The sequence below is a fragment of the Astatotilapia calliptera genome, chromosome 8, assembly GCF_964374335.1.
Source record: "Astatotilapia calliptera chromosome 8, fAstCal68.1, whole genome shotgun sequence".
In the NCBI taxonomy this organism is placed as follows: domain Eukaryota; kingdom Metazoa; phylum Chordata; class Actinopteri; order Cichliformes; family Cichlidae; genus Astatotilapia; species Astatotilapia calliptera.
Genome location: NC_137429.1, coordinates 31,110,114 through 31,238,066, shown reverse-complemented (window position 1 = coordinate 31,238,066; position 127,953 = coordinate 31,110,114). Strand labels below are relative to the sequence as shown.

Below are 127,953 nucleotides of genomic sequence, written 5' to 3'. Positions count from 1 at the left end.
TGATTGCACACACATGTGATTATGCGCAGAGGTCCACCCTACCAGCCAACCTCAGATCTCCACGCAGGCACACATGAATGCACATACATTTGCACACATCCAGAGATAAACTCACCCCAAACAATCCACATTCCAAGAAATCCAGACGTGGCTCTGATTGCACACACATGTGATTATGCGCAGAGGTCCACCCTACCAGCCAACCTCAGATCTCCACGCAGGCACACATGAATGCACATACATTTGCACACATCCAGAGATAAACTCACCCCAAACAATCCACATTCCAAGAAATTCAGACGTGGCTCTGATTGCACACACATGTGATTATGCGCAGAGGTCCACCCTACCAGCCAACCTCAGATCTCCACGCAGGCACACATGAATGCACATACATTTGCACACATCCAGAGATAAACTCACCCCAAACAATCAACATTCCAAGAAATCCAGACGTGCCTCTGATTGCACACACATGTGATTATGCGCAGATATCCACCCTACCAGCCAACCTCAGATCTCCACGCAGGCACACATGAATGCACATACATTTGCACACATCCAGAGATAAACTCACCCCAAACAATCCACATTCCAAGAAATCCAGATGTGGCTCTGACTGCACACACATGTGATTATGCGCAGAGGTCCACCCTACCAGCCAACCTCAGATCTCCACGCAGGCACACATGAATGCACATACATTTGCACACATCCAGAGATAAACTCACCCCAAACAATCCACATTCCAAGAAATCCAGACGTGGCTCTGATTGCACACACATGTGATTATGCGCAGAGGTCCACCCTACCAGCCAACCTCAGATCTCCACGCAGGCACACATGAATGCACATACATTTGCACACATCCAGAGATAAACTCACCCCAAACAATCCACAAACAATCCACATTCCAAGAAATCCAGACGTGGCTCTGATTGCACACACATGTGATTATGCGCAGAGGTCCACCCTACCAGCCAACCTCAGATCTCCACGCAGGCACACATGAATGCACATACATTTGCACACATCCAGAGATAAACTCACCCCAAACAATCCACAAACAATCCACATTCCAAGAAATCCAGACGTGGCTCTCATTGCACACACATGTGATTATGCGCAGAGGTCCACCCTACCAGCCAACCTCAGATCTCCACGCAGGCACACATGAATGCACATACATTTGCACACATCCAGAGATAAACTCACCCCAAACAATCCACATTCCAAGAAATCCAGACGTGGCTCTGATTGCACACACATGTGATTATGCGCAGAGGTCCACCCTACCAGCCAACCTCAGATCTCCACGCAGGCACACATGAATGCACATACATTTGCACACATCCAGAGATAAACTCACCCCAAACAATCCACATTCCAAGAAATCCAGACGTGGCTCTGATTGCACACACATGTGATTATGCGCAGAGGTCCACCCTACCAGCCAACCTCAGATCTCCACGCAGGCACACATGAATGCACATACATTTGCACACATCCAGAGATAAACTCACCCCAAACAATCCACATTCCAAGAAATCCAGACGTGGCTCTGATTGCACACACATGTGATTATGCGCAGAGGTCCACCCTACCAGCCAACCTCAGATCTCCACGCAGGCACACATGAATGCACATACATTTGCACACATCCAGAGATAAAACTCACCCCAAACAATCCACATTCCAAGAAATCCAGACGTGCCTCTCATTGCACACACATGTGATTATGCGCAGAGGTCCACCCTACCAGCCAACCTCAGATCTCCACGCAGGCACACATGAATGCACATACATTTGCACACATCCAGAGATAAACTCACCCCAAACAATCCACATTCCAAGAAATCCAGACGTGCCTCTGATTGCACACACATGTGATTATGCGCAGAGGTCCACCCTACCAGCCAACCTCAGATCTCCACGCAGGCACACATGAATGCACATACATTTGCACACATCCAGAGATAAACTCACCCCAAACAATCCACATTCCAAGAAATCCAGACGTGGCTCTGATTGCACACACATGTGATTATGCGCAGAGGTCCACCCTACCAGCCAACCTCAGATCTCCACGCAGGCACACATGAATGCACATACATTTGCACACATCCAGAGATAAACTCACCCCAAACAATCCACATTCCAAGAAATCCAGACGTGCCTCTGATTGCACACACATGTGATTATGCGCAGAGGTCCACCCTACCAGCCAACCTCAGATCTCCACGCAGGCACACATGAATGCACATACATTTGCACACATCCAGAGATAAACTCACCCCAAACAATCCACATTCCAAGAAATCCAGACGTGGCTCTGATTGCACACACATGTGATTATGCGCAGAGGTCCACCCTACCAGCCAACCTCAGATCTCCACGCAGGCACACATGAATGCACATACATTTGCACACATCCAGAGATAAACTCACCCCAAACAATCCACATTCCAAGAAATCCAGACGTGGCTCTGATTGCACACACATGTGATTATGCGCAGAGGTCCACCCTACCAGCCAACCTCAGATCTCCACGCAGGCACACATGAATGCACATACATTTGCACACATCCAGAGATAAACTCACCCCAAACAATCCACATTCCAAGAAATTCAGACGTGGCTCTGATTGCACACACATGTGATTATGCGCAGAGGTCCACCCTACCAGCCAACCTCAGATCTCCACGCAGGCACACATGAATGCACATACATTTGCACACATCCAGAGATAAACTCACCCCAAACAATCAACATTCCAAGAAATCCAGACGTGCCTCTGATTGCACACACATGTGATTATGCGCAGAGGTCCACCCTACCAGCCAACCTCAGATCTCCACGCAGGCACACATGAATGCACATACATTTGCACACATCCAGAGATAAACTCACCCCAAACAATCCACATTCCAAGAAATCCAGATGTGGCTCTGACTGCACACACATGTGATTATGCGCAGAGGTCCACCCTACCAGCCAACCTCAGATCTCCACGCAGGCACACATGAATGCACATACATTTGCACACATCCAGAGATAAACTCACCCCAAACAATCCACATTCCAAGAAATCCAGACGTGGCTCTGATTGCACACACATGTGATTATGCGCAGAGGTCCACCCTACCAGCCAACCTCAGATCTCCACGCAGGCACACATGAATGCACATACATTTGCACACATCCAGAGATAAACTCACCCCAAACAATCCACAAACAATCCACATTCCAAGAAATCCAGACGTGGCTCTGATTGCACACACATGTGATTATGCGCAGAGGTCCACCCTACCAGCCAACCTCAGATCTCCACGCAGGCACACATGAATGCACATACATTTGCACACATCCAGAGATAAACTCACCCCAAACAATCCACAAACAATCCACATTCCAAGAAATCCAGACGTGGCTCTGATTGCACACACATGTGATTATGCGCAGAGGTCCACCCTACCAGCCAACCTCAGATCTCCACGCAGGCACACATGAATGCACATACATTTGCACACATCCAGAGATAAACTCACCCCAAACAATCCACATTCCAAGAAATCCAGACGTGGCTCTGATTGCACACACATGTGATTATGCGCAGAGGTCCACCCTACCAGCCAACCTCAGATCTCCACGCAGGCACACATGAATGCACATACATTTGCACACATCCAGAGATAAACTCACCCCAAACAATCCACATTCCAAGAAATCCAGACGTGGCTCTGATTGCACACACATGTGATTATGCGCAGAGGTCCACCCTACCAGCCAACCTCAGATCTCCACGCAGGCACACATGAATGCACATACATTTGCACACATCCAGAGATAAATGCTACCCAAACAATCCACATTCCAAGAAATCCAGACGTGGCTCTGATTGCACACACATGTGATTATGCGCAGAGGTCCACCCTACCAGCCAACCTCAGATCTCCACGCAGGCACACATGAATGCACATACATTTGCACACATCCAGAGATAAACTCACCCCAAACAATCCACATTCCAAGAAATCCAGACGTGCCTCTGATTGCACACACATGTGATTATGCGCAGAGGTCCACCCTACCAGCCAACCTCAGATCTCCACGCAGGCACACATGAATGCACATACATTTGCACACATCCAGAGATAAACTCACCCCAAACAATCCACATTCCAAGAAATCCAGACGTGCCTCTGATTGCACACACATGTGATTATGCGCAGGTCCACCCTACCAGCCAACCTCAGATCTCCACGCAGGCACACATGAATGCACATACATTTGCACACATCCAGAGATAAACTCACCCCAAACAATCCACATTCCAAGAAATCCAGACGTGGCTCTGACTGCACACACATGTGATTATGCGCAGAGGTCCACCCTACCAGCCAACCTCAGATCTCCACGCAGGCACACATGAATGCACATACATTTGCACACATCCAGAGATAAACTCACCCCAAACAATCCACATTCCAAGAAATCCAGACGTGCCTCTGATTGCACACACATGTGATTATGCGCAGAGGTCCACCCTACCAGCCAACCTCAGATCTCCACGCAGGCACACATGAATGCACATACATTTGCACACATCCAGAGATAAACTCACCCCAAACAATCCACATTCCAAGAAATCCAGACGTGGCTCTGATTGCACACACATGTGATTATGCGCAGAGGTCCACCCTACCAGCCAACCTCAGATCTCCACGCAGGCACACATGAATGCACATACATTTGCACACATCCAGAGATAAACTCACCCCAAACAATCCACATTCCAAGAAATCCAGACGTGGCTCTGATTGCACACACATGTGATTATGCGCAGAGGTCCACCCTACCAGCCAACCTCAGATCTCCACGCAGGCACACATGAATGCACATACATTTGCACACATCCAGAGATAAACTCACCCCAAACAATCCACATTCCAAGAAATCCAGACGTGGCTCTGATTGCACACACATGTGATTATGCGCAGAGGTCCACCCACCAGCGAACCCTGAGATCTCCACGCAGGCACACATGAATGCACATACATTTGCACACATCCAGAGATAAACTCACCCCAAACAATCAACATTCCAAGAAATCCAGACGTGCCTCTGATTGCACACACATGTGATTATGCGCAGAGGTCCACCCTACCAGCCAACCTCAGATCTCCACGCAGGCACACATGAATGCACATACATTTGCACACATCCAGAGATAAACTCACCCCAAACAATCCACATTCCAAGAAATCCAGATGTGGCTCTGACTGCACACACATGTGATTATGCGCAGAGGTCCACCCTACCAGCCAACCTCAGATCTCCACGCAGGCACACATGAATGCACATACATTTGCACACATCCAGAGATAAACTCACCCCAAACAATCCACATTCCAAGAAATCCAGACGTGGCTCTGATTGCACACACATGTGATTATGCGCAGAGGTCCACCCTACCAGCCAACCTCAGATCTCCACGCAGGCACACATGAATGCACATACATTTGCACACATCCAGAGATAAACTCACCCCAAACAATCCACAAACAATCCACATTCCAAGAAATCCAGACGTGGCTCTGATTGCACACACATGTGATTATGCGCAGAGGTCCACCCTACCAGCCAACCTCAGATCTCCACGCAGGCACACATGAATGCACATACATTTGCACACATCCAGAGATAAACTCACCCCAAACAATCCACAAACAATCCACATTCCAAGAAATCCAGACGTGGCTCTGATTGCACACACATGTGATTATGCGCAGAGGTCCACCCTACCAGCCAACCTCAGATCTCCACGCAGGCACACATGAATGCACATACATTTGCACACATCCAGAGATAAACTCACCCCAAACAATCCACATTCCAAGAAATCCAGACGTGGCTCTGATTGCACACACATGTGATTATGCGCAGAGGTCCACCCTACCAGCCAACCTCAGATCTCCACGCAGGCACACATGAATGCACATACATTTGCACACATCCAGAGATAAACTCACCCCAAACAATCCACATTCCAAGAAATCCAGACGTGGCTCTGATTGCACACACATGTGATTATGCGCAGAGGTCCACCCTACCAGCCAACCTCAGATCTCCACGCAGGCACACATGAATGCACATACATTTGCACACATCCAGAGATAAACTCACCCCAAACAATCCACATTCCAAGAAATCCAGACGTGGCTCTGATTGCACACACATGTGATTATGCGCAGAGGTCCACCCTACCAGCCAACCTCAGATCTCCACGCAGGCACACATGAATGCACATACATTTGCACACATCCAGAGATAAACTCACCCCAAACAATCCACATTCCAAGAAATCCAGACGTGCCTCTGATTGCACACACATGTGATTATGCGCAGAGGTCCACCCTACCAGCCAACCTCAGATCTCCACGCAGGCACACATGAATGCACATACATTTGCACACATCCAGAGATAAACTCACCCAAACAATCAACATTCCAAGAAATCCAGACGTGCCTCTGATTGCACACACATGTGATTATGCGCAGAGGTCCACCTACCAGCCAACCTCAGATCTCCACGCAGGCACACATGAATGCACATACATTTGCACACATCCAGAAAGTCACCCCAAACAATCCACATTCCAAGAAATCCAGACGTGGCTCTGACTGCACACACATGTGATTATGCGCAGAGGTCCACCCTACCAGCCAACCTCAGATCTCCACGCAGGCACACATGAATGCACATACATTTGCACACATCCAGAGATAAACTCACCCCAAACAATCCACATTCCAAGAAATCCAGACGTGGCTCTGATTGCACACACATGTGATTATGCGCAGAGGTCCACCCTACCAGCCAACCTCAGATCTCCACGCAGGCACACATGAATGCACATACATTTGCACACATCCAGAGATAAACTCACCCCAAACAATCCACATTCCAAGAAATGACGTGCCTCTGATTGCACACACATGTGATTATGCGCAGAGGTCCACCCTACCAGCCAACCTCAGATCTCCACGCAGGCACACATGAATGCACATACATTTGCACACATCCAGAGATAAACTCACCCCAAACAATCCACATTCCAAGAAATCCAGACGTGGCTCTGATTGCACACACATGTGATTATGCGCAGAGGTCCACCCTACCAGCCAACCTCAGATCTCCACGCAGGCACACATGAATGCACATACATTTGCACACATCCAGAGATAAACTCACCCCAAACAATCCACAAACAATCCACATTCCAAGAAATCCAGACGTGCCTCTGATTGCACACACATGTGATTATGCGCAGAGGTCCACCCTACCAGCCAACCTCAGATCTCCACGCAGGCACACATGAATGCACATACATTTGCACACATCCAGAGATAAACTCACCCCAAACAATCAACATTCCAAGAAATCCAGACGTGCCTCTGATTGCACACACATGTGATTATGCGCAGAGGTCCACCCTACCAGCCAACCTCAGATCTCCACGCAGGCACACATGAATGCACATACATTTGCACACATCCAGAGATAAACTCACCCCAAACAATCAACATTCCAAGAAATCCAGACGTGCCTCTGATTGCACACACATGTGATTATGCGCAGAGGTCCACCCTACCAGCCAACCTCAGATCTCCACGCAGGCACACATGAATGCACATACATTTGCACACATCCAGAGATAAACTCACCCCAAACAATCCACATTCCAAGAAATCCAGACGTGGCTCTGACTGCACACACATGTGATTATGCGCAGAGGTCCACCCTACCAGCCAACCTCAGATCTCCACGCAGGCACACATGAATGCACATACATTTGCACACATCCAGAGATAAACTCACCCCAAACAATCCACATTCCAAGAAATCCAGACGTGGCTCTGATTGCACACACATGTGATTATGCGCAGAGGTCCACCCTACCAGCCAACCTCAGATCTCCACGCAGGCACACATGAATGCACATACATTTGCACACATCCAGAGATAAACTCACCCCAAACAATCCACATTCCAAGAAATCCAGACGTGCCTCTGATTGCACACACATGTGATTATGCGCAGAGGTCCACCCTACCAGCCAACCTCAGATCTCCACGCAGGCACACATGAATGCACATACATTTGCACACATCCAGAGATAAACTCACCCCAAACAATCCACATTCCAAGAAATCCAGACGTGGCTCTGATTGCACACACATGTGATTATGCGCAGAGGTCCACCCTACCAGCCAACCTCAGATCTCCACGCAGGCACACATGAATGCACATACATTTGCACACATCCAGAGATAAACTCACCCCAAACAATCCACAAACAATCCACATTCCAAGAAATCCAGACGTGGCTCTGATTGCACACACATGTGATTATGCGCAGAGGTCCACCCTACCAGCCAACCTCAGATCTCCACGCAGGCACACATGAATGCACATACATTTGCACACATCCAGAGATAAACTCACCCCAAACAATCCACATTCCAAGAAATCCAGATGTGGCTCTGACTGCACACACATGTGATTATGCGCAGAGGTCCACCCTACCAGCCAACCTCAGATCTCCACGCAGGCACACATGAATGCACATACATTTGCACACATCCAGAGATAAACTCACCCCAAACAATCCACATTCCAAGAAATCCAGACGTGGCTCTGATTGCACACACATGTGATTATGCGCAGAGGTCCACCCTACCAGCCAACCTCAGATCTCCACGCAGGCACACATGAATGCACATACATTTGCACACATCCAGAGATAAACTCACCCCAAACAATCCACATTCCAAGAAATCCAGACGTGGCTCTGATTGCACACACATGTGATTATGCGCAGAGGTCCACCCTACCAGCCAACCTCAGATCTCCACGCAGGCACACATGAATGCACATACATTTGCACACATCCAGAGATAAACTCACCCCAAACAATCCACATTCCAAGAAATCCAGACGTGGCTCTGATTGCACACACATGTGATTATGCGCAGAGGTCCACCCTACCACCCAACCCCGGATCTCCACGCAGGCACACATGAATGCACATACATTTGCACACATCCAGAGATAAACTCACCCCAAACAATCCACATTCCAAGAAATCCACACGTGGCTCTGATTGCACACACATGTGATTATGCGCAGAGGTCCACCCTACCAGCCAACCTCAGATCTCCACGCAGGCACACATGAATGCACATACATTTGCACACATCCAGAGATAAACTCACCCCAAACAATCCACATTCCAAGAAATCCAGACGTGCCTCTGATTGCACACACATGTGATTATGCGCAGAGGTCCACCCTACCAGCCAACCTCAGATCTCCACGCAGGCACACATGAATGCACATACATTTGCACACATCCAGAGATAAACTCACCCCAAACAATCCACATTCCAAGAAATCCAGACGTGCCTCTGATTGCACACACATGTGATTATGCGCAGAGGTCCACCCTACCAGCCAACCTCAGATCTCCACGCAGGCACACATGAATGCACATACATTTGCACACATCCAGAGATAAACTCACCCCAAACAATCAACATTCCAAGAAATCCAGACGTGCCTCTGATTGCACACACATGTGATTATGCGCAGAGGTCCACCCTACCAGCCAACCTCAGATCTCCACGCAGGCACACATGAATGCACATACATTTGCACACATCCAGAGATAAACTCACCCCAAACAATCAACATTCCAAGAAATCCAGACGTGCCTCTGATTGCACACACATGTGATTATGCGCAGAGGTCCACCCTACCAGCCAACCTCAGATCTCCATGCAGGCACACATGAATGCACATACATTTGCACACATCCAGAGATAAACTCACCCCAAACAATCAACATTCCAAGAAATCCAGACGTGCCTCTGATTGCACACACATGTGATTATGCGCAGAGGTCCACCCTACCAGCCAACCTCAGATCTCCACGCAGGCACACATGAATGCACATACATTTGCACACATCCAGAGATAAACTCACCCCAAACAATCCACATTCCAAGAAATCCAGACGTGGCTCTGATTGCACACACATGTGATTATGCGCAGAGGTCCACCCTACCAGCCAACCTCAGATCTCCACGCAGGCACACATGAATGCACATACATTTGCACACATCCAGAGATAAACTCACCCCAAACAATCCACATTCCAAGAAATCCAGACGTGGCTCTGATTGCACACACATGTGATTATGCGCAGAGGTCCACCCTACCAGCCAACCTCAGATCTCCACGCAGGCACACATGAATGCACATACATTTGCACACATCCAGAGATAAACTCACCCCAAACAATCCACATTCCAAGAAATCCAGACGTGGCTCTGATTGCACACACATGTGATTATGCGCAGAGGTCCACCCTACCACCCAACCCCGGATCTCCACGCAGGCACACATGAATGCACATACATTTGCACACATCCAGAGATAAACTCACCCCAAACAATCCACATTCCAAGAAATCCAGACGTGGCTCTGATTGCACACACATGTGATTATGCGCAGAGGTCCACCCTACCAGCCAACCTCAGATCTCCACGCAGGCACACATGAATGCACATACATTTGCACACATCCAGAGATAAACTCACCCCAAACAATCCACATTCCAAGAAATCCAGACGTGCCTCTGATTGCACACACATGTGATTATGCGCAGAGGTCCACCCTACCAGCCAACCTCAGATCTCCACGCAGGCACACATGAATGCACATACATTTGCACACATCCAGAGATAAACTCACCCCAAACAATCCACATTCCAAGAAATCCAGACGTGCCTCTGATTGCACACACATGTGATTATGCGCAGAGGTCCACCCTACCAGCCAACCTCAGATCTCCACGCAGGCACACATGAATGCACATACATTTGCACACATCCAGAGATAAACTCACCCCAAACAATCAACATTCCAAGAAATCCAGACGTGCCTCTGATTGCACACACATGTGATTATGCGCAGAGGTCCACCCTACCAGCCAACCTCAGATCTCCACGCAGGCACACATGAATGCACATACATTTGCACACATCCAGAGATAAACTCACCCCAAACAATCAACATTCCAAGAAATCCAGACGTGCCTCTGATTGCACACACATGTGATTATGCGCAGAGGTCCACCCTACCAGCCAACCTCAGATCTCCACGCAGGCACACATGAATGCACATACATTTGCACACATCCAGAGATAAACTCACCCCAAACAATCCACAAACAATCCACATTCCAAGAAATCCAGACGTGGCTCTGATTGCACACACATGTGATTATGCGCAGAGGTCCACCCTACCAGCCAACCTCAGATCTCCACGCAGGCACACATGAATGCACATACATTTGCACACATCCAGAGATAAACTCACCCCAAACAATCCACATTCCAAGAAATCCAGACGTGGCTCTGATTGCACACACATGTGATTATGCGCAGAGGTCCACCCTACCAGCCAACCTCAGATATCCACGCAGGCACACATGAATGCACATACATTTGCACACATCCAGAGATAAACTCACCCCAAACAATCCACATTCCAAGAAATCCAGACGTGGCTCTGATTGCACACACATGTGATTATGCGCAGAGGTCCACCCTACCAGCCAACCTCAGATCTCCACGCAGGCACACATGAATGCACATACATTTGCACACATCCAGAGATAAACTCACCCCAAACAATCAACATTCCAAGAAATCCAGACGTGGCTCTGATTGCACACACATGTGATTATGCGCAGAGGTCCACCCTACCAGCCAACCTCAGATCTCCACGCAGGCACACATGAATGCACATACATTTGCACACATCCAGAGATAAACTCACCCCAAACAATCAACATTCCAAGAAATCCAGACGTGTCTCTGATTGCACACACATGTGATTATGCGCAGAGGTCCACCCTACCAGCCAACCTCAGATCTCCACGCAGGCACACATGAATGCACATACATTTGCACACATCCAGAGATAAACTCACCCCAAACAATCCACATTCCAAGAAATCCAGACGTGGCTCTGATTGCACACACATGTGATTATGCGCAGAGGTCCACCCTACCACCCAACCCCGGATCTCCACGCAGGCACACATGAATGCACATACATTTGCACACATCCAGAGATAAACTCACCCCAAACAATCCACATTCCAAGAAATCCAGACGTGGCTCTGATTGCACACACATGTGATTATGCGCAGAGGTCCACCCTACCAGCCAACCTCAGATCTCCACGCAGGCACACATGAATGCACATACATTTGCACACATCCAGAGATAAACTCACCCCAAACAATCCACATTCCAAGAAATCCAGACGTGGCTCTGATTGCACACACATGTGATTATGCGCAGAGGTCCACCCTACCAGCCAACCTCAGATCTCCACGCAGGCACACATGAATGCACATACATTTGCACACATCCAGAGATAAACTCACCCCAAACAATCCACATTCCAAGAAATCCAGACGTGCCTCTGATTGCACACACATGTGATTATGCGCAGAGGTCCACCCTACCAGCCAACCTCAGATCTCCACGCAGGCACACATGAATGCACATACATTTGCACACATCCAGAGATAAACTCACCCCAAACAATCAACATTCCAAGAAATCCAGACGTGCCTCTGATTGCACACACATGTGATTATGCGCAGAGGTCCACCCTACCAGCCAACCTCAGATCTCCACGCAGGCACACATGAATGCACATACATTTGCACACATCCAGAGATAAACTCACCCCAAACAATCCACATTCCAAGAAATCCAGACGTGGCTCTGATTGCACACACATGTGATTATGCGCAGAGGTCCACCCTACCAGCCAACCTCAGATCTCCACGCAGGCACACATGAATGCACATACATTTGCACACATCCAGAGATAAACTCACCCCAAACAATCCACATTCCAACAAATCCAGATGTGGCTCTGACTGCACACACATGTGATTATGCGCAGAGGTCCACCCTACCAGCCAACCTCAGATCTCCACGCAGGCACACATGAATGCACATACATTTGCACACATCCAGAGATAAACTCACCCCAAACAATCCACATTCCAAGAAATCCAGACGTGGCTCTGATTGCACACACATGTGATTATGCGCAGAGGTCCACCCTACCAGCCAACCTCAGATCTCCACGCAGGCACACATGAATGCACATACATTTGCACACATCCAGAGATAAACTCACCCCAAACAATCCACAAACAATCCACATTCCAAGAAATCCAGACGTGGCTCTGATTGCACACACATGTGATTATGCGCAGAGGTCCACCCTACCAGCCAACCTCAGATCTCCACGCAGGCACACATGAATGCACATACATTTGCACACATCCAGAGATAAACTCACCCCAAACAATCCACAAACAATCCACATTCCAAGAAATCCAGACGTGGCTCTGATTGCACACACATGTGATTATGCGCAGAGGTCCACCCTACCAGCCAACCTCAGATCTCCACGCAGGCACACATGAATGCACATACATTTGCACACATCCAGAGATAAACTCACCCCAAACAATCCACATTCCAAGAAATCCAGATGTGGCTCTGACTGCACACACATGTGATTATGCGCAGAGGTCCACCCTACCAGCCAACCTCAGATCTCCACGCAGGCACACATGAATGCACATACATTTGCACACATCCAGAGATAAACTCACCCCAAACAATCCACATTCCAAGAAATCCAGACGTGGCTCTGATTGCACACACATGTGATTATGCGCAGAGGTCCACCCTACCAGCCAACCTCAGATCTCCACGCAGGCACACATGAATGCACATACATTTGCACACATCCAGAGATAAACTCACCCCAAACAATCCACATTCCAAGAAATCCAGACGTGGCTCTGATTGCACACACATGTGATTATGCGCAGAGGTCCACCCTACCAGCCAACCTCAGATCTCCACGCAGGCACACATGAATGCACATACATTTGCACACATCCAGAGATAAACTCACCCCAAACAATCCACATTCCAAGAAATCCAGACGTGGCTCTGATTGCACACACATGTGATTATGCGCAGAGGTCCACCCTACCAGCCAACCTCAGATCTCCACGCAGGCACACATGAATGCACATACATTTGCACACATCCAGAGATAAACTCACCCCAAACAATCCACATTCCAAGAAATCCAGACGTGCCTCTGATTGCACACACATGTGATTATGCGCAGAGGTCCACCCTACCAGCCAACCTCAGATCTCCACGCAGGCACACATGAATGCACATACATTTGCACACATCCAGAGATAAACTCACCCCAAACAATCCACATTCCAAGAAATCCAGACGTGGCTCTGATTGCACACACATGTGATTATGCGCAGAGGTCCACCCTACCAGCCAACCTCAGATCTCCACGCAGGCACACATGAATGCACATACATTTGCACACATCCAGAGATAAACTCACCCCAAACAATCCACAAACAATCCACATTCCAAGAAATCCAGACGTGCCTCTGATTGCACACACATGTGATTATGCGCAGAGGTCCACCCTACCAGCCAACCTCAGATCTCCACGCAGGCACACATGAATGCACATACATTTGCACACATCCAGAGATAAACTCACCCCAAACAATCAACATTCCAAGAAATCCAGACGTGCCTCTGATTGCACACACATGTGATTATGCGCAGAGGTCCACCCTACCAGCCAACCTCAGATCTCCACGCAGGCACACATGAATGCACATACATTTGCACACATCCAGAGATAAACTCACCCCAAACAATCAACATTCCAAGAAATCCAGACGTGCCTCTGATTGCACACACATGTGATTATGCGCAGAGGTCCACCCTACCAGCCAACCTCAGATCTCCACGCAGGCACACATGAATGCACATACATTTGCACACATCCAGAGATAAACTCACCCCAAACAATCCACATTCCAAGAAATCCAGACGTGGCTCTGACTGCACACACATGTGATTATGCGCAGAGGTCCACCCTACCAGCCAACCTCAGATCTCCACGCAGGCACACATGAATGCACATACATTTGCACACATCCAGAGATAAACTCACCCCAAACAATCCACATTCCAAGAAATCCAGACGTGGCTCTGATTGCACACACATGTGATTATGCGCAGAGGTCCACCCTACCAGCCAACCTCAGATCTCCACGCAGGCACACATGAATGCACATACATTTGCACACATCCAGAGATAAACTCACCCCAAACAATCCACATTCCAAGAAATCCAGACGTGGCTCTGATTGCACACACATGTGATTATGCGCAGAGGTCCACCCTACCAGCCAACCTCAGATCTCCACGCAGGCACACATGAATGCACATACATTTGCACACATCCAGAGATAAACTCACCCCAAACAATCCACATTCCAAGAAATCCAGACGTGGCTCTGACTGCACACACATGTGATTATGCGCAGAGGTCCACCCTACCAGCCAACCTCAGATCTCCACGCAGGCACACATGAATGCACATACATTTGCACACATCCAGAGATAAACTCACCCCAAACAATCCACATTCCAAGAAATCCAGACGTGCCTCTGATTGCACACACATGTGATTATGCGCAGAGGTCCACCCTACCAGCCAACCTCAGATCTCCACGCAGGCACACATGAATGCACATACATTTGCACACATCCAGAGATAAACTCACCCCAAACAATCCACATTCCAAGAAATCCAGACGTGCCTCTGATTGCACACACATGTGATTATGCGCAGAGGTCCACCCTACCAGCCAACCTCAGATCTCCACGCAGGCACACATGAATGCACATACATTTGCACACATCCAGAGATAAACTCACCCCAAACAATCCACATTCCAAGAAATCCAGACGTGGCTCTGATTGCACACACATGTGATTATGCGCAGAGGTCCACCCTACCAGCCAACCTCAGATCTCCACGCAGGCACACATGAATGCACATACATTTGCACACATCCAGAGATAAACTCACCCCAAACAATCCACAAACAATCCACATTCCAAGAAATCCAGACGTGGCTCTGATTGCACACACATGTGATTATGCGCAGAGGTCCACCCTACCAGCCAACCTCAGATCTCCACGCAGGCACACATGAATGCACATACATTTGCACACATCCAGAGATAAACTCACCCCAAACAATCCACATTCCAAGAAATCCAGATGTGGCTCTGACTGCACACACATGTGATTATGCGCAGAGGTCCACCCTACCAGCCAACCTCAGATCTCCACGCAGGCACACATGAATGCACATACATTTGCACACATCCAGAGATAAACTCACCCCAAACAATCCACATTCCAAGAAATCCAGACGTGGCTCTGATTGCACACACATGTGATTATGCGCAGAGGTCCACCCTACCAGCCAACCTCAGATCTCCACGCAGGCACACATGAATGCACATACATTTGCACACATCCAGAGATAAACTCACCCCAAACAATCCACATTCCAAGAAATCCAGACGTGGCTCTGATTGCACACACATGTGATTATGCGCAGAGGTCCACCCTACCAGCCAACCTCAGATCTCCACGCAGGCACACATGAATGCACATACATTTGCACACATCCAGAGATAAACTCACCCCAAACAATCCACATTCCAAGAAATCCAGACGTGGCTCTGATTGCACACACATGTGATTATGCGCAGAGGTCCACCCTACCACCCAACCCCGGATCTCCACGCAGGCACACATGAATGCACATACATTTGCACACATCCAGAGATAAACTCACCCCAAACAATCCACATTCCAAGAAATCCAGACGTGGCTCTGATTGCACACACATGTGATTATGCGCAGAGGTCCACCCTACCAGCCAACCTCAGATCTCCACGCAGGCACACATGAATGCACATACATTTGCACACATCCAGAGATAAACTCACCCCAAACAATCCACATTCCAAGAAATCCAGACGTGCCTCTGATTGCACACACATGTGATTATGCGCAGAGGTCCACCCTACCAGCCAACCTCAGATCTCCACGCAGGCACACATGAATGCACATACATTTGCACACATCCAGAGATAAACTCACCCCAAACAATCCACATTCCAAGAAATCCAGACGTGCCTCTGATTGCACACACATGTGATTATGCGCAGAGGTCCACCCTACCAGCCAACCTCAGATCTCCACGCAGGCACACATGAATGCACATACATTTGCACACATCCAGAGATAAACTCACCCCAAACAATCAACATTCCAAGAAATCCAGACGTGCCTCTGATTGCACACACATGTGATTATGCGCAGAGGTCCACCCTACCAGCCAACCTCAGATCTCCACGCAGGCACACATGAATGCACATACATTTGCACACATCCAGAGATAAACTCACCCCAAACAATCAACATTCCAAGAAATCCAGACGTGCCTCTGATTGCACACACATGTGATTATGCGCAGAGGTCCACCCTACCAGCCAACCTCAGATCTCCATGCAGGCACACATGAATGCACATACATTTGCACACATCCAGAGATAAACTCACCCCAAACAATCAACATTCCAAGAAATCCAGACGTGCCTCTGATTGCACACACATGTGATTATGCGCAGAGGTCCACCCTACCAGCCAACCTCAGATCTCCACGCAGGCACACATGAATGCACATACATTTGCACACATCCAGAGATAAACTCACCCCAAACAATCCACATTCCAAGAAATCCAGACGTGGCTCTGATTGCACACACATGTGATTATGCGCAGAGGTCCACCCTACCAGCCAACCTCAGATCTCCACGCAGGCACACATGAATGCACATACATTTGCACACATCCAGAGATAAACTCACCCCAAACAATCCACATTCCAAGAAATCCAGACGTGGCTCTGATTGCACACACATGTGATTATGCGCAGAGGTCCACCCTACCAGCCAACCTCAGATCTCCACGCAGGCACACATGAATGCACATACATTTGCACACATCCAGAGATAAACTCACCCCAAACAATCCACATTCCAAGAAATCCAGACGTGGCTCTGATTGCACACACATGTGATTATGCGCAGAGGTCCACCCTACCACCCAACCCCGGATCTCCACGCAGGCACACATGAATGCACATACATTTGCACACATCCAGAGATAAACTCACCCCAAACAATCCACATTCCAAGAAATCCAGACGTGGCTCTGATTGCACACACATGTGATTATGCGCAGAGGTCCACCCTACCAGCCAACCTCAGATCTCCACGCAGGCACACATGAATGCACATACATTTGCACACATCCAGAGATAAACTCACCCCAAACAATCCACATTCCAAGAAATCCAGACGTGCCTCTGATTGCACACACATGTGATTATGCGCAGAGGTCCACCCTACCAGCCAACCTCAGATCTCCACGCAGGCACACATGAATGCACATACATTTGCACACATCCAGAGATAAACTCACCCCAAACAATCCACATTCCAAGAAATCCAGACGTGCCTCTGATTGCACACACATGTGATTATGCGCAGAGGTCCACCCTACCAGCCAACCTCAGATCTCCACGCAGGCACACATGAATGCACATACATTTGCACACATCCAGAGATAAACTCACCCCAAACAATCAACATTCCAAGAAATCCAGACGTGCCTCTGATTGCACACACATGTGATTATGCGCAGAGGTCCACCCTACCAGCCAACCTCAGATCTCCACGCAGGCACACATGAATGCACATACATTTGCACACATCCAGAGATAAACTCACCCCAAACAATCAACATTCCAAGAAATCCAGACGTGCCTCTGATTGCACACACATGTGATTATGCGCAGAGGTCCACCCTACCAGCCAACCTCAGATCTCCACGCAGGCACACATGAATGCACATACATTTGCACACATCCAGAGATAAACTCACCCCAAACAATCCACATTCCAAGAAATCCAGACGTGGCTCTGATTGCACACACATGTGATTATGCGCAGAGGTCCACCCTACCAGCCAACCTCAGATCTCCACGCAGGCACACATGAATGCACATACATTTGCACACATCCAGAGATAAACTCACCCCAAACAATCCACATTCCAAGAAATCCAGATGTGGCTCTGACTGCACACACATGTGATTATGCGCAGAGGACCACCCTACCAGCCAACCTCAGATCTCCACGCAGGCACACATGAATGCACATACATTTGCACACATCCAGAGATAAACTCACCCCAAACAATCCACATTCCAAGAAATCCAGACGTGGCTCTGATTGCACACACATGTGATTATGCGCAGAGGTCCACCCTACCAGCCAACCTCAGATCTCCACGCAGGCACACATGAATGCACATACATTTGCACACATCCAGAGATAAACTCACCCCAAACAATCCACAAACAATCCACATTCCAAGAAATCCAGACGTGGCTCTGATTGCACACACATGTGATTATGCGCAGAGGTCCACCCTACCAGCCAACCTCAGATCTCCACGCAGGCACACATGAATGCACATACATTTGCACACATCCAGAGATAAACTCACCCCAAACAATCCACATTCCAAGAAATCCAGACGTGGCTCTGATTGCACACACATGTGATTATGCGCAGAGGTCCACCCTACCAGCCAACCTCAGATATCCACGCAGGCACACATGAATGCACATACATTTGCACACATCCAGAGATAAACTCACCCCAAACAATCCACATTCCAAGAAATCCAGACGTGGCTCTGATTGCACACACATGTGATTATGCGCAGAGGTCCACCCTACCAGCCAACCTCAGATCTCCACGCAGGCACACATGAATGCACATACATTTGCACACATCCAGAGATAAACTCACCCCAAACAATCAACATTCCAAGAAATCCAGACGTGGCTCTGATTGCACACACATGTGATTATGCGCAGAGGTCCACCCTACCAGCCAACCTCAGATCTCCACGCAGGCACACATGAATGCACATACATTTGCACACATCCAGAGATAAACTCACCCCAAACAATCAACATTCCAAGAAATCCAGACGTGTCTCTGATTGCACACACATGTGATTATGCGCAGAGGTCCACCCTACCAGCCAACCTCAGATCTCCACGCAGGCACACATGAATGCACATACATTTGCACACATCCAGAGATAAACTCACCCCAAACAATCCACATTCCAAGAAATCCAGACGTGCCTCTGATTGCACACACATGTGATTATGCGCAGAGGTCCACCCTACCACCCAACCCCGGATCTCCACGCAGGCACACATGAATGCACATACATTTGCACACATCCAGAGATAAACTCACCCCAAACAATCCACATTCCAAGAAATCCAGACGTGGCTCTGATTGCACACACATGTGATTATGCGCAGAGGTCCACCCTACCAGCCAACCTCAGATCTCCACGCAGGCACACATGAATGCACATACATTTGCACACATCCAGAGATAAACTCACCCCAAACAATCCACATTCCAAGAAATCCAGACGTGCCTCTGATTGCACACACATGTGATTATGCGCAGAGGTCCACCCTACCAGCCAACCTCAGATCTCCACGCAGGCACACATGAATGCACATACATTTGCACACATCCAGAGATAAACTCACCCCAAACAATCAACATTCCAAGAAATCCAGACGTGCCTCTGATTGCACACACATGTGATTATGCGCAGAGGTCCACCCTACCAGCCAACCTCAGATCTCCACGCAGGCACACATGAATGCACATACATTTGCACACATCCAGAGATAAACTCACCCCAAACAATCAACATTCCAAGAAATCCAGACGTGCCTCTGATTGCACACACATGTGATTATGCGCAGAGGTCCACCCTACCAGCCAACCTCAGATCTCCACGCAGGCACACATGAATGCACATACATTTGCACACATCCAGAGATAAACTCACCCCAAACAATCCACATTCCAAGAAATCCAGACGTGGCTCTGATTGCACACACATGTGATTATGCGCAGAGGTCCACCCTACCAGCCAACCTCAGATCTCCACGCAGGCACACATGAATGCACATACATTTGCACACATCCAGAGATAAACTCACCCCAAACAATCCACATTCCAACAAATCCAGATGTGGCTCTGACTGCACACACATGTGATTATGCGCAGAGGTCCACCCTACCAGCCAACCTCAGATCTCCACGCAGGCACACATGAATGCACATACATTTGCACACATCCAGAGATAAACTCACCCCAAACAATCCACATTCCAAGAAATCCAGACGTGGCTCTGATTGCACACACATGTGATTATGCGCAGAGGTCCACCCTACCAGCCAACCTCAGATCTCCACGCAGGCACACATGAATGCACATACATTTGCACACATCCAGAGATAAACTCACCCCAAACAATCCACAAACAATCCACATTCCAAGAAATCCAGACGTGGCTCTGATTGCACACACATGTGATTATGCGCAGAGGTCCACCCTACCAGCCAACCTCAGATCTCCACGCAGGCACACATGAATGCACATACATTTGCACACATCCAGAGATAAACTCACCCCAAACAATCCACAAACAATCCACATTCCAAGAAATCCAGACGTGGCTCTGATTGCACACACATGTGATTATGCGCAGAGGTCCACCCTACCAGCCAACCTCAGATCTCCACGCAGGCACACATGAATGCACATACATTTGCACACATCCAGAGATAAACTCACCCCAAACAATCCACATTCCAAGAAATCCAGATGTGGCTCTGACTGCACACACATGTGATTATGCGCAGAGGTCCACCCTACCAGCCAACCTCAGATCTCCACGCAGGCACACATGAATGCACATACATTTGCACACATCCAGAGATAAACTCACCCCAAACAATCCACATTCCAAGAAATCCAGACGTGGCTCTGATTGCACACACATGTGATTATGCGCAGAGGTCCACCCTACCAGCCAACCTCAGATCTCCACGCAGGCACACATGAATGCACATACATTTGCACACATCCAGAGATAAACTCACCCCAAACAATCCACATTCCAAGAAATCCAGACGTGGCTCTGATTGCACACACATGTGATTATGCGCAGAGGTCCACCCTACCAGCCAACCTCAGATCTCCACGCAGGCACACATGAATGCACATACATTTGCACACATCCAGAGATAAACTCACCCCAAACAATCCACATTCCAAGAAATCCAGACGTGGCTCTGATTGCACACACATGTGATTATGCGCAGAGGTCCACCCTACCACCCAACCCCGGATCTCCACGCAGGCACACATGAATGCACATACATTTGCACACATCCAGAGATAAACTCACCCCAAACGATCCACATTCCAAGAAATCCAGACGTGGCTCTGATTGCACACACATGTGATTATGCGCAGAGGTCCACCCTACCAGCCAACCTCAGATCTCCACGCAGGCACACATGAATGCACATACATTTGCACACATCCAGAGATAAACTCACCCCAAACAATCCACATTCCAAGAAATCCAGACGTGCCTCTGATTGCACACACATGTGATTATGCGCAGAGGTCCACCCTACCAGCCAACCTCAGATCTCCACGCAGGCACACATGAATGCACATACATTTGCACACATCCAGAGATAAACTCACCCCAAACAATCCACATTCCAAGAAATCCAGACGTGCCTCTGATTGCACACACATGTGATTATGCGCAGAGGTCCACCCTACCAGCCAACCTCAGATCTCCACGCAGGCACACATGAATGCACATACATTTGCACACATCCAGAGATAAACTCACCCCAAACAATCAACATTCCAAGAAATCCAGACGTGCCTCTGATTGCACACACATGTGATTATGCGCAGAGGTCCACCCTACCAGCCAACCTCAGATCTCCATGCAGGCACACATGAATGCACATACATTTGCACACATCCAGAGATAAACTCACCCCAAACAATCAACATTCCAAGAAATCCAGACGTGCCTCTGATTGCACACACATGTGATTATGCGCAGAGGTCCACCCTACCAGCCAACCTCAGATCTCCACGCAGGCACACATGAATGCACATACATTTGCACACATCCAGAGATAAACTCACCCCAAACAATCCACATTCCAAGAAATCCAGACGTGGCTCTGATTGCACACACATGTGATTATGCGCAGAGGTCCACCCTACCAGCCAACCTCAGATCTCCACGCAGGCACACATGAATGCACATACATTTGCACACATCCAGAGATAAACTCACCCCAAACAATCCACATTCCAAGAAATCCAGACGTGGCTCTGATTGCACACACATGTGATTATGCGCAGAGGTCCACCCTACCAGCCAACCTCAGATCTCCACGCAGGCACACATGAATGCACATACATTTGCACACATCCAGAGATAAACTCACCCCAAACAATCCACATTCCAAGAAATCCAGACGTGGCTCTGATTGCACACACATGTGATTATGCGCAGAGGTCCACCCTACCACCCAACCCCGGATCTCCACGCAGGCACACATGAATGCACATACATTTGCACACATCCAGAGATAAACTCACCCCAAACAATCCACATTCCAAGAAATCCAGACGTGGCTCTGATTGCACACACATGTGATTATGCGCAGAGGTCCACCCTACCAGCCAACCTCAGATCTCCACGCAGGCACACATGAATGCACATACATTTGCACACATCCAGAGATAAACTCACCCCAAACAATCAACATTCCAAGAAATCCAGACGTGGCTCTGATTGCACACACATGTGATTATGCGCAGAGGTCCACCCTACCAGCCAACCTCAGATCTCCACGCAGGCACACATGAATGCACATACATTTGCACACATCCAGAGATAAACTCACCCCAAACAATCAACATTCCAAGAAATCCAGACGTGTCTCTGATTGCACACACATGTGATTATGCGCAGAGGTCCACCCTACCAGCCAACCTCAGATCTCCACGCAGGCACACATGAATGCACATACATTTGCACACATCCAGAGATAAACTCACCCCAAACAATCCACATTCCAAGAAATCCAGACGTGGCTCTGATTGCACACACATGTGATTATGCGCAGAGGTCCACCCTACCACCCAACCCCGGATCTCCACGCAGGCACACATGAATGCACATACATTTGCACACATCCAGAGATAAACTCACCCCAAACAATCCACATTCCAAGAAATCCAGACGTGGCTCTGATTGCACACACATGTGATTATGTGCAGAGGTCCACCCTACCAGCCAACCTCAGATCTCCACGCAGGCACACATGAATGCACATACATTTGCACACATCCAGAGATAAACTCACCCCAAACAATCCACATTCCAAGAAATCCAGACGTGCCTCTGATTGCACACACATGTGATTATGCGCAGAGGTCCACCCTACCAGCCAACCTCAGATCTCCACGCAGGCACACATGAATGCACATACATTTGCACACATCCAGAGATAAACTCACCCCAAACAATCCACATTCCAAGAAATCCAGACGTGCCTCTGATTGCACACACATGTGATTATGCGCAGAGGTCCACCCTACCAGCCAACCTCAGATCTCCACGCAGGCACACATGAATGCACATACATTTGCACACATCCAGAGATAAACTCACCCCAAACAATCAACATTCCAAGAAATCCAGACGTGGCTCTGATTGCACACACATGTGATTATGCGCAGAGGTCCACCCTACCAGCCAACCTCAGATCTCCACGCAGGCACACATGAATGCACATACATTTGCACACATCCAGAGATAAACTCACCCCAAACAATCAACATTCCAAGAAATCCAGACGTGCCTCTGATTGCACACACATGTGATTATGCGCAGAGGTCCACCCTACCAGCCAACCTCAGATCTCCACGCAGGCACACATGAATGCACATACATTTGCACACATCCAGAGATAAACTCACCCCAAACAATCCACATTCCAAGAAATCCAGACGTGGCTCTGATTGCACACACATGTGATTATGCGCAGAGGTCCACCCTACCAGCCAACCTCAGATCTCCACGCAGGCACACATGAATGCACATACATTTGCACACATCCAGAGATAAACTCACCCCAAACAATCCACATTCCAACAAATCCAGATGTGGCTCTGACTGCACACACATGTGATTATGCGCAGAGGTCCACCCTACCAGCCAACCTCAGATCTCCACGCAGGCACACATGAATGCACATACATTTGCACACATCCAGAGATAAACTCACCCCAAACAATCCACATTCCAAGAAATCCAGACGTGGCTCTGATTGCACACACATGTGATTATGCGCAGAGGTCCACCCTACCAGCCAACCTCAGATCTCCACGCAGGCACACATGAATGCACATACATTTGCACACATCCAGAGATAAACTCACCCCAAACAATCCACAAACAATCCACATTCCAAGAAATCCAGACGTGGCTCTGATTGCACACACATGTGATTATGCGCAGAGGTCCACCCTACCAGCCAACCTCAGATCTCCACGCAGGCACACATGAATGCACATACATTTGCACACATCCAGAGATAAACTCACCCCAAACAATCCACAAACAATCCACATTCCAAGAAATCCAGACGTGGCTCTGATTGCACACACATGTGATTATGCGCAGAGGTCCACCCTACCAGCCAACCTCAGATCTCCACGCAGGCACACATGAATGCACATACATTTGCACACATCCAGAGATAAACTCACCCCAAACAATCCACATTCCAAGAAATCCAGATGTGGCTCTGACTGCACACACATGTGATTATGCGCAGAGGTCCACCCTACCAGCCAACCTCAGATCTCCACGCAGGCACACATGAATGCACATACATTTGCACACATCCAGAGATAAACTCACCCCAAACAATCCACATTCCAAGAAATCCAGACGTGGCTCTGATTGCACACACATGTGATTATGCGCAGAGGTCCACCCTACCAGCCAACCTCAGATCTCCACGCAGGCACACATGAATGCACATACATTTGCACACATCCAGAGATAAACTCACCCCAAACAATCCACATTCCAAGAAATCCAGACGTGCCTCTGATTGCACACACATGTGATTATGCGCAGAGGTCCACCCTACCAGCCAACCTCAGATCTCCACGCAGGCACACATGAATGCACATACATTTGCACACATCCAGAGATAAACTCACCCCAAACAATCCACATTCCAAGAAATCCAGACGTGGCTCTGATTGCACACACATGTGATTATGCGCAGAGGTCCACCCTACCACCCAACCCCGGATCTCCACGCAGGCACACATGAATGCACATACATTTGCACACATCCAGAGATAAACTCACCCCAAACAATCCACATTCCAAGAAATCCAGACGTGGCTCTGATTGCACACACATGTGATTATGCGCAGAGGTCCACCCTACCAGCCAACCTCAGATCTCCACGCAGGCACACATGAATGCACATACATTTGCACACATCCAGAGATAAACTCACCCCAAACAATCCACATTCCAAGAAATCCAGACGTGCCTCTGATTGCACACACATGTGATTATGCGCAGAGGTCCACCCTACCAGCCAACCTCAGATCTCCACGCAGGCACACATGAATGCACATACATTTGCACACATCCAGAGATAAACTCACCCCAAACAATCCACATTCCAAGAAATCCAGACGTGGCTCTGATTGCACACACATGTGATTATGCGCAGAGGTCCACCCTACCACCCAACCCCGGATCTCCACGCAGGCACACATGAATGCACATACATTTGCACACATCCAGAGATAAACTCACCCCAAACAATCCACATTCCAAGAAATCCAGACGTGGCTCTGATTGCACACACATGTGATTATGCGCAGAGGTCCACCCTACCAGCCAACCTCAGATCTCCACGCAGGCACACATGAATGCACATACATTTGCACACATCCAGAGATAAACTCACCCCAAACAATCAACATTCCAAGAAATCCAGACGTGGCTCTGATTGCACACACATGTGATTATGCGCAGAGGTCCACCCTACCAGCCAACCTCAGATCTCCACGCAGGCACACATGAATGCACATACATTTGCACACATCCAGAGATAAACTCACCCCAAACAATCAACATTCCAAGAAATCCAGACGTGTCTCTGATTGCACACACATGTGATTATGCGCAGAGGTCCACCCTACCAGCCAACCTCAGATCTCCACGCAGGCACACATGAATGCACATACATTTGCACACATCCAGAGATAAACTCACCCCAAACAATCCACATTCCAAGAAATCCAGACGTGGCTCTGATTGCACACACATGTGATTATGCGCAGAGGTCCACCCTACCACCCAACCCCGGATCTCCACGCAGGCACACATGAATGCACATACATTTGCACACATCCAGAGATAAACTCACCCCAAACAATCCACATTCCAAGAAATCCAGACGTGGCTCTGATTGCACACACATGTGATTATGTGCAGAGGTCCACCCTACCAGCCAACCTCAGATCTCCACGCAGGCACACATGAATGCACATACATTTGCACACATCCAGAGATAAACTCACCCCAAACAATCCACATTCCAAGAAATCCAGACGTGCCTCTGATTGCACACACATGTGATTATGCGCAGAGGTCCACCCTACCAGCCAACCTCAGATCTCCACGCAGGCACACATGAATGCACATACATTTGCACACATCCAGAGATAAACTCACCCCAAACAATCCACATTCCAAGAAATCCAGACGTGCCTCTGATTGCACACACATGTGATTATGCGCAGAGGTCCACCCTACCAGCCAACCTCAGATCTCCACGCAGGCACACATGAATGCACATACATTTGCACACATCCAGAGATAAACTCACCCCAAACAATCAACATTCCAAGAAATCCAGACGTGCCTCTGATTGCACACACATGTGATTATGCGCAGAGGTCCACCCTACCAGCCAACCTCAGATCTCCACGCAGGCACACATGAATGCACATACATTTGCACACATCCAGAGATAAACTCACCCCAAACAATCAACATTCCAAGAAATCCAGACGTGCCTCTGATTGCACACACATGTGATTATGCGCAGAGGTCCACCCTACCAGCCAACCTCAGATCTCCACGCAGGCACACATGAATGCACATACATTTGCACACATCCAGAGATAAACTCACCCCAAACAATCCACATTCCAAGAAATCCAGACGTGGCTCTGATTGCACACACATGTGATTATGCGCAGAGGTCCACCCTACCAGCCAACCTCAGATCTCCACGCAGGCACACATGAATGCACATACATTTGCACACATCCAGAGATAAACTCACCCCAAACAATCCACATTCCAACAAATCCAGATGTGGCTCTGACTGCACACACATGTGATTATGCGCAGAGGTCCACCCTACCAGCCAACCTCAGATCTCCACGCAGGCACACATGAATGCACATACATTTGCACACATCCAGAGATAAACTCACCCCAAACAATCCACATTCCAAGAAATCCAGACGTGGCTCTGATTGCACACACATGTGATTATGCGCAGAGGTCCACCCTACCAGCCAACCTCAGATCTCCACGCAGGCACACATGAATGCACATACATTTGCACACATCCAGAGATAAACTCACCCCAAACAATCCACAAACAATCCACATTCCAAGAAATCCAGACGTGGCTCTGATTGCACACACATGTGATTATGCGCAGAGGTCCACCCTACCAGCCAACCTCAGATCTCCACGCAGGCACACATGAATGCACATACATTTGCACACATCCAGAGATAAACTCACCCCAAACAATCCACAAACAATCCACATTCCAAGAAATCCAGACGTGGCTCTGATTGCACACACATGTGATTATGCGCAGAGGTCCACCCTACCAGCCAACCTCAGATCTCCACGCAGGCACACATGAATGCACATACATTTGCACACATCCAGAGATAAACTCACCCCAAACAATCCACATTCCAAGAAATCCAGATGTGGCTCTGACTGCACACACATGTGATTATGCGCAGAGGTCCACCCTACCAGCCAACCTCAGATCTCCACGCAGGCACACATGAATGCACATACATTTGCACACATCCAGAGATAAACTCACCCCAAACAATCCACATTCCAAGAAATCCAGACGTGGCTCTGATTGCACACACATGTGATTATGCGCAGAGGTCCACCCTACCAGCCAACCTCAGATCTCCACGCAGGCACACATGAATGCACATACATTTGCACACATCCAGAGATAAACTCACCCCAAACAATCCACATTCCAAGAAATCCAGACGTGGCTCTGATTGCACACACATGTGATTATGCGCAGAGGTCCACCCTACCAGCCAACCTCAGATCTCCACGCAGGCACACATGAATGCACATACATTTGCACACATCCAGAGATAAACTCACCCCAAACAATCCACATTCCAAGAAATCCAGACGTGGCTCTGATTGCACACACATGTGATTATGCGCAGAGGTCCACCCTACCACCCAACCCCGGATCTCCACGCAGGCACACATGAATGCACATACATTTGCACACATCCAGAGATAAACTCACCCCAAACGATCCACATTCCAAGAAATCCAGACGTGGCTCTGATTGCACACACATGTGATTATGCGCAGAGGTCCACCCTACCAGCCAACCTCAGATCTCCACGCAGGCACACATGAATGCACATACATTTGCACACATCCAGAGATAAACTCACCCCAAACAATCCACATTCCAAGAAATCCAGACGTGCCTCTGATTGCACACACATGTGATTATGCGCAGAGGTCCACCCTACCAGCCAACCTCAGATCTCCACGCAGGCACACATGAATGCACATACATTTGCACACATCCAGAGATAAACTCACCCCAAACAATCCACATTCCAAGAAATCCAGACGTGCCTCTGATTGCACACACATGTGATTATGCGCAGAGGTCCACCCTACCAGCCAACCTCAGATCTCCACGCAGGCACACATGAATGCACATACATTTGCACACATCCAGAGATAAACTCACCCCAAACAATCAACATTCCAAGAAATCCAGACGTGCCTCTGATTGCACACACATGTGATTATGCGCAGAGGTCCACCCTACCAGCCAACCTCAGATCTCCACGCAGGCACACATGAATGCACATACATTTGCACACATCCAGAGATAAACTCACCCCAAACAATCCACATTCCAAGAAATCCAGACGTGCCTCTGACTGCACACACATGTGATTATGCGCAGAGGTCCACCCTACCAGCCAACCTCAGATCTCCACGCAGGCACACATGAATGCACATACATTTGCACACATCCAGAGATAAACTCACCCCAAACAATCCACATTCCAAGAAATCCAGACGTGGCTCTGATTGCACACACATGTGATTATGCGCAGAGGTCCACCCTACCAGCCAACCTCAGATCTCCACGCAGGCACACATGAATGCACATACATTTGCACACATCCAGAGATAAACTCACCCCAAACAATCCACATTCCAAGAAATCCAGACGTGGCTCTGATTGCACACACATGTGATTATGCGCAGAGGTCCACCCTACCAGCCAACCTCAGATCTCCACGCAGGCACACATGAATGCACATACATTTGCACACATCCAGAGATAAACTCACCCCAAACAATCCACATTCCAAGAAATCCAGACGTGGCTCTGATTGCACACACATGTGATTATGCGCAGAGGTCCACCCTACCACCCAACCCCGGATCTCCACGCAGGCACACATGAATGCACATACATTTGCACACATCCAGAGATAAACTCACCCCAAACAATCCACATTCCAAGAAATCCAGACGTGGCTCTGATTGCACACACATGTGATTATGCGCAGAGGTCCACCCTACCAGCCAACCTCAGATCTCCACGCAGGCACACATGAATGCACATACATTTGCACACATCCAGAGATAAACTCACCCCAAACAATCCACATTCCAAGAAATCCAGACGTGCCTCTGATTGCACACACATGTGATTATGCGCAGAGGTCCACCCTACCAGCCAACCTCAGATCTCCACGCAGGCACACATGAATGCACATACATTTGCACACATCCAGAGATAAACTCACCCCAAACAATCCACATTCCAAGAAATCCAGACGTGCCTCTGATTGCACACACATGTGATTATGCGCAGAGGTCCACCCTACCAGCCAACCTCAGATCTCCACGCAGGCACACATGAATGCACATACATTTGCACACATCCAGAGATAAACTCACCCCAAACAATCAACATTCCAAGAAATCCAGACGTGCCTCTGATTGCACACACATGTGATTATGCGCAGAGGTCCACCCTACCAGCCAACCTCAGATCTCCACGCAGGCACACATGAATGCACATACATTTGCACACATCCAGAGATAAACTCACCCCAAACAATCAACATTCCAAGAAATCCAGACGTGCCTCTGATTGCACACACATGTGATTATGCGCAGAGGTCCACCCTACCAGCCAACCTCAGATCTCCACGCAGGCACACATGAATGCACATACATTTGCACACATCCAGAGATAAACTCACCCCAAACAATCCACATTCCAAGAAATCCAGACGTGGCTCTGATTGCACACACATGTGATTATGCGCAGAGGTCCACCCTACCAGCCAACCTCAGATCTCCACGCAGGCACACATGAATGCACATACATTTGCACACATCCAGAGATAAACTCACCCCAAACAATCCACATTCCAACAAATCCAGATGTGGCTCTGACTGCACACACATGTGATTATGCGCAGAGGTCCACCCTACCAGCCAACCTCAGATCTCCACGCAGGCACACATGAATGCACATACATTTGCACACATCCAGAGATAAACTCACCCCAAACAATCCACATTCCAAGAAATCCAGACGTGCCTCTGATTGCACACACATGTGATTATGCGCAGAGGTCCACCCTACCAGCCAACCTCAGATCTCCACGCAGGCACACATGAATGCACATACATTTGCACACATCCAGAGATAAACTCACCCCAAACAATCAACATTCCAAGAAATCCAGACGTGCCTCTGATTGCACACACATGTGATTATGCGCAGAGGTCCACCCTACCAGCCAACCTCAGATCTCCACGCAGGCACACATGAATGCACATACATTTGCACACATCCAGAGATAAACTCACCCCAAACAATCAACATTCCAAGAAATCCAGACGTGCCTCTGATTGCACACACATGTGATTATGCGCAGAGGTCCACCCTACCAGCCAACCTCAGATCTCCACGCAGGCACACATGAATGCACATACATTTGCACACATCCAGAGATAAACTCACCCCAAACAATCCACATTCCAAGAAATCCAGACGTGGCTCTGATTGCACACACATGTGATTATGCGCAGAGGTCCACCCTACCAGCCAACCTCAGATCTCCACGCAGGCACACATGAATGCACATACATTTGCACACATCCAGAGATAAACTCACCCCAAACAATCCACATTCCAACAAATCCAGATGTGGCTCTGACTGCACACACATGTGATTATGCGCAGAGGTCCACCCTACCAGCCAACCTCAGATCTCCACGCAGGCACACATGAATGCACATACATTTGCACACATCCAGAGATAAACTCACCCCAAACAATCCACATTCCAAGAAATCCAGACGTGGCTCTGATTGCACACACATGTGATTATGCGCAGAGGTCCACCCTACCAGCCAACCTCAGATCTCCACGCAGGCACACATGAATGCACATACATTTGCACACATCCAGAGATAAACTCACCCCAAACAATCCACAAACAATCCACATTCCAAGAAATCCAGACGTGGCTCTGATTGCACACACATGTGATTATGCGCAGAGGTCCACCCTACCAGCCAACCTCAGATCTCCACGCAGGCACACATGAATGCACATACATTTGCACACATCCAGAGATAAACTCACCCCAAACAATCCACAAACAATCCACATTCCAAGAAATCCAGACGTGGCTCTGATTGCACACACATGTGATTATGCGCAGAGGTCCACCCTACCAGCCAACCTCAGATCTCCACGCAGGCACACATGAATGCACATACATTTGCACACATCCAGAGATAAACTCACCCCAAACAATCCACATTCCAAGAAATCCAGATGTGGCTCTGACTGCACACACATGTGATTATGCGCAGAGGTCCACCCTACCAGCCAACCTCAGATCTCCACGCAGGCACACATGAATGCACATACATTTGCACACATCCAGAGATAAACTCACCCCAAACAATCCACATTCCAAGAAATCCAGACGTGGCTCTGATTGCACACACATGTGATTATGCGCAGAGGTCCACCCTACCAGCCAACCTCAGATCTCCACGCAGGCACACATGAATGCACATACATTTGCACACATCCAGAGATAAACTCACCCCAAACAATCCACATTCCAAGAAATCCAGACGTGGCTCTGATTGCACACACATGTGATTATGCGCAGAGGTCCACCCTACCAGCCAACCTCAGATCTCCACGCAGGCACACATGAATGCACATACATTTGCACACATCCAGAGATAAACTCACCCCAAACAATCCACATTCCAAGAAATCCAGACGTGGCTCTGATTGCACACACATGTGATTATGCGCAGAGGTCCACCCTACCACCCAACCCCGGATCTCCACGCAGGCACACATGAATGCACATACATTTGCACACATCCAGAGATAAACTCACCCCAAACGATCCACATTCCAAGAAATCCAGACGTGGCTCTGATTGCACACACATGTGATTATGCGCAGAGGTCCACCCTACCAGCCAACCTCAGATCTCCACGCAGGCACACATGAATGCACATACATTTGCACACATCCAGAGATAAACTCACCCCAAACAATCCACATTCCAAGAAATCCAGACGTGCCTCTGATTGCACACACATGTGATTATGCGCAGAGGTCCACCCTACCAGCCAACCTCAGATCTCCACGCAGGCACACATGAATGCACATACATTTGCACACATCCAGAGATAAACTCACCCCAAACAATCCACATTCCAAGAAATCCAGACGTGCCTCTGATTGCACACACATGTGATTATGCGCAGAGGTCCACCCTACCAGCCAACCTCAGATCTCCACGCAGGCACACATGAATGCACATACATTTGCACACATCCAGAGATAAACTCACCCCAAACAATCAACATTCCAAGAAATCCAGACGTGCCTCTGATTGCACACACATGTGATTATGCGCAGAGGTCCACCCTACCAGCCAACCTCAGATCTCCACGCAGGCACACATGAATGCACATACATTTGCACACATCCAGAGATAAACTCACCCCAAACAATCCACATTCCAAGAAATCCAGACGTGCCTCTGACTGCACACACATGTGATTATGCGCAGAGGTCCACCCTACCAGCCAACCTCAGATCTCCACGCAGGCACACATGAATGCACATACATTTGCACACATCCAGAGATAAACTCACCCCAAACAATCCACATTCCAAGAAATCCAGACGTGGCTCTGATTGCACACACATGTGATTATGCGCAGAGGTCCACCCTACCAGCCAACCTCAGATCTCCACGCAGGCACACATGAATGCACATACATTTGCACACATCCAGAGATAAACTCACCCCAAACAATCCACATTCCAAGAAATCCAGACGTGGCTCTGATTGCACACACATGTGATTATGCGCAGAGGTCCACCCTACCAGCCAACCTCAGATCTCCACGCAGGCACACATGAATGCACATACATTTGCACACATCCAGAGATAAACTCACCCCAAACAATCCACATTCCAAGAAATCCAGACGTGGCTCTGATTGCACACACATGTGATTATGCGCAGAGGTCCACCCTACCACCCAACCCCGGATCTCCACGCAGGCACACATGAATGCACATACATTTGCACACATCCAGAGATAAACTCACCCCAAACAATCCACATTCCAAGAAATCCAGACGTGGCTCTGATTGCACACACATGTGATTATGCGCAGAGGTCCACCCTACCAGCCAACCTCAGATCTCCACGCAGGCACACATGAATGCACATACATTTGCACACATCCAGAGATAAACTCACCCCAAACAATCCACATTCCAAGAAATCCAGACGTGCCTCTGATTGCACACACATGTGATTATGCGCAGAGGTCCACCCTACCAGCCAACCTCAGATCTCCACGCAGGCACACATGAATGCACATACATTTGCACACATCCAGAGATAAACTCACCCCAAACAATCCACATTCCAAGAAATCCAGACGTGCCTCTGATTGCACACACATGTGATTATGCGCAGAGGTCCACCCTACCAGCCAACCTCAGATCTCCACGCAGGCACACATGAATGCACATACATTTGCACACATCCAGAGATAAACTCACCCCAAACAATCAACATTCCAAGAAATCCAGACGTGCCTCTGATTGCACACACATGTGATTATGCGCAGAGGTCCACCCTACCAGCCAACCTCAGATCTCCACGCAGGCACACATGAATGCACATACATTTGCACACATCCAGAGATAAACTCACCCCAAACAATCAACATTCCAAGAAATCCAGACGTGCCTCTGATTGCACACACATGTGATTATGCGCAGAGGTCCACCCTACCAGCCAACCTCAGATCTCCACGCAGGCACACATGAATGCACATACATTTGCACACATCCAGAGATAAACTCACCCCAAACAATCCACATTCCAAGAAATCCAGACGTGGCTCTGATTGCACACACATGTGATTATGCGCAGAGGTCCACCCTACCAGCCAACCTCAGATCTCCACGCAGGCACACATGAATGCACATACATTTGCACACATCCAGAGATAAACTCACCCCAAACAATCCACATTCCAAGAAATCCAGACGTGGCTCTGACTGCACACACATGTGATTATGCGCAGAGGTCCACCCTACCAGCCAACCTCAGATCTCCACGCAGGCACACATGAATGCACATACATTTGCACACATCCAGAGATAAACTCACCCCAAACAATCCACATTCCAAGAAATCCAGACGTGGCTCTGATTGCACACACATGTGATTATGCGCAGAGGTCCACCCTACCAGCCAACCTCAGATCTCCACGCAGGCACACATGAATGCACATACATTTGCACACATCCAGAGATAAACTCACCCCAAACAATCCACATTCCAAGAAATCCAGACGTGGCTCTGATTGCACACACATGTGATTATGCGCAGAGGTCCACCCTACCAGCCAACCTCAGATCTCCACGCAGGCACACATGAATGCACATACATTTGCACACATCCAGAGATAAACTCACCCCAAACAATCCACATTCCAAGAAATCCAGACGTGGCTCTGATTGCACACACATGTGATTATGCGCAGAGGTCCACCCTACCAGCCAACCTCAGATCTCCACGCAGGCACACATGAATGCACATACATTTGCACACATCCAGAGATAAACTCACCCCAAACAATCCACATTCCAAGAAATCCAGACGTGGCTCTGATTGCACACACATGTGATTATGCGCAGAGGTCCACCCTACCAGCCAACCTCAGATCTCCACGCAGGCACACATGAATGCACATACATTTGCACACATCCAGAGATAAACTCACCCCAAACAATCCACAAACAATCCACATTCCAAGAAATCCAGACGTGGCTCTGATTGCACACACATGTGATTATGCGCAGAGGTCCACCCTACCAGACAACCTCAGATCTCCACGCAGGCACACATGAATGCACATACATTTGCACACATCCAGAGATAAACTCACCCCAAACAATCCACATTCCAAGAAATCCAGACGTGGCTCTGATTGCACACACATGTGATTATGCGCAGAGGTCCACCCTACCAGCCAACCTCAGATCTCCACGCAGGCACACATGAATGCACATACATTTGCACACATCCAGAGATAAACTCACCCCAAACAATCCACATTCCAAGAAATCCAGACGTGGCTCTGATTGCACACACATGTGATTATGCGCAGAGGTCCACCCTACCAGCCAACCTCAGATCTCCACGCAGGCACACATGAATGCACATACATTTGCACACATCCAGAGATAAACTCACCCCAAACAATCCACATTCCAAGAAATCCAGACGTGCCTCTGATTGCACACACATGTGATTATGCGCAGAGGTCCACCCTACCAGCCAACCTCAGATCTCCACGCAGGCACACATGAATGCACATACATTTGCACACATCCAGAGATAAACTCACCCCAAACAATCCACATTCCAAGAAATCCAGACGTGGCTCTGATTGCACACACATGTGATTATGCGCAGAGGTCCACCCTACCAGCCAACCTCAGATCTCCACGCAGGCACACATGAATGCACATACATTTGCACACATCCAGAGATAAACTCACCCCAAACAATCAACATTCCAAGAAATCCAGACGTGGCTCTGATTGCACACACATGTGATTATGCGCAGAGGTCCACCCTACCAGCCAACCTCAGATCTCCACGCAGGCACACATGAATGCACATACATTTGCACACATCCAGAGATAAACTCACCCCAAACAATCAACATTCCAAGAAATCCAGACGTGGCTCTGATTGCACACACATGTGATTATGCGCAGAGGTCCACCCTACCAGCCAACCTCAGATCTCCACGCAGGCACACATGAATGCACATACATTTGCACACATCCAGAGATAAACTCACCCCAAACAATCAACATTCCAAGAAATCCAGACGTGCCTCTGATTGCACACACATGTGATTATGCGCAGAGGTCCACCCTACCAGCCAACCTCAGATCTCCACGCAGGCACACATGAATGCACATACATTTGCACACATCCAGAGATAAACTCACCCCAAACAATCCACATTCCAAGAAATCCAGACGTGCCTCTGATTGCACACACATGTGATTATGCGCAGAGGTCCACCCTACCAGCCAACCTCAGATCTCCACGCAGGCACACATGAATGCACATACATTTGCACACATCCAGAGATAAACTCACCCCAAACAATCAACATTCCAAGAAATCCAGACGTGCCTCTGATTGCACACACATGTGATTATGCGCAGAGGTCCACCCTACCAGCCAACCTCAATCTGCCGGCCTTTTCTGCTTGCATCTTTGTTTTTTTTTCATCTAACACTGACGTTATTCCATGTTAATTATTTTTTCTCCGTGAAAAACACAGCAAATCATCTTATCCCGGTACCAACTCATCTTATCCCGGTATCCACGGTACCCATCCCTAGTTGTCACATGACATTTGTGGACCCCGGTATTTTTTTAGTTGGACAATTTATCAGTAAAGTTTCAATCTCTGTTATTACCCCTAGACTAGACCGGCTGCACCACACAGACACTGCAAACCTCATCTCTGAAGAAAAACCACAAGAACAACATCCAAAAGAAAGAAAACATACCTTAGAAACATGCCGGGTTAGAGGAGACGGCAGCACTGCAGAGGTGAGGACAGGCATCTGTTTGAAATAGACAAAACAGTAAACATAGTCATACAGACTCAGAGACGCTTTCCATCCAATCTGTCTAAGTTTGAGCTGTTTTACAGTGAAGAATGGGCAAATAATTCAGTCTCTAGATGTGCAAAGCTGGTAGAGACGTACTCCAAAAGACCTGCAGGTGTAACTGGAGCAAAATGTGGCTCTATGAAGAGCAGGGGGTGAATAGAAAAGAATGACACACTTTTCCAAATTTCATTTGCTTAGAATTTTGACAACCATGTATTATTTTCATGCCACTTCACAATTATGTGCTACTTTGTGTTAATCTACCATTGAAACTGTCAATAAAAACATCTTTTGTTTGTGGTTGTAAGGTGACAAAATGTGCACAAGTTCAAGGACTATGAATGCTATTTCAAGGGACTGTAATGTTAAATCACCCCCCATGCACACATCAGTGCACATGCATGTACACATATGCAGAGTTACATTATCAAAGAAGCTAAAAAAACAAGCTCTGCTTTAACTTTTAACTAAAAAAAAAAAGACTGCAAACTTTAGGAACAATATGGAATGAGTGATAATGTCATCATTCCATGAATTGAAAAAATTTGTTTCACCTTAAATCTATTTTTCTTTTCTTAATTGCAAAAACTGTAAATTTGGCTCAAGGGGACCTGAAAGCCAGGAGACAATTTATTGACTTTGCCCACAATCTTATGAAGAAAAAGATTTCCATTAAATATTAATAGAGCAAAATCTCTCTCTCTTAAGTATTTGCACCTAACCACGTCCTAACCTAGCAGTCATATACAGCTATTAATTAATCCTGCATTTTTTTTGTCAAAGACATTTCTCACCATGAAATTACCCGATTCAAAACATGAACACTGTTAGCCTTTGCAGTAATTTCCATAGCTTAGTACTGCAAAATCAACAGTAAAAAACTCTAAAGGATGTTAGCAGTTTAGTACTGTAATTTGCATGTAATTGTGGGAAAATTCCATGAGATTACACTATTTTTACGGTAACTCACCGTACTCATGGAAACAGCTGTAAAATACAGCAAATGTAACAATTGGTGATGTTACTGAGATTATACTATTACACCATCTGGATTTCTGTTGTTTTCTACTGTAGATCTAAGAGTAATTACTTAAATCCTCATTCAGTTGTTTTTATTTGTTTGCTTCTTTTTTCTTGCTTTGTTTGTTGGGTTTTTTCCTTCCTGGTCTGAGGGATAGGGGTTCTAAGTGTTGTGGGTAGGGGATAAACTGCTGGAAGCAACTATAAGACATGTGAGTGTGTCATTAATCTGTATTCTGATATTTCAGTTTTAACAGTCACTGTGAAACTTGCTTGTTTGGTGTTTGACAATTCTGCATGTATTTGCTTTTCTTTGTTGCTTCAACTCAATAAAAATATCTTTGAGAAAAAAAAATCCTCATTCAGAGTGTATTACTATAAAATGTGATTCACTGTGAAAGCAGTATAACATATAAACTACAATATACAGCATAATTTTTAACTTAAGGAGTAAGTTGCAGCCACACTAAAATTTAATTCCTTGAACTGAATGGAACCTCATATATTAATAAATGCATTTGTTTAGTCAAACAATGTGAAACATTAGTAATACTATTAATTAATAGTATACTTGTAAGGTTAGTATTGTGATAGAGTCGAGTATATTTAATTATACTCTTGTAGACATTATGACATTATGCTAGTACAATTATGGTGAACAAAAAGTACATCTAAAAGTTAATTTCAAGAATACTGTTATGTACTAAAACGGGGGCCAATATAGTCCCAAGAAGCATTATTAGTATACGTACTAGGTAAGATATACTTGGGAAATATAATTGAAGTATACTCATTTTTGTATGGCCAGCAACAAAAACTAATGGCTACATTTAGAGTAATGTTTAAAAATGACTTCATTTAGCAGGATGTTGCTTTTTTTCTCTTCTTATTCTTTCTTATACTGGACCTTCATTTGTTTTGTATAAGGTGGTACTTTTTAAGACACCTCTGCCTAACTACAGTGAACTGACCTAATAATATGCTCTGGTCGTCATTTTACACAAGGTGTCACATCCATGAAACCTACACCACTAACCAGCATCAGTCCTACAACTTCACTCTCAAAATTAATAAATTCTGGGACAAGCAGAAACTGTATTTTTAGCGGTGCATTTTGTTGCAGGCCAGACTGCTATTAAATGCTCTCCTAAAGAAATAATTCCTTTGTAGCACCACTTCGTCTTGGTTCAGAAGAGATGTCCTGATATACGTGATTGTTAGGTATTTTAGTACCATGGGAGCATTTACTGGATATTGTTTTATAGTGACATTATGCAGGAAAACTCTGTCATTCAATAAGGCCCCTTTGTTTTAGTTATTTTTCTCTTTGACCCAAGAATTGATGTGTGAGAATCACAGGCTGGTACAAGGTTGAAATACCACAGAGATCACTCCCTCAGCTACATTAGTTTCTTAATCTTTTAGGAGACGCCTGTTGAAGGCCAGATGGTTTGTTTCAGAATTCACTAATGAAAGAACTCTTTATTTCGTGCCTTGAAAATATGTCGCTGAGATAATCACAATTGTAGCTGAACTGATACACTATACAAAGGATGCTTCTTCACCCAAGGGCAGAAAGACGCTCCCTTATCTTGGTCTGTACTGGTTTAAACTGAGAATCTGCTGACTCATGAATTTGTCCCTCTATATAAACTGTTGTACTTGTGAATAAAGTTGAGTCAATTTGGGAAGACAACCTGAAGCAGTCTCTGTTTTCTTGTTCTCCCAAGCTGCTCCCGAGCTCGTACTAACACGCTGAATGGCATGCTTGAATATTACTTGAGAATATATTTGACTGTGTTACAGACTAAGGTACATTCTCTGCTGATAGACGTCCACGCCTCGGAGGAAGCCGATCCACGGATTAGGCCCTGGAAGCCGTTTCCTTCAATTTTGGTGTCAGAAGTGGGATCCTGACGAAGGTAGGCACTCGTCTTTTATTTTATAAGACTGTGTTATGCCTTTCTCAGTGATCCACATAGAAACGGGATACGCTGACGAGGCCTTCTTTAGTGGCCCACATAGTAACAAGTGGGATACGCTGAGGAGCCTTCTTTAGTGGCCCACATAGAAACACAGGAAGTTGCCTGTTGTTTTGTAAATTAAAGCAGAAAGGACACAGGAAGTTGCCTGTTGTCATAAACTAAGAAGTTGCTCACCAGCAGAAAGGACACAGGAAGTTGCCTGGGGTCATAAAACGAGAAGTTGCTCGTTAAAAAGTGAGAAGTTGCTCACTAAAAAGATAAAATTGCTAGCAAAAAATCAAGTAACCTCAGGTGTGCCACAGCAAAATAAAAACTAACTTAAATCCTTCAAGCGTCTAAACCCCTCTGGAAATCACTGACCATGGGTCAGAATAATTCAAAGACCTTAGACGGGTCCGATAAAAAATCAAAATTAACTGTAAAACCAGATACCACCACTTGGGTGGGCCTGATTATAGATATATATTATGTCAACGAATTCCAGGTGTGACTGAATCTCAGCTTATTGAAGAAGTAGAGGAACTAGACCCTAAAGATGACCAAGCAGCCAACACCACCTCGTTTTTGTGGATAAACGATGACAAAATCACAGCCTTTTTTCAAAATCTAAAGAAATTTCTGCTCACAATGTCTAGAGATAAAATCAAACGTTTCACACACTGCTGGACTAATGAGGCATGCACGCCTGAAGGAGGAAATGATCAGATTTTCATAACAACATTCTTAAACAATATTCATCCAGAATGTTCACAACTATTGAAGCTGACTGCCACTGATAATCTCTATGACATGAAGATAAAGAACTTTATCACACTTGTCAAAACAAAAGCTGGTGCAGATCTTTTCCCCAACAGCACGAAGGCTAAAAGTGTTAAGATGATGTTGAATTTTGATGTTGAAGGCTCAGAGGAAAGTGAAAAAATGATGTATGCAGGGGCCCCGCCCCCTCAACAAGCGCAGCAGGGAGATTTCAGAAGGAGAGATGGGGGTGGAGACGCATGTTTTTATTGTGGAAAAATAGGACACTGGAGGAGGGAATGCAAATCAGCAGCACGTAGGTCTCAACCACAAAACACAGGACCAGCTCCTGCCACTAGGCGTCAGCAGAGCTCTTCCAGACAAGGTAACTGGCAACGCAGACAGGAATCACATCAAAATAATGGCCCTTTTGCACTTAGGCAGCAACCTTATAATCCACATTTTAATCCCCACCCATATGATAACGAAAGACTGGACCGACAATAGGGAGGCCCAGGTGAAGACGAGGGACAGTGTGAAGCACTACACACGATGCTGCATTTGCAATTGTCCCGTAACACAGAAAGCTTGCCCACGTTAGATATAGAAATAGGTGAAAAGATTTATTCCTTTTTAGTTGACAGTGGAGCCACTAAAAGTTCACTGTCTGGAAAATTCTATAGTGGGCCTGTTTCCTCTGTGTGCATCAACACCATGGGAATAAACGGAACTCTAGTGCAATGCCCCAAAACTCATTCTCTAAAAACACGCTGGGGCCCAAAACCAGACGAAATTACATATCATCCATTCATAATTATTCCAAACTCGCCTGTGAATCTATTAGGCAGAGATTTAATGGCAAAAATGAACTTGTGTATTTCATTTAACACAAAGGGTGAAATGTTTGCAGACACTGATAACAGCTATGTTTTCTCTGCCCTATGCACCGACACCATGGAGAAGGAACAGCCTCTGTGTCAGCTGGACGCCTCAGCAGAGAATGAACTCAATATCCATCTGACTGGTACCCCACGTCACACACTGTGCCAAACACGTGTACAGACACCACTACCAGGTAACCCCATGCCTGGAAGCCACATATTTGTTTCTCTCACACTGTTCAACAACATGATAACTGCTCACACCAGTGAAGGCCAAACAGTGGTTTTGTCACATAACTCAGACATAGGCTATGACATTACTGCACCATGTCGACACATAGATCTAACCTACCCCATACACTGTACTATCTTTGCTGTCACATTGCCAGCTGAATATCAAAACATGACATTATGGTCAAGAGGTGAGAATGATGTAGGATTTATCGACTGTACACCTTATCATGCTCAGCTGAAAAACAACAAGCCGGTATATGTCAAGCAATATCCCATTTCCGCTGAAAAAGCCGCAGCCTTAGACATCATCATAGGAGATTTATTGACAGCTGGAGTAATAAAGCCCACAGTATCTCCATATAACACTCCTGTCAATCCTGTGCCAAAGCCTAACAAACCTGGCGTATGGCGTTTCACACAAGACTTAAGGCAAATTAATGCAGTCATTATGCCTCTGCCACCTCTTGTCCCAGATGTTCCCAGCATACTGACATCTATTCCAGCAACAGCCACACATTTTACTGTGGTGGATTTGTGCTCCGCCTTTTTCTCAGTACCTGTGCATGAGGACACACAGCCGATATTTGCTTTTACACATAGAGATAAGCAGTACACATGGACTCGCTTACCCCAAGGCATGGTAGACAGCCCTGCGGCTTTCTCAATGGTGGTACGTGCTACCCTGGACGGCTTCATTCCTCCAGAGGGCTGTACCTTGATCCAGTACGTGGATGATCTCCTCCTCTGTGCTGAAAGTGAAAAACTATGTCAAACTGCCACACATATGCTACTCCAGCACCTCCAACAGACTGGCCACAAAGCATCAGCAAAGAAAATGCAGTACTGTCAGACTTCTGTTCAATATTTGGGATTTACACTGTCTCACGGACAACGTTCCATGACTACAGACAGGGTCAAAGCTGTGACCTCTGTCCCTAAGCCCACTACACAGAAGGAAATGCTGTCTTTCCTAGGCATGGTGAACTATTGCAGACAGTGGATACCAGACTGTTCTTTTCATGACCACATTCTGCGTGAATGCTGCAAAAAAGACAAGCCTCCTCGAATACTGTGGTCAACAGAAATGACTGCCTCTTTCAATGCATTACAGGGAGCGCTGACCTCCGCCCCTTGTTTGGGTCTGCCTGACTACCACTTACCGTTCCACCTGTACGTCACAGAGAACGGCACAACCTGTGCAGGTGTATTGGCCCAAGAGCATGGCTGTGGCTACCGTCCAGTAGCCTTCTACTCAAAGGTGCTGCCAGCAGTAGTTCAGGGGATGCCGGCCTGCCTGAGAGCAGTAGCAGCTTGCTCTATCATGATAAGGGACTGCAAGAAGCTCACACTCTCACATGACACTATTCTACACACCAATCACCAGGTCACGACCATTCTAGCAAACATAACTACACAACATATGACCGCACAACGTCGCTCAGGTTATGAAGCTACACTGACTTCAACAGCAAATCTCACTATAAAAGCAAACAGCACACCCAATTCGCCAGCACACTTACTCATTCGTATGCTGTGTTCCTCTGACCGACAGGATGGTTCAGACGACCCTGACGATCATGATTGTATGACACGTATACAGGAATCCACAGCACCACGCCCAGACTTAGAGCAGACACCAATACCAGACTCAGTCATTGTTTATGTGGACGGGTCCTGTTCAAAACCAAATGACAACTCATTTCTTTGTGGCTATTCGGTGGTGACATTGCCTGACATCATACTAGAGGCTCACTCATTACCATTTCACTCAGCACAAAAAGCAGAGCTCATGGCTTTAATACGCACCTGTGAGTTACATGTGGATAAGCGGGTAACAATTTACACTGATAGCCGTTATGCATTCGGTGTGGTGCATGACTTTGGCACATTGTGGAGACAGAGAGGCTTCACATCTGCTGATGGAAAATCGATCGCTAATTCTGATCTTGTTCAAAGACTTTTGCAGGCTATACAGCTGCCATCGGCAATTGCAGTTGTTAAAACGAAGGGGCACAGCACGGCTGACACAGACGAAGCAGTGGGAAATGCTCTTGCAGACGTAACCGCGAAAGCAGCTGCTGCCTCACAGCAACCACCCAGAAAGGAAGTATTATCTTTGCCTTTACAGCTGCCACTTGTCGCACTCCCAGACTATTTAGAAACAAATGTTGACCTAAAATTCATACAAGAGCAAGCCTCTGCCTTAGATTACACTTACTGGGAAAGTAATGATTGTACCTTAGATAACAGAGACGGCTTATACAAAAACCTTGAGGGTTTGATTGCCCTCCCATCTTCACTACTGCCAATCCTTGTCCGCCATTTTCACGGTGTGAGTCATGTCGGACAAAGAGGGGTAATAGGAGCAATAAAATCAAGATTTGTAATCGAGAAAACATCACACGCAGTAAAACGCATATTAGCAACCTGTCTAACATGTGCACGAACTAATGTAGGTAGCTCAAAAGCAAAACATCAGCATTTACCACAACCAGATTTCCCATTTCATACATTACAAATTGATTTTACACACATGCCAGCACAAGGAAGCATCAAGTACTTACTGGTAAATAGTGGACCAATTTAGTAAATGGGTAGAAGCTTATCCAACATCAAAAGAAACTGCAGAAGTAGTCTGTCAAAAGTTGTGCAATGAAATAATACCCAGATTTGGAATACCTCACCAAATTAACAGTGATAGAGGACCTTCATTCACATCAGAAGTAATTCAAAAGTGTGCTAAAACTCTAGCAATAGACTGGAAATATCATGTGCCATACCATCCTCAGAGTTCAGGAGTTGTAGAAAGAATGAATAGGACCATAAAAAATCGCCTGACTAAAGCAATGATAGAAACAGGAATGACCTGGATCAAACTACTTCCTCAAATCCTCTGCGAGATTAGAATGACTCCATCCGCAGCAACCAAATTATCTCCATTTGAAATAATCATGGGAAGACCGTTTCCAACACCATGGTCAGCCTCCAGAGGGGCACCGCTATTGGAAGGGGACATAGACACTGCATTGTCTGACTATGTTCATAACCTGGTAGAAACACTGAATAATAACTATCAGAAAGTTTGTCTCTCTCAGCCTCTCCCTTCCACAGATCCAACCCATCCGTGGAAACCAGGAGATGCGGTGTTGGTGAAGTCGCTAAAACCAAGGGCACTCAGGGAGGCCGCGTGTTCCAGCCCCCAGACTGTACTTGCAGTGACGAGAACCAGCATCCTAACAGACGGACAACCTCAGTGGATTCATGCCAGCAGGGTTAAGACCAGCCCCACCAAACCACCTAAGGCGTCGGATCAAGTAGATGACGACTCAGGCGAGCCAGCGCCCGGATTCAATACACCTACACACGCACAATCACTGATTAACACACAACGCCTGAAAGAGCCAAGACTCAGAAAGCCCTTTGATCTCCCACCTGAACAACAACAAGGTACTCGAACATCCAGCAGGAACAGAAAGCCTAGAGTACCACACAATGTCTAACCTGATAAAGATAGACTCGTTTCATCCTGATAATGGAAAAAATGAAATGCCCATTGTCATCACACGACGCTTAGGTCTCTCGAACCTGGGACCAGGCCAGGAGACGACTTAAGAACTGTGTTTTTTTATATATTTAGATTATTAATCATATCTACTGCATTAACCTTAGGATTTTTATTTACTATTTTGTATTGTAAACTGCAACCCTGTTCACATTTCTACAAGCCACATTTTTGCTGACAATACCTCATGCTCCACTTGGCAAGACACCCACCTAGTACAGCTACTTCAATGTATTTGCAATTAGCACAAATTGATCCTGAGGATGTGCCAGATGTTACCAATGATGATCCTGGTGTGTATATTGAACATTAGGCTGTGAACTATTACATTTTATGATTTGCTTTTTATATTATGTTATTACATTTGTGCTTTTTCCTTTCTATTTGAGTTATTATTTTAAAATAATAATAAAAGAGGGGAACTGTTAGGTATTTTAGTACCATGGGAGCATTTACTGGATATTGTTTTATAGTGACATTATGCAGGAAAACTCTGTCATTCAATAAGGCCCCTTTGTTTTAGTTATTTTTCTCTTTGACCCAAGAATTGATGTGTGAGAATCACAGGCTGGTACAAGGTTGAAATACCACAGAGATCACTCCCTCAGCTACATTAGTTTCTTAATCTTTTAGGAGACGCCTGTTGAAGGCCAGATGGTTTGTTTCAGAATTCACTAATGAAAGAACTCTTTATTTCGTGCCTTGAAAATATGTCGCTGAGATAATCACAATTGTAGCTGAACTGATACACTATACAAAGGATGCTTCTTCACCCAAGGGCAGAAAGACGCTCCCTTATCTTGGTCTGTACTGGTTTAAACTGAGAATCTGCTGACTCATGAATTTGTCCCTCTATATAAACTGTTGTACTTGTGAATAAAGTTGAGTCAATTTGGGAAGACAACCTGAAGCAGTCTCTGTTTTCTTGTTCTCCCAAGCTGCTCCCGAGCTCGTACTAACACGCTGAATGGCATGCTTGAATATTACTTGAGAATATATTTGACTGTGTTACAGACTAAGGTACATTCTCTGCTGATAGACGTCCACGCCTCGGAGGAAGCCGATCCACGGATTAGGCCCTGGAAGCCGTTTCCTTCAGTGATAATGTAACACATTATCACAGTTTAGCGCGTTGGGTTGTGTTGGATTGTTACGTTTTTAAAGCTTTGTAATGCGACAGGTGCGATAGCCGACACCACACCTTCACCTGACGTACAACGTGACGTATGACGCACACGTTGGGTATTCACTTTCAAAACAACACTGGGGATAGAAAATAGTGCTCGAGGTGGTTAATGCTCCTTTCGCTGGTTGCCAACCACCATTAAATAACAACAAGAAGAAAATATTGGTCTGCTTCTCTTAGTTTTGCACGTTTAAGCCGCAATTCAGACTCAAAAAAAGCTGCAAAGCAGGAGAACGACATGGCCATCAAATATTCTGTGCCACAGATACAGTTCGCTGCAGCACAGAGTGATGATGAGACCGTTAACATGTGCAACTTAGAAGTAGTCAGAGGTAACTGGATGTTCAATCGGGTTAAATGCAAGGTTGATTGGATTATATCTGAAGATCGTATGCTATTCGTGGTAACTCTGCTAGACTCCAAATTGCTGCTCGTCCATGCGGGAGTATCTCAAAATTAAATGAAACCACTTAACACTTTTTCCCTAAAACGGACTGACATGGGACACATTAAAGTTGGATCGGAACCTGCTAATCAGTCTGAAGGTAAGTGTTTTTTTCACTTATTCGAGAGAAGTCCGAAATGCGTTCTTAGTACTGTTTGTTTTGACTTTTAAGCTACCCTACCAGGATATTTTCATTTAAAGACAAATTGTCAATATCTCTGAATGTGGAGACTCAAAAGACTAGTTAGGTAATTTGCCGATGGATTTATGAGACTTGATAGAAACTTGGACGTTTGCAACAGGTGAATCGGTGAACTACCGAGGTTGCGCCCAAATGCTTAAAGCTGTTAGCTGGTCAGTGTTTTCAGGTGTGCTTGTACTACCTGTACGGTGCGGAGTGCTGACTAAGTCATGTTAAACCCATTAAAGCGTCGAGCTCAAATATCTTTTCATTTTTGTGCACTGTTCTCTTGTTGGCACACATTTTCTGTTTATTGAAGCCTTTTGTGAATAATTTTGATCATGTAAAAACTGGGAATTGGTCCCTATTGACAATACTCTTATTTTTTGCATTGAATATGTCATTCAGGAAAGGTAATTGGTCACTGAAGTTTTTGCAACTGTGTATTTCTAAATTTTGTGGCTTCAGTGCACACAAATTTATATTGTTCAGTTTGCATGTTAAAAGCCTGCCAAGCACCCCAAGGCTGATTATGCTTGGTAAGAAGTCATTTATGACATAGAGCTGATTAGACCATATTAAAATTTCTGTTTGGCACAGGAGCTTTTCGTGGACACAGGTATCCAGTCTCTGTTTTGTTAGCTCAAATTTCTGTAATTTCCTTTATAAACCAAGGTTGTTGGACATGTGTCTCAGTGAATCCAGCAAAGTAACAATATCAAATTTCACATTACATATTACTGATCAACAGTAGTCTAGCTACACCAACAGCAGAAATACTGAAGTCAATACTGTAAAGTTTAACAGCAGCACAAACTATAAACTCCAAAATAACCATACAGTTGATTCACCTCCGGTACTTTAACTGGGCTGACTCTTTGTTAGGTGTGTTTAATGTGCAGAATAATTCCCAATTATATACAATTATAATATGTTAAAATGGACCTATGTACACAAGGCCATTAATAATTAACTGTACGTAGGTATTTGCTTTATGACTATCTAGACAGTGTGAAAAAGTGAAGTATTGAAATTATTTTATGTTGCATAATGACAACATGTTGCCCCTATACATTTAAGGACAAAGTTCAATGACCGCCACCTGCTGGATGGTGAGTGAAGAGGGGCGTGTAATTGTTGAGCTGGACAAAGAGAACACCTGTGCTGATGCAATGTCAGTCTTCTTTGGTTCATTCTATGTATTGAACCTGGAATACCAGGAGTCAGCGGGTGCAAGGTTTTTTGTAAGGATAAACCCTGAAGAGGGAACAAAATGTACCTCCAAGGTTGGGACAAGCAGGAAGACTGGGACCACTGTGAAGCGAAAGGTTGTTCACATTAACCCTCATGTCACAACTTTCCTCCAGTGGCTTACTGAATTTGAGTGGAGAACTTCAAATTAGGGAAATTAGTAAATTTCTTGTATAATTTAAGTGACCAATGTGTTGTTACCCATGTCTCCACAGATGATCCATGGCCCATGCTTTCTGGACATTTACACAAGACGAGCAACAATGAAGACAAGCTCTCTCGCCATCTTGCAAGACGCTGTCTCTGTCCAATAGGTTTTTTTGAGTGCAACAGTTTTGATTTTTTTCCCTTCTTTTACCCATCCATCCATCCATTCACTTCCGCTTATCCTTTTTCAGGGTCGCGGGGGGCGCTGGAGCCTATCCCAGCTGTCATAGGGCGAGAGGCGGGGTACACCCTGGACAGGTCGCCAGTCTGTCGCAGGGCCAACACACAGGGACAGACAACCATTCACACTCACATTCACTCGCACATTCACACCTAGTGGCAATTTGTATTATCCAATTAACCTATCCCCACAAGCTGCATGTCTTTGGACGGTGGGAGGAAGCCGGAGTACCCGGAGAGAACCCACGCAAACACGGGGAGAACATGCAAACTCCACACAGAAAGACCTGATGGTGGAATTGAACTCAGGACCTTCTTGCTGTGTGGCAACAGTGCTAACCTTCTTTTACCCGTTTGTTAAAAATTATTTCAGCTACTTACACTTTAATTGTCACATGTATTGGCTCACCCTACAAATCAATGAACTCAGTCCACAAAGCAAGATCAGGGTTCAGTGCAGGTCAGTCAAGTTCCTTCACACCACACACGCTCATCCATGTCCTTGTGGACCCTGTTTTGTGCAATGATTTGGTCGTGTGAGCCAGTATTTTGGACAAAGTGTATATAAAGGCAGACGTGTGGGGCTTGATATTATATCCATTACAATTCAGTTTGTTTGTATGGTGCCAACAAAATGAATGCCAAGGCACTTCACATTGTAGGTTTGAGACCCTACAAAATATAAGTAAGGAAACCCAACACTTGAGCATGTGTTGTCTGCCATGATATGGATATGACATAATATTGTTATTGTTTGTACAACCATCTGAGAAAATAATGGATTACATGGTTTAGTAAAAACAAGTGCTTCCTCAATGAAAATATGTTTTCAGTTCTTTTCAGTTTTTGATTTTGGAAATGTGTATTTCAGCAGGGAAGAATCAGAATTGAAATAAAGTGGTGTAAAGCACATGAATTATATTTTGTGTGTGTGTGTGTGTGTATCCATCCATCCAACTTTTTTGGAACCCTCCAGTCTCTTACAGTATGTTACTGTTAACTGAAATTACGGTAAATTACGACCTTTTAAAAGAGTAAATGACCGCCTGTTAGGACACGGTGTCCTCTAGCAGAGATGAATATTTTTGGTACTGATGATGCGTACCAACGGTAAGTTACTGGTTAATATATTGCAGTTCATTACCTTGCAGCGGGCTTACAGTGACATACCGTGAATAAACGGTAGTATACCAATTTCTTAATCACAGTATGATGTTACTTTGTTGACGTAATTTACGACATAACGACATAACGGTATCTCACTGACATAACTGTCGCCAGTGAGATACCGTAAAAAAGGCTACGGTGCGTTACCATAATTTGTCCAAGAGTATTATACCACACCAGCAAAAAACGGTATCATCCTGCAGAAAGGTAAGCTACCGTAACACGGCGTCACGATATGACGCTGGCAGCAGTGACACCAGTATGTTACCGTAAAGTGGCGATGAAAAGTCTAACGGTGCAGATACACGGAGTAATCAGAAAAGTTTAGCATGAATCTGGACATTAGATTTAAGATTTAAGTTTTAAGCTTATCAGATATCACTTGTTAGAAGCTCCTTACCGTTTGAATAAATCTCTTCTCAATCTGCTGTCCTCTTCTGCTTGCATCTTTTTTTTTTCATCTAACACTGACGTTATTTTTTCTCCGTGAAAAACACAGCAACTCATCTTATCCCGGGGTGCCAGGAAGTCGAGCTGCGGATCTCAGCAGAAAACTTTTCAAACTGATTGCAGGTTGATCCAGGTATACATTTGAAACAGGTTCTCCTCGGTGACGTGACAGTCGGAATGCATCTGCGTAACCATGGTTACAGGGGGACGCTTTGGAGCTCTGCTGCTCAGCAGCAAAATATTTCAGATCAATATGTAAATACTCCAACTCTAAAACCAAGTAAAATAAATATGCTGCATATGTGTATAGTGCGTTCATGTGTGTGTGCGCTGCGTGGTGACGTAGGCGCGTGCATGTGTGCCCCGGTCACAGCTCCTTTCAGCATGGCCGGAGGTAAGTCACTGCCACGTTGCTCTCAGCTAATTAAAGTTTGTTCAGATCCCAAGCTGCAATGTGAATACAGCCAAACCGCCGCGTTTTTGTTTGTCATTAAGAGACTCATTCGGGATAAGTTTTGTGGAGGGCGGAGTTCACTAATATACGCTTATGAGTTTTAGCCGAGAACGCAGCTAAAATGCTAGCATGCTAAGTTAGCCTGATTGCTAGCGGCTACTCGCGGCAGTCTTTTTTTAACAGCATGCACTCTTTTTTCCTTCGTCAGGAGAGGTGTACTGGCAGTCGCGTGACACACACAGATCAGACACATATTTCTGTGTTGCAGGTATGGAGATGTTCTTATGTTTTGGAGATGCAGTCTTTCATTCATTGTTTTTATAAGTACAGTGTTGTACTGCCTGTTAGATGGCGGTTATTAATATAATTGTACTGAAGTATAATGTTTGAACTATAAGTACCAGAATATTGGGTCCTGGTTATTGAATTGTATTTATCTGACTGTTTATTTGTTTTTGAATTATTTTGTTTATTGTTCTTATAAGTTGTTTTTGATGTTTTTTTCAGTGACATATTATTTATTTTGTGCTTTTTGTTTTTGAGAGCTTAAGTTAATGTTTTAAAACAATTTGTTGTATTTGATTCATTATATTATTGTAGTGTTAATGAAGCTGCAAACACAGCTGCTTTCAGCATGGCCGGAGGAGAGGTGTACTGGCAGTCGCGTGACACACACAGATCAGACACATATTTCTGTGTTGCAGATGTGCAGTAAAGAGCCAAAGACCCAGTACTGTCTCCTGCCTCTTACTTTCACGCCAGAACACAACGCAAGAACAACAGGCGTAACACATGAACGGGTTACACATACTGAGGTGAGTTGTTGAGGATATGTCGAGCTGTCGATAAGCACGGCTGTTTCTGTGCTCTTATATACTGTTAGCCTGTTTTGCTGGCGTTAGTGAAGCTGTTTTCAACTGGATGTAACATTGTTGAACTCTGATGATTAATGAATAAACTCTCGATGTGACGACGTGAGCATGTAATTGTAACCCTGTGTTCATTTAGTCGTTTGATACCGTTTAATATCCAGTACATCTATTGGGTGTTTTATAACATGCCCTGGAATCATTTTAAGTTTTACAATGCCGGTGATTTACGACTCTTTCGCGACAGTCAACTGTGGCGTAAACTCTGGCGGGTCTCAGAGCTAGCTTATGTGAGCAAGCAGTGACATCTATACATGCAGTAGCCTTAAAATACTGATTATTTATTCTCCTGCTAGGTAAGAATTTGTGTTTTATACGTTTATTGTCACATTGTGCGCCATGTTATTGTTTCGGTGAAATGAATTTCTACAATGGCGGACTTAGACAAAATAGTGTTACTGTTAATTTGACTCTCTGCAGTGTTTAAATGCTTACATATACACACACAGTTACTGTCCCGCCACACGTATCAGTTCTGCTTCTATGCCCCATCTTTGTTTACTCTTTCCCACCCAACAAGTGCATAAATAAGATGTTAAAAACGTCATCATCATATCAAACATGATCGATTTGGGGGGAGTTTGTTTGGCACATGCTGACTGCATCCTAATTATAACCAGAAGAGGAGGCGAGAGCAGAGAACGAGAGTGCAGCAGTTTGGTCAAAGGAACAGGTGAAGAAGAGGTGAGCATCCAAGAGACGAGCAAGAGGACAGTTTCAAAGCAGACATTATGGCACAATAAAAGCTGTAAGAGCAGAGATTCATTCATATCTTTACTATTTTTCTTTAGCTTCTACTCCCGCTGCTTACAATAAATCTGAGATAAAGAACAAACAAGAACAACTCACATGGCATTGATTGTTTAGTTCAGTGTCACTCTGTGATTGTTTGACATTTCATATAAATGTGACTCTAAAATATAGTCAATAATATTAAAAAGCTGCTGTTACTGAGTGAAACTTGAAGGATTATGATAAACTTCAGTTCTTACTGAATCTGTAACATTGCTTTTTTTTAAAATTGTTAAATGACTTTTGTGTCACTGTGCACAGTGAAAAGCTCACTTGATGTAGTGGTGAGGCCATGTTCACCACTAGATGGAGACAACCTGGCACAGGTATTTTCTATACACTAAATTTCACACTGAAAAGCCTTGGTGGGAATTGTTGTTTCATAGAAAGTAAAGGAAAACGCTCATACTCTCTCCCGCACTCGATATATGATCCATTGTTGATCTGCACGCAGCTGTTGTCACAAATGTGGCACTCGCTTACGTCACTGTCATGAGACATTCTCGCAAAAAAAAATCACGGTTTTAGTAACGCAGTAACGCAGCGTTCCTACGGGAAAGTAACAGTAATCTAATTACCGTTTTTGCAATAGTAATCCCTTACTTTACTCGTTATTTGAAAAAAAGTAATCGGATTACAGTAACGCGTTACTGCCCATCTCTGGACGTCATCATCCCATAAGCCAATTAGGTTGTCACTAGGGATGGGTATCGTTTAGGTTAGGTTAGCAGTGCTTAAACAATGGAAAAAACACAAACTTTGTCCAAAAACCTCTCATGTTTAGCTGTTTCCCACTTTTTCTTTTGTCATTTTAGCTTTTTTGGCCAGGATGAAGGGAGCATCTGCCATCAAACAAGAAGACAGCTGCATGTAACTACGACGGTGTTTGCTACTTCACCTTACATGCATTAATGTAATAACGTGGTTAGCCTACTCAACGTAAATTACACACGAACAACATTAAGCTCCTCGCCCAGAGAAGAACGGCTGCTGCTGCATCATCATCCGTCATCATTTCCGCTACACTGGCAGGGCTAGGGGCCAGGACTCTCGTCTTCGGGTTCTTGGGGGATGTTGCTAACTCCGGGTCTGATAACAGGCACCACAGCCGCAGTAGATGTGCTTGGTGTGAGGTCTTGCAGCAAGCTATCAAATATGGTGCATTTCTCGGCTTTTAAAAAAAACGCTATGCGTCGCCAGGTTCGTCGTCAGATTCGAGATGTTACCTCCTTTGCACAGTATCACCTTAAAGCACTTGTTGCAGGCTGCTGAGTTTGCATCTTTTGCTGTGAAATACAGCCAGACTTTGACCGCTTCGCCTTGGGCATTTTTAATCTGTAGCTCTGCTCTAAAAGAACGTACGTACCTGGGCCCGCCTACTATCCTCGGAAAGGTAAAATGATTGGCTAGAATCCAAAGTGTATGATATCTCAGGGGAAAAAAAGCACCGATATAAAGCACCGAAATGTGCGCTGCTTTTCGGTCTGTTTACTACCGTTTATGTCAGAACCGGTACCATAACGGCACCGGATACCGGTACCCATCCCTAGTTGTCACATGACATTTGTGGACCCCGGTATTTTTTTAGTTGGACAATTTATCAGTAAAGTTTCAATCTCTGTTATTACCCCTAGACTAGACCGGCTGCACCACACAGACACTGCAAACCTCATCTCTGAAGAAAAACCACAAGAACAACATCCAAAAGAAAGAAAACATACCTTAGAAACATGCCGGGTTAGAGGAGACGGCAGCACTGCAGAGGTGAGGACAGGCATCTGTTTGAAATAGACAAAACAGTAAACATAGTCATACAGACTCAGAGACGCTTTCCATCCAATCTGTCTAAGTTTGAGCTGTTTTACAGTGAAGAATGGGCAAATAATTCAGTCTCTAGATGTGCAAAGCTGGTAGAGACGTACTCCAAAAGACCTGCAGGTGTAACTGGAGCAAAATGTGGCTCTATGAAGAGCAGGGGGTGAATAGAAAAGAATGACACACTTTTCCAAATTTCATTTGCTTAGAATTTTGACAACCATGTATTATTTTCATGCCACTTCACAATTATGTGCTACTTTGTGTTAATCTACCATTGAAACTGTCAATAAAAACATCTTTTGTTTGTGGTTGTAAGGTGACAAAATGTGCACAAGTTCAAGGACTATGAATGCTATTTCAAGGGACTGTAATGTTAAATCACCCCCCATGCACACATCAGTGCACATGCATGTACACATATGCAGAGTTACATTATCAAAGAAGCTAAAAAAACAAGCTCTGCTTTAACTTTTAACTAAAAAAAAAAAGACTGCAAACTTTAGGAACAATATGGAATGAGTGATAATGTCATCATTCCATGAATTGAAAAAATTTGTTTCACCTTAAATCTATTTTTCTTTTCTTAATTGCAAAAACTGTAAATTTGGCTCAAGGGGACCTGAAAGCCAGGAGACAATTTATTGACTTTGCCCACAATCTTATGAAGAAAAAGATTTCCATTAAATATTAATAGAGCAAAATCTCTCTCTCTTAAGTATTTGCACCTAACCACGTCCTAACCTAGCAGTCATATACAGCTATTAATTAATCCTGCATTTTTTTTGTCAAAGACATTTCTCACCATGAAATTACCCGATTCAAAACATGAACACTGTTAGCCTTTGCAGTAATTTCCATAGCTTAGTACTGCAAAATCAACAGTAAAAAACTCTAAAGGATGTTAGCAGTTTAGTACTGTAATTTGCATGTAATTGTGGGAAAATTCCATGAGATTACACTATTTTTACGGTAACTCACCGTACTCATGGAAACAGCTGTAAAATACAGCAAATGTAACAATTGGTGATGTTACTGAGATTATACTATTACACCATCTGGATTTCTGTTGTTTTCTACTGTAGATCTAAGAGTAATTACTTAAATCCTCATTCAGTTGTTTTTATTTGTTTGCTTCTTTTTTCTTGCTTTGTTTGTTGGGTTTTTTCCTTCCTGGTCTGAGGGATAGGGGTTCTAAGTGTTGTGGGTAGGGGATAAACTGCTGGAAGCAACTATAAGACATGTGAGTGTGTCATTAATCTGTATTCTGATATTTCAGTTTTAACAGTCACTGTGAAACTTGCTTGTTTGGTGTTTGACAATTCTGCATGTATTTGCTTTTCTTTGTTGCTTCAACTCAATAAAAATATCTTTGAGAAAAAAAAATCCTCATTCAGAGTGTATTACTATAAAATGTGATTCACTGTGAAAGCAGTATAACATATAAACTACAATATACAGCATAATTTTTAACTTAAGGAGTAAGTTGCAGCCACACTAAAATTTAATTCCTTGAACTGAATGGAACCTCATATATTAATAAATGCATTTGTTTAGTCAAACAATGTGAAACATTAGTAATACTATTAATTAATAGTATACTTGTAAGGTTAGTATTGTGATAGAGTCGAGTATATTTAATTATACTCTTGTAGACATTATGACATTATGCTAGTACAATTATGGTGAACAAAAAGTACATCTAAAAGTTAATTTCAAGAATACTGTTATGTACTAAAACGGGGGCCAATATAGTCCCAAGAAGCATTATTAGTATACGTACTAGGTAAGATATACTTGGGAAATATAATTGAAGTATACTCATTTTTGTATGGCCAGCAACAAAAACTAATGGCTACATTTAGAGTAATGTTTAAAAATGACTTCATTTAGCAGGATGTTGCTTTTTTTCTCTTCTTATTCTTTCTTATACTGGACCTTCATTTGTTTTGTATAAGGTGGTACTTTTTAAGACACCTCTGCCTAACTACAGTGAACTGACCTAATAATATGCTCTGGTCGTCATTTTACACAAGGTGTCACATCCATGAAACCTACACCACTAACCAGCATCAGTCCTACAACTTCACTCTCAAAATTAATAAATTCTGGGACAAGCAGAAACTGTATTTTTAGCGGTGCATTTTGTTGCAGGCCAGACTGCTATTAAATGCTCTCCTAAAGAAATAATTCCTTTGTAGCACCACTTCGTCTTGGTTCAGAAGAGATGTCCTGATATACGTGATTGTTAGGTATTTTAGTACCATGGGAGCATTTACTGGATATTGTTTTATAGTGACATTATGCAGGAAAACTCTGTCATTCAATAAGGCCCCTTTGTTTTAGTTATTTTTCTCTTTGACCCAAGAATTGATGTGTGAGAATCACAGGCTGGTACAAGGTTGAAATACCACAGAGATCACTCCCTCAGCTACATTAGTTTCTTAATCTTTTAGGAGACGCCTGTTGAAGGCCAGATGGTTTGTTTCAGAATTCACTAATGAAAGAACTCTTTATTTCGTGCCTTGAAAATATGTCGCTGAGATAATCACAATTGTAGCTGAACTGATACACTATACAAAGGATGCTTCTTCACCCAAGGGCAGAAAGACGCTCCCTTATCTTGGTCTGTACTGGTTTAAACTGAGAATCTGCTGACTCATGAATTTGTCCCTCTATATAAACTGTTGTACTTGTGAATAAAGTTGAGTCAATTTGGGAAGACAACCTGAAGCAGTCTCTGTTTTCTTGTTCTCCCAAGCTGCTCCCGAGCTCGTACTAACACGCTGAATGGCATGCTTGAATATTACTTGAGAATATATTTGACTGTGTTACAGACTAAGGTACATTCTCTGCTGATAGACGTCCACGCCTCGGAGGAAGCCGATCCACGGATTAGGCCCTGGAAGCCGTTTCCTTCAGTGATAATGTAACACATTATCACAGTTTAGCGCGTTGGGTTGTGTTGGATTGTTACGTTTTTAAAGCTTTGTAATGCGACAGGTGCGATAGCCGACACCACACCTTCACCTGACGTACAACGTGACGTATGACGCACACGTTGGGTATTCACTTTCAAAACAACACTGGGGATAGAAAATAGTGCTCGAGGTGGTTAATGCTCCTTTCGCTGGTTGCCAACCACCATTAAATAACAACAAGAAGAAAATATTGGTCTGCTTCTCTTAGTTTTGCACGTTTAAGCCGCAATTCAGACTCAAAAAAAGCTGCAAAGCAGGAGAACGACATGGCCATCAAATATTCTGTGCCACAGATACAGTTCGCTGCAGCACAGAGTGATGATGAGACCGTTAACATATGCAACTTAGAAGTAGTCAGAGGTAACTGGATGTTCAATCGGGTTAAATGCAAGGTTGATTGGATTATATCTGAAGATCGTATGCTATTCGTGGTAACTCTGCTAGACTCCAAATTGCTGCTCGTCCATGCGGGAGTATCTCAAAATTAAATGAAACCACTTAACACTTTTTCCCTAAAACGGACTGACATGGGACACATTAAAGTTGGATCGGAACCTGCTAATCAGTCTGAAGGTAAGTGTTTTTTTCACTTATTCGAGAGAAGTCCGAAATGCGTTCTTAGTACTGTTTGTTTTGACTTTTAAGCTACCCTACCAGGATATTTTCATTTAAAGACAAATTGTCAATATCTCTGAATGTGGAGACTCAAAAGACTAGTTAGGTAATTTGCCGATGGATTTATGGGACTTGATAGAAACTTGGACGTTTGCAACAGGTGAATCGGTGAACTACCGAGGTTGCGCCCAAATGCTTAAAGCTGTTAGCTGGTCAGTGTTTTCAGGTGTGCTTGTACTACCTGTACGGTGCGGAGTGCTGACTAAGTCATGTTAAACCCATTAAAGCGTCGAGCTCAAATATCTTTTCATTTTTGTGCACTGTTCTCTTGTTGGCACACATTTTCTGTTTATTGAAGCCTTTTGTGAATAATTTTGATCATGTAAAAACTGGGAATTGGTCCCTATTGACAATACTCTTATTTTTTGCATTGAATATGTCATTCAGGAAAGGTAATTGGTCACTGAAGTTTTTGCAACTGTGTATTTCTAAATTTTGTGGCTTCAGTGCACACAAATTTATATTGTTCAGTTTGCATGTTAAAAGCCTGCCAAGCACCCCAAGGCTGATTATGCTTGGTAAGAAGTCATTTATGACATAGAGCTGATTAGACCATATTAAAATTTCTGTTTGGCACAGGAGCTTTTCGTGGACACAGGTATCCAGTCTCTGTTTTGTTAGCTCAAATTTCTGTAATTTCCTTTATAAACCAAGGTTGTTGGACATGTGTCTCAGTGAATCCAGCAAAGTAACAATATCAAATTTCACATTACATATTACTGATCAACAGTAGTCTAGCTACACCAACAGCAGAAATACTGAAGTCAATACTGTAAAGTTTAACAGCAGCACAAACTATAAACTCCAAAATAACCATACAGTTGATTCACCTCCGGTACTTTAACTGGGCTGACTCTTTGTTAGGTGTGTTTAATGTGCAGAATAATTCCCAATTATATACAATTATAATATGTTAAAATGGACCTATGTACACAAGGCCATTAATAATTAACTGTACGTAGGTATTTGCTTTATGACTATCTAGACAGTGTGAAGAAGTGAAGTATTGAAATTATTTTATGTTGCATAATGACAACATGTTGCCCCTATACATTTAAGGACAAAGTTCAATGACCGCCACCTGCTGGATGGTGAGTGAAGAGGGGCGTGTAATTGTTGAGCTGGACAAAGAGAACACCTGTGCTGATGCAATGTCAGTCTTCTTTGGTTCATTCTATGTATTGAACCTGGAATACCAGGAGTCAGCGGGTGCAAGGTTTTTTGTAAGGATAAACCCTGAAGAGGGAACAAAATGTACCTCCAAGGTTGGGACAAGAAGGACTGGGACCACTGTGAAGCGAAAGGTTGTTCACATTAACCCTCATGTCACAACTTTCCTCCAGTGGCTTACTGAATTTGAGTGGAGAACTTCAAATTAGGGAAATTAGTAAATTTCTTGTATAATTTAAGTGACCAATGTGTTGTTACCCATGTCTCCACAGATGATCCATGGCCCATGCTTTCTGGACATTTACACAAGACGAGCAACAATGAAGACAAGCTCTCTCGCCATCTTGCAAGACGCTGTCTCTGTCCAATAGGTTTTTTTGAGTGCAACAGTTTTGATTTTTTTCCCTTCTTTTACCCATCCATCCATCCATTCACTTCCGCTTATCCTTTTTCAGGGTCGCGGGGGGCGCTGGAGCCTATCCCAGCTGTCATAGGGCGAGAGGCGGGGTACACCCTGGACAGGTCGCCAGTCTGTCGCAGGGCCAACACACAGGGACAGACAACCATTCACACTCACATTCACTCGCACATTCACACCTAGTGGCAATTTGTATTATCCAATTAACCTATCCCCACAAGCTGCATGTCTTTGGACGGTGGGAGGAAGCCGGAGTACCCGGAGAGAACCCACGCAAACACGGGGAGAACATGCAAACTCCACACAGAAAGACCTGATGGTGGAATTGAACTCAGGACCTTCTTGCTGTGTGGCAACAGTGCTAACCTTCTTTTACCCGTTTGTTAAAAATTATTTCAGCTACTTACACTTTAATTGTCACATGTATTGGCTCACCCTACAAATCAATGAACTCAGTCCACAAAGCAAGATCAGGGTTCAGTGCAGGTCAGTCAAGTTCCTTCACACCACACACGCTCATCCATGTCCTTGTGGACCCTGTTTTGTGCAATGATTTGGTCGTGTGAGCCAGTATTTTGGACAAAGTGTATATAAAGGCAGACGTGTGGGGCTTGATATTATATCCATTACAATTCAGTTTGTTTGTATGGTGCCAACAAAATGAATGCCAAGGCACTTCACATTGTAGGTTTGAGACCCTACAAAATATAAGTAAGGAAACCCAACACTTGAGCATGTGTTGTCTGCCATGATATGGATATGACATAATATTGTTATTGTTTGTACAACCATCTGAGAAAATAATGGATTACATGGTTTAGTAAAAACAAGTGCTTCCTCAATGAAAATATGTTTTCAGTTCTTTTCAGTTTTTGATTTTGGAAATGTGTATTTCAGCAGGGAAGAATCAGAATTGAAATAAAGTGGTGTAAAGCACATGAATTATATTTTGTGTGTGTGTGTGTGTGTATCCATCCATCCAACTTTTTTGGAACCCTCCAGTCTCTTACAGTATGTTACTGTTAACTGAAATTACGGTAAATTACGACCTTTTAAAAGAGTAAATGACCGCCTGTTAGGACACGGTGTCCTCTAGCAGAGATGAATATTTTTGGTACTGATGATGCGTACCAACGGTAAGTTACTGGTTAATATATTGCAGTTCATTACCTTGCAGCGGGCTTACAGTGACATACCGTGAATAAACGGTAGTATACCAATTTCTTAATCACAGTATGATGTTACTTTGTTGACGTAATTTACGACATAACGACATAACGGTATCTCACTGACATAACTGTCGCCAGTGAGATACCGTAAAAAAGGCTACGGTGCGTTACCATAATTTGTCCAAGAGTATTATACCACACCAGCAAAAAACGGTATCATCCTGCAGAAAGGTAAGCTACCGTAACACGGCGTCACGATATGACGCTGGCAGCAGTGACACCAGTATGTTACCGTAAAGTGGCGATGAAAAGTCTAACGGTGCAGATACACGGAGTAATCAGAAAAGTTTAGCATGAATCTGGACATTAGATTTAAGATTTAAGTTTTAAGCTTATCAGATATCACTTGTTAGAAGCTCCTTACCGTTTGAATAAATCTCTTCTCAATCTGCTGTCCTCTTCTGCTTGCATCTTTTTTTTTTCATCTAACACTGACGTTATTTTTTCTCCGTGAAAAACACAGCAACTCATCTTATCCCGGGGTGCCAGGAAGTCGAGCTGCGGATCTCAGCAGAAAACTTTTCAAACTGATTGCAGGTTGATCCAGGTATACATTTGAAACAGGTTCTCCTCTGTGACGTGACAGTCGGAATGCATCTGCGTAACCATGGTTACAGGGGGACGCTTTGGAGCTCTGCTGCTCAGCAGCAAAATATTTCAGATCAATATGTAAATACTCCAACTCTAAAACCAAGTAAAATAAATATGCTGCATATGTGTATAGTGCGTTCATGTGTGTGTGCGCTGCGTGGTGACGTAGGCGCGTGCATGTGTGCCCCGGTCACAGCTCCTTTCAGCATGGCCGGAGGTAAGTCACTGCCACGTTGCTCTCAGCTAATTAAAGTTTGTTCAGATCCCAAGCTGCAATGTGAATACAGCCAAACCGCCGCGTTTTTGTTTGTCATTAAGAGACTCATTCGGGATAAGTTTTGTGGAGGGCGGAGTTCACTAATATACGCTTATGAGTTTTAGCCGAGAACGCAGCTAAAATGCTAGCATGCTAAGTTAGCCTGATTGCTAGCGGCTACTCGCGGCAGTCTTTTTTTAACAGCATGCACTCTTTTTTCCTTCGTCAGGAGAGGTGTACTGGCAGTCGCGTGACACACACAGATCAGACACATATTTCTGTGTTGCAGGTATGGAGATGTTCTTATGTTTTGGAGATGCAGTCTTTCATTCATTGTTTTTATAAGTACAGTGTTGTACTGCCTGTTAGATGGCGGTTATTAATATAATTGTACTGAAGTATAATGTTTGAACTATAAGTACCAGAATATTGGGTCCTGGTTATTGAATTGTATTTATCTGACTGTTTATTTGTTTTTGAATTATTTTGTTTATTGTTCTTATAAGTTGTTTTTGATGTTTTTTTCAGTGACATATTATTTATTTTGTGCTTTTTGTTTTTGAGAGCTTAAGTTAATGTTTTAAAACAATTTGTTGTATTTGATTCATTATATTATTGTAGTGTTAATGAAGCTGCAAACACAGCTGCTTTCAGCATGGCCGGAGGAGAGGTGTACTGGCAGTCGCGTGACACACACAGATCAGACACATATTTCTGTGTTGCAGATGTGCAGTAAAGAGCCAAAGACCCAGTACTGTCTCCTGCCTCTTACTTTCACGCCAGAACACAACGCAAGAACAACAGGCGTAACACATGAACGGGTTACACATACTGAGGTGAGTTGTTGAGGATATGTCGAGCTGTCGATAAGCACGGCTGTTTCTGTGCTCTTATATACTGTTAGCCTGTTTTGCTGGCGTTAGTGAAGCTGTTTTCAACTGGATGTAACATTGTTGAACTCTGATGATTAATGAATAAACTCTCGATGTGACGACGTGAGCATGTAATTGTAACCCTGTGTTCATTTAGTCGTTTGATACCGTTTAATATCCAGTACATCTATTGGGTGTTTTATAACATGCCCTGGAATCATTTTAAGTTTTACAATGCCGGTGATTTACGACTCTTTCGCGACAGTCAACTGTGGCGTAAACTCTGGCGGGTCTCAGAGCTAGCTTATGTGAGCAAGCAGTGACATCTATACATGCAGTAGCCTTAAAATACTGATTATTTATTCTCCTGCTAGGTAAGAATTTGTGTTTTATACGTTTATTGTCACATTGTGCGCCATGTTATTGTTTCGGTGAAATGAATTTCTACAATGGCGGACTTAGACAAAATAGTGTTACTGTTAATTTGACTCTCTGCAGTGTTTAAATGCTTACATATACACACACAGTTACTGTCCCGCCACACGTATCAGTTCTGCTTCTATGCCCCATCTTTGTTTACTCTTTCCCACCCAACAAGTGCATAAATAAGATGTTAAAAACGTCATCATCATATCAAACATGATCGATTTGGGGGGAGTTTGTTTGGCACATGCTGACTGCATCCTAATTATAACCAGAAGAGGAGGCGAGAGCAGAGAACGAGAGTGCAGCAGTTTGGTCAAAGGAACAGGTGAAGAAGAGGTGAGCATCCAAGAGACGAGCAAGAGGACAGTTTCAAAGCAGACATTATGGCACAATAAAAGCTGTAAGAGCAGAGATTCATTCATATCTTTACTATTTTTCTTTAGCTTCTACTCCCGCTGCTTACAATAAATCTGAGATAAAGAACAAACAAGAACAACTCACATGGCATTGATTGTTTAGTTCAGTGTCACTCTGTGATTGTTTGACATTTCATATAAATGTGACTCTAAAATATAGTCAATAATATTAAAAAGCTGCTGTTACTGAGTGAAACTTGAAGGATTATGATAAACTTCAGTTCTTACTGAATCTGTAACATTGCTTTTTTTTAAAATTGTTAAATGACTTTTGTGTCACTGTGCACAGTGAAAAGCTCACTTGATGTAGTGGTGAGGCCATGTTCACCACTAGATGGAGACAACCTGGCACAGGTATTTTCTATACACTAAATTTCACACTGAAAAGCCTTGGTGGGAATTGTTGTTTCATAGAAAGTAAAGGAAAACGCTCATACTCTCTCCCGCACTCGATATATGATCCATTGTTGATCTGCACGCAGCTGTTGTCACAAATGTGGCACTCGCTTACGTCACTGTCATGAGACATTCTCGCAAAAAAAAATCACGGTTTTAGTAACGCAGTAACGCAGCGTTCCTACGGGAAAGTAACAGTAATCTAATTACCGTTTTTGCAATAGTAATCCCTTACTTTACTCGTTATTTGAAAAAAAGTAATCGGATTACAGTAACGCGTTACTGCCCATCTCTGGACGTCATCATCCCATAAGCCAATTAGGTTGTCACTAGGGATGGGTATCGTTTAGGTTAGGTTAGCAGTGCTTAAACAATGGAAAAAACACAAACTTTGTCCAAAAACCTCTCATGTTTAGCTGTTTCCCACTTTTTCTTTTGTCATTTTAGCTTTTTTGGCCAGGATGAAGGGAGCATCTGCCATCAAACAAGAAGACAGCTGCATGTAACTACGACGGTGTTTGCTACTTCACCTTACATGCATTAATGTAATAACGTGGTTAGCCTACTCAACGTAAATTACACACGAACAACATTAAGCTCCTCGCCCAGAGAAGAACGGCTGCTGCTGCATCATCATCCGTCATCATTTCCGCTACACTGGCAGGGCTAGGGGCCAGGACTCTCGTCTTCGGGTTCTTGGGGGATGTTGCTAACTCCGGGTCTGATAACAGGCACCACAGCCGCAGTAGATGTGCTTGGTGTGAGGTCTTGCAGCAAGCTATCAAATATGGTGCATTTCTCGGCTTTTAAAAAAAACGCTATGCGTCGCCAGGTTCGTCGTCAGATTCGAGATGTTACCTCCTTTGCACAGTATCACCTTAAAGCACTTGTTGCAGGCTGCTGAGTTTGCATCTTTTGCTGTGAAATACAGCCAGACTTTGACCGCTTCGCCTTGGGCATTTTTAATCTGTAGCTCTGCTCTAAAAGAACGTACGTACCTGGGCCCGCCTACTATCCTCGGAAAGGTAAAATGATTGGCTAGAATCCAAAGTGTATGATATCTCAGGGGAAAAAAAGCACCGATATAAAGCACCGAAATGTGCGCTGCTTTTCGGTCTGTTTACTACCGTTTATGTCAGAACCGGTACCATAACGGCACCGGATACCGGTACCCATCCCTAGTTGTCACATGACATTTGTGGACCCCGGTATTTTTTTAGTTGGACAATTTATCAGTAAAGTTTCAATCTCTGTTATTACCCCTAGACTAGACCGGCTGCACCACACAGACACTGCAAACCTCATCTCTGAAGAAAAACCACAAGAACAACATCCAAAAGAAAGAAAACATACCTTAGAAACATGCCGGGTTAGAGGAGACGGCAGCACTGCAGAGGTGAGGACAGGCATCTGTTTGAAATAGACAAAACAGTAAACATAGTCATACAGACTCAGAGACGCTTTCCATCCAATCTGTCTAAGTTTGAGCTGTTTTACAGTGAAGAATGGGCAAATAATTCAGTCTCTAGATGTGCAAAGCTGGTAGAGACGTACTCCAAAAGACCTGCAGGTGTAACTGGAGCAAAATGTGGCTCTATGAAGAGCAGGGGGTGAATAGAAAAGAATGACACACTTTTCCAAATTTCATTTGCTTAGAATTTTGACAACCATGTATTATTTTCATGCCACTTCTCAATTATGTGCTACTTTGTGTTAATCTACCATTGAAACTGTCAATAAAAACATCTTTTGTTTGTGGTTGTAAGGTGACAAAATGTGCACAAGTTCAAGGACTATGAATGCTATTTCAAGGGACTGTAATGTTAAATCACCCCCCATGCACACATCAGTGCACATGCATGTACACATATGCAGAGTTACATTATCAAAGAAGCTAAAAAAACAAGCTCTGCTTTAACTTTTAACTAAAAAAAAAAAGACTGCAAACTTTAGGAACAATATGGAATGAGTGATAATGTCATCATTCCATGAATTGAAAAAATTTGTTTCACCTTAAATCTATTTTTCTTTTCTTAATTGCAAAAACTGTAAATTTGGCTCAAGGGGACCTGAAAGCCAGGAGACAATTTATTGACTTTGCCCACAATCTTATGAAGAAAAAGATTTCCATTAAATATTAATAGAGCAAAATCTCTCTCTCTTAAGTATTTGCACCTAACCACGTCCTAACCTAGCAGTCATATACAGCTATTAATTAATCCTGCATTTTTTTTGTCAAAGACATTTCTCACCATGAAATTACCCGATTCAAAACATGAACACTGTTAGCCTTTGCAGTAATTTCCATAGCTTAGTACTGCAAAATCAACAGTAAAAAACTCTAAAGGATGTTAGCAGTTTAGTACTGTAATTTGCATGTAATTGTGGGAAAATTCCATGAGATTACACTATTTTTACGGTAACTCACCGTACTCATGGAAACAGCTGTAAAATACAGCAAATGTAACAATTGGTGATGTTACTGAGATTATACTATTACACCATCTGGATTTCTGTTGTTTTCTACTGTAGATCTAAGAGTAATTACTTAAATCCTCATTCAGTTGTTTTTATTTGTTTGCTTCTTTTTTCTTGCTTTGTTTGTTGGGTTTTTTCCTTCCTGGTCTGAGGGATAGGGGTTCTAAGTGTTGTGGGTAGGGGATAAACTGCTGGAAGCAACTATAAGACATGTGAGTGTGTCATTAATCTGTATTCTGATATTTCAGTTTTAACAGTCACTGTGAAACTTGCTTGTTTGGTGTTTGACAATTCTGCATGTATTTGCTTTTCTTTGTTGCTTCAACTCAATAAAAATATCTTTGAGAAAAAAAATCCTCATTCAGAGTGTATTACTATAAAATGTGATTCACTGTGAAAGCAGTATAACATATAAACTACAATATACAGCATAATTTTTAACTTAAGGAGTAAGTTGCAGCCACACTAAAATTTAATTCCTTGAACTGAATGGAACCTCATATATTAATAAATGCATTTGTTTAGTCAAACAATGTGAAACATTAGTAATACTATTAATTAATAGTATACTTGTAAGGTTAGTATTGTGATAGAGTCGAGTATATTTAATTATACTCTTGTAGACATTATGACATTATGCTAGTACAATTATGGTGAACAAAAAGTACATCTAAAAGTTAATTTCAAGAATACTGTTATGTACTAAAACGGGGGCCAATATAGTCCCAAGAAGCATTATTAGTATACGTACTAGGTAAGATATACTTGGGAAATATAATTGAAGTATACTCATTTTTGTATGGCCAGCAACAAAAACTAATGGCTACATTTAGAGTAATGTTTAAAAATGACTTCATTTAGCAGGATGTTGCTTTTTTTCTCTTCTTATTCTTTCTTATACTGGACCTTCATTTGTTTTGTATAAGGTGGTACTTTTTAAGACACCTCTGCCTAACTACAGTGAACTGACCTAATAATATGCTCTGGTCGTCATTTTACACAAGGTGTCACATCCATGAAACCTACACCACTAACCAGCATCAGTCCTACAACTTCACTCTCAAAATTAATAAATTCTGGGACAAGCAGAAACTGTATTTTTAGCGGTGCATTTTGTTGCAGGCCAGACTGCTATTAAATGCTCTCCTAAAGAAATAATTCCTTTGTAGCACCACTTCGTCTTGGTTCAGAAGAGATGTCCTGATATACGTGATTGTTAGGTATTTTAGTACCATGGGAGCATTTACTGGATATTGTTTTATAGTGACATTATGCAGGAAAACTCTGTCATTCAATAAGGCCCCTTTGTTTTAGTTATTTTTCTCTTTGACCCAAGAATTGATGTGTGAGAATCACAGGCTGGTACAAGGTTGAAATACCACAGAGATCACTCCCTCAGCTACATTAGTTTCTTAATCTTTTAGGAGACGCCTGTTGAAGGCCAGATGGTTTGTTTCAGAATTCACTAATGAAAGAACTCTTTATTTCGTGCCTTGAAAATATGTCGCTGAGATAATCACAATTGTAGCTGAACTGATACACTATACAAAGGATGCTTCTTCACCCAAGGGCAGAAAGACGCTCCCTTATCTTGGTCTGTACTGGTTTAAACTGAGAATCTGCTGACTCATGAATTTGTCCCTCTATATAAACTGTTGTACTTGTGAATAAAGTTGAGTCAATTTGGGAAGACAACCTGAAGCAGTCTCTGTTTTCTTGTTCTCCCAAGCTGCTCCCGAGCTCGTACTAACACGCTGAATGGCATGCTTGAATATTACTTGAGAATATATTTGACTGTGTTACAGACTAAGGTACATTCTCTGCTGATAGACGTCCACGCCTCGGAGGAAGCCGATCCACGGATTAGGCCCTGGAAGCCGTTTCCTTCAGTGATAATGTAACACATTATCACAGTTTAGCGCGTTGGGTTGTGTTGGATTGTTACGTTTTTAAAGCTTTGTAATGCGACAGGTGCGATAGCCGACACCACACCTTCACCTGACGTACAACGTGACGTATGACGCACACGTTGGGTATTCACTTTCAAAACAACACTGGGGATAGAAAATAGTGCTCGAGGTGGTTAATGCTCCTTTCGCTGGTTGCCAACCACCATTAAATAACAACAAGAAGAAAATATTGGTCTGCTTCTCTTAGTTTTGCACGTTTAAGCCGCAATTCAGACTCAAAAAAAGCTGCAAAGCAGGAGAACGACATGGCCATCAAATATTCTGTGCCACAGATACAGTTCGCTGCAGCACAGAGTGATGATGAGACCGTTAACATGTGCAACTTAGAAGTAGTCAGAGGTAACTGGATGTTCAATCGGGTTAAATGCAAGGTTGATTGGATTATATCTGAAGATCGTATGCTATTCGTGGTAACTCTGCTAGACTCCAAATTGCTGCTCGTCCATGCGGGAGTATCTCAAAATTAAATGAAACCACTTAACACTTTTTCCCTAAAACGGACTGACATGGGACACATTAAAGTTGGATCGGAACCTGCTAATCAGTCTGAAGGTAAGTGTTTTTTTCACTTATTCGAGAGAAGTCCGAAATGCGTTCTTAGTACTGTTTGTTTTGACTTTTAAGCTACCCTACCAGGATATTTTCATTTAAAGACAAATTGTCAATATCTCTGAATGTGGAGACTCAAAAGACTAGTTAGGTAATTTGCCGATGGATTTATGGGACTTGATAGAAACTTGGACGTTTGCAACAGGTGAATCGGTGAACTACCGAGGTTGCGCCCAAATGCTTAAAGCTGTTAGCTGGTCAGTGTTTTCAGGTGTGCTTGTACTACCTGTACGGTGCGGAGTGCTGACTAAGTCATGTTAAACCCATTAAAGCGTCGAGCTCAAATATCTTTTCATTTTTGTGCACTGTTCTCTTGTTGGCACACATTTTCTGTTTATTGAAGCCTTTTGTGAATAATTTTGATCATGTAAAAACTGGGAATTGGTCCCTATTGACAATACTCTTATTTTTTGCATTGAATATGTCATTCAGGAAAGGTAATTGGTCACTGAAGTTTTTGCAACTGTGTATTTCTAAATTTTGTGGCTTCAGTGCACACAAATTTATATTGTTCAGTTTGCATGTTAAAAGCCTGCCAAGCACCCCAAGGCTGATTATGCTTGGTAAGAAGTCATTTATGACATAGAGCTGATTAGACCATATTAAAATTTCTGTTTGGCACAGGAGCTTTTCGTGGACACAGGTATCCAGTCTCTGTTTTGTTAGCTCAAATTTCTGTAATTTCCTTTATAAACCAAGGTTGTTGGACATGTGTCTCAGTGAATCCAGCAAAGTAACAATATCAAATTTCACATTACATATTACTGATCAACAGTAGTCTAGCTACACCAACAGCAGAAATACTGAAGTCAATACTGTAAAGTTTAACAGCAGCACAAACTATAAACTCCAAAATAACCATACAGTTGATTCACCTCCGGTACTTTAACTGGGCTGACTCTTTGTTAGGTGTGTTTAATGTGCAGAATAATTCCCAATTATATACAATTATAATATGTTAAAATGGACCTATGTACACAAGGCCATTAATAATTAACTGTACGTAGGTATTTGCTTTATGACTATCTAGACAGTGTGAAGAAGTGAAGTATTGAAATTATTTTATGTTGCATAATGACAACATGTTGCCCCTATACATTTAAGGACAAAGTTCAATGACCGCCACCTGCTGGATGGTGAGTGAAGAGGGGCGTGTAATTGTTGAGCTGGACAAAGAGAACACCTGTGCTGATGCAATGTCAGTCTTCTTTGGTTCATTCTATGTATTGAACCTGGAATACCAGGAGTCAGCGGGTGCAAGGTTTTTTGTAAGGATAAACCCTGAAGAGGGAACAAAATGTACCTCCAAGGTTGGGACAAGAAGGACTGGGACCACTGTGAAGCGAAAGGTTGTTCACATTAACCCTCATGTCACAACTTTCCTCCAGTGGCTTACTGAATTTGAGTGGAGAACTTCAAATTAGGGAAATTAGTAAATTTCTTGTATAATTTAAGTGACCAATGTGTTGTTACCCATGTCTCCACAGATGATCCATGGCCCATGCTTTCTGGACATTTACACAAGACGAGCAACAATGAAGACAAGCTCTCTCGCCATCTTGCAAGACGCTGTCTCTGTCCAATAGGTTTTTTTGAGTGCAACAGTTTTGATTTTTTTCCCTTCTTTTACCCATCCATCCATCCATTCACTTCCGCTTATCCTTTTTCAGGGTCGCGGGGGGCGCTGGAGCCTATCCCAGCTGTCATAGGGCGAGAGGCGGGGTACACCCTGGACAGGTCGCCAGTCTGTCGCAGGGCCAACACACAGGGACAGACAACCATTCACACTCACATTCACTCGCACATTCACACCTAGTGGCAATTTGTATTATCCAATTAACCTATCCCCACAAGCTGCATGTCTTTGGACGGTGGGAGGAAGCCGGAGTACCCGGAGAGAACCCACGCAAACACGGGGAGAACATGCAAACTCCACACAGAAAGACCTGATGGTGGAATTGAACTCAGGACCTTCTTGCTGTGTGGCAACAGTGCTAACCTTCTTTTACCCGTTTGTTAAAAATTATTTCAGCTACTTACACTTTAATTGTCACATGTATTGGCTCACCCTACAAATCAATGAACTCAGTCCACAAAGCAAGATCAGGGTTCAGTGCAGGTCAGTCAAGTTCCTTCACACCACACACGCTCATCCATGTCCTTGTGGACCCTGTTTTGTGCAATGATTTGGTCGTGTGAGCCAGTATTTTGGACAAAGTGTATATAAAGGCAGACGTGTGGGGCTTGATATTATATCCATTACAATTCAGTTTGTTTGTATGGTGCCAACAAAATGAATGCCAAGGCACTTCACATTGTAGGTTTGAGACCCTACAAAATATAAGTAAGGAAACCCAACACTTGAGCATGTGTTGTCTGCCATGATATGGATATGACATAATATTGTTATTGTTTGTACAACCATCTGAGAAAATAATGGATTACATGGTTTAGTAAAAACAAGTGCTTCCTCAATGAAAATATGTTTTCAGTTCTTTTCAGTTTTTGATTTTGGAAATGTGTATTTCAGCAGGGAAGAATCAGAATTGAAATAAAGTGGTGTAAAGCACATGAATTATATTTTGTGTGTGTGTGTGTGTGTATCCATCCATCCAACTTTTTTGGAACCCTCCAGTCTCTTACAGTATGTTACTGTTAACTGAAATTACGGTAAATTACGACCTTTTAAAAGAGTAAATGACCGCCTGTTAGGACACGGTGTCCTCTAGCAGAGATGAATATTTTTGGTACTGATGATGCGTACCAACGGTAAGTTACTGGTTAATATATTGCAGTTCATTACCTTGCAGCGGGCTTACAGTGACATACCGTGAATAAACGGTAGTATACCAATTTCTTAATCACAGTATGATGTTACTTTGTTGACGTAATTTACGACATAACGACATAACGGTATCTCACTGACATAACTGTCGCCAGTGAGATACCGTAAAAAAGGCTACGGTGCGTTACCATAATTTGTCCAAGAGTATTATACCACACCAGCAAAAAACGGTATCATCCTGCAGAAAGGTAAGCTAGCGTAACACGGCGTCACGATATGACGCTGGCAGCAGTGACACCAGTATGTTACCGTAAAGTGGCGATGAAAAGTCTAACGGTGCAGATACACGGAGTAATCAGAAAAGTTTAGCATGAATCTGGACATTAGATTTAAGATTTAAGTTTTAAGCTTATCAGATATCACTTGTTAGAAGCTCCTTACCGTTTGAATAAATCTCTTCTCAATCTGCTGTCCTCTTCTGCTTGCATCTTTTTTTTTTCATCTAACACTGACGTTATTTTTTCTCCGTGAAAAACACAGCAACTCATCTTATCCCGGGGTGCCAGGAAGTCGAGCTGCGGATCTCAGCAGAAAACTTTTCAAACTGATTGCAGGTTGATCCAGGTATACATTTGAAACAGGTTCTCCTCGGTGACGTGACAGTCGGAATGCATCTGCGTAACCATGGTTACAGGGGGACGCTTTGGAGCTCTGCTGCTCAGCAGCAAAATATTTCAGATCAATATGTAAATACTCCAACTCTAAAACCAAGTAAAATAAATATGCTGCATATGTGTATAGTGCGTTCATGTGTGTGTGTGCGCTGCGTGGTAACGTAGGCGCGTGCATGTGTGCCCCGGTCACAGCTCCTTTCAGCATGGCCGGAGGTAAGTCACTGCCACGTTGCTCTCAGCTAATTAAAGTTTGTTCAGATCCCAAGCTGCAATGTGAATACAGCCAAACCGCCGCGTTTTTGTTTGTCATTAAGAGACTCATTCGGGATAAGTTTTGTGGAGGGCGGAGTTCACTAATATACGCTTATGAGTTTTAGCCGAGAACGCAGCTAAAATGCTAGCATGCTAAGTTAGCCTGATTGCTAGCGGCTACTCGCGGCAGTCTTTTTTTAACAGCATGCACTCTTTTTTCCTTCGTCAGGAGAGGTGTACTGGCAGTCGCGTGACACACACAGATCAGACACATATTTCTGTGTTGCAGGTATGGAGATGTTCTTATGTTTTGGAGATGCAGTCTTTCATTCATTGTTTTTATAAGTACAGTGTTGTACTGCCTGTTAGATGGCGGTTATTAATATAATTGTACTGAAGTATAATGTTTGAACTATAAGTACCAGAATATTGGGTCCTGGTTATTGAATTGTATTTATCTGACTGTTTATTTGTTTTTGAATTATTTTGTTTATTGTTCTTATAAGTTGTTTTTGATGTTTTTTTCAGTGACATATTATTTATTTTGTGCTTTTTGTTTTTGAGAGCTTAAGTTAATGTTTTAAAACAATTTGTTGTATTTGATTCATTATATTATTGTAGTGTTAATGAAGCTGCAAACACAGCTGCTTTCAGCATGGCCGGAGGAGAGGTGTACTGGCAGTCGCGTGACACACACAGATCAGACACATGTTTCTGTGTTGCAGATGTGCAGTAAAGAGCCAAAGACCCAGTACTGTCTCCTGCCTCTTACTTTCACGCCAGAACACAACGCAAGAACAACAGGCGTAACACATGAACGGGTTACACATACTGAGGTGAGTTGTTGAGGATATGTCGAGCTGTCGATAAGCACGGCTGTTTCTGTGCTCTTATATACTGTTAGCCTGTTTTGCTGGCGTTAGTGAAGCTGTTTTCAACTGGATGTAACATTGTTGAACTCTGATGATTAATGAATAAACTCTCGATGTGACGACGTGAGCATGTAATTGTAACCCTGTGTTCATTTAGTCGTTTGATACCGTTTAATATCCAGTACATCTATTGGGTGTTTTATAACATGCCCTGGAATCATTTTAAGTTTTACAATGCCGGTGATTTACGACTCTTTCGCGACAGTCAACTGTGGCGTAAACTCTGGCGGGTCTCAGAGCTAGCTTATGTGAGCAAGCAGTGACATCTATACATGCAGTAGCCTTAAAATACTGATTATTTATTCTCCTGCTAGGTAAGAATTTGTGTTTTATACGTTTATTGTCACATTGTGCGCCATGTTATTGTTTCGGTGAAATGAATTTCTACAATGGCGGACTTAGACAAAATAGTGTTACTGTTAATTTGACTCTCTGCAGTGTTTAAATGCTTACATATACACACACAGTTACTGTCCCGCCACACGTATCAGTTCTGCTTCTATGCCCCATCTTTGTTTACTCTTTCCCACCCAACAAGTGCATAAATAAGATGTTAAAAACGTCATCATCATATCAAACATGATCGATTTGGGGGGAGTTTGTTTGGCACATGCTGACTGCATCCTAATTATAACCAGAAGAGGAGGCGAGAGCAGAGAACGAGAGTGCAGCAGTTTGGTCAAAGGAACAGGTGAAGAAGAGGTGAGCATCCAAGAGACGAGCAAGAGGACAGTTTCAAAGCAGACATTATGGCACAATAAAAGCTGTAAGAGCAGAGATTTATTCATGTCTTTACTATTTTTCTTTAGCTTCTACTCCCGCTGCTTACAATAAATCCGAGATAAAGAACAAACAAGAACAACTCACATGGCATTGATTGTTTAGTTCAGTGTCACTCTGTGATTGTTTGACATTTCATATAAATGTGACTCTAAAATATAGCCAATAATATTAAAAAGCTGCTGTTACTGAGTGAAACTTGAAGGATTATGATAAACTTCAGTTCTTACTGAATCTGTAACATTGCTTTTTTTTAAAATTGTTAAATGACTTTTGTGTCACTGTGCACAGTGAAAAGCTCACCTGATGTAGTGGTGAGGCCATGTTCACCACTAGATGGAGACAACCTGGCACAGGTATTTTCTATACACTAAATTTCACACTGAAAAGCCTTGGTGGGAATTTTTGTTTCATAGAAAGTAAAGGAAAACATGTCTTGAGGTCTTTTTCCTGTGTTTTCAAAATTGTGTTTTTCACATACACATCAAAACTTCACACAGACAAACACACACAGAAAACAATAAAATATGTCAAATTGCATGCACGTCTCATTCATTTTCTGAGAATTTCAACACTTTTAGTTTTTATGGAAAATAACTTTGTCAGGTCAGTGAATAGCTGCCACATAAGTACAAATCTAAATCATACATGTGTATTATAGAAAAAAGCACAAACCGTTGTGCTGTTAGTTCATAATAAATGGGTAGGGGTGCATAGTCAGTAAAAGTCACCAAGGCTCTGCAGAGCTCCAAACCTGCTCTTCCACAGACAGAAGCATCAAAAATGTGCGCTGGGAGCTTCATGGCATGGATTTCTACAGCCAACCAAATCTATATGTGTGTGGCCAAGAACCTTAGTCCATGTAGGGCATCTTAGCACAGTTTACTTGTGTCAGCTAGTGGGAGGGCAGAGAGCGCAGCCTTTACATTGTTTTATTGTAGAGTGACAGGAACTGCCTATGAGCTTCTAATCAAGCAGAAGTGTTGACGGAAAATCTATCAAAGGAAATACATTGATGAAAATCAAAGAAGAGAAATATTTATGTGATGTTCCATTTTCCTGAGAGCTGATTGGCTGTGATGACTCCTTCAAGTACTACATGCTACTTTGTCCTGCTAGTTAAGCCTGCTGTCTGTTCTCAGGCCTCCTCCTGTTTCACTGCCATATATCCATCACCAGACGGCTCCACTGACCTGCCTGCTGACATCAGACCACACCCCTGTGTCATGTGACCTGGCAGGAGTAGCAAAGCTGGACTCAGACCTGGCCCAGGCAAGTTCAAAGGCAGCTGTGGTAGAGAGAGTATATGGGCTCAAATTGTGGTCATAAATATTTTGTACTTGTAAATCAGGATTTGTGTGTGTATGGGATCAGAACAATGCCACCTTGACATGAAACCGAAAAAAATATTGAAACTGAAAAAAATGTACAACGCGGCTGCGGTCATTGGTCATTATTTTCCTGTATGAATCGCTGTTACAGTAAAAAATGTCACTTGCATATATCATATAGGAGACACACACATTGATATACACTAAATAGTCATTTCATTTCTCTTTTTTTGTGTTGCCAATTTTTCGCGGGACACGCAATCGTGTTCTCTGATTGGATAGTTAAATTTGTGATTGACATGACATTGGCCAATCAGATGAGAGGAAGAAAAATAGGGTCAAAATTCGTACTTGTAACTTGAAAGTTTAGTGCAGACTTTCACACATATTTTTTGGATAAGTCCACACACAAATCTTTTTTACACACACAAATCCTGATTTACAAGTACAAAACTGATTTACAAGTACAAAATATTTATGACCACAATTGAGCCCATAGTAGTAAAGCACTGGAAGGATGAGGTGGAAACAGGAAGTGTGTAGATACAGTGGACTTGGCATCCTCCATCTGCCTCCATGCTCTCTTTACTGGTCTTCTAAAAACTTCTCCTGTAGCTGTTTAAATGTTTAGGATAGCATTTAGAATTCAACGTTTGTCATTACACATGTCTAAATACAGGGTAACAAAATACAGTTTGCATCTAATCAGTAAGTGCAATAAGAGCAGATTATGTATAAGTTCAGTAGAGAGCAGATATACAGATGTACTGTTGTATACATATGTACAGATATACAGATGGTGTAGCATACAGATGTTCTGTATTGCTGTACAGATGGGCAGATATACAGGTGTACTGTGAACAAATATACAGATGTGCTACATATATGCAGATGTATCGGTGTGAGGTAAACAGATCTACAGAGTGCTATGAATATATCTACAGCAGTGGAAGCGTAGCTCTCTGAACAGACTGTAACAGTGAACAGTGTAGGCACTATAACAGAGACTGTCAGTGTCGTAAAACTATAGCAGTAACCAATGTGAGCATGTGGTGAATGTTGTTACGATCCAATGTTGTCAGTGTTTTGTGTTAGGCGTGACTGTTATGTGTTTCCTGTTTTACTTTGAAGGTCTGTCTTATCTCAGTGTGTTCAGGTTACGCTTCCTTGTCTCGTCAGTTCTGATTTGCCCCAGCTGTGTTTCCCTCCTGTTGTCGGTTCCCTGATTGCTCCCTCTATGTATTTAAGCCCTGTGTTTCAGTTTGTCATGCGTCGTGATCATTGTGGTGTTGGTATCGTAGTTTTGTATATAGCTGTAAATAGATTTGTAAAGTAGCAATTGAGTATTTTTTCCACCTTTTTTCCACCACTCTCCCAAACACGTCACTATAAGACTGGACTCTCACACACGTCACCACACGCACCACCACACATTTCCTATAATTCTATAATTCCTATAATTTATAATCCTTATCTTTATAATCTCTTCTGCTATTTGCACATTCTTTACTGTAAATTCCTAAGTTAATTTGTAAATTTTTGTAGTAAATTGTAAATATTGTAAAACTTTTCTTCTGTCATTTAATGGTCGGGCATTGTACAGCTACAAGCATTTCACCCCCATGTCATACTGTGTATGGTTGTGTGTGTGTGACAAATAAAATTTGAATTTGATTTGAATTTGATTTATATATTGTTCACTGCAGCAGCCTAGTAGGCGTGAGAAGCCATTTTTGTTGATTAAGTTTTCTCCTGTTTTTCATGTAGCGAGTTAGGTAAGTGAATTGTCTTTTGTTTGGTTTTTCATTTTGGGTAGGAAAGCGTAGGGACCATTAGGGAGTTTTGTTTATTTTCGGCACTGCTCACTGCTGAAGCAAATAAATGGCTGCTTAGCATTTTAAAAGATACTATTGTTTGGGTTCTTGTTTTGGGTGGAGTGTGGTGGGCCAATGTTGTGTTGCGTTCAAGACACGCCTAGACTTAGAACGTAACAATGTTGAGAATGAAATCATGGTCACTGGGAGGAGGAGTGTAGAAGGGTTCAGTGAGTGTGGATCGAAAGGTTCAGCGGGGGCTGAGTTCAGTAGGGTGACAGCTGTGGGGGAGGAGCTGTTCCTAAACCTGCTGGTTTTAGTCTGAAGGCTCCTGTAGCACCTTCTGGGGGGGAGGAGCTGGAGGAGTTTATTGGCAGGATGAGAGGAGTCCCTGAGAATGATGCGTGCTCGGCATAGACATCTCTTCTTGTGGACATCCTCAATGGCAGGAAGTGGAGGCCCTGTGGTGAAAACTGCCCAACCCGCTGCAGTGCCTTGTGGCCAGCAACAGTTCCCATACCAGAGTGTGACACAGTTGGTCAGGATGCTCTCTATCACATAGTGGTAGAAGTTAACCAGTATGTCAGTAGACAGGTGGTTCTTCTTCAGTGTCCTCAAGGAAAAAAAGGCGCTGATGGGCCTTCTTGACCAGGCTGGAGGTGTCAGTTGACCAGGACAGATTCTCAGAGATGTGGGTCCCCAAGAACTTGAAGCTGGAGACCCATTCAACAGCTGTGCCATTTATGTAGATGGGGACATGGGGGTCTCTGTTCTCCCTCCTGAAGTCCACAATGAGCTCTTTGGTTTTGCTGGTATTCAGGAGCAGGTTATTGTCAGCACCACACAGCTAGGTGCTTTACTCTTCCCTGTAGCAGACTCATCATTGTCTCTGATGAGACAGTCACCGCGGTGTCATCTGCAGACTGGATGATGGAGTTGGATCCGGACCGAGGTCTGCAGTCATAGAGGAACGGGCTCAGCACACAGCCCTGTGGAGTGCCAGTGTTGAGTGTGATGGTGGTAGAGCAGTTATAGCCTGACCTTACATGCCAGGGTCTGTTGGTCAGAAAGTCCATGATCCAGGTACAGATAATAATAATAATAATAATAATAATAATAATAATAATGGATTACATTTATATAGCGTCTTGTCTAAGGACACAACGACCAGGGGGATCAAACCGGCAACCTTCCAGTTATAGATGAGCTTCCCAATCCCCTGAACCATGGTCGCCTGGAGTTGCTGAGTCCAAAATCCACAAGTTTGGTGATCAGCTTGGAGGGAATGCCTGTACTGAATGCTGAGCTGAAGTCAACAAACAGCATTCTTACATAAGTATTGCATAAATATCTGAGTACACGTTGCAAGAAACTGCATTCCCAGATCACATCCACTGTGTGCTGGAAAATTTGCAACGATTCTACAAAAAAGTTCCACGTGGTGGGTTTTTTTTTCTTCCTACTGGTGATGATCCAGTGGAGCTCCAGTCACTCCAGGCTCCCTTGTGGTTCCACAAAACAAACAAACTCGTGCGTCCATGACTGATACTCCTGCTTCACTTCTGTATGAATTGATCTTTTCATCACGGTTCACTTTGGACAAGCAGGGCCCTATTTCAGGAAGCCGGTTTAGAAAACTCAGAGTGAAAAACGATACTCAGGGTTGAGTAACCCCGAACTGTCCAACTCGGAATATTCGGTTTCAGAAAGGCTGATAACAATTAGTTCAGTCAACGCGGAGTTGCTTTAACCCCAAGTTAAGCGCGCGCATGAGGATACATAAAGCCCTGATTAGTGGAGCACAGATTAAGCGAGTCACCATGGAGACGGAGGGAAAGAAGGCGCGGTCAATGTATTTTACAGCGCTTGAGGCCGAAATTCTGATGGCAGTATATGCTGATAACATGCAAATTTTGCGGGAAAAAAGTAACACAGCTTCAGCTGCAAAAGAAAGGGAGCATGCATGGCAAAACAAAGCCGACAGAGTCAATGCGTGAGTGTTAATTTAAACATTGATCTAGGGATTTCCACCCATTTAACACGTTATCTTATTATATTTCATTATATTTTATTTTATTTTTTATTTCATACATTTTATTTTGTGATGTGATGTGAGCGCAGGTGCAACCCAACAGGCCCCAAACGTTCCTGGTAGCAAGTAAAAATGAAATATAAAAATATAGTCCAAACAGGTAAGGTGTAATTGTATTATGAGCCATAGTGCTTGGTCTGTTTGTCCGATGTAAATCAATTGCAGTTAGAGGCTACATTAATTTTCTGTCTGTAAGCACTTATTGAAATTATCTGAGCACATTACAAGTACATATTTGCTTACTCTGTATGCTCAAATGTGACCCGTTATAGCCAACAGAAAGAAAAAAAAAGCGGAGGCCTGAAAAACAGGTGGGGGTCCACCACCACCACCACTCACAGAGCCTGGCCACTTGGCTTCCACATTTGTGATAATGTTGGCAGCATCACATATGATCTTCACAGTGCAGAGAACACAAATTAGCATCCATTACTATGATGAAATAATTTGTTAGTTTGAAATGCTACAGGGAACTATGTACCTGTACATTAATGCTGTGGAAAGACTTCCTGTTCACATAGTCTCCTTCATTTACTGAAGGAGCAATGATTGGAATGTGAGTGCCATCTATACAGCCAATCACGCCTGGGAACCGTGAGAATAAATGTAAAATTTAAGTAGTAGTTCAAGTATCACCACATCATGTATTAAGTTTCGTTCATCCTGATACCTGCAATTTTGTGGCATCCCTCTTTGATAAATCTTGTGGGTCTGTGACCGGGGAACACCACAAACGAGTACAGGAGACGTTTCAGTGCAACTGTAACATTCCTGACTGCCCGACAGACGGTAGCCTTGGAAACCAATATTATACAGAAAGCTCCTGTTTGCAAAAAACCGAAGTGCAATACAAATAATATGTACAGAACTGAGAGGATGTCCGCGATGTGTCACATGAGCAATATTGGGCCTGAGGATGTTATTCAAATAAATTATAGATTGTGCTGAAAAACGGTAACGTTCACACAGGAAATCATCAGGAAATGATAAAATGTCCGAACGCGCTCTAATCACTCTCTCCCGGCGGAGAGCTCTGCGGAGAATTTGGGCTTCAACATCTACTGGCTCTTCAAGGAAGGGACACGCCATGTCTGACACTTCCTACAGTCAGGTTTCTGACAAAGAGGCGGAGAAGGTCAGGGTTAGTTGTAGTAAACCTGCTAGGGGGCAGGTTAGCTTCACGGAGTGTGTCGTCATAGTAACTCACTCAGAATTAATCTAAACTCGCTTTGTGAAACCGAAAACCCAGAGTTTTCGTTAACTCAGGGTATACTTACTCAGAGTTTGCACTAAACCGGCTTCCTGAAATAGGGCCCTGGAAACAGAGGTGACGCTGACTTGTGGCTTTGCAGGAGGATTCCCTTTAACAACAGGAGCATGCACACAGTTTGTTTTAGGCCACCATGAATAGCTCACATTGTAAATCACAAAGAGCCAGTATATGATACTGTAGCTTCCACTCACTGTGACGGGATGGCTCGTAGGTGATTACACTCTGCTTCATTTGGTTCCAGTTCAGATTAAGGGACAACACATGAAAAGACAGAAACTGGAAACAAATGTTAGAAAAATATTTACTGTTAGAAAACATTCAGTGAAAACAAAATTGATTTTTCTGTTTGGCTTCAAATCTGAGTCTCCAAAAGCCAGTCAGACAGTAGAGTTGGTATAAACAGAGAGAGGAGATGAATCTTTTTTTTTAGACAGAGGAAGGAAAATATTTAGATTCACTTAAAAGGATAATTCTCTATTTTTAGCACTTTCCACTTTCACTTTCTTGCCATTGAACCATAATTAGCTTTAATTTCACTTCAAATACACGAACACAGAAAAGTAAAAGTGTGATTCTACCAAAGGTAAAACCTAAAATATAGCATTTTGAAAGAGTTCAAGGAGTTAAAATATTTGCTGGTCACTGCATTTTTGTGCGTGCAGAATTGCTAGTTTGTTGCAGAGCATGGTTCGAGGTTTTGGAGAAGCGAGGGGAGACAGCCACCGGAAGACACCTGGCGCGGAGGCGAATAAGATGCTCTTTTGAACTTTTTTTAAAATCGTTAATGAAACTTTTTTGGTTGTGAAACCTACGTATCTATTGTATCTGTTTGACGTTGAAGGGGCGTCATTAAATTTAAGCCCTAATGGTATAAAACATCTGCTTGTGCATTGTTAGTTAGAGATCGATGCTGTCTGCGTACAGCGGTCGTCTCTCCACGCGTGTCATTAAAATCATCATTTGACTTCACCCGGCCGGATCAGTGTTGTTATTTTTTTGGATTACCTCCTGTATCCCTCCTTGATATTTGAACCCTAACACTGCTGTATATGTGCTGGATTATTTGGACTACATTGCATTGTACAGTTAAACTATGATTGTATCTGTGGGGCTTAAAAACAATGACATGTGTGCACACACAGTGGATTCATTTTCACTTCTTTAGGGCTGGTCTGGAAACATTAACTGGCTCTAGATGACAGAAAGCGCTGCAAGGGCAGAAAAAACAGTATTAATCCCTTTTTGGTGCACATTATGACAGCTGGGATTCATGTATTGTGCATGTGTTGAGGTTTTCTCTTTGTGACTGAGGTCCTTACTGGCGGTGGGATTTGTATTGAGCGTGCAGTGCAGAGTGATCAGACACATATGTGCTGTTCCACAAACGGGATGTTTTTATTGTAGTCACTGTAGCAAGTGAGATCATTGAGAAATAAACCAGGAAAGATCAAACCACAGATCTTAAGTCCATGATACAATCTGAAGGAAGAGACAAGGCTCACTGTGTGGAAGGCTGAGATACTCGTCACTTCTGCAGACGAGCAGCAGAGATAGTTCAACAGGCCACAGAGTATTTTCCCAAAAGTCTCGGGGATCATTGAGATGTTTTCTGGCAAAACTGAGAGCAGCCTTTGTTCATTTTGCTCAGCAGGGGTTTCCATCTTAGAGTGGGGGAACCCTAAAATCAGCTGTAGTGGCTCTTTACACAAATCAACAAGATGCAAGCAGGTATTTCATGAACTGTCCTGGCTGATTTCCACCCTCTACACTGACAGGACGCTGTTTACACAGTCTTTTTTTTCTATATTTAAGCATCACCAGCTGAAATTCATATCCATCTCTGTTACACTTGATGTAACAGACCACGAGCACCACAGCCATTGTGCATCAGTCACACGCAGTTCTTTACTGTAAACTAACCTGATTATCCTGCACTAACCTGCAGAGGATTTTCATGTGCTCTTTAAATAACACAGTTGGTTTGCTTTGCAGCGTGTTTCACAATATGAGAACATGAGGAAATCCATGCAAGCTTTAAATTTGCATCAAGCAGTCCTGAGCAGTCCATACCTTTAAATATAAGCTCTCCTCTTCCTGTCCTGTATTCTTTCTCCATCTCTGAGTGAAGTTATCTCAAACTCGTTTCTGTCTCTGTGAAATACAGCAGCTTTTAGCTGCAACACACTGTGAAACAAACTGCACAAAAACAGTTTGTGTGTTTGCTGATGTTTGTTGAGCTGTGTTAAGGGTTCAATATTTAGGAGGAGAGTAAAAACAACCATGGTCCAGAAGAGCTTGGTCAAACAATTGATTTTAATGACCACACGCAGCGTGGTGAGATGTACACTGCAAAACATCAGCTGTAGATCTCCGCCCAAAAAGACACTTCAGATTGCTTTTGATTCATCAGGGTTAACGCCCCCTCATGCGTCATCAGATACAATACATGCATACGTCAAATCAAAACCACAATGACTTTTAACACAGTTTGAAAAGAACATCGCCTCGTCTCCATGCCAGGTCCATCTTCTGACTCTCGCTTCTCCAACTTTAACACAGTGTACTCAGAGTTAGGCCTTTCTTTTATAATGCAACAGAATCAGCACATACACATTTAAGATTATAACAAGCATTCAAAAGCATTTAAGATTATAGATTTAACTCAACAGTTTAACGTGGTTATAACTGCACCTGTAATAAAGGCTAATTGGCTACCAATATGTTTAAACATCTGAATACAATATCAATGCTGTAGATTATGTTATTAATGTCATTACTGCAATGGTAATGATGATGACCATGAACCATAGCAGTGAAATAATTTCCCTGATCTCCACAGCTGATAGAAACGTTGCATTTGAAATTACCTGCCACGACATGTTACTCCCTTTATGCTTGATCGTCTTCTGTAGGGCTCATTAGATGCTGAAGTACCGCGGCCACAACTTATGGACACCTGCAGTCGTTCCAGAGCTGTGCCAAAAAATCAAAACCACACAGCGGCCCACTTGGACCCTTTACTATGGCACACGTCATCTCTTTTTATGTGACGTCCCCTGGTGATTATTTTAAATGAAGGCTCAGAGTGACAGAAACAATAACTCCCTGTAAATTTGTTGAACCAAAAGTAACGAGAAAATGTAAGAAGTTTCAAAATAGGGCGGCTGTGGCTCACTGTACAGGGAGTGCAGAATTATTAGGCAAGTTGTATTTTTGAGGAATAATTTTATTATTGAACAACAACCATGTTCTCAATGAACCCAAAAAACTCATTAATATCAAAGCTGAATGTTTTTGGAAGTAGTTTTTAGTTTGTTTTTAGTTTGAGCTATTTTAGGGGGATATCTGTGTGTGCAGGTGACTATTACTGTGCATAATTATTAGGCAACTTAACAAAAAACAAATATATACCCATTTCAATGATTTATTTTTACCAGTGAAACCAATATAACATCTCCACATTCACAAATATACATTTCTGACATTCAAAAACAAAACAAAAACAAATCAGCGACCAATATAGCCACCTTTCTTTGCAAGGACACTCAAAAGCCTGCCATCCATGGATTCTGTCAGTGTTTTGATCTGTTCACCATCAACATTGCGTGCAGCAGCAACCACAGCCTCCCAGACACTGTTCAGAGAGGTGTACTGTTTTCCCTCCTTGTAAATCTCACATTTGATGATGGACCACAGGTTCTCAATGGGGTTCAGATCAGGTGAACAAGGAGGCCATGTCATTAGTTTTTCTTCTTTTATACCCTTTCTTGCCAGCCACGCTGTGGAGTACTTGGACGCGTGTGATGGAGCATTGTCCTGCATGAAAATCATGTTTTTCTTGAAGGATGCAGACTTCTTAGATGAATCTAAGATGGCGCTGGAGTGACGGCAGCCTTTCCAAGTAGCTCTGCAACACCGCACCTTTTTTATTAACTTTAACTTTTTTAGACTAGGCTTTTCAAACTTTTTTTCACCTTCCTCTACTTATACCTCTTAGATATAGCGATACAAGATGGATAATGCACTTTTAAAAACTTCTGGAACCAGTTCCTTCATCTATTCGAGAGCGGAGCTGCTGGCACTAAAAACAAAGGGACAGACCGGCATGCGACACAACATCCCGGCCGAGCTAAAGAGGAGCTACAGAGGCTGCAAAGCTGGAGTGAGGAGAGCGGATCACCGGAGGTGATTCAAACCATCAATCCCGACAGTGATCATGGGCAACGTGAACTCGTTACAGAATAAGATTGATGAACTGTGCGCTCTGAACAACCACAGACTATACCGTGAGTGCAGCTTGTTTATCTTCACGGAGACGTGGCTAACCGAGCTAACGCCGCAGGCTAACGTAGACCTATGTGGTTTCACATCCGTGAGAGCCGATAGGGACACGCAGGCCAGCGGAAAAAGCAGAGGTGGGGGACTCATTGTCTACGTTAACAACAGATACTGTAACCCTGGACACGTCTCCGTTAAAGTTTCGGTATGCCGTCCGGACCTGGAGCTGCTAGCTGTTAGCTTGCGGCCATATTATCTACCTCGGGAGTTCAGTCATGTGATCTGTGTGTGTGTTTACATCCCTCCGAGGGCCGACGCAACAGCTGCCTGTGAGAAAATACACACAGTCACAGCAAGACTTCAGACACAAAACCCCGAGGCTTTCATTATTATATCTGGAGACTTTAACCATGCCACACTGGACTCTACTCTGGCTGCTTTTCACCAGTTTGTGAATTGTCCCACAAGGAGCAACAGGACAATTGACCTACTGTATGCTAATGTGAGAGATGCATACAGAGCCACCCCCCTCCCCCCACTAGGGAAGTCAGACCACAACCTGGTTTACCTACAGCCACAATACACACCCCTCGTCCAAAGGCAGCCTGTCACAACGCGCTCCATCCGGAGATGGACCCCAGAAAAGGAGGATGCTCTGAGGGACTGCTATGACACCACAGACTGGGATGTGCTCCTGAGCCCACATGGTGAGGACATAGAGGGGGCGACACACTGTCTTACAGACTACCTCAACTTTTGTGTGGACACGGTCGCCCCTGCTAAGACGGTACGGTGTTATCCTAATAACAAACCGTGGGTAACACAGGAAGTCAAAGCTGTCCTCAACATGAAGAAGAAGGCTTTCAGGAGCAAAGTGAAGGAGGAGATGAAAGCAGCACAGCGGGAGGTGAAACGCTGCCTGAGGGAAGCAAAGGACACCTACAGGAGGAAGGTGGAGCAGAAGTTGGAGAGGAACAATATGAGGGAGGTCTGGAATGGTGTGAAAACCATCACAGGCCACAACACCAAGAAAAGCACAGTGAGGGGGACTGTGGAGAAGGCAAACGAACTCAACAACTTCTTCAACAGGTTTGACCAGCCCACAACCCCCCCACCCTCACCTTTACTACGGAGTCCAATCCCCACTCTCCTGCCTCCCTCGCTTCCCCCCCTTCCTGACACCATGACACCCCCCTCCTCCAATCCCTCTCTCAGCAGCAAGACATCTCCCCCCCTCCCCTCCTCCCAAACATCTCCCAGTGTCACAGTGGATCAGGTCAGGAGACAACTGAGGAAGCTTCGCCCCAGAAAGGCAGCAGGCCCAGACAAGGTGTGTCCTAGGATGCTAAAGGCGTGTGCTGCTGAACTTGGGGAGCCGCTACAACGAGTCTTCAACCTCAGTCTGCGACTGGGGAGAGTGCCCGCCCTATGGAAGACATCCTGCATCGTCCCGGTCCCCAAAAAGAACCGGCCCAATGAGCTGAATGACTTCCGACCGGTGGCACTGACGTCACATCTTATGAAGACTCTAGAGCGGCTCTTCCTCAACCTCCTCCGACCACAGGTACAACATGCCCAGGACCCACTACAGTTTGCATACAAGGCGGGTGTCGGAGTGGAGGATGCCATCCTGTACCTCCTACACAGAGCCCACTCACACCTGGATGGGGGAAAAGGCACGGTCAGGATCCTGTTTCTTGACTTTTCCAGTGCCTTTAATACCATCCGGCCCTGTATGCTTCAGGAAAAACTGAACAGGATGGAGGTGGACCCCTGCCTGGTGGCTTGGATCTCCGACTACCTCACCGACAGACCACAGTACGTCAGGCTGAAGGACATCACGTCTGACACAGTGGTCAGCAGCACAGGAGCACCACAGGGAACTGTGCTGTCCCCTCTTCTCTTCACCCTGTACACCTCTGACTTCTGCTACAACTCTGAATTATGCCATATTCAGAAGTTTGCAGACGACACGGCCATCATGGGGTGTATCTGGGATGATCAGGAAGAGGAGTACAGAAGTCTGGTGAGGAACTTTGTCGCATGGAGTCACACAAACCACCTGCAACTCAACACCTCAAAGACTAAGGAACTGGTTGTGGACTTCGGGAGGTCCAGAGAAGGTCCACTACCGGTTCAGATAGAGGGGGTGGAGGTGGTCAACAAGTACAAGTACCTCGGGCTGTGGGTGGACAATAAACTGGACTGGTCATGCAACACAGAGCACCTGTATAAAAAAGCCCAAAGCCGACTGTACTTCCTCAGGAGGCTGAGGTCTTTTAACATCTGCAGGAAGCTCCTGAGGATGTTTTACCAGTCTGTGGTTGCTGGAGTACTTTTCTATGCTGTGGTGTGCTGGGGGAGCAGCACAGCAAAGAAGGACTCATCCAGGCTGGAGAAACTGATCAGGAGGGCTAGCTCTGTGGTCGGCATGAAGCTGGACACTCTGGTGACAGTGGCAGAGAAAAGGACATTAAAGAAACTGATGGACATTATGGACAATGCTGGGCATCCTCTGCACACGGCCATTAACAACCAGAAGAGTCTGTTCAGTGACAGGTTGCTTCTCCCCAAGACAAGAACTAACAGACTTAAAAACTCCTTTGTCCCACACGCCATCAGACTGTTTAACTCCTCTCTGGAGGGGAGAGGGAGGGGAAACAGGAGGACAAAGGAGGGGGGAACAACTAAGCTGTAGTGCCTCTTCACCTCACTGTACAATACCTTGTGCAATACTTTTTGTAAATAGTCAACAGTGCAATAGACTCAATACTTGAAATGTGCAATTCACTTGTATTTTTATTTTTATTCCTATTTATTCTATATATGTGTATATATATATATATATATATATATATATATATATATAATATTCTGTAACTCTGTAACTTCTGTCGGTGCTGTGCTTTTTTGGAAATCGAATTTCCCAGAGGAACCCACCCGAGGGATTAATAAAGTTCTATCTAATCTAATCTAATCTAATCTAAATCTTCTTCCTGTACCACTGCTTGAAGAAGGTGTCTTCCAGAAACTGGCAGTAGGACTGGGAGTTGAGCTTGACTCCATCCTCAACCCGAAAAGGCCCCACAAGCTCATCTTTGATGATACCAGCCCAAACCAGTACTCCACCTCCACCTTGCTGGCGTCTGAGTGGGACTGGAGCTCTCTGCCCTTTACCAATCCAGCCACGGGCCCATCCATCTGGCCCATCAAGACTCACTCTCATTTCATCAGTTCATAAAACCTTAGAAAAACCAGTCTTGAGATATTTCTTGGCCCAGTCTTGACGTTTCAGCTTGTGTGTCTTGTTCAGTGGTGGTCGTCTTTCAGCCTTTCTTACCTTGGCCATGTCTCTGAGTATTGCACACCTTGTGCTTTTGGGCACTCCAGTGATGTTGCAGCTCTGAAATATGGCCAAACTGGTGGTAAGTGGCATCTTGGCAGCTGCACGCTTGACTTTTCTCAGTTCATGGGCAGTTATTTTGTGCCTTGGTTTTTCCACATGCTTCTTGCGACCCTGTTGACTATTTTGAATGAAACGCTTGATTGTTCGATGATCACGCTTCAGAAGCTTTGCAATTTTGAGACTGCTGCATCCCTCTGCAAGATATCTCACTATTTTTGACTTTTCTGAGCCTGTCAAGTCCTTCTTTTGACCCATTTTGCCAAAGGAAAGGATGTTGCCTAATAATTATGCACACCTGATATAGGGTGTTGATGTCATTAGACCACACCCCTTCTCATTACAGAGATGCACATCACCTAATATGCTTAATTGGTAGTAGGCTTTCGAGCCTATACAGCTTGGAGTAAGACAACATGCATGAAGAGGATGATGTGGACAAAATACTCATTTGCCTAATAATTCTGCACTCCCTGTATGCTGGACCAGTGAAATTCTCCTTTCTGTCAGTGTAAAGATGACATATTTAACTGTTTTTCTACATGATAAAGAAAAAGCTGATGTGACAAAGACAGAAATCTGTCGGCACGGCTCTTTGTACTTAAATCGTAAGAAATAAACGTGTAAGATTACAGAAAAAAGCCCTGACAGCTCATTGCCCAAACTGCACAGTTTTTCCTTTCGTTTTTTAAACTGTAGTTGTCAATAGAAAATTGATTAACCGCATAAATTAACCGTATAAAGGTTATACTGACAACAGGAGGGAATGTCAATAGAAAATTGTATTTGTTTAGTCAGTATAAGCTTTTAATGATATAAGTTTATTCGTGATAGAATGCTGCATGATGATCTCTTCATTGCTCAGAACTGATTGTTCTTTATGAAACGTGTTCTGATATTCGTATCTGAATCTTTCCACAGCGATAGTAAGAAGTTGAACAAGCAGTTCTGACATCGCACACACACACACACACACACGCACACATGCACATGCTCATGTCACTGAACGAATGTATTAATTCCTGTTGTATAAAGAAAGAAAGCAGACGGTGACAGAGCGCGAGTCCATGAATGTCTCCTGTGCGAGCGCTCTGTGACCGTCCTCACGAGTAAACACAACTGCAGTGTTTGTGTTTTCTAACTCAGGTGTCTCAGCTGAAGAACTGCGGGGTGATTTTTAAAAATCCCCTGTCAGTAGTCATATAAAACAGAGATTTCTGTAGTAAAAAGTGAAAAACAAACTTTTCTGTCATTTAATTGTTATTTGCTTGATGTCTTTGTGTAGCATGAATGGCAATAAAGGAGGTTTTTATCACTAGGAAAAGCTGTAAAACGTATAAAAACACGGTTAAAAGTCCAAATTTCATGCTTGTGCTTCTTTGTGGTGAGCAGCAGATCCAACAAGTTAAGAATTATTAACGACTTCAAGCGAGCGTTCAGGCCTGTGAAACTCATTTAGACACTCAGACAGTGAGCCATGGCTCTGTGGTATGTGCACACATCTCTGCCATTCAAAGACACTTTGTATAACTTGATTTTATGTTATTTTTCAAATGTACATATTCTTTTTCAACAAAGCAACATTTTATTCAGTGTTTTCATGAAAATAGTATTTTTATGCATTAAGTACTACTTGGGAGAACACACCTGAGGTCTAAGGCCTGGACAAGTTTGAAACAATGGAAAATAGCAGAAAATAAAAACAAGTCTGCACTCAGCTTTGCAGTCTTCCATTGAAATGCAGTCAGATGCTGCCCACTTTACGTTTTCACAGTTGTTTGGTGGTGGCTATGGCGGAGCTTCCACAGAGGCCAGCAGGTGGATGAGGGAAAGGTGAGGCAGGAGGAGCAGAGGCCCGAGGCGGCCGCCGGTCCGAGTGTCAGGTGAACTGAACTTCAGGTAAGAAGTTATGACCTGCAGTCTATCTGGGTCAGATATAAACCAAGTTTAGGTGGAGTTTATTTTCGTTGTGCTGACTTTTTACAGTCAGTTACAATAACTCGTACTGCGTACTAGCCAGCATGATGGAGTTTCTACAGCTGGGTGGTGCTATGATGTTACTGATAGTGAACTTCATTTTATTCATAAGGTTAGTTAGTAGAGTTGCCAACCATCCCCTAAAAAATGGAATTGTCCCGCATTCAGAGAAAATATTACTCGTTTCGTATTGAGGTGAAAAGGAGCACAGTTTGTCCCGGACTTCAGCTACAATGGAAAAAGACACAAAGCTGGAGTTATTCTGTGTCTTTACACTGTCAGCTGTCTCTTCTTCTCTCATTCTCTCACCCTCCCTCTCCTGTTGCTACTTCAATCATGAAACTGATCAATGATCAGCTGATCGTCTCTCTCGTTAGTTTATCGCCCACTTTGCGCCAGAAAGAGAAAGCCAGCGGTTGTCGCGCTAAAAAACAGCAGCACGTTTAAGCTTGATCAGCTGTTGTTAGAATTTATTTAATATTACTTTCTAGTATCAGCTGATGTTTGCTGGAGCCACAGCTGTAAAGCTGCTGGTCATGATGTCGGTTTGGATATGTGGTGAGAAACATCTCTCTCTCTATGACAGCTGGGATAGGCTCCAGCGCTCCCCGCGACCCTGAGAAGGATAAGTGGAAGCGAATGAATGGATGGATGGATTATTAGAGTTACAGTCATACATATTTTCAGAAGCTTGTATTTAATCTCCATAAGAAACAATCATATTTAGCAGCATGAAAATTACATATTTATTTAGAAAATTACGTATTTTTATTGGAAGATCATGAGGGAGGAAAATATATGGTTCTTCAAAACAGAAAAATAAACAAAAAATCCATATTATGGAGTTGACAAGTGGTGACACACGAGTAGAAAGCAAGATATTATTTCTTTCAAAATGACCATTAAACCTTAACAACCTTTGTAATATCACAAGACACATCATAACAATTCTGTTTTTGCACATGTCAAGTTCTACATCTTAATAGTTCACCAGCAAGTAGCTGCCTACTACTCCTTGATTCCTAAAGTACTCTGTGGTTGTGTGTTTAGACCCTGCTGGACTTTCTCTACTTTTGACTCTCTGTGCTAGTTTCCAAAACCTTCTCTTCTGCCTTTTTTCTCTTCCTTTCAGATCACTGATGTTCTTTATTTTTCCCTCTTTCACTCTATTTGTCCATCTTTCCCTTTATGAGAAACTCAGGCTGGCTGTTAATTTTTTCTCTACTTATTTTTTGATCCTCCCTGTTCCTTCTCTTTTGTTCCTCTACTGACAGCTTCCCCTTTGCTATTCTAGCCTGAAATGTACCATTTTGTAATTGCTATAATTTTTCTGAAGCATATGCATTTACACATATTAAGGATGAATATTCACAACACAAATATGTATTAAGCAACAGAAATGCTATCCGGTCTTTAAGTCTGATGTCATTAGCCGTTTCCAGGTCCAAACTCCGCTGCAGATCCCAAAGTCAAAGGAACTCTGCGGCATCACTGAGAGTTACAAACTGTCTAAATTCTTTCATCTTTAATAAAATGATCAGTGTGGCTGTTTTACCAGGTGTAACATCCAGGCATCCATGAAAACAGAATATATGAAATTTAACAGAGTTAGAAGTTAGCTCGCCGGTTTCCACCTTAACACCAGCTCTGCTATCACTTCCAACATAAATGAAGACAAAACTAAACAGCAGTGGCGTTTGTAGGGTTACTGATGTTGGACTAGCTGGTATATAATGATGTGCTACGTGATTGCTAGCGACACAGCTATGTTAGCGTAACATAAACACAGTGAAACTTTTTTCCACTTGATAAAAGTTAACGTGAGGGTTCCCGATGGTTAGGCTGACAGTGATCACTGACTGTTTTTAGGGGCTTGTTCAGATTAAATAGAACAAGATAAAAAAAGAATAAAAACATGTTAAAACACAACAGCCTTAATAAACACAGAGTAGTTTGGACCCGAAAGCAGGGTTCATACATCATCACTTAAAAGACCAGCTCTCGGGGCAGAGATAGCTCAGTAGATAGAGTGTTTGCCCCATGATCGTTGGGGGTTCAAATCCACTGAACAGCGGCTATCCTGAGATACCCTTGAGCAAGCTACCGTCTCTACACACTGCTCCCCGGGTCATGGATTGGTAGCTGCCCACTGCTTCACTGAGTAAATGGGTTAAATGCAGAGGACTAAGCATTTTCCTACAGGATTAATAAAGTATACATTAACTATGAGATTCAAGATCAGGCAAATTCCATAATATTCAACACATCTGTAAAGCAGAAATATCAGTAAAATACACAGGAAGTAATATGACTGAAATAGTAATAAAAATAACTTAATATAATTAGTGAATAGGACACTTTTGTGACATTTGCCAAAATCATTAGAAAAAGGGTCAACACCGTCAGGCAGAAATCCTGATGGTGCTGACAAAATACCCTACTTTCTCTCATAGCACGTTTTTCTGACAGACGCCATCTTGTTGTTCATCAGTTGCTTATGGCCTCTACTGTGGTGTTGATGCACTATGGGTGTGACACAGAGTTTTTTTTTTATCAGAAAGGTATGCAATAAATGAAATAAAAATTAAAAAAACTCACCAGAGCAGTGACCTCATGGCATGTGTATCAAACAGGAAGTGGTAAAGGGGTCCTCACAGTGTAAGTTACCCACAATAATTCCTGATTTTTTTGTACTTTTTAAAAAATCTGATGGTGTTGACAGAAACTTTGGACATGTTTTGTCCCTTATCTCAAGAATCACTGATATATTCTCAAAATCTTTCATAAACTGCCTGCTTTTTCAGGAATGAGGTGGTAATTCGATTTTGGAGCAGTTCTTGAGCCATAACCTTTCCTCACTGTCACTGGTACGGTGCTGCACTGATGCCTTCCTGAGAGCAAATGCAAGCACAAAGAGTTAAGTCAGCAGTTTTTTGATGAGCTTTCAATATTTCCTTTAACTAACGGGGAGTGAGGTCCTTTTATCTCAGGCATGTCAGGAATACTGAAACCTGGGCTGACTGACCTGACCACAGCCTCTATGACTTCAGCATCACTGTGTCCTTTACACAAGAGGCCGACTGGCCCACAGATCTTGACACCTCTCCTTACTGTCACTTCTTGAAGCCTGTTTGCTGCTGTAGGAAACACGTTTTATGGAGCTGTCAGCTGACTCGGCGATGTTCTGTTCACTCTTTGACACACCCTGCTAATTGCTTATATTAACATCTCTTGGCTGGTCTGAGAATGGGTTGGCGTTCCCCGGACAAGCTGGAGGAGGCTTCTCTGCTTGGGCTGCTGCTGTGTTACTGCTGCATTTCTGCTCATCAGACTCACCTAATGAGATGGCTGGAACTGTTTCTTTTTGGCGAGGTGTCTGATGTCAGCTGGCAGTGATGATGATGATGCCACTCGAAGCTGCTTTTTCAAGTTTGATTCAGTTAGTCTTGAGTGGAAGCGCCTCTTTGCAAGAGTCAGTTTTGAAAAGACCTGTTCAAAGTGGTACGTTGTCCCAAACAGAGATGCAAATTTCAGGGCATGTCTCGCCAGGATGGGAAAAGCCTCAGCATGAAAGTACAGTTGGTGAAAGTCCAGCAGAGAGAGGCTGTTATACTTAGCTTTGAGCTCGTAGTTGTTTTGCAGCCCAATTATTTCCACTTGGAAAGTGTCTGGCACAGATGGTTGCACATTAAACGGCGTAGCAAACATCTCCAGTTCCTTTTGGATATTCTTCACATCTTGAAACCTGTCATTAAATGCCTGAATGAGTTTTGCACAACGACTGTTGTTGTGATTTGGCGCTACACAAATAAAATTTAACTGAATTTAGAATTTGTTTGTTTTCTTTTATTGTGAAAGAACTATAGAGGAAGCGACCACCTTTTCGCACATGCGTAGAAAAACATCCTAGTTTCCGGAACCGATCAGGCAGCCAAAGGCAACAACATGGCTGCTGATAGCGATGTGAGTTTGTTTTGTAACATGTCAGTGTGGTTGTTAAGCGCGCTGTAACAATACGACAGCTGATTTTACGTTTACGTTTGTGCTTTGCAGCCCGAGTCGGAGGTTTTCGAGATCACCGACTTCACCACTGCGTCCGAGTGGGAGCGGTAAGCCAGCTGGTCATTACTCTGAAAACTAGGATTAGTCCACAGCTTTACGTGTTCCGCACAGCTCGCCCTCGGGAGACACGAACCTGCATTTATTTCTTCAGGCCTAAACATAACAACATGATTGTATATTACAGCGAACCTAACCTCAAATAGTCAAGCTAAAGAGTGAGGCTGTGTATCTGTGCATATACATTTACCACCACTCTGATATCGCACACCAGCATCACTAAAACTATAACACTGCACAGATATAGATGTGCTTCCGGTGTAGATGAATAGGAAGACTGGTGCCATATGTGTGAGCCATTTTTAAATAATCTTCTGGATATTGATTACCAAACAAACTATAGCCAACTAAAATGTATTATTACAAAATGTGCGTTAAATAAAATGCATTTTCCAAGAACTGACCTGTAATTAGACACATTTGTCAATAAGGAACTCACCTGCTTGTTAGGGCTTGAGCCAGAAGTTTGAACTAGGAGTGGGTTTCCATAATCGATATTCCAATTAAAATCGATTTTAGCTTGAATAAAGTGATATTGATTCATTAAATCCTGAATCGATTTTAAATATAAATGTATTTTGCCAGAAACTCCAGAATCTCAGGTTAAACCTCACAAAACGATTTCAACAATCACCAAACAGCTGAAACAGTAAATGAGAGCAGCTGCACGGGTTCCACACAAAGACGTAAACACAGAGCATGGACCGTTCACCCGACGGCACGTACACAGACGTATGAGCTGCAGGTTTTGTCACTCTGACCAAAATTGACTGAACCAGCAGCAAAAGAAGATCCAGACTAGGCTTCACGTTTGATACTCATCGTCATTAAATCTCTTATACTTTGGCTGGTTTGCTTCCACCACAATAAAATCACACTTCCTGTACAGCTCTCTCTCTGTGTGTGCTTCAAGAAAAGTTTCCCATCTCAAGTCTGTTTTCTGCATTATTCGCTGCTTATTATGCACCCGTCTACCGTTGTTTACAGTGCTGTTGGAGGCTGGGGTTTTTTTGTTGTTTGTTTGTTTTTGTTTTTTAAACAAAACAGCAGTAAACCAGTAGGCTGTGGCTCCTTGTGTTTGTCAGGTGACAATAAACTAAATATAGCTAGATGGTACAGATTAGAGTCACTCTGTCAAAAGTCGGAATTTTCAACCTCAAAATCAGTAATAAAATTAATGGACTGGTTCTTATACAGCGCTTGCCTGCTCTCCTGGAGTACTCAAAGTGGTCTATACAACATGCCACACTCACTATTATCTATACGGTGAGCGCTTTCTAACTATCATACATATGCATTTATACTCTGATGGATGCATCGGAGAGCAAGTCGGGGTTAGTATCTTGCTCAAGGATATTTGGCATGCAAACTGGGGGAGCCGGGGATCGAACCACCAACCCTCTGATCAGCAGCTGACCTGCTCTACCTCCTGAGCTACAGCCAGCCCTTAAATAAATATATTAAATGACGAGAAACACGAGCGCACACTGAAAAAAAAACAAGGGACTCTGAGACACTGAGGCAGCTGATCTGGTTGGCCAATGTTAGCATCAGATTGATTCTTGTTTTAGTGGTTCCTTCCAAAATCACAATGCCACTAACCAAAGGTCACGAGGAGGGGGGAGGGGGGGGGGCTAAATGGTTGTTTGTACCAAAGCACTGTCTCGGCAAATTACTGCGTTGTCATGTCCTAATATGTTGATCCATTGGTTGGTGCAGCTCGTGTGTGCAGAGGCAGTTCAAATGGCTGCAGCCTCTTTAACGAATCACAGTTAACATTTGCATTCAGTCATATTCATTGCTTACTGTAGATGTAATATTTAAAGCACAGTGTGCTTGGAGGGAAATTCATTTCTGAAGATTAGTTTCAGTGGTTATTTAGCATGAACCAGACACTGTGCATGTATGCTGGGCTAATCTGTTCATCTGCCTGAAGTTTTGTGTCCAGAGTGGAGGAAGTGCTTAATGATTGGAAGCTGACAGGGAACACTGCACGGAAGGTTTCTTCAGAGAAGGTATTTTTTACTCATCAAATCTTTACATGCGTGTGAAGTATGCAGAAAGGAAGTATCTCACCTTCATCGTATGATGCTGCATTATCTGAACACAGGGGGAATACACCAGTGGAACCTGGGCGGAGAAGTCGCAGGAAATTAATTTTGCTGACTTCAAGTTCTACATAAGCCACTACTTTCTGAAACAAGAGTGTGAAGAGGATGATGGGAAGGACAACCTCGAGGAAGGTAGAGTCACTTTGTCTGCACTATTATCAACATCAGCTTTTCATTGACTGTTTGTTGTGAATGATGTCGACAGTGTTGGACAGTCCTGCTCAGTGCACATGCAGGCTGTGGTGGAAGGACCGTCACGTTTTCAGAATTTTGTTATCAGAACGATGACAAGCTGACATCCAGACTCCACACCCTTTATTATGTAGCTTTAGTTTTTATTATCCTGCAGGTTTGCAGAAATATTTATTATTATTATTAACATCATCCCAGGGCACAGCTGTGGGCCTCCATCCTCTGGTTTTCATGCTTTGACTCTGGCTTGTACCACAGCCTGCTCCCACACCACTGTTGAAACACTGATGAAGTAAACCTTGGAAAAAGCACGAGGTTTGGATGTATCCGCTTAAAAAAAGGAATAAACACCTTTTTTCTTTGTACAAATAAAAGCAGGCAAAGCAGAAATGTTACCTGGATACTTGCTTATTTGGTTGTGAATGGCAGTGGGCGTCCACTGAGGAGGGTAGCAAGGCTCCATCTTTGAAATTGAACGCTGCACTGAGGTCTAGCAGGACAAGCACAGAGATGAGTCCACTGTCAGAGGCCATAAGAAGATCATTTGTAACCTTCACTAAAGCTGTTTCTGTGCTGTGATGAGCTCTGAAACCTGACTGAAACTCTTCAAATAAGCCTCTGCAGATGATCTGTTAGCTGTTTGACAACTACTCTTTCAAGGATGTTTGATATGAAAGGAAGGTTGGAGATTGGCCTGTAAGTCAGCTGGGTCTGTCCTGTACATCACTAGAGACACCAGTGATGTACAGGACAGTAAATTACTGCCACCTTGTGGCCGCAACAGAAATGAGCATCTGTGAAAGTCAACCCAGTACAGTTATTTTGGTAGATGTCCCACTTTAATAATCATATGCACCTCAGATGGTGTTTAAAATGAACAATGTTTTTGACACAGTTCTTCTATTGGCAGATGCTATACCGTTGGCAATGCAGGATCTTCTCTGTATGAACAATGATTTCCCTCCACGAGCCCACTGCCTGGTCAGATGGTAAGTTTAGTCTTTACTTTTTATGCTAAAAAACTGCTTCACTCAAAGTGGAGTGGAGTCATTTATCTGCACGCCTCACAGCGAGAAGGTCCCGGATCAAATCTGTGTGGAGATGCATCCTGTAACTGTGCCTGCGCAGGTTTCCTCCACAGTGCAAAGATGTGCATGTTAGGTTTGTTACGGATTCAAATATTGGGGATGGATACAAGAGGAAAAACCAAAATAACAACACTGGTCCAGCCGGGTTGAGTCAAACGATGATTTTAATGATCACACGCGTGGGAGATGGACACCGTACGCAGACAGCATCAGATCTCAAAATGGTGGAGCATTGATCAAACTCTTATAGCCTCTAGTGGCCCCCACCTAATCATAAAGCCTAAACATTCACATTCTTTCCCTCACACGGCGCCTAAGCTACGACCTTGGCTCCCTGTTTATCTGCTCCTGCTGAGATGGGGCAGAAAACCTCTCCAGTATGTTCTGTTCTCTTCTAATCAGACAAATAAGGCGATGACTTTCTGCGAACACTATTTCTTATAACTCAGCAGTATAATGCATCATAAAACAATATCATTCATTCACAATAAATCAGCAGTCTAATGTAATGCAAATCAGTTTAACAAATGCAATAGTTATCAGCTTCGTCTAATTCAGGAGAATAATGCAAACTAAAACTACATAATAATTCACAATCTTTAATTAGGGGTCTAACATGGCATAAAATAATATTATAATCCCACAGGTTAAATGGATATGTGAGCTAGATACAGTGTATAGCATAAAGTGCAACATGAACATATAGTTTAAGTGTGTCTTTCATTTAAGAGAGCAAGTCCAGAAAGTGCAAGTGTTTCTGGCTTTGAGTTGCCAGAAAGACTTCGTAAATATAAGCAGAGAATCATAGATGCGTCTACAAAGAGGTAATTCAGACAATTTCTGAATATTTTATTTTTCTTCAGAGTGAAATAGTAAAATAATATCCCATTGATTAGTGATGGTCTTTATTGTTACCAAGGGATCTAACAGCATACAGAATGAAGCAAATGTTTCTTCCATCCTATGTGGATAAATGTCTGCTGTGATGCTGTATGTCTTGGTAGGTTTGGCATACGAGAGTTTGTGGTCATCAGCCCTGGAACGAACTGTGAGGCCGTCATCAGTGAGTCGAAATGCAACCTGCTTCTAAGCTCCATCTCCATCTCTCTGGCCAACAGTGGCTGGTAAGTTACGGTCATCGCACTGCGTGGAAGGTTTTGTGAGCACATTAGTGCCTCCTGACGGTGTGATGTGTGTTCATGTTTGAGTTTTAAGTGTGCAACTGAAGGAGTGATGGTTCACCCTTTGAAGGCGAACCATTTCTCTCTCACTATCGATAACGCCACAGTTTTCCCTTCTCCTCAGGTTAAGAGCTTTGGTGTCATCCTAGACAGTTCACTTTCCTATAAATCTCACATCAATAATTTCACCTGTTCTGCCTGTTTCCATCTATGCAGCATTTTTTTTTTTGCCTGTCCCATTTGGTTCTTTAGCCGTCAGAATTGTTGTCTGAAGACCAACAAGGAGACCCAATGGATTTACTTTGCCAAATGGATCATCGTGGCATTGCCGTACTGGTCCATTTGATCGACCTTTGTTGTTGTTATTATTTATTTTATTTTATTTTCAGTTGTTACAGACGGGACAGACATGACTGAGGGATAGGAAAGGGAGAAAGAAAGAGGAAGGAAAAGAAAAACAGAAGGGGAGAGGGACAGTGAGAGAGGGCACTTAAAAAGAGAAAGAAGAGAAAAAAATCTTCTGGATCACCTGTTGAGAGAAAAAGAATAGAAAACAAGCAAAAAAAACAAAGCAACATACTAAACACAACACCATCGCATTAATCTAGCTAAGTGTAAACAGCAGTAAATACTAAATATTGAATGTTGTTGTGCAGCACGCAGGACAGACAGCGCACAATGTGCTTGGAAATAGCACCAATAAAGGTGTAGTTTATGTCTATGAACAGTGAACACCCGTGTGCACACCTGTGTGGATCAGCGCGCTTGTATTCAAAAGGTTTCCCCATGTAACGGTCTGCAAGAGGATGTAGAGAGCCATAGCCCATTCTCCAGGGCATGAAGCAGGCATGGAGGAGATCCAGGCCCCAGACATCCAGAGGCCCCAGAGTGTGAGAGCCCAAGGAGGACCACCGGAGGGGCATCCGTGCCACCCTCCTGGGAAGAGCTGAGGAGAGCCCCAGACGAGGGGTCACCCCAGTAGCCACGGAGCAGAAGCCAGAGGGGGCTGCAGTGGCGTGCCCACCGGCTCTGCCGGCAGCCAGCTGTGCCAGAGTGAACCGAGCCGCAGGCCCGAGGGCCCCCTTTGCCCAGGAAGAGGCCCCGATGGCCAGCAGAGAACGGGGGTGTGTGAAGACCCCAAACCTCCCTCCTCTCGCTCATGTGTAGTGTTGCTGCGTGTTGTTCTAAGGTGCATTTAAAACATGGGAGAGCATGGTGCTGTTGCCAGAGAGCAGCAGGTGTTAGCACGGCCCCTCCCGAGAACCCTCAATGTCTACATGGATTTAAAGTTGAGAGGTGGGGTATGCAGCGTTAACAGATTACGTCCTTCTCTCTCCACCCAGTCTTCGTCCATTCTTGTCCACAGTCTCGTTACCTCCTGTATTGACTACTGCAATTCTCTTTTGCATGGTCTCCCCCATAAATCCCTCCATAAGCTTCAACTGGTTCAGAACTCTGCTGCTCGCATTATCACCAGAACCCCCTCCTACCAGCACATCACCTGTTCTTCAGGAACTTCACTGGCTCCCAGTGAAGTTCCAGATAATATACAAACTTCTGCTCACCTTCAAGGCCATTCATAACCTCGCTCCTCCTTACCTTTCTGACCTGTTCAGCACTACCTGTTCTGCCCGCTCACTTCGATCTTCTTCTTCTATCCAGCTTTCTGTGCTTCCCTTCCGCCTCACCACCATGGGAAGCAGAGCTTATAGCTGCTCTGCTCCCAGGCTGTGGAGCTCTCTGCTCCCACATATAAGAAACACTGGTTCTCCCCCAGTTCAAATCTCAACTCAAAACCCATCTGTTCAAATCTGCATGTTCACTGTGAATCCACTGTTTGTTCATTTTATCTCTTACTATTTTTTTATTGCTCTTCATTGTGTCAGTGTTCTGTTATGTGTTTTTATCTATTGTACAGTGTCCTTTGGTGTCTTGAAGGGCGCTTTATAAATACAATTTATTATTATTATTGTTATTCTACTGGAAGAAGAGTTTTACATTTAGATTGGCTTTTATTTTTTATGTTATTTCACTATCAATCTGAAAAATGTTAAAAAGCCTTTAAATTAACATGGTCTCATCCACCCCATGCCCCCCCTTTAGACTCACCCCTGTTTGCTGCAGGTAAAATGCGACGGTTGCAGGCTGTGACATGTAAACATGGTATCAGACTAAATGAATAGTTCATCAACATATTTGAATGTAGCCTGACTTCTGTAGCTTTCCTGCTGTGATGGAGGACGAGCTCTTTCAGAATAAAGGTTTTAATGATTTAACCCTTTCATGCACAGTGGTCTGCAGCTATTCAAAGGCTGTTTTCTTGTATTTGTGTTGGTGTTGATGGTAAACTTGCACAGAAACACTACACACTGATGTCTCCATACCCTTCATAAGTCAAAACTTGAGGTTACTCTATTCCGTAACCCCTGTTCTCTGATAACATGAGTGAGGTGTCTCACTATGGGGAACGCTCTCTCAGCGTTGTCCTCAGAAGCCTCTATATCATTACTCCAGCCAGTATTGGCTGGCAGTCGTGACGCTTGCGTCAGGGAGGGGCCACCCTCCTCCCTATAAAAGGGTGTGACGCAGCGTCACCCGTCATTCAAGATAAGCTCACCTCTTCCTCGCTTCGTGCAAGGAGGGTGATCTGGTGAGACACCTCACTCATGTTATCAGAGAACAGGGGTTACGGAATAGAGTAACCTCAAGTTCTCTTTCAAACATTCGTTTCGGTGTCTCACTATGGGGATATGCAGACTCCCGTATTGCCAGATAAGCCCATCTGAACGACTGACTGCCAATTTAGGAGGTCTCGTGGGGACCCACACTTAACACAGCGTGGGCTAGAGACGGTGCAGTGACATCCAACCTGTAAAACCTTGCAAAGGTCAAAGGTGAAGCCCAGCTCGCAGCTGCACATATCTCTTCTATAGAGACACCCCTAAAAAGGGCCCAAGAGGTTGCCATCCCTCTGGCAGAATGGGCACGAAGTCCCTCCGGGGGGGGCAGACCCGTGCTGGAATAAGCCAATTGGATCGCCTCGACAATCCAGTGGGAAATGCGTTGTTTGCTAACGGGCTTGCCAAGATGTTGTTTAGCCCAGGAAACAAGCAGCTGATCCGACCTCCTGAAAGCCTTCGTCCTCTCTATATAGGTACATAAAGCCCTAACTGGACAGAGAGCATGTAGGCGCTCCTGTTCAGGGGAGGAGAAAGGAGGAGGGCAAAAAGCTTCCAGCTCCAATGGGGTGCATTGAAGATAAGGATTTTTGGGCACAAAGGCCGGATTTGGCCTGAGTGTGACTCTAGAGTTATCCCGCGTGAATCGGGTGCACTCTTTGTGTATTGACAGCGCATGAATATCACTGACACGCTTCGCAGATGCGAGAGCCAGGAGCAATGCAGTCTTCAAAGACAGGATTTTTATTTCCACCTGGTTTAGTGGTTCAAATGGTGGCTGTGAAACTGCCCCCAGCACCAGGGATAAATCCCACGTGGGAACGAGAGGTTTAGACACTGGGTGGAGCCGCCGTGCCCCTTTCATGAAACGGCAGACTAGCGGGTGATGGCTCACCGGGCCATCCACGAAGCCCACATGGCAGGCTGAAATGGCTGCTAGATATACTTTAATTGTGGAAAAGGCCTTTCCTTTATCTAACAGTTCTTGGAGAAAGGAGAGAATTGTTGTCACAGAGCACTGAAAGGAGAGAGTGTGAGACTTTCCACACCATTCCTCAAATACCCTCCACTTGTTCTCATACAATGATACAATGATTGTGGAGGGGGCTCTAGCACTCTGAATAGTGGCTATAACACCCTGGGGGAGTCCTGCTGTACTCAGATTCAACCTCTCACGGGCCAAGCCCACAGGGCGAGGCGCTCGGGGTGAGGGTGAAAAATCTCCCCCCTGGCTTGGGAGACTAGGTCTCGTCGGAGAGGGAGAGGCCAAGGTTCGCTCCACAAGAGGGGCATGATCTCCGCTAACCAATGGGACCTCATCCACCTTGGGGCGATCAATATCATTGTTAGCCCTCTCTGTCTCACTCTGGTTAGAGTGGGAGAAATTAAGGCCAGTGGAGGGAACGCATAAAGCAGAGCATGTGGCCAGTTGTGAGCTAATGCGTCTACCCCTAGCGGAGCCTCCTGGTCCCTCAGGGAGAAATACAGTGGACACTGAGCGTTCTCCCTCGAGGCAAACAGATCGACCTGTGGCTGGCCAAAGCGGGTCCAGATTTGGGTCACCACATGTGGGTGTAGGGTCCAGTCCCCGTACTGCGGGTTTCCCCTGGACATTAAGTCTGCTCCCAAGTTCAGGGCTCCTGGAATGTGAGTGGCTCTCAGTGACAACAGATTGATGCTGCTCCACATGATCAGTCTGCGAGCCAGCATGTGCAAAGGACGGGAACGTAACCCGCCCTGTCTGTTGATGTATGCCACAACAGTGGTGTTGTCTGTTCTGATCAGAACATGGTGGTTTCTCAACAGGGGAAGGAAGTGTCTCAGTGCTAGAAAAGCTGCTAGCAATTCTAGCCAATTTATATGAGCACCCCTCTGTTGTGAGTCCCAGCTGCCGCTCACTGCTCTGCCCTCGTGAGTGGCACCCCAACCCGTGAGACTCGCGTCCGTGGTCACCACCTTTCTGGCTGTGACAGCTCCCAGTGACACCCCCTGAGTGAGAAATGTGGGATTTCTCCAACAGTGGAGTGCTGCAGCGCAGTCTGCTGTCACTCTGATATAGCGGTGGGTATGGCGCTTTCGACTCAGTCTCAGTGATGCAACCCATCGCTGAAATTCCCTCATATGCAGTCTGCCTAGTGGAATGACTGCCAGTGAAGACGCCATTAATCCCAGCATCTGCAGGCATTTTCTGAATGGGAGATATCTTCCCAACTGAAAAATGCCGGCATGTGATAGCATTTTTTTTACTCTGTCCACAGAGAGACACGCTCTGTACGAGGCGGAGTTTAGAGCTATTCCTATGAAAGAGATGGCCTGAGCTGGCTGCAGGACACTCTTTTGGTAGTTTATGGTGAAACCCAGAGCCATCAGATGATCCACTGTCAACCTGGTGTGCTCTCTTCCCATTATTTCTGACTCTGATAGCAGCAGCCAATCGTCTATGTATGTTGCTATGCGGATGCCCCGCCTCTTCAGTGGGGCTATGGCCGCCTCTGTGCATTTCACAAATACCCGAGGGCTCAGTGAGAGACCAAACGGCAGGACCTGGTACTCGTACATTCTGCCCTGAAACGCAAAGCGCAGGAATTTTCTGTGAGGCGGGTAAATAGGGATGTGAAAATATGCGTCCTTCAGGTCTATTGATGTAAACCAATCGCCTGGGCGCACTACATGCAGCAGAGTGGTGGTCGTCAACATCCTGAATTTGTATGACCTCAGATGCTGATTCAGAGCCCGTAGGTCCAGTATCGGACGTAGTCCCCCTCCCTTCTTGGGCACGAGAAAATACCTTGAGTAAAAGCCGCATTGGCTCTGCTCCTGGGGTATTTCTCGTATTGCTCCCTTTGACAGCAAGGTAGTTATTTCTTCTTGCAGGATCCTGGCTGATTCGCCTTTTGCAAGAGAGAAAATCACTTTGTGAAATCTGGGAGGGGTGGTTGCGAATTGCAAACGATAGCCTCGCTCTAATGTCCTCACAACCCATTCTGGCGCAGCGAGAGCTCGCCATCTCTCTATTCTTGCTGACAGCGGCCCCAGAGACAGGCACTCCACAGTAGACGGAGCTCTGGCTCCCTCTTGTGGCGGAAACTGGTCCTTCGGACCAGACCCGACTGCGCATGCGCGGGCGGCCCGCGCTTGACCAGCGATTATGGGGCCGGACACCACTGAGGGAATCAACCCCGGTGGTGTCTGGGTGTGTGGGGGCATTATGTTTTTCAACATACTTTCTGTGTTTTTCACACATTTTTCCCGTGCCCTTGGCAACATGCCTGGATGCAACAGGTGAGTTTTTAATAAACAGTGTGTTTTGTGAGACAGACATGCTTGATTCAGCTGAACAGCGTTTCGTCGTCTCTTTTTTGAAATCCGCTCTGTGGGATCCAACTCGAGTCCCAAGCGCTGAAAGGTGGAGGCAGAACACACTTCTCCGAACGGGCTCCGGAACTGAGCCCTGGAGTGAACTTGGAGCCCGGGCTGGTCCGGCTCCGATCTCCCCGTGGGGGATGTTAGGCAGTCCGCTTCTTCTTGCGGTCCGACTGCTTGGCTGGTGGTGGGGCACCCTGAGCGGCAGCAGGCGGGACGTGTTTCTTGGGCCAGTGGGTCTTAGGGTTCTGCGATCCTAGAGGACCCTGGGCCGCGACCTGCGGGGCTGGGCGGCGAGGGATTTTAAACGTCGGCACGCCGGCTGGATGGCTGGTGACCTGAGCGAACGTGCGGCGACCGGGTGGAGGCGCAGCCTGGGTCTTCCTAGGGAGACACAGCTGCAGGGCCTCTCCCTCTTTCTTCTTCTCCTCGCACCGTCTTTGCATGGTGGCAACGGCGGTCCCGAAAAGCCCAGCGGGGTCGATGCTTTCGTCCAGAATGTCACGTTTTTCTCTGTCCGAAAGCCCCGACAAGTTCAGCCATCTTGCCCTCTCCTGTAGGACGATGATGCTGAGGGCTCTGCCCGCCGCTTGTACTGCTGCTCTAGTGAGGTGGAGACACTGATCCGTAACTACGCCCAGCTCTTCCCACAACTCGCTAGCATCCGGGTTCGCAGCAGCCTGGTCCTGGAGCTCCGCCGAGTAGGCTAGCAGGAACGATGAGGCGTTCAATGCCCTCGTGGTGGTGGCAACCGATTTATACGCCTTGTCAGCCAGGGAGGACTGCAGGCGTTCAGCCTTGGAGGGCAGGGACGGACCAGATGACATGGAAAGTTTCTGGTTTGGGTGGAGATGAGAAGCCACCAGATTCTCCACTGTGGGAATTTGGTAGATGCCCTTCTCTTTCATTCCAGCGCAGTCAAACGCCGCCGCTCCCTGCACGGGGTTGGGTGACGAAAATGGCTTTGTCCAGCAGCGTGTGACCTCGTCCACGCATTCGGGGAAAAGCGGCAGTACCTGCTTAGTAGTGCGCTTTGCTTTGGGGAGCCTTTTACCCTCGTATCGTGAGGTGGAGGTCTCCGTTGTCACCGCGGGCCATGGGATTGCCAGCTTTTCAGCTGCCCGTTTTGCAACGTCAAATAGCTCCATGCCGCGGGACTGTGTGCCGGGGTTATCACAATCGGCCCCTTGTGTCGCAGAATTCCGACCAGAGGGGGCAAAGAAAACGTCGTCATCCTCGTCCGAGACGAGATGTTCCGACGCTCCCTCAGAGGATTCGCTGAGTAGCTCGTCATTAGCCTCGAGGGAATCAAGCATAGCTTCGCAGCTGACCTCGGCATCATCCACCAGCGGGAGGACGATATCCATGTCGTCGCCCCAGCTGGTGCCTGGTGTGGCGGACTCAGTGTGCTCCATCGGTGGGCCGATTGGAGACAGCATTGGGTCCTCCTTCGAAAGGCTAGCCTGGCGGGCTAGCCTTCGGCGAAGGCTTTTTAGGGTGAAGCGAGCGCAGTGTTCGCATATACCCGGTGTGGAAATAGCCGCTTGGGCGTGTTGCAGCCCGAGGCACATCACACACACGTCATGTGTATCTGAACCTGAGATTTTGCAACCGCAGGGGCAAATTCTGGGCAGCGGTTTGCAGTCTGCCATATTAAGGAAGCTTGGTGTAGCTAGCTTGGAATGGCTGGACGGCTAACGCTGATCTTTTTTTTTTTTTTTTTCGGTCGGGTAGCTATGGTGAGCTAGTATGACCTGGCTAGTGTGGTGGCTAGCGCTTGTGCTACTTGGCTTGGTGACCGTGTGTAGCAAAGACAGTTAGCTTGGTCAGCTAACTATTGTGCTAGATGCGTGGTGGCAGCTAACACACTCTCCGACCTGGCTCTGTGGTGAAGAGCAGGCGACTCGAAACGCGAGCCGTGCTAGCGCCCGGTGACCAAGGTGTAGCTTGCTCGTGTGGACAGTTAAGCTAGCACTCACGTTCACAGTCAGGAGAGATGAGGTTTCTAAGAAGCGAGAAGAGGAAATTGAATGACGGGTGACGCTGCGTCACACCCTTTTATAGGGAGGAGGGTGGCCCCTCCCTGACGCAAGCGTCACGACTGCCAGCCAATACTGGCTGGAGTAATGATATAGAGGCTTCTGAGGACAACGCTGAGAGAGCGTTCCCCATAGTGAGACACCGAAACGAATGTTTGAAAGAGAACCTATGTTGTCCACCTAAGTGGACATTTAAAAAATGAAGTTCAAAAATCTTATATTCATTCCTAAAGAAGAATAAAAATCCTGATTGATGTTGTCATCATCCACACATGAGGGTTAAATGTGTTCAGTATGTTCCCAGAAACAGCCGACAATGACGAGGTGTAATCCACGCCTGTACAGAGAGATTAATGCTGCAGCTTGTTACCATAAACATGAGCTGATGTCTTCCTGTTGTCATCAGGGTTGTTCCCTGTTCCCTCTGCCTCCAGTCAACATCGCCATTCGCTTCACCTACGTGCTCCAAGACTGGCAGCAGTATTCATGGCCACAGCAGCCTCCAGGTAGGCAGTACATGTTATGGTATTAATACACAAATAAAAAAAATGTAATATTATTATTAAGAAATTATTAAATTTTTTTAAATACATGTCAGCAAGTGGCTGACATCCAGAAACCCTGCCAGTGGCTTTTAGGAGGCGTATGTGTGATGCAGGTCATGTTGTTGTTTCCTGTGGAACGATTGTACCTGCTGGTTCCAGGTCGTTCTTCTGATAAGTCTTTTCACTCGTCTGTCTGAAATCGTGTGGGGAGCGCTTGGTCGTGGCTGGTTTATCGTAAATAAATAAAAACCCTGCAGGGGCAACGCCAGGTTTATGGCCCCAACAGTGCTGACTGGAACCTTCAGTAACTTAGAAATTCTTCTGTAGCCAATGCCATCAGTCTTAAGTGTGCAAAGGTCTTGAGAGAGCTTGTTGGTTTTACCCATCATGAGACGCTTCTTGTGTGAAACCATATAAATTTGCACTTATTCAAACCGACCATTCAGGATGGTTTTCTATTGTCAACATAAAAATGATCTGAATGAACTGAAATGTTTTCTTTTAACCATCAGCTGCACACAGAGGATTTTCACAGATTACAGTATAATCACAGTAAGTCTCTTTCTGTGGTCAACACTAGACTTTAACATCAAAAGATCACAGCAACAAAAAACGACGTCAAGAAAAGAATCATGAGTCAAAATAAAACGACTGAAATGAAAAAGCTGCTCTGTTGTTCCTATAAAAATGACAAAAATAAAAAAAATGGATGACATCAAATTACAGAAACAAGTCGAGACAGTGACTATAAAACAGTTTATTTAATGTTTGCTTGGTGTGCAGGGAGACGTTGACATGCAGGGTTTAAAACATCGTTACTTTTGCAGCGAGATTCATTCTCTCACCGTCTGAAACTCCTGATGTCGCCATATTTTTACCTGTTCAATTCCATTTTATTTATACAGCACCAAATCACAACAGTCGCCTCAAGGTGCTTTATATTGCACAGTATCGTACAATAATAGATACAGAGAAAAACCCAACAATCATTTTACCCCCGATCAGCAAGCACTTTGGGGACAGTGGGAAGGAAAAACTCCCTTTTAACAGGAAGAAACCTCCAGCAGAACCAGGCTCAGGGAGGGGCGGGGCCATCTGCTGTGATTGGTTGGGGTGAGAGAAGGAAGACAGGATAAAGACCTGCTGTGGAAGAGAGACAGAGGTTAATAACAGGTATGATTCAATGCAGAGAGGTCTGTTAACACATAGTGAGTGAAGAAGAAACACCCAGTGCATCATGGGAATCCCCCGGCAGCCTACGTCTATTGCAGCATAACTAAGGGAGGGTTCAGGGTCACCTGGTCCAGCCCTAACTATATGCTTTAGCAAAAAGGAAAGTTTGAAGCCTAATCTTGAAAGTAGAGATAGTGTCTGTCTCCTGAATCCAAACTGGAAGCTGGTTCCACAGAAGAGGGGCCTGAAAACTGAAGGCTCTGCCTCCCATTCTACTTTTAAATACTCTAGGAACAACAAGTAGGCCTGCAGAGCGAGAGCGAAGTGCTCTAATAGGGTGATATGGTACTACAAGGTCATTAAGATAAGATGGGGCCTGATTATTTAAGACACAGGCATCGAACTCCAGGCCTCGAGGGCCGGTGTCCTGCAGGTTTTAGATGTGTCCTTGATCCAACACAGATGATTTAAACGGCTAAATCACCTCCTCAACATGTCTTGAAGTTCTCCAGAGGCCTGGTAATGAACTAATCCTTTGATTCAGGTGTATAGACCCAGGGTGAGATCTAAAACCTGCAGGACACCAGCCCTCGAGGCCTGGAGTTGGCAAAGCCTTATTTAAGACCTTGTATGTGAGGAGCAGGATTTTGAATTTTCACCATCGTACGTAGAAAGACTCACAATACATCGAGTTTATTTGTTATATTGTTTGATTTAAAGTTGTTTCTCTGCATGTGTGGATTGGATGGGTTGTTACCAACATCTAGTGAGAATTTCATGTGAACATCACCTTTAGAAATATATGTAGACAATTGGTGATGCGTTCAATATGTTTTACGTGTGTGTGTGTGTCACAAACAGAGGTTGGTTGTGTTACTGAACTCCCTGACTGTGAGGACGCCCTGGGTGGGCTCTGGTGACAGACTGCCTGCTCTGCTGTTTGGACGATTATTCAGTTTTTTTGTGTTTTTTCTGGCAGTTTTGATGCGCTCCTTGGTGGCGAGGTGGGGGGGGTGGAGTTTGGGAAGTTTCCATTCGGTGCCTGTGAGGAGCCAATAAGGTAAAAACTGATGATACTTTCTAAAAATTACAGTCACATGTTTTCTGCACACTGAGCAGTCGGTGTGACGGCTTTGTTGCTTATCACGTGGTCTCGGAGCCTCTTCATCATCATCCTTATCTGTGGGTCTGAGGAAGACTTACTTTGTTTGCTGTTACTGTGTAATAATAATAATAATAATAATAATAATAATTGTTATTATTATTATAATTAACTCCAATAGTAATCCATCAAGACTTTGTGGATATGTTTTAATCTCTGTAAAGATTATTATAAAATGTTGTGAAGGTTTTGTTTATTTCAAAAGGATCTGTATTAGTAAGATAATAGTTTGCAGGTTTACTCGATTTTAGGCTTTTTCTCATGTTAACAGTAATTGAGGTTACAAACGTGGCAGGTCTTTCTTTTAATCACAGCTTTTTGTCACTCTGGAAACACTGTCATTTCTTCTCTTTCAGAGTCTGCTGAAGATATTCCATCAGTGCAAAAAACCATTCAGGAAGCTACAGTTCAAGCGAGCAAGCTCCTGCAGTCCCCCAACCAGGACTACAAGAAGTTAGAGGTCAGTGAAAACTCGACCGGACTTTCCACAAATAATTCAGTTTAAAAGAAAGTATCATTAGATTCACCCAAAAAAGTTTTGTTTTTAAATAAATTATTAATTGATTGTTAACTGTGTTTGTGTTGTAGTTAGGGATGGGTACCGGTGTCCGGTGCCATGATGGCACCGGTTCTGACATAAACGGTAGTAACCAGACTGAAAAGCAGCGCACATTTCGGTGCTTTATTTCGGTGCTTTTTTTTTTCCTGAGCTGTGATACACTTTAGATTCTAGCCAATCATTTTACGTTTCCGAGGATAGTAGGCGGGGCCAGGTACGTACGTTCTTTTAGAGCAGAGCTACAGATTCAAAATGCCCAAGGCGAAGCGGTCAAAGTCTGGCTGTACTTCACAGCAAAAGATGCAAACTCAGCAGCAACAAGTGCTTTAAGCTGATACTGTGATACTGTCAAAGGAGGTAACTCCTCGAATCCGATGAAACACCTGACGACGCATAGCGTTTTTTTTAAAAGCCGAGAAATGCGCCGTATGATAGCTTGCTGCGAGACCTCACACCGAGCACATCTACTGTGGGTGGGTTGCCAGTTATCGGACCCGGAGTTAGCAACATCCCCCGAGAACCCGAAGAGGAGAGTCCTGGCCCCTAGCCCTGCCAGTGTAGCAGAAATGATGAGGATGATGATGCAGCAGCAGCCGTTCTTCTCTGCGTGAGTAGGCTAACCACGTTATTACATTAATGCATGTAAGGTGAACTAGCAAACATCATCATAGCTACATGCGGCTGTCTTCTTGTTTGATGGCAGATGCTCCCTTCACCCTGGCCAAAAAGGCTAAAATGACCAAAGAAAAAGTGGAAAACAGTTAAACATGAGAGGTTTTTGGACAAAGTTTGTGTTTTTCCATTGTTTAAGCACTGCTTCCAGCCAAGAGTGATACCATACAGTGGGGCAAAAAAGTATTTAGTCAGCCACCGATTGTGCAAGTTCCCCCACCTAAAATGATGACAGAGGTCAGTAATTTGCACCAGAGGTACACTTCAACTGTGAGAGACAGAATGTGAAAAAAAAATCCATGAATCCACATGGTAGGATTTGTAAAGGATTTATTCGTAAATCAGGGTGGAAAATAAGTATTTGGTCAATAACAAAAATACAACTCAATACTTTGTAACATAACCTTTGTTGGCAATAACAGAGGTCAAACGTTTACTATAGGTCTTTACCAGGTTTGCACACACAGTAGCTGGTATTTTGGCCCATTCCTCCATGCAGATCTTCTCGAGAGCAGTGATGTTTTGGGGCTGTCGCCGAGCAACACGGACTTTCAACTCCCGCCACAGATTTTCTATGGGGTTGAGGTCTGGAGACTGGCTAGGCCACTCCAGGACTTTCAAATGCTTCTTACGGAGCCACTCCTTTGTTGCCCGGGCGGTGTGTTTTGGATCATTGTCATGTTGGAAGACCCAACCTCGTTTCATCTTCAAAGTTCTCACTGATGGAAGGAGGTTTTGGCTCAAAATCTCACGATACATGGCCCCATTCATTCTGTCCTTAACACGGATCAGTCGTCCTGTCCCCTTGGCAGAAAAACAGCCCCATAGCATGATGTTTCCACCCCCATGCTTCACAGTAGGTATGGTGTTCTTGGGATGCAACTCAGTATTCTTCTTCCTCCAAACACGACGAGTTGAGTTTATAGCAAAAAGTTCTACTTTGGTTTCATCTGACCACATGACATTCTCCCAATCCTCTGCTGTATCATCCATGTGCTCTCTGGCAAACTTCAGACGGGCCTGGACATGCACTGGCTTCAGCAGCGGGACACGTCTGGCACTGCGGGATTTGATTCCCTGCCGTTGTAGTGTGTTACTGATGGTGACCTTTGTTACTTTGGTCCCAGCTCTCTGCAGGTCATTCACCAGGTCCCCCCGTGTGGTTCTGGGATCTTTGCTCACCGTTCTCATGATCATTTTGACCCCACGGGATGAGATCTTGCGTGGAGCCCCAGATGGAGGGAGATTATCAGTGGTCTTGTATGTCTTCCATTTTCTGATGATTGCTCCCACAGTTGATTTTTTCACACCAAGCTGCTTGCCTATTGTAGATTCACTCTTCCCAGTCTGGTGCAGGTCTACAATACTTTTCCTGGTGTCCTTCGAAAGCTCTTTGGTCTTGGCCATGGCGGCGTTTGGACTGTGACTGTTTGAGGCTGTGGACAGGTGTCTTTTATACAGATGATGAGTTCAAACAGGTGCCATTCATACAGGTAACGAGTGGGGGACAGAAAAGCTTCTTACAGAAGACGTTACAGGTCTGTGAGAGCCAGAGATTTTCCTTGTTTGAGGTGACCAAATACTTATTTTCCACCCTACTTTACGAATAAATTCTTTACAAATCCTACCATGTGAAATCATGGATTTTTTTTCACATTCTGTCTCTCACAGTTGAAGTGTACCTCTGGTGCAAATTACTGACCTCTGTCATCATTTTAAGTGGGGGAACTTGCACAATCGGTGGCTGACTAAATACTTTTTTGCCCCACTGTATATGCCACATAGCTGCAGAAAAGGCTAACATTGTTATCTTTTTACAAAAAAACAGCTGAACACGAGAGGTTTTTGGGCCAATTTTGTGTTCTCCATTCTTTAAGCACCGTTTGAGCACCGGCACCGTTTCAAAAGTACCGGTTTGGCACCGGTATTGGATAAAACCTAAACGATACCCATCCCTAGTTGTAGTTGAGTATGTGCTGTACATGAGGTGATTGGACAGTGTGCACCATGGCTGAGAACTTGGCTGATAATTATTATGGCCATTGATGGCTGAACCATGAAAACAGGGGTGTGGTGCAGTGGGATTGTAGTGGGAGCTGGAGTAATAAACTCCAGTGCTTCCTCAGTGATGGCTAACTTTTTTCTAAACCTAGGTAATTCCTTCGGCTGTTCCCACCTGGGCTCAAAGCTTTTATACTCTGCTGATATCGGATGTGTTTATCAGTGATCGAAAACAGAGACTGAGATTGTTATTATTGAGTTTGATCACACGTTAGGTGCATTAAACACCTGCTTTAATACTGTCCTAAAGTCTGAGAACAATCATCACTTCTTCACATATAAAAATGTTCTTCTCACTAGCACTCAGTATCCATACAGCCCCTTTTCTTTGAATAACACTGTACAGCTGCACAGCTAAACCCCACCATGTTATTTTTGCTTGATTGGACAGTCTTGTTGTGTAAAAGTATTCTTGGCTTTCTCAAAGTACATTTAAGTATGCCATGTATCCACTGTGACTCCAAACACGCCTTTTACACCCCGAGACTCAGCCTATAACGTTCCACGTAGGAAAAACCATGTACAGTAACAATGTGGTGTATGCTGTACAGTGCAGTGAGGAATGCTCAGACCTCTACATCGGAGAAACCAAACAGCCACTTCACAAGCGCATGGCACAACACAGAAGAGCCACCTCCACAGGACAAGACTCAGCAGTCCATCTGCATCTAAAGGATAAAGGACACTCTTTCGAGGATGCCAATGTTCACATTTTGGACAGAGAGGACAGATGGTTTGAAAGAGGAGTGAAAGAAGCATCTATGTCCACTGTGAGCGACCATCTTTGAACAGAGGCGGGGTTTACGACACCAACTGTCTGCCATCTATAATCCAGTTTTGAGATCCCTCCACAGACGCCTTAACGCCCACTCACATCCTGGGCCATCTGATCTCAGGAATTCGCATGATAGGGTGGGGCCAGGTTTCACAATGAGCTCACCTGAAACCCTGGCTGATTGGGACCCACACCCAGTTTCACACCTTGGCTCATGTGATTAGGTAGAGGATCATCAGGGGGTCCTTTGTCCCTCTTTGGGGGGGAAACTCCCACTGGGTTTAAATCTGGGACTCTCCACCATTTGACCTTAGAACTGAAGAAGCTTCTCGGATGAGAGGTGAAACGTCTTCAAGCACCTTAGACTATGTTTAACTGTGTTATAGAGTCTGACAGCTGCCGATAGCGCTCCTTCCTACACTGTAGGTGTAAAAGTCTAAGCTGAGCAGCTGCTGCTGTCGGTCCCTAAGTCGCGGCTGAAATGCAGAGGAGACCGTGCCTTTTCAATTGCGGCTCCGATGCTCTGGAATAACCTTCCCCTCCAAATTAGACAAGCGTCATCAGTGCAGGTCTTTCAGTCCAGATTGAAAACCTATTTTTATTCCCTGGCTTTTAACTGTAGGAAACTGACACCTTCTTATTTATTTTATTGTATGTAATGATTTTATGGTATTTTTAATTTGGTTGTTGTTATGATCTGTGTTGTTCAGCACTTTGGTCTGCCTGGTGTGTTCTTAAAGTGCTATACAAATAAACGATGATGATGATGATGTTTCTTTCTCGCTCATGTTGGTGGTCTTATTTATAGTTTTGGTGTCTTCAGGTTTTACATGTTCTTATTTAAGTGTTTTGTTTTGTGGGAATATTGTAACATTTCCCACATTGTGTGTTGTCTCTAGGTTTGTGAGCTCCCTGCTGGAGGAACCAGAGGTGGTAGTGACAGGAGCAGGCCAGGGCCTGGCTGGCAGTATAATCCACAGACTCTTCATCAGTGCTCAGAGGGTAACTCTCACTCTCCGTGTCCTTCCCACGTCTTGCTGTCAGTTTCATGTATACAGTCATGTATTTGTCATCTATAGAGACATCTTTAGAGGTACACACACACACCAGTCAACCACTTATTCAATATCAGCATCAAGAATAGGTCGGTGTCCCGGTCCTAGAACAAGACATGAAGTCAGCGCTGTTTTATTTATATATACTTCATGTAGATGAAACTGGAAGGACGTGGTCAGCACTGATGTAAAGACGCGGTGTTTTCTGTCAGTGTCAGGAGAGTCTGCTCTATTGTAACGTTGTTTCTTCCTGAAACACACAATTGCTGTGCTGTGAAGCACGTTCAGAGCTATAAGAACCAGTCTGTTTAACTATCAATGAAAAATGAAGAATTATCAGTTTGACTGTGTGACAATTCTGCAGGAACAAAGTTGTGCAGCTCTCTCCACAGTGGAGCAGATCTCCTTCCTGTCTTTGACGCTTCTTTTTCTCTTTCTGCTGTAACAACTATTAATGTGCATTTGTATATGTTTACAGTGTTAGCAGAAACAAAGCTTTGGTGGCCGTGACTCCAGAGATGGAGCCGAGTATCTAATCGAATCATCGGTTTGTTCTTTAAGCCTTAAACGTGTCCATGTGCGCCACACTGGATCCCAGATTGACTCTGATGCATCAACTGGAACATGAATCCAAAATCCTGCTCCTTCAAGGTCTTAAATAATCAGGCCCCATCTTATCTTAAGGTTCAAGGTTCTTTATTTGTCACATGCATAGTTATACAAGTATAACACACAGTGAAATGTAGCCTGACACGCTCCTCGACATGTGCAAAACAATTGGGGGGGGGGTGAAAAAAAACACCCAGCACGCCCCTGCGGGCGGTTTATCCTTCAAGCTCGGGTCCTCTACCAGAGGCCTGGGAGCTTGAGGGTCCTGCGCAGTATCTTAGCTGTTCCCAGGACTGCGCTCTTCTGGACAGAGATCTCCGATGTTGTTCCCGGGATCTGCTGGAGCCACTCGCCTAGCTTGGGAGTCACCGCACCTAGTGCTCCGATTACCACGGGGACCACCGTTACCTTCACCCTCCACATCCTCTCGAGCTCTTCTCTGAGCCCTTGGTATTTCTCCAGCTTCTCGTGTTCCTTCTTCCTGATATTGCTGTCATTCGGAACCGCTACATCGATCACTACGGCCGTCTTCTTCTGTTTGTCTACCACCACTACCACCAGGCAAGACCCCAGGTGCAGGCTGTGTAAAGATGCCCCAGAGACAATCCAGCACATAACAGCAGGGTGCAAGATGCTAGCAGGCAAGGCATACATGGAACGCCATAACCAAGTGGTCGGCATAGTGTACAGGAACATCTGTGCCGAGTATAACCTGGAAGTCCCGAGGTCAAAATGGGAGATGCCCCCAAGGGTGGTGGAGAATGACCGAGCTCAGATCCTGTGGGACTTCCAGATACAGACGGACAAAATGGTGGTGGCTAACCAACCGGACATAGTGGTGGTAGACAAACAGAAGAAGACGGCCGTAGTGATCGATGTAGCGGTTCCGAATGACAGCAATATCAGGAAGAAGGAACACGAGAAGCTGGAGAAATACCAAGGGCTCAGAGAAGAGCTCGAGAGGGTGTGGAGGGTGAAGGTAACGGTGGTCCCCGTGGTAATCGGAGCACTAGGTGCGGTGACTCCCAAGCTAGGCGAGTGGCTCCAGCAGATCCCGGGAACAATGGTAATTTACCGTTGCCATTTTACAGTTATTAACTGTAATTTTTATGCACATTTCTTATAGTGCAGTTTTTATCTCTCTCCTACCAAAACTCACTGAACCAGCAGCAAAAGAAGATCCAAACTACGCTTCACATTTGATAAACATCGTCATGAACTCCCTCTGACTTTCACTGCTCTACTTCCAGCACGATAAAATTCACACTTCATGCACAGCTCTCTCTCTCTGTACTTCAAGAACAGTTTCTCATCTCAAATCTCTGTTTTCTGCATTAATCATTCGCTTATTACTAGGGGTGCAACGATACACAAAATTCACGGTTCGATATATTTTCGATACAAAAAAAATTTTCATGCCTTTTTAATTTGTCATTTATTGAAATTATAAATATATATTTTAACTCAAAAGTACAGTTTTTCAATTTAATGTTGCTGAAACAAAAGTAATTAAAAAAAATAAACATATCTCAGGGCTCTCAAAATCCCTGGTAGCCCTTCGGGCAGGGACTTATCAGTTTTTGGTAGCCCAAAATAAATGTAAGTAGCCCGAATAAAAAAGAGAGCAATTTTTTGATTGATGTTTTGTTTCTGTTACAATATTATACATTAAAGTATAATAAGTTGATAAAATAAATTACAAATTTTGTATTGTTCGATACATATGCGTACCCGTCAGTCTACCGTTGTTTACAGCGCTGTCGGCCGCTGTCTTTTTTTTAAAAACTTTACTTAAATGACCTCGGACAAGAAATCCTAATTTCTGCCGTTCAATACTGATGAAATTTAAACTTTTTAAAATTATGCAAACTTGCAGAATATTTTTAAGGTTACCTGCTATAAAAAGCCAGGACTGGAAAATCTCTTTCATGTTTTTCTGTTTTATCCTCAGTTACTTTCACACAAAGGCATGTGCTGTGATGCTCACACCTCTGATGAAGTCTCACAGTGTCAGTACTGATAAATGATCAGAACTATAATATTTCTGACTGTCTGAGGCTAAATCCAATCAAATCGGGACCTCGTGAATTGGAATCAAATGGATTATAGAAATCAGTGACGATACCCAGCCCTAGTGAGCAGCCTAGGCCCGGCAGAAGTGGAGGTAGCTGTGGGTAATAGTAAAGATGAAAAGAACTATTGATAACTTTTTGTTAAGGCCTGATCTGTCTGAAGTTCATAGCCAGCTCTGACACGGAGCCATCAATCTCTGAGCGTTGAAAAAGCACAGTGTATCCAGAAAACACATTACAGTATATGCTGCGATAAATGCACTGCCCAAGTGTCCCCTCTAACACTGCCTTTCAGCAGCAGGCAGCAGCAAACAGGTCGTCAGAGGCCGATGTGATGATTAAGTTTGACATTGTCTACAATATTGCCAAAGAGTGCCAACGCTCTTTAAGCACAAGCACTTTTTCAGTAACTTATCTTTCTTGTAGAAATGTGCTCCAAACAAAGAACTTTGTGTTGACAAGATTGTTAGTTAACCATTTACAAATTAATAGTGTCTGTATGGACAGCAATTTCCCCCCAAAAAGTGCACATGTAAAACTGTGGTTTTAAGCAATGTGGTTGAAAAATTTGGGTGCGCCTAACTGGTGCTGGTGCGTCTCAGAAAAAAAGAAAGACGCACCAGTGCAACCACAGCAAAAGGTTAGTCTAGAGCCCTGGTGTGGCAGATAAGTTAGACAGGAATTACAGGACTCTTTGCTTTCTGAGAACTGCAGTTTGCTCCACCTTCTGAAATGATGAAATAAGCTGTCTATCAGGTGACACAGTTGTCTGTGGGCACTGAGAACTGGCTAACATCTGCTAAATGAATTTAGAATATAACACTCATGGGGAGTGTAATTGTAATAGAGTGAATTGTTGCCCCCCAGTGGTAAAATACAGAAGTGCCTGTTACAGGGCTAGTTCTTGGTTGACCAATATATAACAACAAAAAAGGGGTAGTTTTCTGCACCGCTAAGAAACAACAAGTTAGTGTGTGATGTCCTGCTGTTCAATAAAAGGCACCTATCCACGTCCTTCTGTCCTGATCCTTTTAAGAGCCTAATCCAGAATATCACAACTGGCGACGAGGATTCTAAAGATTTCCACAGCGTGACAGAGGCTGTAGGAGGGTTGTGTTCACATGTAAAGAAAAAGACAAATCAAGACGTTTTCTTCACGGCTGCAGCGGAACAGCTTTTGGTGAGCTAACATGGCGATGCATGTGGGTCGTGTTGAAGAGTATAATGAATCGAAGGAAGATTTTGAGTCATATTTGGAGCGGTTGGAGCAATGGATGTTGGCAAATGATGTTTCCGATGAGAAGAAAGTGTGCACGTTTCTCTCTGTGATCGGAGCAGATACATACAGGCTGCTAAAGAATCTTGTGTCTCCGAGGGTACCGAGTACCATGGGATATGCAGCGCTGACTGGGGCGTTAAGTGCGCATTATAAGCCGACTCCAGTGGTGATAGCTGAGCGTTTTCGTTTTCAGAAACGTAACCAGAAAGAAGGGGAGGCAGTTTCTGACTATGTTGTCGCCCTGAGGCAGTTGTCAGCCACATGTGATTTTGGACAATATTTGGATGAGGCCCTGAGGGATCGTTTTGTTAGTGGGCTGCGTTCTGATGCTGTGCAGCGCAAGCTACTATCGGAAAAGGATCTTACATTTCCACGTGCATGTGAGATTGCCGTATCCATGGAACTCGCTTCGAAAAATACGATGGAGTTCTCAGGACGCCAGGACCCTCACCACGTAAATGCCTTGACAAATGCTCCAAATTTTTTCAACAAAGGATGGAAAGGACAGAACAGGCAAGAGGGCAATAACAAGCCAAAGAACTGGAAGGGACCTAAAAAAGACACAGGAATGAAGCAACCATGTTATCGTTGTGGTGGAAAGCATTCAGCACGTGAGTGCAAATTTAGGAGCGAAAAGTGTCATGTTTGTGCAAAAATAGGACACATTGCACGTGCTTGCAGGAATAAAAAATTCAGTCAGCAAACTCAGTATTTGGAAACTGAGGATGAATGCTCAAGTAGGAATGATGAAGCTGAACTTTTTGGAGTTTATTCAATGTACTCCATCACCTCCAGTGAGAAGGGATACACAGTGGATGTTGCGCTTGGGAGCAAGAACACCACCATGCTGCTGGATACAGGATCAGCAGTGTCGGTAGTATCAGACAAGTATTATCAGATGCATCTCACTCATTTCCCTATAAAACCAGCCAGTGGGCTAAAGCTCAAGTCCTACTCAGGCCAACACATTGCTGTGCGTGGATATATTATGTTACCAGTACAGTATGGGACTCAAAACATCACCCTACCACTGATCGTTGTTCAGGGAGACAGACCAGCTCTGATTGGACGAAACTGGTTAAAGAAACTACAGCTGAACTGGAAACAGATTTTCACAGTACACAAAGTACTGGTGCAGAAAGAAGCAAAGCCAGGAGTACTAGAAGTGATTCAGCGCCATCAGGCAGTGTTTTCGGATGACCAAGGCTGCATAAAGGGATTTAAAGCTAGAATCCACACTAAACCAAACACCACACCAATTTTCTGTAAAGCTCGCCCAGTTCCTTATGCACTAAAAGAAGCTGTGGAAAAGGAGCTGGACAGATTGGAAAAGGTGAAGGTTATTTCAAAGGTTGAGAAAAGTGAGTGGGCATCCCCTATTGTTACTGTGCCAAAGGCAGACAAAACAATTAGGATATGTGGTGACTACAAAGTCAGTGTCAACCAGTGTGTTGAAGAGGAAAGATATCCACTTCCAAATACTGAAGATTTGTTTGCCACTTTAGCTGGAGGAACATCCTTCAGTAAACTTGACCTTTCTCATGCCTATCAGCAGCTACAGTTAGATGAAGAATCAGAGAAGTATCTGGTCATCAACACACACAAAGGTCTCTATAAGTACAATCGCCTCAGCTATGGTGTTTCCAGTGCTCCGGCTCTTTTCCAGTCTGTGATGGATCAAATCCTTCAGGGGATGGAGCATGTCACCTGCTTTTTGGATGACATCCTCATCACTGCTTCATCTGAAAGGGATCATTTGAAGAGGTTGGAGGAAGTACTCACACGTCTGGAGAAGCATGGTGTCAGAGTGAAGCTTTCCAAGTGCCACTTTCTTCAGAGCAGTGTGGAGTACCTGGGACATCGTATTGACAGGGATGGTCTGCATCCTTTAGAGGAAAAGGTAGCAGCCATAGCAAATGCACCAGAACCAACAAACGTCACTGAACTGAAGTCCTTTCTTGGTCTTCTAAATTACTACAGTCGATTTTTGGAAAATCCATCCACCATTCTTCAGCCTTTGCATAACCTGTTGAGAAAAGATGCTAAATGGATTTGGACCATGGAATGTGCAAAAGCATTCAGGGATGCAAAAAGTCTACTGCTGCAGAACAAAGTGTTGGTGCACTACAGCACAAATCTGCCATTGAAGTTAGCCTGCGATGCATCACCTTATGGATTGGGCGCAGTCATCTCTCATGTCATGGAAAATGGAGAGGAAAGGCCTGTGGCTTTCGCATCAAGAACATTAACTGAAGCTGAGCGAAAGTATGCCCAGATAGAAAAAGAGGCCCTTGCCATAATTTTTGGAGTAAAGAAATTCCATAAATATCTGTATGGAAGGAAATTCACCCTCATAACAGATCATAAGCCACTGCTGGCTATACTAGGGCCAAAGTCAGCTGTCCCAACACTTGCTGCACTAAGAATGCAACGCTGGGCTCTTATTCTAATGGCATACAATTATGACATTGAATATAGAAGATCAGCTGAACATGCTAATGCAGATGCATTGTCACGTCTACCTCGGAATACGCCAGACAACATTGCCGCTGAGGGAAGTATCTTCTATTTCTCACATGTGGAAGAGCTACCAATAGTAGCTAAAGACATTGAGAGAGCAACCATGAAGGATCCAATCCTCAGCAAGGTCTGGAGCTACACCATGAATGGGTGGCCAAGTTATATGCAAGACGAATCACTTAAGCCTTACTTTACACGCAGACACGAGCTGTCAGCAGAACAAGGATGTGTTCTTTGGGGACAACGGGTCATCATTCCACCGGTTTACCAACAGAAAGTGCTGGAAGACCTGCATCATGAACATCCAGGTATCTGTCGTATGAAAGCACTCGCTCGCAGTTACCTGTGGTGGCCAGGCTGTGATGGTGATATACAAGAACTGGTTCAAAGCTGCTCAGTCTGTCAGGCTGTACAGAAGTCACCACCCGTTGCACCGCTCCATCCGTGGAAGTGGCCTGAGAGAGTTTGGCAACGGATTCACATTGATTTCGCTGAAAAAGGCAAGCAGTACTTTTTAGTTGTCATTGACAGTCATTCAAAATGGTTGGAAGTGTTCCCTATGCCATCCATTACCTCACACAACACCATTGAGGTTTTGAGAGGGTTATTTGCTTCATATGGACTTCCAGAAGAGCTTGTTTCAGACAATGGACCTCAACTTGTGTCAAAGGAATTCAATCAGTTTCTGGAGTTAAATGGGATCAGACACACAGCTGTTCCTGCCTATCATCCTGCATCAAACGGGGCAGCAGAGAGGTCAGTACAAATCCTGAAACGATCCCTGATGAAAAATGTGCTGGAAGCAGATGGTAAGGCCACATTGCCACTCAGTCATCGTTTGGCAAACTTCCTTATCATGTATCGCAGTACACCGCACACTGTAACGGGTCGTACACCAGCAGAGTTGTTCCTGAAACGTCAGATCCGGACTCGCTTCAGCCTGCTGAAACCTGAACTAAGCAGACACATTGAACAGAAACAGTCTGAGCAGAAGCGACACCATGATTACAAAACCCAACCTGTTCGTGTTTTTTCGGAGGGAGACGCTGTGCGTATCCGAAACTTCAGGGGGGGGGAAACAAAATGGACTCAGGGAACAGTTCTGAAGAAAATGGGAAGTGTTACTTACCTGATACAAGAGGGACAGAGAACACGCACAATACATGTGGATCACCTGTTACCATGGAGACAGACTGTGGAGAAACCCCCAGTTATATTTTCACCGGTTTCAGAGGGACGGCCAGAAGTGATTATGGACAGTGTTGTTCCAGAGATACCACCAAGTCCACCTGGGATTTTAACATCACACTCCTTACCTCCTGAACCACCTAAACAGACAACCGATGAACCACCAGTATCCAACCCAGAAACCACCCAAAGCCCATCTGTGGAACGCAGATACCCAGAGAGACGCAGAGTTCCCCCAAAGAGACTGAATCTTTGAAAATGTAGAGTTATGTTTTAGTTATTTACTGCCAGTTATTTTAGAAGTGAAGAGTTAATAATGGAAGTAATGGCTACATTTGTTCATTGTTCATAAGGGCCACAGAATATTTCTTTTTGGTGGGGGCAGTGAAATACATTCGTTAAAAGGTTGCTTACTTCAATTACAAATCTAAAAGGGGAGGAATGTAATAGAGTGAATTGTTGCCCCCCAGTGGTAAAATACAGAAGTGCCTGTTACAGGGCTAGTTCTTGGTTGACCAATATATAACAACAAAAAAGGGGTAGTTTTCTGCACCGCTAAGAAACAACAAGTTAGTGTGTGATGTCCTGCTGTTCAATAAAAGGCACCTATCCACGTCCTTCTGTCCTGATCCTTTTAAGAGCCTAATCCAGAATATCACAGTAATAGTCTAGCTTAGTTATAGCACAGAGGCTAACAGTAGCCTGGCTAACAATAGGCAGATTTCCACACATAGTCAGACCCTCTCTGCACGCTCACTTTGAGACAGCAAAATTTACCTGAAGAATTCTAGAAAACAAAAGCACAGCACAGGGTTGAGACAGCTTTGTTAAGAATAAACTTATATGGAGGACGGGGCTGTGGCCCCCCCCACACCCTCTAGCAGATCATTACATGAAGGAACCTTTTAAAAAACAAAAAACAAGCGCGTCCATGCTCACAGGTGTACACACGGGTGATCACACCCACAAACTACACCCTTTTTGGCTCCTACCTCAAAGCACACTGTGTTCTGTTGATCTTATGTGCTGCACAATAATGTTTAATATTTAGTATTTACTGTCATATTCCCATATATCATTGTGATGTTGTTTATTCTATTACTCTTGTTCTCTTCTGCTTGCTTTCTTTTTTCTTTCTCAGCAGGTGATCCAGGTGATTGATATATGCATTTTTTTTTTCTGCTCATTCTGTTGGTTTTTGTCTTTTGCCCTTCTCCCCCGTCCCTCTTCTCAGCTGTTTCTCTTTCCCTCTTTCTTTCTCCCCTTCTTTCCTCCAGTCAAGTCTGTCCCGTATTCAGTAAGTGAAAATAAAATAAACAATAAAAGGTGAATCAAATGGACCATTACGGCAAGGCTGGGATGGTCAATTTGGTAAAGTAAATCCGTTGGGCATCTTTCTTTGCCTTTAGACAACAATTCTGATGCAAAAGAGCCAAACGGGACAGGCCAAAAAAAAAAGAAAAAAGAATAAACTTATAAAAGTTTAATAACTAGATTTACTCATCACTTCTACAAAAATAAATACATTCTGGTCTATATTTACACACATGTATTGCTTAATCTGTGTAGCGGACCACCAGGGGACTCCACTCACACCCAGCGAGAAGGGAAATGGGAAGAATGATGTTTCTGGGTTCTAAGGGATGTTTTGCCTCCTTGTGAAATCAGTTTAGTAAGCTGAGAATAAAGTTGGAGAGAAATGTGACGAGCTCTTGCGTCGTCCTTACATACCTCCACACCTGGATATTAGGGATGCAAAAAAAGAGTAGTTCTGAATATCTCTAAAGATTTGTTAGCTTAACAACCTTGAATGTTTGTTCCTGCTTGCTTTGATTTGACCTTCCGCTGTTGTGTGGAGAGTGCGCAATAGTTAGCAATAGAAGAGTCATTGTTTGGAAGTACTTGCTTCTCATTGGGTGAACACAGAGATAGAGCTGATCTTAATTTCTTTCATTCAAATACAAGCAATGAGAAAGAATGTTAAACAATCGTTTTTATATCCAAACACGTGCCTTAGTTGACTTTTTTGAGTGCAGGCCGGTCAGCCTTTAATCATCCCATTCTTCATCCATTATTTGTCTCGACTCAGCCAATGTGGTTGTGTTGGTCGCTCTGGCACAAACAGCACACACAAACTGGTCCCACAAGTGTCCATGCAGCGCTCAGCATAGCGGTCTCTACATCTGTACTCCTTGACCCTGTGATCCAACTGCTGTAGGCAGAATCTGGACTCAGTGCTGAACATAACATCCCTCCACTTTTTCAGCTTCCAGTGGCATGTTGCTGACACCAGTGCAAACAGGCCTGAGTAGGAAGGGCAGTCATGGCAGGCCTCCTGGCAGCCCTGTGAGGCCAAAGATTGGCTCAGTGTAGTCTGTTCTGGATTGTCTGACTGTGGGCCATATTGTCCTGCAATCCTTGACTGCAAATCTGTAGAAGACTGCCTACAGGTCCCAAGTACTGACACAGGGAGGAAATTATCTTCTTGGGACGCAAACGTCACAGCCTGTCCCTGACATCTCCCATTGGAACTTGACCTTTAATTTGTAGATGGTACTAGGGCTCACTCCAAATAATGCAGCAACTTATTTGTTGGAAGAAAATATTGAAGTTGCCCTGTGGCATTCGCCCTATCCACATCAGTCAAACGTGGCAGACACCACCTGACCGCTGTAGCAGGGTCCATGCTCATAGATCCTGACAGTCAGGCACCTGATTGTCAGCCCATGAGGTACTAGAAGCTCAAAACATGAGCCAAAAATTTGCTGTTTTGTAGTGGCAGAGAAGAGCTGGCAATTTTTTTATGGGACCAACCCACAAATGTGTCCCTGTTAATAAAATAAACAGGCTTTCCAACAGTGTAAGATTTAATGCCAAGAAGCATCGTTACAGCAAAGACATAATTGGTCAAACACACTTATTTTTACATGTCAAAATGACGCCAGGAAGAGGACGTTCAGTACTAAAGGTCACGGAGTAAAAATAAACATCACAATTAGGTATTTACATAATCTGCCATTAATCAAATAACAGCATGAAAGGTAATAATTTCAGACTCTACATGGCCACACAAAAGCCCGAGCAGCGGTGGAAAACATTTCTTTTGAACATTTATACACGTAACCAGGTGCCTCAGCTTACTGGCTAACAAGGATTGTTTATGTTCTGTATATCATGTCCCAGTCTCGGTA

At 44.3% G+C, this 127,953-nt stretch overlaps 1 protein-coding gene and 3 long non-coding RNA genes across 17 annotated transcripts; 3 read left to right on the top strand and 1 right to left on the bottom strand.

Moving 5' to 3' along the window:
* Window positions 1–42,223: 42,223 nt before the first annotated feature.
* On the top strand, window positions 42,224–48,090 carry LOC145430508 (uncharacterized). Its single transcript, XR_013911088.1, has 2 exons — window positions 42,224–43,584; window positions 45,581–48,090. It is a non-coding gene; the product is annotated as an uncharacterized LOC145430508 (long non-coding RNA).
* Window positions 48,091–52,231: 4,141 nt separating this feature from the next.
* Window positions 52,232–56,571, top strand: LOC145430514 (uncharacterized). Of its 6 annotated transcripts, none has more exons than XR_013911099.1 (5): window positions 52,233–53,522; window positions 54,257–54,320; window positions 54,690–54,754; window positions 55,244–55,298; window positions 56,063–56,571. It is a non-coding gene; the product is annotated as an uncharacterized LOC145430514 (long non-coding RNA). The 6 variants fall into 6 exon arrangements; XR_013911096.1 differs by having other exon boundaries at window positions 52,234–53,522; window positions 54,257–54,384; XR_013911095.1 differs by lacking the exon at window positions 55,244–55,298 and having other exon boundaries at window positions 52,232–53,522; window positions 54,257–54,384.
* Window positions 56,572–63,376: 6,805 nt separating this feature from the next.
* On the top strand, window positions 63,377–118,161 carry LOC113027744 (rab3 GTPase-activating protein catalytic subunit-like). 9 transcript variants are annotated; one of them, XM_080305724.1, is made up of 15 exons: window positions 63,377–63,852; window positions 64,185–64,399; window positions 65,134–65,261; window positions 65,567–65,631; window positions 77,296–77,425; window positions 96,375–96,430; window positions 98,377–98,455; window positions 98,551–98,683; window positions 99,654–99,732; window positions 100,836–100,955; window positions 109,499–109,598; window positions 111,790–111,870; window positions 112,329–112,432; window positions 116,939–117,041; window positions 117,573–118,161. In XM_080305724.1, the coding sequence occupies exons 4-12, from the start codon at window positions 65,612–65,614 to the stop codon at window positions 111,793–111,795; spliced, it is 723 nt and encodes a 240-aa protein (XP_080161850.1). In that variant the 5' UTR covers window positions 63,377–63,852; window positions 64,185–64,399; window positions 65,134–65,261; window positions 65,567–65,611; the 3' UTR covers window positions 111,796–111,870; window positions 112,329–112,432; window positions 116,939–117,041; window positions 117,573–118,161. The 9 variants fall into 9 exon arrangements, with proteins under 9 accessions (XP_080161850.1, XP_080161849.1, XP_080161848.1 ...); XM_080305723.1 differs by having other exon boundaries at window positions 63,377–64,399; window positions 65,137–65,261; XM_080305722.1 differs by having other exon boundaries at window positions 63,377–64,399; window positions 65,134–65,197.
* Window positions 92,764–96,161, bottom strand: LOC145430513 (uncharacterized). The gene is made up of 2 exons (XR_013911094.1): window positions 94,920–96,161; window positions 92,764–92,937 (listed from the first exon to the last, which is right to left on the bottom strand). It is a non-coding gene; the product is annotated as an uncharacterized LOC145430513 (long non-coding RNA).
* Window positions 118,162–127,953: the final 9,792 nt, after the last annotated feature.

Coding starts and splice junctions, on each gene's coding strand:
- LOC113027744 (XM_080305719.1), top strand. CDS start 75,068: ATGAAGCTGCAAACACAGCTGCTTTCAGCATGGCCGGAGGAGAGGTGT. Junction 75,278..96,374: donor AACGGGTTACACATACTGAG/GTGAGTTGTTGA, acceptor TGTGCTTTGCAG/CCCGAGTCGGAGGTTTTCGA. Junction 96,431..98,376: donor ACTGCGTCCGAGTGGGAGCG/GTAAGCCAGCTG, acceptor ATCTGCCTGAAG/TTTTGTGTCCAGAGTGGAGG.